The following is a 144,179-nucleotide window of genomic DNA, read 5'->3' on the forward strand; positions in this document are numbered from 1 at the left end:
GAAGACACCCCAGCAGACAGGGAGGTCACTCAGTTTCCCCTCTGACCACTGTGGCCTTGGATGCTCTCCCAGGCACGTCCCTCACACTCCAAAGATTGTTGCCCATCCCTTTCATTCTCAAAATGGGAACATCTTCATAAACTGCAGCAGTGGGATGTCAGTCCCACCTGACACCCATGAGTAGGTCAGTCCTTGGCTATTTTTCCTGGCAACTTTAGAGGGAAGGTCACAACTGGAGAGCCAAGCACATTGCCCAGATTAAAAAAAGGAGGTCAGTTATGGCATTTCAGAGAGAAACACTCAAAGTTCTTGCATATAAAAAATTAATATGCTGACCAAACATTTGAAAGCTGAATAAATAACCCTTCCCTGGCAAAAAAATAAAGCTGAATGATCTGAGACAAAATAAGGGCATCCATCCAGCAAGGAGAAGGAAAAGATAAGCTCTTTTCCTCCCTGAACTTCCCCTGCTTTCATTAGAGGTCACACAGTTCAGAGAGGATGGACTTCAAACAACGTTTGAGCCCAGCCTTGATCACAGTGCAGTGTTCCTGGGAAACGCAAATGAGGAAATGATCAGTGCTGTTCCAAGACAAGGTGACTCAGGAAAAAGCACAAACCTCACCCTGCCCCCTGGTGCAGGAGCCTGGAGTTCCTCCCCTGTGCAGGCACCTTGTGCTTCCCAGCCACCTCCTCCATCATCTGGATGGCCACGAAAACACAGTTCCCCCATCAGTGGGAAATGCCCTCCATCCCTTGGGAACCCAGCCCTGCCCTGCCCAGAGATCTCCCATTTCCCTGCTCACTCCTGAGCAGGTCCCACGAACCTCCAAGGGAAGGAGCTTCCCCTCCCTCCGTAAGGTGCCCCCGAGCTCTGCTCTGCCACAGTGACGTTTGTGTCCAGTGGTTTTCCACACAGAAGGGAAGCACAATGCCCAGAGGGGATGGGAAGACACTTCCCACAGAGTCAGGAAACTGCAAGTCCTGCCTTAGTGCTTGATCAACTTCAGAATTATTTACTGAAATTACTCTTTGCATTTGAATTACAACTGAATCCTTCAAATAGCTGAGCTCCACCTGCTCTTTCAAGGCTTGAACATCCCCACTGAGCCAGGCCTGTCTAGAAAAGCAGTGAACTGAATATTCTTATTAGGTTCTTGCCATGCCTTTTTTCTCTCCTGAGTTCAAACAGTAGCAACTTATTATGCAGCAGCTTCTTTCCTGAGGCAGGGGAAGAACCAGCCTTTTGTCAGGACATGGAACCACCACCATAATGCTCATTTTCCCCACAAAACTCCCTCCTTTCAAAATACCAGCTTGGCTCACAAGTGGATGGGAAAAGGGCTTGTCTGGAGAGGGGAATGAATATACAACGTGTGCACAGTGACAAACAGCCAATGAGTCATTCCCAAACTTGTCCTACATTAACTCCACAGATAGGCCCTGCTGGGGAAGACACAGGGGGTGCCTTAACAGAGCTGTAGGAAACTCGGGTGACCTGCTGAACTCTCAGCTTGTTCACCAATAGGTGTCATTTGGCAATATCAAATTCATTTCTGGAGGTTTCCTTTGCCACTGTCAGAAATAGACGGTCCCAGCCAGCCTTGCAAACCAAATAGTAGCTCAAATATGTTCATAAAAAGCTGTCTGCAAAATTAGCACAAAAACTGAATAATCCCACAGGAGATAATTCCTCGGCTTTACTGTGATGTCTGACAGCAAGAGCTTTTCTTATTCTTTCATTTCAAGAAACTCTCCAGCCTTAGCAAGGTGGAGGTTTGAAAGCACTGAGACCGAAATGGAGAGGCAAGGAAGGAGAGGAGGTGGGACTGCCTGAATTTCTGGGTCAGACCCAGGGGCAAGGCCAGGCAGGCAGGGATCCTGCTGGGAATCCCTTTCAGACCCCAGGCAGGAGGCAGATAAAATGTCCTATCAAGCACCAGGAGCAGCCTCACAACCTCTGGGCACCCACAGGCCTGCAGGCAGCTCAGAAATGCACTGCAGGCCACAAATCTGGGTATTTACATTTGGCAGGTCAGTTTGTTGGAGGATGTTTGCAACTGTTACTGCTTCCATAAATAAATGCTTTCCCTTGCTCCAAACACAGAGAACTGATTTCAATTGAATTAAAAATAGAGACCATTTGCCCCCAAATCTTTTTCACAGCAAGTGGTCCCTCCCAGTGCAAAGACTTGCCCTCCACCTCCTGAGGAAGAGTCCAGGCACTTTTGGGCTGGGCTTTAAGATACCAAAGCAGGTCTTGGTCCTTCTGCAGGTCCATTTTGCCCCAGTGGAGCTGCTGCTCCCTGTTTATTTAGTGTCCTGGGATGGAAACTGCTTGAGAGAACCAGCAGCTTTTCTGCTGGAATAATTCCAATTAGGATGCCCATTGGAGCCCACAGTTACCCTGCGTGTGCCTGGAACCAGGAGGGCCAGTCAGACACATGTCTGTGGCTGTGTGTGATCTGCACAGCAGACAATTTGCAGCTCAGGCACAGCCATGTTATAATTGGGCTGTGGAAGCCGAGAGGATCTTTATTTACATCCAGTTCCTCTAACTCAGCAAAGGGCTGTAATTTCCCTACTCAGTGAATGTTTCTCTCCAAAGTGGGATGGATGTGCCTGAGACAGAGGCCACTGCAGCTGGTAAATCCATCCTAAGGCAGCCACAGCCCCTGGGGAGCTTGTGGGATGGAAACCCCGGGACACTGGAATGATCTTGGGGTTCTAATCAGTAAACAGTTCAAACCTACACATTCACAATCCTCAGAGATTAACAGTAAGATTACCAACTCTAAATAAAATTTTAAAAAAGGAAAAAAAAAACCCCAAGTCTTGCAAATTATCAACACATACTATTTTTAGGACCACACTCTATCAAAACACAATAAAATTTTGTTTTGTATGGACTTGTACCTTGTGGTAAACTGACAGAGATATCAGTGCAGCCTTTTTGCCAGGCTACATTGAATCAATTTGGCAAAATAGGATTTGTTTTTGGTGTCTAGTAAAAATCTTTACTGGAGTCTTGTATTTATTTGGGTTGGACTTTGAGGGGATTACTCACTTCCACTTGCTTTGTTTCATTGAATTTGTATTAACATAATAACTTGTGAGACTTCTGCTCCTCTTCCTTCTAAACTTTGGTTGGATTTGTCCAGTGAGTTTAAAAATTTTAAACCCCCAGAGGAGCACGAGGAAGGCCAAACAGTTTCATTTAGAGAAAAGGTGACTAAGATAAATACACACCCCGACTTCTTTGTCCTCCAGTTTCTGTTGTTCAGGTCATGTTATCAATTTGTTTTCAACAGCAAGACTTGTTTTTTCCTGAGAAAAATGCCACCTCAGAGTCAGGACTTTATCCCTGTCTGAGTGCTGAGGAGCCCCAGACTGTCAGTGTCAGTGTGAGCTGAAATCTTGTGCACTTTGGGTGTCATTTGCTGGGAAACGCCTCGAGACAAAAACTGCTCAAAAAATAACATCAAGAAGAAGGGCAAAAAGTAAAGATGAGCAGAATGGGATCTGTTTTTGTCTTGGCAAACCAGCCCCACTGAGATTGCCGTGTGATTCCTTGAAATACAGAGGGGTTTGCAGGTTTGTTTTCATCCCAGCACCCCCGAAAGCCACGTGTGCAAAGGACAATACAATCAGTCTGAGGGCAGCGTTTCCTTCCCTGAGCACCAGAATGGCACATCAGGCGCAATTCCGGAGGAATCGGTACGGAAGATTTCGCAGCCTCTTTCTGTTGATGTTCGGCTGCTCTGCTGATGCCTCACTGAAGCTGCCCTGCCTTTCCTGCAGCCTCTTCTCGCAGCTGAGCTTCCGGCTCCGAGTCCTCTGCTGTCCTTGCCCCAGTGCGTGTCTGTCCCCAGTAGAGCTCTGGGCTCAGCAAATCCATGGAAACTCAGGAACTCCGTGGGAACTTTGCCCAAACAGCGCCATCAAGGTTCAAACTATGCAGAGCATCCCCCCCCCCCTTCACAAATGACACGTTTCCTTAAAGCCATTCCCCCTTTCCTATCATTCCAGGCCCGCTCCAGCTTTCAGAAAATACCTCCTTTCTTTTGTTTTTAACAGAATGTTCTCACAATCCAAACGAGACCTTCCATTTTAGTTTGGCTTGAAGGTATTTTTGAAAATGTTTGCAATTATTATGATGACATTCATAGCTGCCTGTGAGCTGAAAAATAAGTTTCCAAACAGCTCTGAATCACTTATTGTTATCTCCAAGTCTGGCTCTTACAGATGTTTCAGAATTTTCCGCTGGGAGTCCCTGAGCACCACAATGAAATGATCAATTGCTCTAATTTAGCTTTTAAACTGAACTGAAGGAAGATTCTCTATGATGTCCTTGTTCAGGGGTTTTCAAACCCAGCTTTTTACAAGAGGAGGCGAAAGGTACTTATAATAAGAGGTGGCTGCAACACAGCGACCAATTTCCTTCCATTTAACATCACAATGGTGGAGTCACTGCTAATAACAAACCCAATTTGTAAACCCATTAAAACAAGAAAACAGCCCGATTTGTTATATAAAAAGTAATGGTTTTGTCCTAGAAGAAAAGATAGAACAGATGTTTGTTTCAACAAGGCAGGGAAGAGAGTTGTTCTCGCGATTACCGTCCTTTCTGCCCCCTGTGCTTACACAACCACAGCACCTGTGAATGTTCCCACTTCCAGCAGCTTTCGGGGCGCGCTCTGCCCTCAGCTGTTCTCGTGCAAACCTGCTCAGAGCAAGAACTGAACCAAGACCCGCTGAGGCAGAGCCTGCCCCGATGTGCTCAGGCAAAAAGACCCGCAGGCTCGGCAGCAATTCAAGCACTCGAAACAACCCAGCCAAGAGTCTGAAGGCGAGGATCAAAACCTACACCATTTGACGTGTCTTTCATCAGAAATCCTTGAGCCCTGCAAACCCAATTACAGGAGTGAATGATGCAGACATCTGATAGAGTAATTATTCTTAATTAGGTTTTGACACAATCTTTGGGAGACAGGCATGTGAGTCACAAGGAGAGATGTTCTCATACCAAAATTCACAAAAGTGGAAGCTGTTGTGTTGGGAAGTCACATACAGCAGTGCAGGGCTGAGAGATGAGCCCACAAGGAAGACAAGGAGCCCTGGAGCCACCTCAGCTCCTCCCGGCCCCGGGGGGCCAAATTATAACCCCACAGCAAAGGCAGCTCTAACTGAAGGGCTCCTTCACTCTGGAGAAGACCTGCAGGCAAAGCTCACACGCAAAGGTTTCCCTCAGACGGGAAAGCAATACAGGACATACATGTGGAAGCCAAAAAAGTGCAATTACTTAGTCCTTATTAATTTAATGAGACTGTATCCCTATATGCATGTGCATATATATATATATGCATTTGTTACCTAATTCTGTAGTGACTCATCTGAGAGGCAAAGGCATCACATATAGAGAAACAGGGAAGAGAAAAGCAGGTCCCTTTGCCTTGTTGCACAGAAGGAAAACTGAACTATTTGGCCTTTCCCAAAGCAGCCTCTGGTTCAGAGTGGAGCTGCCCCTTTCCCAAAGCACCCTCAGGCCCCCACCCTGCCTGCAGGGAGCCCCTGGAGAGCACCCTGTGACCTGTGCACAGACACTCAAACCCTGAGAGAAATGACCCAGGAATCCTTCCATGTCCTGCAGTGAAACAGGACAAATTTTATCTCCTGTGATTAAATTAGTGCTTGGCCTGCAGAAAAGCTGTAGCTGTGATTTCCCTGGATTACTCCTGTGTGAAACACTTGTCTTATTTTCCCTCTAATTGCAGCTGGACTCGCACTTTGGGGGATGCCCATTTACTCTGCCACATTTCTCTCTGCAGATGACATCACCTCCATCAGCTTCTCATTCACTGCAGCCCCTACTTGTACTTCTGCTTCCAAATCCATTTTGCTGCTGGCACCCTGACATTAGGAGCCAAATTATCAAATTAGCAGAGGGGAGAGATCCAGGGACGTGCATTTGCTCAGATTTCCTCATTTCACAGGAGCTCCAGGAGATATGCACATACATTTTTCAAGAGATCAGTCAATAATCCTATTTTCTTTGCTTGCATCCTCAGTGCATTTCCATCTTATTCCCACAGCATACAAAAGGCTCAATTCTTATTTACCTGCCAGGGAGGAACAGGTGAATGTTTATGCACAAGCTTCAAGGAGGTTTAAAATAAGACAAAACAAACTCTTCTTTGACAGCAAACATGGCAATAATAAATTGTGCTAACACAGAGCAGTGGTCAGGCCCAGTGGAAAATAATGAGACCCCCTGTCTGGTTTTGAGGGGTCCCCCAGGGATGCTGTGTAACCAGCAGATGTTTCTTGACTAAGCAGGGAAAATCAAGCTGCAGCCCTGTCAGCCCTCCTTGTAACACAGAGGAGACAGAAACCCTGAAATAGCAATTATTTCCAGAGCTGCATGTTGGTGAGTGCCCATTCACTGGGCTGCTTCAGATGCACTCCCTGCCTGGGCTGCTCCTGCATGGAGCACCCAGGACGGGCTCAGAGTCAGCCTGATCTGCTGCAAATGCAGCCTGTCCCACGGAGGAGCCGGAATTCCACGATGCCTGTGACATTCCAGGATTCTCTGTATCCCTGGTGGCTGCAGCCATGGCCTCACACCTGTGCCCATGTCCCTGCCGTGCCCCAGGGCTGGCCAGGAAACACGACACAGGGAGTGGAGAGGGGCAAAAATGACACTGTTACTGTGTCTGATCTTGGAACCTCTCACACTGAACTTCCAGTCTGGGGCCAGACTGACAGGAAGAGGCATCACTCTGCTGTTTCTGAGCCATGGGCAAATCTATGGATGTCATGGCAAGATCATTAAACAGGAGCAGCTCCAGAGCAGAGCAATATCCTGAGTGACTGGGGCTCAGAAGGAGCGTCACATTCCACTATAAGGTATATTATTATATATTATATTATATATCCCATTATAAAGGCCATTAGAGAGGCAGCCCCTTTTTCCAGGAGCAGGGGCAGGAGCCTGCCCAGAAACACCACACCCTCCTTGCAAAGCTTAGTCATTGTGTTATTCTAATGAATTACAGCTGGGAAAACAAACAAACCAATCAACCCCAGGCCTAAACCCTCCAACATTTCCCCCCCTTTGTCACCATGAAAAAAGTGCACCCAATTCAAAGTTAATAAACCAGTATAGGACTTTCAAATTATACAGGATAAGGTGGCTGCAACTACACACTTAGGTACAAGTTTTGCCTCATTTCTGTGCCCCAAAACTTGGTGCAATGTCTTCCCCTACTCTGCGGGCCCAACCCCTGGCAGCGATGCCAGGGGCTGTGTTTTGCTGCATAACTGGCAGTTCAAAGGTGCAAAGCTCTATTTCTGCTTCTGTTTCTAACCTGCTTTGGGGCTTCAATGGATTATGTAACTTTTGCAGGTAGTTATTCATCAGCACAGGATGACAGCATTTGATCCTGCACAATTCCATAGCAGGAGCTAATGAGACATTTAAGAAAGAAGATGAAAAGGAAGAAAGGAGATAAAAGAAATGCATTGTTTCTTAAAAAAATAAACTCCAAAATAACAACAAACAATAAGCAGAACAACCAAAAAGTAAAAGAAAGCACATTTTTCTGAAACCCTTTGTCTTTTGTGTTCCTGAAATACATGTTGGCATTTGTTTCCCTTGAGTTTTCTTACCTTCTCACCAACTCTGCATTATCAATTCCTGTACCTGCAGAAGCCCAGAGTACATTAAATCTGATTTCCCTTTTTAGCCCCTTTTCCCAGCATAACTTTGCAGGTTCCATTATTTACCATTAACCCGTTTTCCACCCAAAACTTGAGGAGACCTTCTCTTCAGTGACAGTTGTGTTTGGCACCCTGAGGTGCAGGGGCTGCCTCTCAGGCAGGGAGGATTTGAACAGCAGTCAGCACAAATGTCACAGGGTGTAATTAACCCTCCCATAATGAATACAGAGGAGTCTGTTTAATTGGCACGGCTGTGGGAGAACCAGGGGGTGGCAGCTCAGGGCTGTCCCCTCCGTGTCACACAGGGACAGGGGACACGTGGCTGCCAGTGGGAAGGGAAGGGGGGCTGTAAAGGACATGTCATGTTGTTCCTCTGTTACAGACATGGGGAGGAAAGGGCTTCAGTTACTTTTCTGATATGTCCTGATGGCATTTTTACCAGGGAAGGGAAGTGGGAAATAAAAAGATGCCATGAATTTTCTCAGGTACATTTCTTACGATTAAAGGCACAAGTTATGATGCCAAATAAAATCCTTCAACAACTTCTGCAAACCCATCTCTCATGCTCTGGGCTGAGCCTGTTTTGCATTCAGTGACCTCCTCTCATCTCAGGCTGACTTTGAGATGCAAAACACTGCACAGTTTTGGGTCCCAGAGGATCAGAACAGGAACAGTATCATAGAAAAGAGAGTGGGAATTGATCCTACCAGGTCAGTTACCCCTTCTCTTCCTCAGGCAGAATCGGCTCTGCTGAATCAATCCTGACTTTGTTTGCCTCAAATGTTCTGAAAAAAACCCAAACAGCAGAGCTTAAATGTGCAGTTCCAGGGCTTGCTCCTCAGCACCCCTGCCATGGATACCTGTGCCACTCTCACTGTGCAGGGCTGGCCTGGGCAGCAGGGAACCCCATCACTGCAGGAATTTCCAGGGGTTGGAGACTTCAAAGCAACTCCAAGGTTCCTCCAAAGGCAGACTGCAAATGAAGATGGACATTTAGGGCTTACAATTTGCATTCTGCAATTTTCCTTCCATATTCTCTGAGTGATTTTATCATTTCTCTGCTTAACAAGGAAAATGGTTAATCCTTGTGTTAACTTTCTTTGGATACTCCAGGGTTCTCATTTATTTTGGTCCCTCACAACTTAAAGGCAGCAGAGAATGCAAACCCCATGGAATGCACTAAGGAAAAGTTAGGACCTTAGAGCAGCCTCCATCCTACACATGCCTAAGGATCCTACAAGACTTTCAGTGACAGTAAAAGCAAACAGAGAGAAGGGCTCAGTGAAGTCTCACTTTCCCATTGCTGTGTCACAGCAATAATAAAGTGCATGTCTTCAAGGCTGCCAAAGTAACAGCACTGCTTTTCTTGAGAAAGAGTGGTGTTGAAATTTCATTTAAGATCACCCAAAACACAGTCAGTTAGAGGTGACAAGAAGGTTAAAAAGTTAAAAGTAGTGAGAAAAAAAGCTGAAGAAAAATGGAAAATTCAACTGGCTGTTGATAAAACAAATGACTCCTGGCATATCCACGGACTGAGGGGAAATCTTGTGCACTTCTGAGGGACATCATAATGTTTGAACATTTGTGGACCATTTTGCTGCTTTCCACTGCCCCTTTTCAAAGTGACTTTGAACTGATTCCTGTCTCAGAACAGGTCAAATACATCCCTTTTCCCAAGAGGTGGGAAAAGCAAGTACCAAACAGATTTTTCTCCCAGGTGCTTACACATTAAGCCCTTCAGTCACTTGGACATTGCTGAATATGTTATCCCCCTCTCTGTAACAATATCTGCTCAATTATCCTGCCTGTCCCTGCTCGGGGGAGAGCCTGGAGCGAGGCCAGCCACCAGCTGAGAGCTCTGCTTGCCAAATCTGTCAAGTAAATTGATTTTCCTCCAAGACCTTTGGGCCTCTTTGAGCAAAAAGAAACCACAATTCATCTCCTTTTTGCTCAAAAGTCTTGGGGCAAACCCCTCAGATCTGGCTTAGAGGACACGACATGCCACACCCAGTCACCTACAGAACTTCTGGATGTGGCCCCAGGTTGGGTTGACAGCACAAGGCACTTACCAGTGAGCTGCACTCTCTGTTGCAGCTGGGCTGGGCTGGGGGAAGTTCTCTGGGGCACTCAGGGGACCAGAGATGCCAATCAAAGTGAGAAACCCCCCCAAAAATACAATCAAAATCCATATACATGGAGCAAGGTGAGCCCCTGAATATCCTGCTGAAGATGGACTTTGTTTTCAGGCTCCGGGTCTGCTGTCCCAGCTGGAGTCGAGGATGACATACAGAGAATTTGGGGAATGTTTAGGGAATGTCTTTGCTCCTGGAGCTGAACCAGCAGCAGCCAATGAAGGATCAACTGAGAAGGATCTCCCTCACTTCTGAGGTATAAATACTGTGTTCTGTCTCCTTGTTCACTGCAGATATTTTTCAGCTACTGTGCTTGGGGGTGTTTATATCCCTTTCCATCATACAGCTGTTCCTCAGTTCATAAACAGTTCTGGAAATCCATAAAAATTAGTAGGCTTGTAAAAAAGTAAATTGAAGGTATTTGTTGCACCAGGGGAAGCTGTAACACATCGCTCTGGTGCATCGTTGCCTCCAGTGAAAATAACTAGGCAAGATTTATTGGGCACCCTCAACAGCAGAACAAATAAAATGTGGAGCCAAAGGTTTTCCACTGAAAACATCCACATTTCTGCCTTGGTCCAGGCAGCCCTCCTGAGTTTTGCAAGAAGGGGAGTTTAATGAGGACAACAGCTCTCCCAACACTGGAGATGGCATGTCTGCTTTAAGGACATTCCACACCAGCTGCAGGGAGCTCATTAATGTAATTTCTTATCTTCCTACAGCCTTAATGTCTTTTTAATGCAAGTCAATGCTAAACACATAATGTTTTCACAGAAAGGCATCTGCAGTGTAAAAAGGAACAAGCACTAACACTGTCAAGCAGTGGTCAAGCTCCAAATGATTTTGTTTCAAACCTAAATGGTTTTGTTTTAATCACAATTACTGTTGCCAATTTCATTAGGAAAACCCTCCTGTCTTTCATCTAGAAATGGAATAAATAAATATATATCCCAGTGAACAGCAGCATGTCTACAGAGATTTCTTCTTCCCTGTGCACTGATCTCTGCCTGAGAACTTGCCTATACCTCATTTATGCCAGAAAGGAGAATAAACTATCATAATTTACAGTGCTTTGAACTCTGCCAAGCTTTGGATCCAAGATTTTGGTTTAGTCTACTCTAAAAAACAGCTGTGAAATCTAAGTTTGCATCTGGCCTTCAATGGAAATCATCCATAGAGAGACAAGGGGGAAGGTCATTTCATCTCAGCACTTCATCTTTGATTTCCTACGCCCTCAGCTGGAACAGCCACCAGCTGGGTGTGATCACACTCTTGTTTGGGAGCACTCAGATAAGAACAGCCCAGCACTGGTGATGCTACAGGCTTAAAACATTATAAAGTGTATTATTCCTTAACTCTCCGTGGCTTCACAGAAGCTCTAATGCTTCCCTTCCCACTGTAGATCCCACCCCTCGCTGCTGCCATGCCTGGGAGCGCTCCGGGTGGGACAGAGGAACCCACCTCAGTGACGTGGGTGCTCCTGAGCTCCAGCAGGGCCCTCCAAAGTGCCGTGGCCTGGGAGGAGACAACCCTTTCAAAGCCACACACCTTGTGCAAACAAGCACCACCTCCCAAACCCACCACACTGCCTGGGGTACAACCCACACACACAATGTGCTGTTTTGGTATGGACAAATACCCAAATCTCATCTCATTTTCCCATTGCAATGGTTTCACCTACCTGAGCACACACACATCCATCTAAACACAAGACTCATGGCACTGGTTTGCCTTAAAAAGTGAAGTGTTGTAACAAGTCTTAAGAAACAACCAACTGAACTAGGAGAAAAAATTGGCAAACTATGGAAAGCTTGGCAGAGCCACCTTCACTCCTCACAGCCCCAACTCCACTGGGATGCAGGTCAGAGCCAGCAAGTAGATTTCTCTGAGACATCCTCCTTTCCTAAATCCTGGGAGCTTGCTGATGGCAGCAAGAGTCAGGGCAGAACAAATGTGAGAGAACAGGGCCAGAGGGTGCTCCAAAGCCGCAGAAACCAGGGGGAAGTCCCTGCTCCCTGCAGTGCACCCCTCCAAGTGGGGTGTGCACATAACACCTTGGGATAATCCAGCCTGTCCTTCCATGGCACCTTCACTACAAAAACACAACTTCCAGGTGGCAAAAGCACAGTCCATGGTAACAGGAAGGACTGAGGCAAACAGACCTATTTCATGCCCACATTTAAATAAACATGTCCCATTTTTAAAGGATCCATGGTCTCTTCATGAGTGCAAGTGTTATTTAGCCATTTGGTGCAATAACCCACAGATCTCCTTTGCTCTCCATCTTAAGCAGCACACAAAGAAAGGAATAAAATATTTATAAGTCACCATGGATTTAACACTATTCAACAGGGAACCCATGTTTGATTTGATGTGGTTTATGGTTCATTATGAAGTTTGAATACAAATAAATGTTCTTTATTTTCAGTTATCTTTAGAGATAATCTTCATAAATCAAGGTGCAGTTTCCCAAACCTGACACCTCAGTAGAGAATTTCATGGCTGTCCAAGCTGATGGCTCTGTGTGTTTGCTGGCAGGAGGGTGGGGAAAAGCCAAAAATAAAAATCACTGTATGATGTTTCACTTTTTTGCCTCTCTAAAGTGTCGTGACCTTTTTCCCTCCAAAGTATTTCCAAGAGGTTTTTGCTTACAAAAAAAAGACAGAGCTCTCCACAGAGAGTTGTGTAGGAAGCTCATCACTGCCTCACCAGCAGAACTGATTGCATATGTAATTAGTAATTGTTCCTTTCTTTTCATATATTTGGCTCAGAATTATTTATTGTTTTATTAATGCACTTAATTTTGCATATCTATGTGTCTAATGCATGCAACCCTTTGCTTTGAAGAGTAACAAAATAAAGCAGAATATCCCAAGCTTAGAGAACACACAAAAAAAAAGCCAACTGTCAAACCCTGCTCTGAGAGAAGGTTTATTTTCACAGTCTGTCACTGTAATCAGATCAGTGTCTCCATCTCCCTGCACCACATTCCCCCCGACAGCAACAGCTGTCTCGATAACACCCCAGTGAGAAAGGCACCAACACAGCTCCTGGTGCAGCACAGGGTCCATGCCCGGCCCCGGCTGTGGCCTCTGCTGCAACCCCCAACCAACACCCTGGGCACTCACAGGGAACCTGCAGGGGGACTTGGGGCTGTTCCTGTCACCTCAGAGCTCTCAGAGAATGACATAAAATCCAACTCAAGGAGAAAAAAAACCCCACAAAATGTTGCTTGTCCTAAAATGGTTGAGTTCCAACAAAGAATAATAAATACATCAAGATTAGTCCTTCAAAAGCTGCAGGTCCTCTGCCCTGCCAAAAGCTTTGCCAAGGAAATTGGCTTCCCAGCAGCAACACAAAATCATTTTGCTGAAAGGGGCCACACCAAAACATTTCTTTAATCTCTTCCCAGATGAACCTTTAACAGGTGGGCTGCAAGGATGGCAGCAAGAGCTCCACCAGACCTGACAGGAAAGCCTGAGATCAAACACCGGAGCACTCACCAGCTGCAGCACTGCAAGCCAGATGGGATCTGATCCTCATCTTACTTAACAAACAGCAAAAAACCTTGAAAAGGGGGAAGAGAAGAGGCCACTTCTTTATTCAGTATTTAGTTTTACTTATAGGAAACTCTTAGAAGGGCAGGTTCTGTGCACTTCCCTCACATGCTGATTATCTCCTGCCTTCCAGGACAGCCAAGGCACCCAACACTGGCTTATACACTCTGGGGCAGCTGCAGCAGGAGGTAAGAGCAGCCTGGGCATTTCTTGTTTCCAATCAGGACTTTCCAAGAGGAAAAAAACCCAACCATCCTCCTGGTTTTCTTACAAAGCCCCTCACCACTACAGCCATCCTCACAGCCTGCCTTGCAGAGGTGTAATCCCTGTGGCCAAGCCTGAAGCCCAGCCCAGGGAAAGAGGGAGTGCCCCCCCAGCACAGGGGCACCTTCCTGCCAGCTGCAAGAGCCTCTCAAGCTCAGCAAGGCCTGGCCTTGTCTTTCAAGAGCAATAGAAGAATCGGGCCTGTTGTTCACACTTTCTCACTAATTTTCAGTGCTCTGTGAGATACACCTTCCTCTAGGAAAAAACCACTCATGCCAACCTTGAAACAATCCTTTTCATCAGATCCTGAGAGCCCTAATCAATATTCCTCTCAGTCCCTTACACAACTCTTAATTTTTTTCAAGTGCAGACCTCCAGAAGAGATTTTAGCTTAAGGCCAGAATGGCTGGAACTGTGCTCCAGCCTGGAGCTGATTTCCAGTGGCAGCTGGAGGAAGCTGGGGGCGAGATCAGCTACCCCTGTGCTGAAATGGAGCTGAGAGAGGTGCAACTCTCCCTTAATCCAGCCTCCTTTCATCAGGGTATTAAGGATTCATCTTCAAGTACTTCTGCTCTTCTGTTTAATCTTCCCTTATCTCCCGAGTGGCCACAGAGCAGCCTCTTGGAATTAACAGGGCTCTCTTCTAATAAGCTCAGGAACAGCTCTGGAGCGAAGTGGTTTGGAAAGGCCATGGAAGATGTTCCTGAGCCCTTTCCCAGAGCACCTACTGCAATCCCTTCCCAGTGCAATACCCACAGTGAGCACCCAAACCCTGCTGCCTGAACTGAAATGGGTACTGGAGGGATTAGGCTGAGCTCCTGCCCCTCTGCTGTGGGGGGAGCTGGGCCGGTTGGGATGTTCAGCTTCGTTCTGTCCCAGGCAGCAGCTGGGCCGGTTGGGATGTTCAGCTTCGTTCTGTCCCAGGCAGCAGAAGGGCCGGTTGGGATGTTCAGCTTCGTTCTGTCCCAGGCAGCAGCAGGGCCGGTTGGGATGTTCAGCTTCGTTCTGTCCCAGGCAGCAGCTGGGCCGGTTGGGATGTTCAGCTCCGTTCTGTCCCAGGCAGCAGAAGGGCCGGTTGGGATGTTCAGCTCCGTTCTGTCCCAGGCAGCGGCTGGGCCGGTTGGAATGTTCAGCTCCGTTCTGTCCCAGGCAGCAGAAGGGCCGGTTGGGATGTTCAGCTCCGTTCTGTCCCAGGCAGCGGCTGGGCCGGTTGGGATGTTCAGCTTCGTTCTGTCCCAGGCAGCAGCTGGGCCGGTTGGGATGTTCAGCTCCGTTCTGTCCCAGGCAGCAGAAGGGCCGGTTGGGATGTTCAGCTCCGTTCTGTCCCAGGCAGCGGCTGGGCCGGTTGGGATGTTCAGCTCCGTTCTGTCCCAGGCAGCGGCTGGGCCGGTTGGAATGTTCAGCTCCGTTCTGTCCCAGGCAGCAGCTGGGCCGGTTGGGATGTTCAGCTCCGTTCTGTCCCAGGCAGCGGCTGGGCCGGTTGGAATGTTCAGCTCCGTTCTGTCCCAGGCAGCGGCTGGGCCGGTTGGAATGTTCAGCTCCGTTCTGTCCCAGGCAGCAGCTGGGCCGGTTGGGATGTTCAGCTCCGTTCTGTCCCAGGCAGCAGCTGGGCCGGTTGGGATGTTCAGCTCCTGCTGTCCCAGGCAGCAGCTGGGCCGGTTGGGATGTTCAGCTCCTGCTGTCACAGCCAGCAATGCTCCCCTGCACTCACCCTGGGGCTCAGCAGGAGATTTCCTGCAGACAAATCTCGAGTCAAACCAGTAAATCCCCCGTGCTGGTTTTGTGCCTCTGTTATTACCAGCTGCCTGTCTTGCAGCTTGAGCAGGAGATCCTGCCAGCACTACCAGAGCAATAGAGCTGGGGAGCAAAGACAAGGAGGGACAATGTGGATTTTTGCAAGGGGAGAGCACAGGAGAGCATCAGAAGAGCCAGAGAGGGACATTCAGGGTATGTCCTCACTGTGCAGTTAGTCCAGGCTGTGAGCCAGGTTTTATCCCAGTCTTTCTCCTGTCCATCTGGACACTCTTTACTGCAGTTTGGAAGTGCCAGCTCTGAAACTTGCACAAGAAGGGAGAACTCTTTTTGTTTTTAAGCAAGTTAATGCAATTGTGTTGAGGACAGTCATGGATCCTTCCTCAGTGAGAGACCATCAAACCCCCGACCATATCACTGACTGGAAAAAATTATAGCTGACAATTACCCAGAACCTCTCAGGCCACAGAAATAGCGAGGACATGATAATTTAGGCAGGGTGTTGGTACATCCACACTCGCCCCCAGGCTGCCTCCAGCAGGTGGTCAGAGCACATCGTGGATAGCTGGGATAGAGCCCTTCCCACAACCAGTAAAGTGTATTTATTATTGGCTTATGTTCCTACAAAACCTAGCAGAGGAGTTGGGTTTCAAGGTGAGGGCTATCCTGCACCACTGCAAAAGAAATACCTTTAAATAGATTTAAAACTCACTACCTACAAATCAAAGAGTGCCAAATGTGTGCAGAGCTGAGAGTCCCAAGCAACGTGGCCTTGTGCTCTTGGAGAGCCCTGTTATTCCCCAGAATGTAAATGATAAAGACATTGTAGAACATGGAAAGGAATGAAAAAATCCCTCCACAACACAAAACAACCCTTCTAGTGACTTCCTGGCAGGCTCAAGAGATAAGAAACAGAAGATAAGTGAAGGCAAGCACTCCAACAGCGTTTCAAATACCATGTCCAGCCCAAGAGAGGAAAATCTATTACTCTTCTCAGGAGAAGGAGTCACAGGCTCTTTATTGTCTCCAAGCATGAAAACAATGAGCAATATCTCAAGATAGAGCTCATACTGCTTGGGAGACAGATGGGAGAGAGGCTTTGTCATTTTTTTGTTGAACTTTTCTCAGCAAAATCACTACTTTACCAATAAATCACTTTTCCCCCAGCATTTGTGCTCTGACCTAATACAGAAAAAGGATTTGTAGAAAATGTGGCAACACAGAGCTTTTTCAAAAGTGATCCCACCTCATCTGACTGGGTGTTACAACTCTGCAAAGATGGCAGTGAGAACAAAAATGAGCACACCCAAGGCTCTGCTCAGTGCCTCCCATATATGCTCCCATACATACCCACCCTACACAGATATCCCATTTAAGCCAAGGTGGAGCTGTGTTAGCAAGTAAAGGAGGGAGGCACTTGGGAGGGGTGTCTGAATTCCCTGCTAACCTGAGCCACTCAGGAGCAGGGCTGTTCCCAGCCAGTCTGACAGGGAAAGGACTGTCCAACTCTTGATTTCTCGACAAGAGCAATAAATAAGCCCTGTGGCAGAAATCCACAGGCTGGGATGGAGTGCAAATACAATTTAACCCAACTAAACCTGCTCCAGAACTGTGTTATACTCCATAGCACGTTGGTTTTCTTAAGCAGCAATGGAAATAAACAGTTGTCTAAGACCTGCTTTTGTATGGCTTTAGTGAGGCTTCCCAGTCAAATTCCAAGGAAAAAAAAGCCAGAAAAAGCAATGGAAAAATCCCCATTACACTCAAAGGTCTTTAGATGTGGGCCATCTACTGTACTTTCCTGACAGAGCTATTCAAATTTATACCAGTGCAAATACTCCCAGTTTGGGAAATATCCTTTTTTCCTCCCTGTCATTGAGTTACCTTATCCCACATAACCTCTAGAAATACCCCATACTGATGAAAGGTCTGTACATTCTAATTCCAGCACGGGATTATAATTCAGCCTCCTGTCCAGCTGACCCCACATACACAGCATCTCCTTACTGTTATTTAGCAACAACGCAATTGTCCATTTTGCAACCCAACATCAGACCTTCTGAGATGTTTTCCTTCATGTTCACTACCAGAAAGCATTTAATGTCTCTCTTTTTTCCTTTTCCCTGAAGAGATTGTATGCATTACTGCTGGATTCAGTCCCACTTCTCTACTGAACTGTTACAGGGGACAACATTTTCACTAGGCTTAATTAAAATGCATGTTAATAAGCTGGAGTGCAGTGAACCAAATATAGTCAACATTTTACTGTAAGAAAATAATATGTTATATATTTACTATATTGGCTATATTATGTATTCACTCTATATTTTTATATTTAACACAAACAAGAATGTGTGAATAATAAATATAAATGTTAAGTGTACATAAAATGTACATATTTTGTATATATGTTTTATGTAAGGAAATTGAGCATCAATATATAGCAGAAATATTGCCCCTGGTTTTAAACCCCAGTTTTTGGAGTATCAGAAAGGGCAATGACTCCTCAGTCTGGTTTGTCAGCTCCCCCTCCTCTTCCCACCCCGACAGAACTCCACACAACTCTGATTTATTTACATTTCTTTGCATTTGTCTTTTTTTTGTTTCCAAGGTCCACTCTCTCTGCAGTATCAAGATGCATTTTCCCCACAGCACAGGAAGAAAGGTACAACCCTTCCTTTGCAGCCCAGCCCTCCTTCCAAGCACACCCACAGAGGGCAGGGCTGGTTTGGGCTCGGCCCGTGCAGGAAAACACAGATTGTGTGGTCTCTGGACCTCTTGGCTGGTTTGGCCTCACTGCCCACTGAGGTTTCAGGGCTCATTCCAGCTCTGCCCATCCCACAGCCCAGTGAAACAGGCCAAAGCCAACACTACCCTGGGGCACCCTGGCCTGAGGGAACACATCTCAGGGTCTATCACATGCTGTGACAGAGTTGTATGGCCAAGAACATCCATAGTGTTTTATTGGACATGAAGGAGAAAATGTGCTGTAATAAATTGTAAAAGTTATGCCTTTTAGCAGCTGGATGGCCACTTTAGAAATTTAAGACCTCACCTTTAAAAATCGAAACAACTAAGCTATAATTCATTTTTACTTCACTCTTTCACTTCCCCATCAAAGATTTTCACTCCATATACAACATCTTTTTTCCAAAAGCTGTCAAGAACGTAAGAAATTTTGCCTTGAAGAGAAAACCACAACCATTTCTTTCTGCCCTAAGATACAACAGTGTATGTTTCAATCCATCCAGGGTTGCAGCAATGGCATTTATGCAGATTCCATCTCATGAGGTTCCACCAAAGCAGAGATGATTGTTCTAGATGAGAAAGGCTGACACTCCAGAAAGGATTCTGGAAGCTAAATATTCCAGGCAGGACTCAAAGATCCACCCTCACCGTAGGCTCACCCACTCCAGGAGGCTGAGGCAATGTTAGATCTGAGCTTACCCAGTTCAGCCTTTCAAAAACACGATTTCATGGTCACAGTGTGACTGGTTCTACCAATTTCTGGGCACATGGCACTTTGGTTCAGGGATGGGGTCACTCCCATTTCTGCCCCTGGATTTTTAGCTCTCCATGAGGGGGAGCACCTGGACCACGGACACCTGGAACAAGCAAAGTCACATCTCTCTCCCCCTCCTATCCCCAGCCCACCTTTACTGCTGCTGAAAGGTTTTCTCACAGCTCTGAGTGTGCTCATTTCTACACAGATTTTTACTAAAGCCAAGCAAAAGCTGAAGCACAGGTCCTTCACTCTCTTTTTTGGGAAAGCAGAATAACTTTGCAGCTCCTCCACTCTGAGCCTCTGGCTCACCCAGTCTGACCCCTGCAGGAGTTTATCCCCGTGCATATCTCAGGTTTCTTCTATGAGCCTGCAAACTCCTGTGACACCCTGAGTGGGATCTGCTCATCCCGACTTCAAATTAACCCAAGCTCATGCACATCTTTATGGGGAAACTGATGCTCTTTAGGACCCCCGTCCTTTGGGTTCAGTTTGGGTAATGGAAACTGCCCGAGGGAATGTGGGTTCCTGCAGGATTTTATGCTTCTTTACCAATCAATACACTATAAAATATATGTTGAGGTCCCACTCACACAACCCCAACAAGCCTCACAGCATCAAGGAGGAGGATTTTGGCAGTACCTGATCTCCCTTCGTGCCTTTTCCCTGCAGTCACCTCCTGCCGTGCCCTCAGCAGGAGGACAAAACTCAGTCACTGCACATGGTTGCAAACCAGAGGCTGATTAGGGTGCACAATTAAGAGGCAGGGCCCTGCAGATTGGTGCAGCACACAACCTTCCATGCTCCAAAGGTCAAACACAGTGGGAAGCTGGACTTCTGTTCCTGGGAAGCTGGACTTCTGTCCCTGGGAAGCTCACTGCTGCTTCTCATCCTTTGGGGAATGCACATGTACACATTGAGATTTAATTGCTAATGGCAAACCAGATGACAGCAAGCTGGTGCTCTGCAAGCACATGAGCTTCAGTCACCAGCTCAGGCTGGGAAAAACCCCCCACAAGTTTATGAGCCTGGGAAGGTGACAAACTTCCCTACAAGGGTATAAGGATGTTCCTCAGCTGCAAGTATGACTTGCATATTGTCTTTTATTGTCTTTGAGACATCTGGCTCAAGCCCAGGCTTTACACCGTGAGTCTGATGTGCCTTTCACTTACACCACATTTGCAGCACTTTTCTGCTGAATTCAACAATATTTGAGTTTGGAGAACCAAAGCCCCACCTGACTTTCAGCTCCATGCAATTCTAGTTTCTATCTGAAACAGAGACTTACAGCCCTCTGTGAGCAAACCCAACCCAAGAGAAGTGAACACACACTGAACCCCCAGCTCTCCCTAAACACCAATCTAAGCCCATTTCCATCCCACCTGCACCCCCCTGCTTCCAGCTGGTATCACAGGAATAAAAACAGGCTGATACTACAGAGCTCATGGGCTAAGTTTTGTCTCTGTAAACAAAACCAGTGGTATTTTTCCTTTGAACAACCTTTAGCAGGTTGATCCTGCCTCTGGGAATGATATTTCCTTTACAGGAACCTGTCTGAAGGATAATTCACACAGAGCCACTAAAAGCTGAGGAAAACCTCCATGGAGAGCAGCCCGAGTCTGCCCCGGGAGGGGAGTGCCCCTCACTTTGATCTGCACACCCCCGGGATGCAGCACAACCCAACGTTTTGCCTCCATTGCCAAGAATTTGTCACGCCAGGATCCAAACTCGCTAAATTCATTGTATGTTCACATGGACAGTTCAATGAATAAACTTATACACAAGTTCTGTTCTTCCCTGTGTCTGCAAGGGGTTTGATGGAGTCTGTGCTGGTATTTGGACCAACTGTTGCCAAATGCTTAAAACTGCAGAGTAACCCCCAAACCAGATGGTGGGTTTGCATAGTCTGATCAGAAACAGACTATTTCTGCTCAAACTTTCTGTCTTAGGGGAATAAAACATTTTGCAATGAGGTTGAATTTCCTTTTCATGATGCCTTCATGAAGAGGGAGCACTCTCCAGGGCTCCAGAGACAAAAGACTTAAAAAAAAAAAAAGAAAAAAAAGGCTCTCATGTCTAATTTCAGTTTAACTTCTGTTGTGACTCCCTGTCTTGGGCTCTATACCAGGATTTCCTTTGCCTTCTGAAGAAAGAGTAAACTCAGGCATTAAACAGAAGCTCCTATTTAAAAGAAAACAATTGAACTTTTCATGTGTAAATGTACACGTTAGTTCCAGAAATTTAAACTTAATCTTATCATCTCTAACATCTCTACCAAAAAAAGATGTTGAATAAAACTGGGGACTTTTCCCCTTTTATTGTCTGTAAGCAATGAATAAATTCAAAACTTAACACACAGCAAAAAACTTTTATACTACCCAGAGCCAGAAGGATGTAGAAAGAAGTTTAAAATGCAGAAGACCAAGGAAACTTGTGCTGCTTGTTCTTGCCAGGACCATGCCCTAAATCCCCCAAGAAACGTATTACCTCATAAAGCACCAAGTGTTATTTTCAAATGAGCCTAAAATCCCATCCAGGCTCCCCAGACACACGTGTGCTCACAGACACAGAGCCACACAACGGCAGGACAAACTCCTGAAAGATTCCCAGTTTATTTTTCCTTGCAGTGTTATGTTCCATGCCTCCAGCTCGTTTCTGAAGGCACCTGCACAGGTGTGGGGCCTCATTCTCACATCCTCATCCACAGTGTGGCAAGTCTGTTTTCCATGGGGCATTTAAGTTACTGCAGAATCCACAGGACAACACCCCAACACATTTTTCTCTGTGCACAAATCTGGTATTGTGCCACAAAGCACCTTTTTAGACAGTAACAGTCCAGAGCCAGAGCCCCAGCACTGCACAGCCCCAAGAGCAAGGGCGTTTTGGATATTGAATTAAGAAACTAGTAACTTCTGGCTGTATAATTAAAAGCTGCATCATTATGCATGTGCACGATGGAAGGAGAGGACAAACTGAGGTCACCCAGGAAACTTTGATGCTGGCATTTCTTCACCTCCAAGTGTCTGACTTTGCAGCTTTAATAATATTCTTGTCAGGAAGGGGGGTTTGTTTAATTTATATATAGATTATGGGTTGCTGTGTATTGGCAGACACCCACAGTATTGGCTGAATGCAGTTTAAACAGCAAACCTTCCCTCTGTTGGAAACACCTGTTTCAGCTAAAAGCCCATTTCAGTGCAGGTGTTCCCTACACTCTGAATGAAATAGGAGCCTAATTTTGATTCCAATATGCCCAGGGATGGCAGCATCAGTTACTGTGTCCATCAAAAATTACTCACTGGATCATAACAGAATAGGGAATGGTGCATCTGACCTTTCTTTTAAATCACTGTTGCAGACTTTCAATGGGTTTCTCTAAAGGTATTGTTATTAACGTGGATATTACAGGAATAAAATCAGCCCCTTACAGTCAGTTATCACAGAGCTTAAACAAAACTGGTGCCTGCAAACAGTCTGCTGAGGTATCACGACCTGTCTTGTCCCTACAGAATGACTTAGATGGAAACAAATATATTGACTGGTAGAGATAAGGTAATGGCATCAACAGAGTTAATCAATTGTTTTAAACGGGACAGAAGCTAAGTGGGGATATAAATTTACTTCACAGCACGTCCTGTGGTTCAACAAGCACAAGCTGATCTTTTGCCCCTCTCACAGTGGGTGTGTGTGTGATGGATTTTGGCTGTGAGGTGCAGGGCACTGCCCTATGACACGTGCTGGGAACCTGCAGCCACAAATCACTGTTCAATTATCACCTCAGTGGTAACTGAACCTATTTTAGGACATCTGCTTTTTATGATTTCTAAGTTAGGAATGAATAAACTATTCTGTCATTCAACAGGAAGGAAAAAACCTCATTAATATTCATCTCTGTAATTAATAGTTTGTTATTAATCAGTGTTCCAGTCTGCTGTGTATATATAACATTTTTTTTGTCACTGGAGGAAAAACTGGAATAATAGGTCTGGAAAATGTCTGCTCATTCCTGGGAGAGGTGCAAGACACACAGCAGTGACATTTGCTCCATAACGATCTCCTCTTGGAGCACACCTCAGTCCCAGCCTGCAAGGCCATCCCTAAGTTCAAGACAAGTGTTTGTGCTTGGGCCTTTTCTGCAAAGATCGAGGTGAGTTTTGATGCTGTGCAGACTGGAACATCCTCCCGTTTTCCCTGGTCCCAGAAAGGAGTTCCCAGCCCCCTCCCAGCAATGCCTGAGTGAGAACAGAGCCCTGACTGCCCTCTGTGGTCCAACAACCCTTTGGCCACTATCCCTCTTTCCTCCATTCAATCAGCTAAATGCCATCTTGTGAGCCCCAGTTTACAGAAATCAATGTAGAACTAAAAGTTACTAAGCATAGGAAATTGGCTACAAATGGCAAAGACATTCTTCCAGTGAGGATTCAAGGGTTTTCTACCATGCCATGGGTTTATTGTCATTTCTAAGTATAATTATATATAGTTGATGCTAAACTGAGCTTACAGCCTGCTGTAATTCCATGTTCTCATTTATTCTTCTGCCTCAAAAAAAATCCATTATACTTAATTCTACAGATACAACAACTTAAATACCATAACTTTTAATACATTGCCAAAGACACTGTGCTCTCTCCATCACTCAGGGCATGCAATAGCTGTGCAAGACAAGCCACTAAAGACACCAGAAGCTTTGGAAGTGGAGCATGGCTGGACCATGCCAATACTACGCATTCCCCACCTCAGCATCCAGCTTTTTACCTGGCATTTGGCCAAACCCAATAAAACTAATTGCCATGAGATGTTTTTTTACAAATGAAAATGCTGCAAACAAAGCACTGCCAATTTTTTTGGCCTATGCAGAAAGTGTCAATTTGCTCCTGCTCATTCCAACAGGGAAAGTCACCGCTCTCCTGTGGACCTGCTGCTCCTGGGAGACAGCAGCAGAGAGATCTGCCTTTTCCCATTACAGTAAAGAGGATTCTCACAGTGGATGGAACTGAAACACTTATTTGCAGATCCCCTTTCATTAGCTGCAATATCTGGTTGCTTCCTGCAGATCCCATTTTCACACATCCCTCACAAAACCACTGCTGCCGAGTTTCATCTGGTCAGGTCCAACATGCAGACACAAAATTTCCTGTTACTGAGAATCCCACAGACTCCTTCAACCCAGCACGGATGTAGGAGCTTTTGGATAATTATGTGTGCCAGAGGTGTGGGATTTCATATCAGAGAGGATCCTCTGGCTCATGGTCTTGCTGCCACTTGCTTTTGGCACATGGCAGAGGACACTGGAGTGACACAGAGCTCCTGGCAGGGGGCAGAGGCACAAGCACAGCTGCCAAACAGCCCCAGTGCCTCCAGTCATCGCTCAGGACTGTTGGCCACCACCACAGCACATCCCAGTCTCACACCCAGGATTCTGCAGGCACCAAAAAGCACTGTTGATATTTACCCTGATCCTCTGAAAAGTTTGTGGCAAAGGAAATGAAATACCAAACAGAATAGAAGTGTCTGCTCAGGATGACAAAGCCAGGGAGATTATTTCATCAGGAGAGTAAACCTGTCTCCTTCACAGAAAACAATCTTTCAGATGACACTGAGAAGCTATTTTCACTATTCCAGAGATCCTCTCTCTGGTCTGTGAGGACACCACCAGCAGGACTGCTGGATACATCTACAGCTATCCCATCTCCCCGTTCCTACACAGCTCACCCTCACACCACCCAGACTGCACACATGACAGCACAGTGGCTGGCTGTGTGCCACACTGAGGTTATCAAGTTCTTCCAGTTACTTGAGAATATTTACTGGGAGGTGCCAACACAAGGCACTTTTTCACTCCTTTTCCTTCGTTGGACCCTGCACTGAGCCTTCCTGGGAATTCACCAGACTCACATACTCTCCTGCCAAGACTAGCCCAGGAAATAGTGGCTGGTACAAGGCAAAAGGCAGCCCACAAAGTAAATGGTGGATTAATGGCAGTGTTCAGCACAGGAAAAACACCAAAGGTCCTTCTTGAAGGAGATCTACATCTGCCAGTGGCTGTACAGAGAGCAAAAAACAGCCTGGTGTATGGAAGGACACTCAGAAAGGCTCTCTGGGATGTTTGTGCCCAAGAAGGAATCTTTGCCCGGGAGTCTGCAAAGAACATTCTTTATCTTGCCTGCTGCCCCATTCACTGTGCTCTGTACAGGCCAAGAGAAGTCAGGTCAGAATGTTCAGGTACAACTGAACACAGTTTTCAGTCCCCAGGCTCCAAAGGAACACAGGCACCACACCAGGATCCACCACTTCTGTGAAGTTCCAGGGGTGTTCCCTCCCTCCCTCTGCACAGACTACCAAGGTCTCCTGAGCAATGACTGCACCATTTTGGAGCACTTTCCCCCACTGCTGAGGGCACCTCTGCAGCCTGTGAGTACTCGGTCCAGAGTTTCTACCAAAGTCATATGAATTTTGAAACAGTGACTCTGCAGCCTTGGCCAGGGATCTCAGCTGCATTCCCCAAGCGCTGTGCTCACTGTGCTAAAAAGCACCTGCAAAGCAGTTCTTTGTGATATTTACTTTGTAAAATTAAAGCACAGGGAGGAAAAAAAATCAGTTGCTTTCTGCTATCCTTTAGTTTGAGTAAGCAGTCAATTGTAAATGTCAAACACCAGCCAGGTGTTAGAAAAGGATCACACTGAAATGCTCCCTCTTCCAGGCCAGAGCCCAACTCCTCACCAGCCCTCAAACTGCTCTAGTTGCACATACAACATCCTACACTGAGCCCATGTACTGTAAAGCCTAATTTAGCCATCACAGCTCCAGCAGTGTGGGAGTCAGAGGCTCCAAGAGCACGAATGCAGAGGGGTCACTCTACACTAGATTTTTGGAAGTGCCCCCTGCCTCAGACAGCTCTGCTGAGGTTCAAAGCAGGGCCCAGGGAACGTGGGGAGATCCGAGCTCATTAGAGGAGCAGGTGGGCACGTCTGCAGCTGAATAAGCAGGTTGCTGTGGGAATAGCATGAAACAGATGTCCTGTCTTTGCACTCACTGAACATTTTCTTCAAATAAATTGCAAGTGCAGGGTTTAAGGCTGACTCTGTCATTTATCTCTTTAGCAACTCCTCTTCTGTTTTCTTGTGCCTGTTTTCTTTCAGGGGAGCAGATCTTCTCTGTAAAAGGATGATTTCAAAAGCTAAAGCACTAAAAAGGCTTGTTGATTGAGCAAGGGAAATGAAGGGCTCCCTGCTAAATGAGCTCAGTGGAGTTTAAGGGCGAGAGTACCAGGATGGGCCCCGCACATGGCTCAGGACAGACCGCAGCAAAGCTCAGTGAAGAAAACCACATACCAGGCTTTGCTGAGGGCACTTCCCTTCAAGATATTTTCCCGGCAACATTTCTTCTTCAGGCTGGGTTGAGAGTTGGGTTTTTACATATTCTAAGCAAAGCTTGAAGTCTGTTATTTGAACACACAATAATACACTTATTCATATCAAATGCCTGATAGGGATGAAGGGACGCAGGTTCTGATTACACACCCAAGCCCTGGGAAACACTCAGGTGGGACTAGAGCCATATTTACCAACAATGAGCTCTTTTTAAGTAAGAGATTACTTAAAGCACATGCTAAGGAGGCTTGACTCCTCTTCATTCACAAAGATTTGGCTTTGAAAGGCCAAAGCACCCAGCATTCCACAAACAAGCGCGTGCTGGGATGTGTCCTTTTGGAGACACCCACTGCCTCTGCCAAAATGGGGCTCCTGATCATCACAAAGTCCCTCTCACTCACCATCCAGAAGGGTTCCAAGAGGTTCTTTCAGGTTAGGCAACCAGACCCCTTTGTCAAGGCCCAGGATTCAAAGCAGGCAACAAGCTTCTAAGACTTATTGGTGCAAAAGGTGGGACTTACAGTGATGTGTCTCTACTGCCTGTGCTGCTGGGACAACCCTTCCTACCTGCAATTTTCTCAACAATGTGCCCAACTCAGAATTGTGCAAAAAGAAACTTCCAAAAACCTGCACAGAGGATCAGTCCAAGTCTCAAGACAGAGGCAATAACTCACTGACTCCATAGGCACTATCAGAAGCTCATGCAAAATAAATTCCATGGGAGTTTCCAAAAATGTCAGATGACAATAACACCTCAGTGAGGCAGAGCATATTTTATGCATCCTGCTCATTAGCTGCAAAGCCTGTCTGCATGACTGTTTTTTCTCATTTGAATTAATCACACTGTATATTATGAAGAGACCCTGCTGAGCCCTTCAGTACATAAAGCATTTAAAAGATGTTATTAAAAAAGTTATTTTGGAAATTTGCAATTGCATATCTATTTGTACACTTGCATTCGTTGCTTCTCTTACAGCCAGTCTGTGACAAGGGAAAGACACAGGAGCATTTACACAGACAGAGATTGGGAGCCATGATAGGAATGCTTAGGAGGAAGTAACAGCCTTATCTTTGTGAAAGGCTACACATTTCACAATGCAAGTCGTATTTGGCATAGGTAGATTTGTCAAACTAATTTATATTAAGTTTATACTGTTCACTCTTGCTCTATCTATGGGCAATAGCATAAAATGTGCAGCCAGCCCTTAAAGCGATGCTTCAGTGCTGATTTTGGGCTACACCTCAATTTTGTGTACAAGACAAGAATAATTTCTGCACACAGGGATGTCACTGCTACCATGATTAAAAGCAGCAGAATAACAGAGTATGGATTTCACAGCCCTAACCCTCATGACATTTGTGAGAAACAACAAACAGGTTTCACTCAGGCACCCACGGACAGCGTTGGTAAAGGCTGATGCAAGGGCAGCAGTTCCAAGAACTAAATGGATAAAATGACATCTCCAGCAGTTTTTCCCTCATTCATTATCAGCGCAGTTTTAGAGTCACCACAGAACCCTGCCCACCCTTCCCCTCAGGGATATCAGTCTCAAGTCATTCATCAGCAGAGTATTGCCACATTTTGCAATATCACCCTTAAAAACAAGAGCTCTCCACAGGACAGTGCTGGAGGGTATTGATTTTGAAGCCCTGATGCAGCAGACAGCCTCCCCAGCAGGAGAGATGCCCAAGGTCAAACGCCTTCTTAAAATACACATTTGGCTACCAGGAGTTTCATTAAGTCCAATAAACCATCAGGTATTGACTGGAGGCACTATTTATAAATAATCAGCCTGTACAATGCTGACCCCTTTTTTTGTTTAATGAAATTTGCTTCCTCTTGTCAGTGTCAGGTATTCTGAGTTGGCAAAATTCTGCGACCTCTCCCACGCTAAAACCAAAACTGTGTATAAAGACTGTCATAAAAGCCCAACACCAGCAACAGCTCCCGGAAATAGGATATATCTATTTAGGCAATACAAACAAGACATCAAGTCTTTAGAAGTGTAAGCTGCTAAACTGAGCACCAAAGTGTCCCCAGACTGCTGTGCACCACAGAGAGCAAGGGAGCTCTTGCATTCAGCCTCCCTCAAATAAATAATGTATTATGCACAAGCAAAATTTGAGTTATTGCAGCAGTGACAACTCATCCTGAATTAAGACACTGAAGAATTAAAGCTCTCCCTCTCTCTGTATTTCCTAAAATGAATGAATTTCCTAAAGGCAGGATTTCTAGCACAGGAGCTGTGATATCTGACAGCACTGTGGGCCCAGCCTTCTGCTCTGGGCTCCCAGTGCAGGGTCAACATTGGGGGGTCCTCAGACCATCACGCTTTCAGTTCAGCATTTCTTCCTCCTCTTTATCCCAGAATTGACAGGAGCTTGATCTACCAGACTAGCAAAAAGTCATTTTGAATTAATAGTCCTTTATTTCCCTATCTACTTTCCTTACTCTATTCTTTATGCCACAGTGATAGAGGCAGGGATTCCTCTTCCTCCTCCTGAGCTAGTTTGCCCACCTGACCTTTAAATTCTTCTGCATCATCCATAAAGTGGGTAGGGATGGGGAATCACAACACAAAAAATCCGGGCAACATAAACTTATCCCTTCAGGCCATACTATATTTAGCAGTTCCCTGGTGTGCTGCTGTGTTCCTAATTGCTGTTGTCAGAATATGTGCAGGAGAGGGAGCTGCTGTTTTACACAAGAGGAACCTTCCTGCCCAGGTGTGACTGTGTGACTGTCACTGGACCAGTCAGTCACCAAAAGCAGGAACTGCCAGGCTCCCACACAGCACCCGGACTCTTATTTCCCCAAGGAAATTCCTCTATACTTGCCAAAAAAGCTGCCAGGGTTTGTTTCCATGCACACCCCCCTCCATTCTCACAGCTAGGGATGCAATTCTGGAGTGTGTGTATGTATTTATACCCACTACACTGCATCGGGACACGGTGATTTGCAAGCGAAAGCGCTCAATGACACCACATTTGTAATGGATATGGGGGATGGAGAGATAAGGAGTTATTACAAGGCAAGATTAAAACCCTTCGGTTGATCTGTATTGATTTTATTTTTGCAGCACTGCCCGATCGTTCATCTTCCCGTTCCCGGGCCGCCGCTGGGCAGGAGAGGCAGGGCGGGGCTGAGAGTGCAGAGCTCAGGATGGCTCTGTGAGCAGGGGAAGCGCCGCCGGCACCCTTGAGTGGGTACAAATTACAGAGCTCTCAGCAGGGCCGGGGCTGGAGCCAGGATCCGCCTTTCAGCGAGCCAGAGCCAAGGAGAGCTACACGACACTCTCAGTGGCTCTACCACAGGCACTGGGGCAGGCACGGCCCCCAGCAGGTCCTGGCCCCGGATCCGCGCAAGGTTTCACAAGCACAGGGCACTGCTCACGGGCTGGCACACACACCAAGTTTAGCCCTTTTACAGGTGCACGTTCCTGTGGAACAGCCAAACCCACCTTGGGCAGTAACGCAGGGGCCGAGGGGAGCTCTGACACCTGATCCTCAGCAGCCACACGGGCTGCAGTGGTGCCTTTGCCACTGCACCAGCACAGAAATCCTTCCCTTTGCAGCCCAGTCACACTGACCCAGGAGCACATCCCCTGTGGACAGCCACTCCCTACTGACTGAAAAGTAGCACATGATTGGAAAGCAGGAATTATTTTCAGCCTTGTTAGCATTTGCCAAGCACCGTTCCAGCCCGAACATTATAGATGTTTAATAGGTCCACACTGAAACTCTTTGAACCTTGTAATCAATACAGCCGAGCCACTGCACAGAATTTCCCATTGATCTGCGCTTCGCTTCATTAAACGTTGGTTTTACAAGGTCTAGCAATGGGCCTGCTTAAAATTGTTTAACAACCTGTGGCTGCATCATCAGCTCTAAATGGCCACGCAAGACTGGCTGCAGGAAAACCTGCTACGTAGTTATTTCTTGCCTTACAACAATATCAAACTGACTTTTAAAAGCCTGTAACGCATTCAGGGATACTCACTTTAAGGTCAAACACGATGACAACCACTTAGAGAAACTGAGAGCACAGACATGGAAACTCAAACTTTCTGTGGGCCCCAAGGAGGGACTATTTCAAATTCTTCAAACTTCCAATACAGATTTTTTTTAAAACATACCAGCTCCTCTGCAGCAAGAGCAGGCCTGTTCCACTACTCTTTAAAGACCACACAATCCTGAAGTGGGCTAAGCCGTGCAGATTTGCAGAGTACCAATGTGCACGCTTGGCAAATTAATCATCAGTTCTGCTTTTTGGCTTCTCTTTCTTGATCCACTGAGTTCAGAGTGAAACACAAAACCTCAATTCCTGCTACAGCAGGATGGCTGAGAGGATCATTGAGCCCTTAGTCCATAGGGAATGCTCTGCTTGGGATAAGCCATGAGGGTTCATAGCAAATCATCATGCTCCTACCACTACTAACACACTTATCTTCTGGACAACATAGTATTTTAGCACAAATGGGTTTATGTACTGGTATTCCCTCATCTCTATGGCCTTGGGTCACCAGCCTCTATATTTTCACTTCCACAGCCACAAACCAGTAATGGAGAAAAATATTGTACATTCATTGCAGAGGGGAAAAAATGTTCCACATCCACGGGATTCCTTTGTGCTTTGGTTAAAGGTTGGACTTTCCTCTTTATTCTGGTCTCACATTAAATTATTAAGCCCAGCCAGGACAGAATTTATCGCAAGTCTTTGAGCAAGTAAAAATCTATTTATGCAAACCATGGATATACTGCACAAACCAACAGATAAGAATTAGCATTCTTTAAAATGAAAACATACATATATTTAAAAGCACATCAGTTGCTGAGGCACTTTCCCACCTGCCACATGCAGTCCTGCTGGATCAGTGACCCCCAGCAGGGCCCTCCTTGCTTCCTGCGCCATCCCTGGTGCTCCTCAGCCTTCAGAGGGGCTCCTGCTCAAGATGGGGGGGGTCAGAGAAATGGGCCAGGGTTACAGCCCACAAACAGCAGCTCTTCCACTCACAAAGCAAATAATCGGACTCTGCAAAAGCACAGAAAATGTCTCTTTTGCTGTAGCACTTCTCATTTCAGAGCAGTGGGCTGGCCCAATACCAAAGTCTCCCAGATGCCATTACTAAGGTGTCATAATTCACTCCCTGCCAGCAAATGGGTGCAGGGAAATTCTGAGGGAAACCTCTTTTGGTTGCTGTGAGCTCCATGGCCAGGGAGGAGACAGACAGACAGACATAAATATATATATATGAATCACAGAATATTCTGAATTGGAAGGGACCCACGAGAATCATATTCAGAGACCTGCACTTGCACAGTGTGATCAAAACCACCCCTGCACTACCCCCCAGGGAGGGTCAAGTACCCACTGTGGTGACATCAGCAAAGGTGTTCAGAAAATTCTCTTTTCTGTATCATTTCTCTCCATCCCCCAGCTTTGCTTTGAGGCACAGCAACAGCAGAGGCTGGGAAGCAACGCATGGTTATTGTCACTGTCTGCAGGATAAATGCAGTTTCCCTGACAGACTGACATTCATACACAAAGCAAACACTCCTACAGGATGAAAGGAGTGGGGAGCTGCTCCAGCCACAGCCCAGCAGGATTGTGCAAGGCCCAGCAGCCTCTGCCAACTCGTCTGGCACAGCCACAACACCGACTCCAGCATCAAGGCAGGAAAGGAGTGGGACTGAACTCAGCTTTCATTTGCAAAGTTTTATTCCTCTGAGCACCGACAAAACACAGATGGTCTTTTTTCTGAGTGAAGACCATTCTGCACCTGGAAAACCCAAGTTGGGAAGAGAAGGCAGAAGGCAAAGGGGAGAAATCTGTTTGTACAAGTGCTTTGCTTTGCAAACCCCTCTAATCAGCAGTGAATGTTCCTGTGCACAGCAGGTAATATGTGCAAACCAAACCTCTCTCCCAAACAGATAAAGGCATTTCTTCGTGTAAATAAATATTTTGCAAAAAAACCCCAAAGAGGCACTTGTTGGATTTTTTAAAATAGAGGGGAAATGTGTTAACAGTAATGGCATTAAGGTGTTTGGGATCTGCCTTTCTTTTCTGAAATTATTTGAAGCACTAGGGCTGAAGTAGAAGCAAACTGGGAGGACCTTCCCTCAGAGGAGCAGAGTTCTGAGCAGTGTTCCCAAGGAAAGGCCATCAGACACTCCCAGATGCCTCCCAGCAGCACCACAAAAATTATACCCTGTACTAACATAAACACTAAGCTAAGACCAAGTGAACTCTGTGTGGTTTTAGCCCCAGGCTCCACAAATCTGGAGCAAACTCCATATACAGTCACCAGTCTCTACCAACGTGCCAGGTGAAATTGATTTTTAAACCTTTTTAATTACTACATTTGACAATCTCCACGCAATTTACCCACTCCTCAGGAAATCCCAGCAGACACAGCAAAACAAGAATAGAAAATGCACCATTTTGAGCTAATTTTCCAGTCATTTATATCCATGAAATCCCAGTTAACAGATCAGTGCCTGTAAAGCAGCAATAGAAACATGAAGGGATTTGGGTCCTTTCTTTAGGGTGAATAATTGGCAAACCAGCATTAATTTTCTGGTGGGCTGGAATATTGTACAGATTGCTCAAGTAGCTGAAAACAGAATAAAAAAATTGGGTATGCTTGCAGTTTTAGTCCAGCTGAGATTCCAGCACTGCAGTCATATGTCTGCCCTTGGGCCTTCTTTATTTCTTTGAAAGAATGAAAACCTACAGGACACATCTGAGCAGAGTTACTTTGGACCAGTTACACAGCTCTCTTCTAATACCATTCTTTAATTTAATAATTTCAGTTCCTCTCGTTCAGGCCACTGGAATTCTGAGCCTAATAATGTGTGAAAAAGGACTTACAAGTGTGGTTAATAGGCAGTTTAGCCAAAAACCTTTTAGGGAACATATTTAATTACTCCTAAGAAAAACAAAAAGTCTGCCTAATAGTTCCTCCCCATCCAAACAAATAGCATGAGATTATTAGACTAAATATCTTTCCCTCTTGCAATTGCTCAGATTTATGAACTTGGCTGTTTATATTGTTTCTATGATGACATAAAACTAAAATGCAGCAACTATGACTTATAACACAGGTTTATACTGTGCCTTCAGGAAGTTTTCCTCAGTCTTTGACCCTGAGGCTGCTGACACACAGTTAACCACAAGCGAAGGCACAAATTATTGATGTAGATCCCATTCAGCCCAAGAAAAGTTTTCTCCCTCTATGGCACAAATGACTGGAAATCTCCAAATTCAACACATTTCCCCCCTCTCAGTTCAGCATTTTCTGTCTCTATGGCAAGTACCTGCACTAGGGCTGGGGGTCCAGGTCCCTGCAGCGCTGTGAGGGGGGAGAGGGGGGTGCTGGGAAGGAGATGTGAGGGGAAAATGGGGAATCATGGAGGCTGTGACAGGAGATGGAGGGGCCATGAGGGAAGATGGCGGGCCCTGAGGGGGGGAAAAATGGCGGGCCCTGAGGCTCTGTGAGGGGAAAACGGGAGCCATGAGAGGAGACGGGGGGCTGTGAGGGGAAAATGGAGGAAGACCGGGTGCTCTGAGAGAAAATGAGGGCTGTGAGGAGCCGTGAGAGAAGGCAAGAGCTGTGAAGGGAGATGAGGGCCGTGAAGGGGCTCAGAGGGGAGATGAGGTGAGATGGGGGCCGTGAGGAGAGGTGAGGGCTCTGAAGGGAGATGAGCGGAGATGGGACCGTGAGGGGCTCCGAGGGCAGTCCCGCCCGCTCCCGCCGCCCCTGGCCCGTGCCGTGAGGACACAGCGCGGAGCAGAGCGAACCCCGAACGGCCGCAGCGCCCCCTCCGACCCCTCTGCTGCTCCCGGCAGCTCCCCCGGCACAGGCGACACGGCAGGGCGGCCCCTCCGGAACCGGGCCAGGCTTTCCAGGCACACCGAGCATCAATTAACTCCTCGAGATCACAGATAACGCCTTATCAGCACTAGTGTGGGCATTGACCGCTGTCACACCGTTATCAAATGCCTCTTGTCCCCATTGTTCCCTTTTCCTGCTAAAGTGGGATATTGGCAGGGAAAGCCCGGCCTACGGTCACAAGAACTGCCCTCTAAGGAAAGGCACAGCTTCAAAGGGCCGAGGGAAGCTGCTCAGAGAGCCTCAAAACGTCTAGTTTTCACTTATATTTTTTTCTTTTAACCAACCACTGTCATTTGTTAATCTCGGAGTGCACCACCTTCAACAAGTATTTCACTTTCCCTCCTAATGAAACTAGTGGATTTATAGAGACAAGGTTTAACCATTCATCATTATCTTACCTTTTCTCCCCACTTTTACAACTATTAGCAAAACAGTAAAGATGAACATTTTAAAAAACTTCTAGCTACAATTAACCTCTGGGATGCATTATCTTTTAACTCATACATGTGACTTATGCAGGAGCTTTGGAGTCCTCTTAGCTCCAGGTTACCTCACCTGCACATGAGGTGCTCTCTCTACCCGTGTTCAGTGAGCAGATATTTAACTCTGAAATCACTAATTCAGATGCCACTGAGTGCAGAGATATCAAACACCAAACTGGCCACACACCTTTTTGCTTTGGGTTCTCCTTTTAACTCTTTGGTACCAGGACTGTGACAGCTGAGAAACTGTGCTGGGAGCCTAAGTGAGGGAAAAATGCTGCCTTTGGGACAAACAGGCTTTGTTTGGGAGTGTGTAAGACCCTTCCTGCAGCATCTGCAGACCACAATCTCACCCAAATCCCACTGGTTCAGTGACCTGGTGTGCACATAACAATAATAATGTACATCATAATGTACACTGTTCTCTTTGCACACTGCACAGATTCAGCAGCAGCTCTCAACTCAACTCACGCATCTTTATTATGAAAGGCTCAGTGGGTAGGATGTGGTTTGGGTTTTTTCACAGTGATTCCAGCATGGAAAGGCATCTGACATATGGTGTCCTTTCAGCCCCGGAGAGCCGGTGGCCATGGCAGGCTGAGGGCAGTGCCTGGGCACAGAGGCGTGGCACTGCCACAGGGGTGGCACTGCTGGGGGCAGCCAGGGCTGGGCAGAGGGGGCTGGGGCTCAGCAGGACACAAACTGTCCCACAAAGCCTGTCATTTAGAGGCCCTGGCGCTGCCTGTGGCAGTCTGTTCCCTTGGAGAGGAGATGCCTTCCCATGCTGTGCAAGATTTGTCTTTGGCACTGGCAGAGGCCTCCAGAGCAGCTCTGGCAGCTGGGCATGTTCAGAGCCTGATGGGAAACGAGGATAAGGCAGAGCAATGCTGGGACCTGTTACACTGGGGTGGGAAGCACCTTGAACCACGGCCAGTTCCTACTCCAGCTCTTCATCCACTCCCCACAAACTTGGCCACACAGAGTCCATCATTGCTTCCCTTTAGCACAGGAGGAAACCAAAGCCTCTCCTCAACACAAAGTGAGAGTGCCCAAGTGACACAGCCAAGCCTCAAAATACTCCAGAATTAGAGAAGCCAAACAGATGCTGCAAAATGGCCATAACAGGCTCAAAAAATAAAACCCAAAAAGAGTGTGAAAGTCACAACAGAAAGCAAAAAAAAAAAATCACTGCTTTAACAATAGTGTAAGCTCAGAACACACAAGACTACTCGTAAAGAAGAGTTTAAAATGCATTTCATAATTTGCTGTGATTGAAGAAAAGGCCTCACTCAAGACATCCCTCATCTTGCACCTAATTGCAAGCACATGGTGGGGCTCCAGCCTGAAGCAACGGGTTAATTCTCCACTTGTTTCACAGGATTAGAACTTTTTTTTTTTCCCTAGGAAATGTAGTGTTATTGTGAGGCCCATCCAGACATGCTATTTCATAATTAATACCAAATAAAAAGTGAATTCTCTCCTTTGTCTAAATCGTTTGCTTTGGCTCAGCAAGGAGCAGCAATTAGCAGGACGGCTCCCTGAACACTCTTGATCTGCTACAGGCTTTCCTGCTGCTGATCAGAAGAACAAACCTGATTTCACACAATCCATGGGGTTTACGTTGGCTGGATGTGCTATAATTAAAATAATCTTTTCTTTTTTTAACTCTCCCAAGGGCTTTGTTTATCTGCCTGTGCTTTTTCAGGGAGAGCCAGGCACGCACCTCCTTTAGCAGCTTGGGTGATTTACACTCCTGCCCTTCACCAGCTCCCTTTGGAGCTCTCACTGTCTGTAGTTTGGTGCAGAAATTGGGGCCTGGCAGCATTTGTGTTTTAGGGCTGGTTTCTGAGCAGGAGTGGAGGAACAGTTCCATGGAAACATTTCCAGGTTTCCCTGTGTGCTTTTCCTGGGATTCCCAAGGCTGGGCAGGGTGGGCTCTGGGCCTTTCTCATGGGCACACACAGCAGAGTGGGGGCACTTCCCCTTCAGCAGAGAAGGGAAATAGCATAGTTTTAGATTATTTCCTCTCTTTCCCAGTCTAATGCCTGTGGAAACAGAGCAGCTCCACAGCCCCAAGGCAGTGACTGATGTCCTGGCCAGTTCCCACTCTCTGCCAACAAACTGCATCCTTTCATGAAAGGCCACCTCAAACCCCAAGAGAATGTCTTCCTTCCTCTCTGACCTTTACACTTAAGCCAGGAGTGATGCCCTGGTTTAACAGGGCTCAGCACACTGGCCTGAGCCAAGATGTCCCTGTGGCACCAGGGACTGGCAAAGATTCCTGAAAAAACCTGCCATCAACACCCTCCAGGTGAGGAGTTCAGGCCTGGGGAGCAGCACTGCTCATGGGCCAGCCCTGTCCCTGGCATTTCTCAAGAGCCAACATGAAAAAAATCCCAATAAAGTCACCTGTGAAAAGGTTAAAGCCCCTTCTCCCTCACCCTGCCTTTCTCTCAGGCCTCAGTGATTGCCACACACAGGTGAGTTCATGGCAAATGGGCTACACCACCTAAACTGAGATTCACCTGCACCCCCTTCCCTTTGTCCTCTTTCTTTCCAGAGCCTGGGGATGGATTCCCAATGTTACTTTATCCTTCACTTTTTTCACCTGAAGACTTGTAAATTCTTAAATGTATCTCAACCTATTCACACTGGTGGAGGGAAAAAATCCAAAGAAACTTCAAACTTCAGGGCCACAGCTTTGAAGAGATCATAGTAACAAGCTCTTATTCAAGGGGAGAGTAATTATCATGTTCCAATAAAGATATTAAATAATTCAGTATTACTATTTTGGCACTTCTCTGTGAACCAGGTGTTCAGGAAACTTTCAGACAGAATCACACGGTGCAATCCCTGGGGTCCTTCCCCACCAGTCACAACATGAGGAGAACTAACAAGGTTGGACCAGGCTGGAACTTCCAGGAGCCAGCAAAGCCCTCAAACCAACAGCACAAGACCCTATGGCTTTTTTTCATCATCCTCATGAATATTTCTCAATTTTCTAATTACTCACATGGAAGTGTCTGAGCTTTCTCAGTTAGGGAAGATTCAAGCAAGGTTGATGTTATCCCTTGAACTTTTAAAACATGGTCACATTTGTACTTACATAAGACTATGTCAAAGCTGATTTTCATTCACATCACCATTTCTGCATTGCCTGTTTGCTGGTTGATTAATTAATGCAGAACCCCTATTTCCTCAATGCAGGCAGAGCTGTTCTTACCTTCAGGGCTGTGGGTGGCCAGAGCTGCAGGACAGGCTGGCCTGGGGTGAGGGCCCTGTGCCCCGGGTCACCTGAGCCTGCAAAACACAAGGGTGAGGATGTAAGGAGGGCTTGGCATTACACACCCAGCAGCTGCATTTCCTGGGACACTCTGCAGGAACTAAAAAAAAAAAAAGTCATCTCATCAAGACTTTTTTCCACCCAAAAGTGGTGGGGGGGAAATGGCTGAGTCACTTCTGTATCAAACTGGTAAGATCAGTAGAAAGAATTCACAAAAAAAAAAAAACCACCCTGGGACTTATTTCAACAAGACATTTAAATATTTTCACAAACCAGTGGCCTGGCAAGGGTGGTGTTTGAGCCTGAGGGGCATTGGGTGTTTGAGGGGTTGGGGCAGCATGAGGGGGAGCAGGGCTGGGTGTTCAAACATTACAAAGGGCACTCTGGCTTTGGGCCACATTCATAAACCTGCAGTCCATCAGCTGCAGCCCGTGGGGAACAGGCTCTCCTGGAACCAGCCCCTTGCTGCAAACAGGGTGCCATTCCTCACCTTCTGCCCCCCTCACACTCTGCAGAGCAGGATGGAGGATCTACCCCCTACACCAACACTATTTCAAATGCACTCTGCAGTGAATTTGGGAGCTCCCTGAGGCTCAGCTCAGGCCTGGGGAGTGGCCCTGCAACACGTGCAGGTTTTGAGCCACAGCAGAATTCTGCTAAAGCAAGAGCAGGAGTTGTGCAGGAGGCCTGGGCAATTGCATTTCACTGCAGAGGCTCAGCCACGTGTGCAGGAGCAGGAAGGGAAGGTCTCGACCTACACAGCACATTTTACTCATCAGCACAGAGACATTCCAGCAGGTCACAGGCCCCTCAGGGCACTGACTCCTTCCCCACACACCGCCTGCTTTCTGCTCTTAATAAACTGTGTTTTAGGGGCCACCACAGGATTTATCAGCTCTAATTGATAGTACTAAGGAATTTTTTTCCTCCCAGAAAGTTTAAGGCCAGTTTTTTACTCACTGGCACAAGCACAGCCCTTTCCCCTGACCCACCCAGCCCAGTCCTGGGGCAGAGATGTAATGGGGACAGTGGGACACAACCAGCCTTCCCCCAGCACACCAGCACCTCTTACCTGAACAAAAGGACTCCAGGAGCTCCATGTTGCTCTGTCCTCACCTTGAAGCTGCTCTGGGAGGAAGAAGAAACCAGCACAGGTGTCCTGAGGCTGCAATTGCAGCCCAACTTACCGAACTTAACAGCTTGCACCTGGTCACCACCCCCTGGCACAGCCCTCACACTGCTCCTCACTCAGCATGAAACAAAGAGGCAAGGTCACCTTTCTTGCTTTTTTTAAAGACACCTGGCAAGAAAATGAAGAAAAGTGCCCAACATGCAGCTAATTTCTCAACAGAGCAGGAAACATTCCCAACAGCTCTTTGGAGGCAAACTGCCCCTCGCAGCTTTGGTCAGGAAAGGAGAGCAAACAAGGGTGGGATTCTATAATTTATTACCATTGCTAAGATGAACACACATACTTGATACCCCATCGTATGCAGAACTGTAAAAAAATAGTTTTACTACAGTATCAAAATTTACACAAGTGTAGTGTCAAAAGACCAGTGTCCCTCGATCAGCCCCTGAAGACACAAGTACAGGGGTTACAGCTGTTCATACAGAGATAGGAATACAACAACCAAAACTGAACTATGCAGTGAGAGGAAACAAGGTGGAAGGACAACACCCAGCTGCCTGGCCTGGGTTCTGGGGCAGAAGCCACAGCAGGGCCATGTTTCAAACCAGAAGGCTGCATTCTGCATTCCCAGCTCAAGCAGAAGGAGTGAACCGGAGTTTAGCCCAAGAAAGCAATGCTGGATCGGAGGCCTCACATCCAATGGTACCAAGTGGAAGTAACAACAAACCCGACAGAATTCCTGCTGCAAATGAACACAGTTTTGCTGCAGACAGGTAGCAGATTTACATCATATATAGAACAAAAGATTGTACAGCAACAGAGCTACATTCCACTGCCAACTGCCCACAGGTACAGCATGTCAAAGCTCAGAGGAAACAGAGGCTCTCACTTTGGCTCAAATCTCAGTAACCAAGAACAAACCAGAAACCCAGGAATTGTTGCATTCCCTTTTTTTTTTATTATTATTCTTATTAATTTTATTAGTCTTTTTGATGCTCAGCTATGGTAAAAAGTTAAGCAACAGCCATTCAGTCACAAGCCTGTTGCACATTCATACATGAAACTATCATTGCTCTTAGATATACACAAAATACCTATCGTTGTAATTCAATACACACAACTAATGTCATACACAGAGATAAAAATAAACTAAGCACATCTAGGGCGCCGTCTGGTCACATCTCAGGCAATCTGAACAAGGGCTTTCTGCCTCATAATAGTGAAAGACATGCTCCGAGGAGAATAAAAACCTTTTTCTTTGAAAGAACGCTACGGCGGCAAGAAAAGCTTGTTTTAATAATGCAGTGCAATCTTTTAGACCCTTACAGGCTCTTGTTAAATAAATCAGCATGTCTCGAAATTAAACAGTTAGAAATTAGCATCCTGACAGTTGGAAAACACTTTCCAAAAGAAATTCTGATGGAGATCCTGATCTGAGAGCTGTGACAGCGATGCCTGAATGTTCTGTTCATTAAAGGGCTCCAACACCACACACCTCTTCAGAAGATGTGCATCAAGAGAAAGCTACCTGGACTTTCATTTAGAAAGAAATTGTGGATCACTACAAGTACTGTAGTTATGCTACACTACTGGCTGGTTAGGACGTTATGGTCTTTAGCACCTCCAAGGGCAGGTATTCTACCAAAGCAAAGCAATCACCTGGGAATTGCCCAAGCACCCTGACGGTCAGTTACAGATCAAGGGGAGTTCCCAAGAAGCGACTCTCGAGCTGCGGAGACCAAAGGCACAGTTTATCCACATCTCTCCGGTGTGGGGGCCAAACCCCTCTGCAATCCAGTGGGAACCTCGGACAGGCCTGTCAGAGCCTGGCTGGAACCAACCACAATCACACTTATCTGGTGCAGCTCCTGCGGAATCCCAACCATCCGCTCGGGCCGATGGATCCCCCGGTGCTCCTCACGGTGGGGTGGCAGCGAGGGCAGCGTGGCACTGGGCAGGGCGTGGGGCAGCAGGACTGGGGCGCGCTGGCAGCACGGGCAGGGCCCTGGCAGCGCCTCCGGGCAGCGGGAACGGCGGGCACAGGCAGTTCTTCCCTCCCAGCGGCGCTGCAGCTCCTGCTCTGCAGAGAGCCCATCACATGGGGCCCTTGTACTGGTTTCCTGACAGGTGCTGCCTAATGCCAGGGCACGACCCTGCAGCATCGCCAAGTTTCCTCCACACAACCTGCAGGAAGGGATGCAAAGAGATGGTTATCCCAGTGCAGGGGCACTGCGAGCACAGGGACATGCACCTGGAATGGCACAGGTTTGGGACATGCAGCACGGGGGAGCACAGAGGGGAGGGACTCACAACAGGAGCAGGGACTGTCCCTCAGGGGACACAGCATTCCCTGTGAACACAGAAAGCACATGCTGCCAGGTTACAATGACCAAAACCACACACAAATGGAGCAGCACAGGCACCACTGGGGATGCTGAGGGTCAGACACAACGTGAGGGTGTTTGCAGAGGCCTCAGCTGGAACTGTTCCACTATTCCCCAACCTCATCTCCTGCAGGACGTGGCTCACAAGCACAAAGACCAGCCCAGAGTGGCTATTCCCATCTAACAAGCACAGAGCAGTTCTCCTCTTTTTCAAAGGATTTCCTTGTCCTCTTACAATCAAGCAAGGCATTGGAAGTGTTTCTTTCACTGGCTCTTCCCTGAGGACTGAGGAACTGTGCCTGCAGTCACTATGTTTCACACTCATGGTACAACACTGCAGTTAGAAAGGCAGAGCAGGGATACCCCAAAAACTTAGGGAAGCATTTCATAATGATTTATAGAAAACTGATGGATTCTGAGCAGGGGGACAGGAACTCATGTAGTGTCACCAGGCCTCTCTAGAGACAGGAATGATGATCCCACCACACTGTGTATTGCAATGTAAGATTATTTCTGTGTAACCATAATACACTAAAAACCAGCTGAAGTGCAACTGCTGCTAAACCACCCCTTAATCTCTAGGCCAACAGCAATATGACTGCTGAGAAAGGTAAAACCTGTTTTCCATTGTCATTATTTATTATTTCACCAGTGCCTTGAGTCCAGCAGTGATCAGACACTGCATTAGCTGCAACTGAATAACCCAAACAGCTGGATCCTGGGAAGCTGACATCCTGAAAGGGCAATTCCTACAGCTGGGCAACAAAGGCACAACAACCCCAAGGTCCTGCTGAGATTCTGTGCATGAGGTGGGAAAACAACCCAGTTCCTCTGAGCCCTTGCTGAAGAAAACCTGAGTATAAAAGCATGAAACCCAGACACACTCCCAGGCTGGAAGAAAGGAAGGAGGCCACAGGGCCACAAATCAAGGTCCTTTGTGTTTAATTCCAGTGGGTGGGCATAACCCAAACCCTCCAAACTGGCATCCTGCAGCCTGAAATCACAAGTCTCCACCACAAAAATGCACGAGTGTTTTAGGGGTATCTGCTGTGCAACTCTGCAGTGGTGAATGCAGGAAAGGGGTTCAGTGGCAGCTCCCACACTGGATGTCTGTGGCACAGCCAGGGCTGGGGATGACCATCCTGCCCAGCACCTGGTACCAAACCTCAAGGTCTCTCCAGAGCTGCTGTGAGAAGGCACGTGGCACCTACATGTGCCTTTCAGCACCTTCCCTGGTCAATAAATATTAAGACAATATTTACCAAGCAGCTGATGCTGACACAGTAATAAACTGGAAGGTGACACTTCCCCAAGTCCTTTATTTCCAGCTGAACAAGTGACCCTGACTGGGAGGGAGGGACAGATACATACAAGAGAGGCCCAGAAAGGGAACAAGTGACAAGGGGGGGCAAAATTTCCCTCCACATTTCAGCAGGAATTTCAGCCCTCCTGCCCAGCTACTCCCCTAGTCCCAACTGGAATGTCCCACCTTCCCTGTGGCTCCCAGCCCAAGTGAGGGAGCTGCAGCCTGAGAACAAAACTTACCAGTAGCCTGAGGAAAACCATGAAGAACAACCTCCAGATTTAATCCAGACATTCCTAATCACAAAGAACACCCCTCCAAACCTAATCCAGACATTCCTGTGCTTTGGAATTACCTCCATGCTCAGTAACACCTGACAAACTCCCTCTAAACCTGCTGTCGCATGTTGCTACATCCTCCTAAGGCAATGCAAGTATATCAGTACAAAGCAAACCCAGTCCCAAGTACAATCCCAGTTCCATATTCCACATCCTGAGGAGAGAATTCCCACCTCCATTATCTTAATAAATAGCCCTGTAACAACCATAAGGTTCCTATGACATGAATTACACATCCACATTTTGCATTGTATCATTATTCTGGTACCAAACTGCATCTTGGTACCAATCAAAACTATGCATCAAAATTAGGGAGCCCCAAACTGTCCCCATTCCACTGTTTCAGAGGCCAAAGGATGCCATGGCAAACATTTCCTGTGGGACACTCCCAGTGCCTGAGGCTGCAGTGGACAGGGAGCTCCAGCCTGGCAAACTGCACTGGCAATGCAAAGGAAAAGATTATAATAAATATTATCATTAGTTGATCACAAATCCAGGGTGCTTTCACCATGGGCTAGATGGGTATAAGGGAAAGCAAAACCAGGAAGGGAATAACCAACTGCTTTAAAAGTATAATAATATCTCAATAGTGAAATCAGACAGAGATGATAAAAGTCAGAGCAACAGGGAGTGTTGCAATGGCAGCAGCAGAGCTTTGAATGGCAAAGGGACAAGGCAGGACACAAGTAGATATTTGAGAGCTACAAAAATGAAGTGATAATGTCAAATTTAGCATTTTAGAAGTGGCATTACTTACATCACAAGGACTTTTATGGATTGCTATTAAATATGTATGAGTTAGAAACTGCTTTTGTAGCCATAAATTGTGAAGGAATATGAGGCAGGAAAAGTCACAAGGGCCATTGTTCAGAGGGAAACTGAGGCTGCCAGGCCTCTCACACTGGCCAAACTTCACTCTTAGGAAGGATCAATTCAGGCCATACGGTACTTTATCCCAGATCTATTATCCCACATAGACTCTTCTGATCAATACTAACCAACATGTTAACATTATAGTGCTCCTAATAAAACAGGAATTGCATTACAGAAACAGTAATTGACTTAATTGCCATATAAAATCTTTCAAGGGCACATTGCCAGCATTTAAGCAAAAAATACCTTGCATCCTCAGGTGTTTCCAGGCTCAGTATGGAATATAAAATGAAACACCTTAAACTTTTACTGCACATTTCTCCAGTCTCAGCTGTATCTGTTTCACTGAGGTGATGGTAGGAGAGCCTTTCACAGCCTGGTGATCTGTTTTCCTGAGCTGCCAAGTCATGGGTGTGTTTAAAAATAAGGAAATTTGATTTTATACACTTTTTGGCAGCCACAAATAAGAGCAGTAGTATAAGTACAGTATATAAGTAGGCAAACTTGCAGACCCACAGACCAGGTAACAATCACCATTCCACACATGCAAACCCTGGTCTGGAACAGCACAAGGAGGAAGTTTGGCCAGATAGAACCTGCAAAGGAATCAAACACATCCTGCCATGTGAAATAACCCCTTACAGATCCTTAGGGATGCCACTTGCAGTCCAGGAATAATCCCACAACCACCGGCAGGGTGGGAGGAGTGCCCAGGGCCTGGCACAGGGACACTCACATGGCAAGTCCCCTTCCGGCCGCGCTGCCTCAGGGAGCAGGGCATGGAGAGCCTGCTCAGACCAGGCTCTGCTCCTGCTCCCCACTTTCTCCACCAGTGTGAGATTCCCAGGCAATTTTAAAAAATATTTTAAAATTTTTTTAAAGTCTCCTCATTACTTAGGAGAACAACAGCACTACTTTTAGCAATTCCCTCCCTGTGCTCCCTAATGGATGAAATGGATGCGCCCCTTTCAAACACAGCCCTGCTCTGGAGATTCCTTGCTGTGCACAAGTGGGTTGTACCAACAATGAAGGTTTATGACAAACACTATTCCTTTGCTGCAGGAATTCCAAATTGCCAAACTTGGACAGAAGAGCAGGCTCCTGATGTTGGCTGGTTGTTCCCCCTGCATGTGCTGTGCCCAGTGCTGGCAGTGGGGCTGTGCATTCCCAGCAAGGTGGATCCAAGTGTGTGCCTGGCCCTGGGAAGCAGCAGTGCCCTCCCAGCTGGGGCTGGGCAGCCTCAAGCTGGCAGCTCCCTCCCCACCCCACACTGAGCTGTTCCTTTGTGCCTTCTGCTGAGCTGAGGGCTGAACTGTCCTGGCACACTGGCCCAAATCCTGGTGTTCCTCACAGTCCCTTCCAGCAAGCAGAGCCCTGGCTGCTGCTGCTGCTGCTCCCACACTGCACTCACACACACCAGGGGTTGGCACAGCTTGTCAAAAGCACGTTGTGAAATGCTCCCTTCAGGGCAGGGCCTTTGCCAGGGGGTATTTCAAGAGAACTACAAAAGGCTTTTTTCCCATAGTTACACATGATCTCTTGACACAATGACCTGGCACAGCTTTATTTTTCCAGGCAGCAGCAGGTGGATCCACAGCAGATGCACAGGAGTCGGAAGGAGCTGGCAGTGGTGCAGGAGGGCAGGGGCAGAGCTCTCGTGGGCAGTGCCGCTGGCAGGGACGTGCTGGGGTGGCCATCCCAGAGGGACCTGCCTCTGTGGGCATGGGAAGAGGAACTGGAGCTCTCTTGGCTGCCTCTGCCCTTTGTGCCAGGAAAGCAGGCTGTGGTGAGGAGCTGTGCCTGGGCTTTGTGTCACAGGAAGGGATCTGATGGCTGGAACTGGTGCACAGCTCACTGCCTAAACACATTTCCTCAGGCCTCACAGAGGAGCAGCCAGTGCACAGCAACTCGGGTGTCCAGGCAAGCCCAAAGCACTGTTGAGCTCTCACTGGGCTTCTCCACAAAGCTCAGAACCACAGCAAATACCTACAGAATTCCCAGGCCTCCCCTGAAGGAGGGCAAACCTTCCCCCAGATGGGTATCACAGCAGTCCAGCAGTGAGCAAAGCCCAGGAGAGGAGGGTCACAGAGCCCCAGGAAACAGCCACACCTGAGCCAGAACAGGAGGGAGGAATGCACAGCCCCTGCTCCGTGCTCAGCTCTCCTGTTGTCACTCCCCTCAGGGGAACAGGGACAGCACTGAGGCCTGTGCTGGGCTGGGACAGGGAGCTCAGCCACTTGTGGACTCACATCACCCCATAAACCTTTCAGTCTTGTAACACCTTCTCAGTTTCTTTAATTGCAACAGTTTCACTGCTGACTGAAGGGAGAAGTTGCAACTCTACCCCCTGATTACTTGTGTCAACTGCTGTATATCAGTGTCACACAGGCCTTGCAGTGCAGCCCTGACCTCGGGGGAAAGCACATCTGCTCCCAAAGAAGTGTCACCGCTGACCTTGGGACCGTGGTCTTCAGCCCAGGGCCCTGCTATTTTTAACATGAACACACCATGTGCCTCAGCTTTATCTCTGCATTGAAGTATTTCCCTCTGCAGGAATCCACTGCATCCCACTGGAGCACCAATGTGCATCCCTGATAAAACAGAAACACCTCCTCAATTCAGCAAACACCACTTCCAGCCTCAGATGGAAACTGCAAGAGTAAGGACCATGGAGAGCAGCCCCAGCTGGATCGAGCCCTGCGAGGGCAGGCCCTGCCCAGGGAACACACAGAGCACAGGTACAATGGGGACACACAGAAACAAGGCCACTCACGACAGGAACATCCCGGTGGTGCCCACGGGGATGCCAGCAGGACAACAGGACACGTGCTGAGGGACAGACAGGACGATTGGCAGGGCTGGCAGCGGAGCAGCATTACCTTCAGAGCATTTACCACTGAGTCAGGCTGCTGAGAGGCTGGGCCATGTGCCCCCAGGCTGGCTGGCTCGGGTGCAGGGCAGGGCCGCCCCTCTGCCCCGCCGGGCATCCTACCGGGCTCCTTGGCAAGAGATCAGACACTATTTAATACACAGAAGGGTCGGTCAGTGATCACAACAGTCAGGCAGTGCTCTTGGGAAAGGCTGAGAAGCACCAAAGGGGGTGGTGCTCCAAAGTGCCCCTCGTTCTGTGCCACCAAGAGCCACGTGAGTGTCACCCAAACGCTCTGGCCCTCAGGGGTGTCCCTCTGGAAAACAGGAGGGAGCAACAAAACTCTTTTAAAATCAAAACCTCTCACAGAAGTGCTGCAAAGTTCAGAGAGATGACTGCAGCTCCAGAGGAAGGTGTTGAGGTTGTATGGTTTTACCCCAGTGTTCTGGAGGTCATTCCTGCAGCAAGGCTCACATTTGAACGTTGCTGCAAGGTTTGAGCCCCAGCTCAGCCATGGCTGCCATGGCAGGAAGCAGGAGCTCTGGGCTAGACTCCCTCCCTCCCAGCTGCCAGGGCATGGCCCCTTTGCCTCTGCCCAGGGCAATGGAAATGCAGCCCCTCACACTGACTGCAGAACCTCAAGGCTACCCAGGCCATTTCCCCACAGCACCAGGTGCCAGTTTGTCCCCAGCAGTGACAGCCTCAGGGGTTTTGCTCCCAGGGAACACCTGGAAAGGTTTCCCAGGACACTGCCAGACAACTGTGAGCTGCCTGAGCTCTCCCAGCTCAGTCACCTCGAGTTTTGCAGGGTGCGAAGCATCTCCTGGAGTGACTGCAGTGCTGAGGTAACCTGAGAAAGCTCCAGAGGGCTAAAAATACCCCTGTGCTGCACTCGTGGGCAGCAATGGCACCCCTGGGGGTGCTCCAAGGTGCTCTCAGCCTGCCCTGCTCCTCACACTCACCCTGCAGGCAGAAATGGGTTTAAAACATGAGAAATATAGAGAAGGAAAACATTTCAAAGGCTGAGAGATGGGAATTTCCTTTCTTAGAGAGTAAAAAATACTGTAGGAAACATTAAGTAATAATTCCTGCTGGGATGTGTGGGAAATGCATTTCTGAAGGAAAAATAATGACAGTGGAAAGAGCCCCTGGTGAGAATCAGTGCCTTGATGTGCACTCATTTGTCCCCTGAGCAAGCACACAGAACACTGCAGTGGGTTTGGGGGTGTCTCTAATCTAAAAAGCAGGGAGGACAAGGGTGGGTGTGGGAGAAGGAGGGCACAGGGATGGCAAGAGGCTGAGCTGCACAGCCCCAGGCTGCTGCCAAGGACACAACACAGTCAGGGCAGGTTTGTGATGCTGTGGGACAGGCCTGGATAAGGCTCACAGCAGAGCCACAGGGCCGAGAACCCTCAGCTACCCCACACGTGGACCAACCCTCTGCAGGACTGAGCCTCACCTACTCAAAAAACCCTAAAAACAAATAATCCACAAACAGACAGAGAGAATGCTGCATATGCTAAACCACAGAAAAGGTACTTTGTGCCTGAATCTGAAACCTCATTTCGTACCCAAAGCTGCCTTCCAGCCTCCTGCCCAGCACTGGATCCCTGGAATGCCCAGCAGTGGCACTGGTGGGTCTCACTGCAGCAGCTGCAGTTCCCCCCAGCAGTGACTGTCACCAGGTTGGTGTGGGGGATGGAGGGGTAGGGCTTGTTTTGCTTTGGGAAGGATTTATTGATCTGTTAGTGACTGGCCAGGCCTAATGCTGAACTTTGGGAAAGGAAATGAAGGAGGAAGGAAAAGGGGTAATAAGACAGACTGGAGCAATTCTGTGTTAGGATAAATTCACTCAGTCAGCTTTGGAGGTTTTATAAGTCAGAGTATCCTGGGGTTTTTTTCTAAGTCCAGGGCCAGCAAAGATTTTGGTCAGTTTGGAATGGTAAAACAGAAATATTGCCACTAAGAGGCAGAGCAAAGGAGCTCAGATTGTCCATGTAAAGCCTCGTGAAGGTGCTGAGGCCCTGCCCCAGGCAGTGAGTGTCCTCCACAGCTCCTCTGGGCCACGGGGAGCACATGTGCCTCCCTCCATGAGAAGGAAACACTTGGGATCACACTGCTTTCAGCAGCCACTGTTCCCAGCACATGTTGGGAGAGACTGAAAATGAGTATTTCCCCCCGTGGACATCCTCCTCCCTCTGTCCTTGATAAGGGACAGAAGCTTTTCCTCAAAAATAAGGCAGATTTTGCAGCCCTGAAGGTCCATCTCATGCTCAGGGACCTCTCATCTCAGGTGAGGCCACTCCTCTGAGGCAGCACAGCTTCTGCCTTCTTCCCTTGGGGAAGATCTTGCAGCAGGTGATGGGGATGGAGCCAGCCTGAGGGGTTCTTGTGGGCCTGCAGACACCCCAGCACTGCTGGTGAGCTCCTGGGGCAGGGAAGCAAAACAGGAGCAAAAGGCACTTTGCCAAAGTGTCAGTGTCCAAAACCAGGGGGTCTTGGGGGTGAGAAACCCTGCTGCCTCCCTCCCGTGCCTTGCTGCCTCTCCCTCCCGTGCCCTGCTGCCTCCCCCTCCCGTGCCCTGCTGCCTCCCCCTCCCATGCCCTGCTGCCTCCCCCTCCCGTGCCCTGCTGCCTCCCTCCCATGCCCTGCTGCCTCCCCCTCCCGTGCCCTGCTGCCTCCCCCTCCCGTGCCCTGCTGCCTCCCTCCCATGCCCTGCTGCCTCCCCCTCCCGTACCCTGCTGCATCCCTGCCCTGTCCTGCTGCACTCACAGCCCCTGCAAGGGTGACACAGCTTTCCCTTTACCACCCAGGGACAAAGTTGTGGGAGTGGAACCAAAGCTCCCACTGCTGAAATTTGTATGAACTTCACCCAGCCCGAGCAACCAGGAATAAACTGAGCAGCAGAACAGCAGCACCTGAGAAATGATGTCCTTCTGTGCCCACCCTACATCCCCATCTGCCCTGCCCAGCCCTTGGGCCAAGCCCAGCATGGAGGGCACACGGTCTGACACTGCAAAGAGCAGGCAGAGCCCCCAGCACACCCTGGGCATGGCCTGGCACAAGGGTGAGAGTGCAATCCCTGACTGGGCACATCCACTTTCTGTTAGAAGCAAATCTACACAATATCTAATGCCAACACGACTCTGGTGAACAGAAAGCACAGGAAATCTGACTCAGCCCCATAATATCACCTGCCAGAAAGCCCAGAGGAATGGAAATTCAGCCTCTCACTCACACTGAGTGCAAAATGTTGATGCTGCTCAGGCCCTGCTCCCACAGTGCCAGAGGCAAACCCTGCCCTGTGTCCTGGGCACGGGCACAATAAAGACCCCTGTGTAAAGCAGGGAAAGAATTAACCGAAGCTTTGCTACTTATGCCAGTAGGAAACTTCCTTGTTTCCATCTGCACTGTTGGTAAGGACAGTCCAGAATGAAAAGCCCTGTACTGCCAGCCCAAGGCAGTGGGAGTGTGTGCCAGCCCCTCCAGAGGAAGCGTGGCAGAGCCAGGGAGGGCAGAACACAGCCCAAGTGTGCCCTGAGGATGCTCAGTCACCTCACCAAGGCTGCCAGGGCCACAGGCTGTTCCTCTGCTCACTCACCAGCCCAGCCCTCCCTCAGCAAACACACAAGAGCTTGTTCTCCAGCAGCCTCTTCTCCCACAGGCCAGTGGTTTGCTGGGAAGTGCATCCTTCCTGCTGGGGGACTGCCATGCCAGTTCAATCACTACCTGATTCTCAAAGTGTTCCTCTGATTTGCTCAGCCCTCCATTTCCCTGTAAAGCTCAAAGCAAACAGGCTGTGTTTGTCAGCTTGTTTCCAACAGGCAGGAGAAAGGCAAAGAAGAAAGCAATAACTGCTCTTCTGGATTAATAACACACCAAAAAACCTGCAGCAATTCTTTTAGGGAGGGCTCCTGTCAATTAAAACACACAAGTTTCAAATGCTGCAGTTTCTCACCTGCCTTTACAGAGCTCAGGAGAAAGTCCTACAGGACACTGCTGCCAAAACCCACCCACTCAGAGAGCACTGGAAGCACACTCAGATTTGAGTGGCCAAAGCCATTGCTGGCTACACACCCTCAAACAGCCACTTCCAGCAGGAATCCCCTTCACAGACCTCCTTTATAATGAACATGTAAGAGGGAAAGGTCCTGGGCTGTAACAGCTCCCATCTGGGAGGCCATGCATAGAAAAACCACCAGCACTCGCAATCTGGAAGATCTGGTGGAGTCTGCCAGAAAATCATGAGTGCAGAATAACTCCAGACTTTGGGGGAAAAATGCATCTGTCCTCTCTGCACTGCAGCTCTTTGCACACCAGGCTCTTCTGGAGTTTGTTCTTGGGAACATCAAGGCCATGAGCTTTTGCCAAGCATGATGGACAGCCTGGAACAAAGACTGGCCAGAACCTCAGCTGCTGGAAGCTGAAGTCCCCCCTTAAAGACCTATTAGTCTAAACTGATGATGAGAGCACATGAAAGAAGGGGGTGGGTGGATGCTCTTCATTTACTCTCCTTCAGCAAATATTTGATGACATGATTGGGAAACATGAGTTCATTCAATGGGTTTTAATTACATTCTGGTTGGAGGAGTCCCTATTCTCCCACATGCAATGGAGAGGAGGAGACAAACAGTGTTGGACTGGGAGTGACAGATTCACAAAAAAACCCACTAACCAAACAGTTCCCATCTTCTAATTAGATTTATAATTAAAACCATGTAATGCAGAGGGAAAATAAAAACCACAATCTCAGCAAAAGGTTTTTGAAAGATTTGGAAACGGGTTGGAATGAAATGTGATAATTTAATGGAAGGGGGAAGAAAGAGGGAAACAGAAAGTGTTGGAAGAGCTCACAAATAAACCAGTGTGTGCCTAAGCATCATACCTGCTACTTCCCAGTTAAACATTCCAGGGCTGAAGAAGGATAGCAAAGATGCAAAACCCCCCAAAAGTGCCTGATGCCACAGTGCAAATGAAAGAGAGACAACAAAAAGAGATGGATAAGGACCAAAAGACTTGGAAAGAAAAGAATGGGGAAACAATGGGAGCCAAGGGCTCTGGTTCAGCCTCGTGGCTTTGGCCCTGGGCGGTGGAGCCACAGCTCAACCCCCTGATTGCAGCCTCCCCTGATTGCAGCTTGGCTGCAGCATCCTGGCAATGCTCCCCTGCCCCTTCACTGAGAGGGAAAGCCAAACTAAAGGACAGGAGTTGGAAGGGGGCATGTCTGTCAGTTCTCCATCCTTGCCTCCTGCTCACTCCTCCCATGAAACAAGTGAGAACCGAAGCAACTGAAACTGGGGGACTTGCCAAGTCTCTTTGGCAAATGCCTTCACTGTCACTGTGTGACAGATGTCCACATTTCCCGAGCACTTCAGCTGAGCTTAACAGCCCTGAAATACCACTCTTAGGAAAATGCAGGGATGTCTCCAGCTCCCTGAGGTGTGGCTGCCAGCTCCTGCCCTGGCACGGGGCAGGGACAGCAGCCACACCCCCTGGCAGGGCTGGGGGACCCCCTGGCAGGGCTGTTCTCAGCCACCCAGGCCACTCCCTGGCACAGCAGGTCTGTCCCAGCCCAGGGAGCTGGGCCTGGGGCCTGGATCCATGGTTGGATCCATGGTTGGATCCCCGCACATTTCCCAGTTCTTGCTCAACCCACAACAACAAAGGAGCAGCTCTCAGGGAACAGCAGACCTACAGCCCAGCTATGGCTCCTCCTCAAAGCCACTGCTGTGCTCTGAGCCACCACATCTGTGCAGCACAGGGACAGACCTATTAAACAGGGTTCGGTGAATATTCCCATTTTTATTCCTTTTCTCTTACCTGATCAAACATTGGCTCAGTGGTAGTACTGCAGCTCCCCTGACAAAGCAGCCCTTGGGTACAGCAGAGTGAGCTGAAACTCAGGTTCCATTTGAACAGGGATGGCAGCACTTAAAACCATGTTCTCTGGAAATGTTCTTGCCACTAAATATTAATAAAACCTTCACAGTAGAGGTCTGCAGGGTTTTAAAAAAAAACTAATACATATGGAGGGAGACAAGCAAAGCAAAAGAAATTGGAAAGAACCACACCCAAGTGACAGAGGGAGTGATTTGTCTGAAAAGGGTGTCAGCAAATGTGTCAGTGCATTTCCATGAGTGACACATAAGCAGACAAGGGGGAGAAGAAAGGGTATAGAAAGCAGAGAGGGAAAAGAAGAAAAGAGTGGCAGGAGGAGAGAAAAATGCCTGGGCCAAGGCCAGGGCTCTTCAGTAAAGGCTGAGGAGAGGAGTCAGAGTGTCCCGTACCAGGAGCAATCCTGCAGTTCCCAGCCCCTCCCAGTGTTCTGGCACCATCAGAGGGGGGCTGGGCAAAAGGCATCTCTCACTGAGGCACAACTCTGTAACTGAGCAAGGGCTGTGCCAAAAACCTTCATCAGCTGTGGAGCTCAGCCTGGATTTGCAGTTTATTTGTCAAAGCACTGGGGTTGGCTTCGTGCCCAACAAATTCCCATTCCTCCCATTAAATGGACTGTAACCAGTGCCAGGAGCTGCTGCATTCCCACCCTGCATCCCTGTCTTTGTGGTAGGGCCTGCTCACTCCTGAGAGCACTTCCAGGTGGCACTCACAGGAACAACAATCCCCAGAACTGACTCAGGGCAGTGGAACATCAAGATAATGGGATGCAAGGTTGGAATAAGCCACATTTCTTTCCTCTCCCCAAAGCCATCACTTCTTCAGGAGCAAAGGTAAGGTGTGCCAGGAAATGGGAACCCTCATCACTTATCATTTCTTGGAACTAAATATCCAGAGACACCAGGAGACATTGCAGACCTCCACATTTCCTTGTGCCAACAAAAGGCCACCTGAGACAAACTGTGACCTGTGTGTCTGAAGCCCAGGGGCAGTTGGCAGGCCTGCCCACCTGGCTGCTCCCTTCAGAGCCCCACCAGCAGCACAGTTGGGTCCAAGCACTGTTTTCTGCTCTGGGCACCCCAGCCAAGGCATTTTCACTGGACTCCATGCCCACAGTGTGGGTGTTTCAGTCTTCAGTGAGATTTGGGAATGCATTTGTGGGTCTCCACTGAGCACCTCGAACCCAGACAAGGAAAACATAAAACACATGGCCACTTCTAAAGACTTTCCCCACTAGGAATGTTCTGCACCATTTATCCCCTGGTATTATTCCAGACCCAAGACAAACCACAGGGTATTTCTGGGTGGATTTGTTAACATTCCCCCTGAAAACTGTTCTTGAAAAGAAAAGAATGTTCTTTGCCACTGAGGATCAACCTGAGTCTTTCCTACTGAGAAATGTTTACATGTTAATGGACAGGCATTTCTTGCTTGTCCTTCTTTTCCAGATCCAAAAGTTAGGGCAGAGAAAAGTGAAGTGCTCAAGGTCACCCAGCAAAGAGCTGCAGAGGCCCTTCCAACTGTCACATTAAAGGTGAGGACAAACCCACCACACTTTGGTTAAAAGTCTGCCCTAAGCAGGGGGTGACCCAGGGGCTGCAGCTCCTGCCCAGCCCCAGCCTGCACACACTGAGAGCCCAGCCAGGGCCTGGACTCTACTGCCCTTCACTGGTACCTTGGATTTTACAGTCAAACAGCAGCACTAAGGCCAACAGAAAGCACTTTTCTTCTTCAGACCAATGACTAGTGTTTGATTGAAACAAAACCCAGCTTCTTTTTTCTTCCAGTAGGCAACTTCATTGGAAGACTTCAAGGATTTTTCTAAGGACTATTTAATGAAATATAAGAGAAATATGTTCTAGGAAGTATGTGCATATCTGAAAAGTTACAAGAGTCTTTCATTCATTTTTTATGAACTACTAAATTTTTTCTTAAAAACATATTGAAAAAACCTTTGATTCACATTTTCTTAATTATTCAGCTCCAAGTATTATAAATAATAGAACCCAGTTATTATTACTTACAGCATTTGCATTTTCAGACCCAAATATTTTGGTTAACTATAAAAAGTAGCTGATATTCAACAAGCTCTTGGGATAAAACCAGAATGCAAAGGGGCAGTTCAGTGTGATTTTCAACCCATTGATTAACTAATTACAAGCAGTGCCTTCCAGGGAGCTTTTCTTAGCAAGGTAAGAACTCCTGCAAAGGAAAAGAATTACAGAAAGCATTGCCATGGCCTTGAATCAATCCCCCACTCAAGCAGGAGCAGATGACCCGGGGCTGTGGTTCTCTGAGTGTCTGGAGGGGCAGTGCCAGGAGTGCTGGCTGTGTGCCAGGCATGGGCACTCAGAGGGCTCTGTGCCTGCAGCTCCTGATGCCACAGCAGAAGTCACCCACCTGGGGCAGCATGCGATTTTCCTCCTCCAGCTGTCTTACTCTTGCCTCCAGCTGCCTAACATAGGACAAGGTTGATTCTAAAAAATCAAGAAAAGAAAAAAAAAACTCATATTATCCACAGAGATCTGCATGTGTTTGCTGGTGCAGAGCCTGGGCCATGTCCTGCCTCGTGCTCACAGCTGATTGCCCCTCTCAAATGCCCCAGGAATCCTGCCCTGCTCCTCCCAGGGCAGTGCCAGTAATGCTGACCCTGGTATCCATCAACTCCCTGCTGCTCCTGACTCTGAACTGCTGCACTCTGAGGTGGGTCCTTCTCAGACACACAAAAACACAGACCTGAGCTCTCCAACCCACCCTGAGCCCCAGACTGCCCTCAGAAATACCCCACAAGGGTAACGTTATCCCCAGTCACCACTGGGAGCGCAGAGACAGCTGTTCCTGTGGAGGGATCCGGTCAGAGGGCCCCTCCCCGTCCCTCGGGGCACACACACACCCCGGGGCAGCACAGCAGCTGGGCAGCACCAGGCTGGGGGCAGCTGTGTGCCCGGGCAGGGCTGGCAGCCTGGCACGACAGCCGGGGGCACGGCGTGTCCTGCTGTCCCCCCTGTGCCAGGGACACGGCGTGTCCTGCTGTCCCCCGTGTGTCAGGGACACGGCATGTCCTGCTGTCCCCCCTGTGCCAGGGACACGGCGTGTCCTGCTGTCCCCTGTGTGCCAGGGACACGGCATGTCCCGCTGTCCCCTGTGTGTCAGGGGCACGGCGTGTCCTGCTGTCCCCCCGTGCCAGGGACACAGCCTGTCCTGCTGTCCCCCCATGCCAGGGACACGGCCTGTCCTGCTGTCCCCCAATGTCAGGGACACGGCATGTCCCGCTGTCCCCTGTGTGCCAGGGACACGGCGTGTCCTGCTGTCCCCCCTGTGCCAGGGACACGGCGTGTCCTGCTATCCCCCTGTGTGTCAGGGGCACGGCGTGTCCTGCTGTCCCCCCTGTGTGCCAGGGCCACGGCGTGTCCTGCTGTCCCCCCATGTCAGGGACACGGAGCAAAGCCCAGCCCTGGCTTGGCTGTGAACAGCAGGAGTCACTCCCAGCCTGCTCCCAAGAACCTGCTCTAAGAAGAGGACATCCCTGCTGTCCCCACACACTGTTCGGGTCACACAGAACTGCTGCTGTTCAGGTGCTGTACTTAAGAGAGACCCATGTCTGGGGAGGTGGCACTCAAGGGTAGGAGCGAAGGGATCTTCTCAGAGCACAAAACCTGCTGTGCCTCCCTGTGTGTGGATTCCACCATGCCCTCACTCCTGACTCGGTGACCCACTCAGCTTTCTCAGAGATGTCCATGCTGGTCATGATCTGTGCCCATACTGCCACACAATTTGCACAGTTACAATTAATGGTATGGAATCCACAGGTATCAGGGCAGTGCTGCCAGCTGATCCAGCCTGCAAAGCTGCACTGACAACAGAGTTGCTCCCAGGTTTACACTGGCAGATGGATTTGTGCCTGGATTTCCTGGGATGGCCCATCACTGCTCCGCAGAGTGCATGTGGTGGGAATCAGGTGTCCCTGCCTGCTCCTGGGAGGCTGCAGCAGGGTACAATATGCACAGGAATTCACACAACATGGGGACAACACACAGCAGTTTGTCAGAGATGACTCCCACCCAGGCAGGCCCTGGGTTCCACACAGCTACAGGGAAGGGGTGCTGAGGCTGAGCTGCCCCAGGCCATTCCCAGCCGGGCATGGGGCAGCTCTGGGAGTGTTGGCCAGGCTGGAGCAGCCTCGGGACAGGAGCAGCTCCCTCAGCTCTCTGCACCCCACAGGGCCCTGCCACCACAGCAGCTCCTGCTGGGAACAGGCACTCCCGGGAGGAGCTCCCTCACCCACTGCCATGGGCACAGCCCAGCCCTGTTCCCTGCTGTGCCCCACACGGGATGGTTCCCAGCACCCCTCTCCTCAGAGGGCTGAGCCAGGCCCTTCCTCCAGCACTGGCAGCTCTGAATTCCTCAGTCACAGGTCCCAGCTGTGCCCACTCCACACTAACTCCCTTCTGGACTTTCTTCAGCTCCAGGTCTTCTATAATTTCCTGGTCTGCCATTTCTCAGCTCCTCAGATGATGCACCTCTTGGCAAAATCTGCCTCTGACTTTTGTTTCTTCCCTTCTGCACCGAGGCCAGGGCTGAGCTCTCACACCACACAGCTCTGCCTCAGTTCCCAGCTCCTTCCAGCTGAGGATTTTCTTAACTCTGCTAAAGTGTGAAACAGTTCTTTAAATTTCCTCTTGTAATCTGATTAAAAGGAGAAATCAGGCCATCTGCCAAAGGCTTGAGCAAGCAAATCCTAATTTATGTGAGTCTTCTTGATACATAGACTAGACACATATATATTTCAGGCCCTGTTAATATATTTATGCTGTGATGCCATGAGCTTAGAGGGGAAAATGAGCAGAGAAGTCAGCCAAGGCCGTAAGAGATGGAGGAATTGAAAACACAGAGTGAAACGCTGCCACCAAACTTTAAAAAACCAACCAAAGAAAAAAGTTGCATCTAAAAGTATTTCTGAGAAGACCTATATGATCCATCTATTCTTAATCAGCCTGGAGACATTGAGAGAAATTATTAGACACAGAAATATCAAATATCTTGCTATTAGGGAAATTCAGTGACAACCCCCTGTCTCCACATCCATCACTCTAACTAACATGTTGTAAGGGAACATCAATATTTACGTAGCTGATCTCTTTTTCCCTTGACATCCCCACTCTTGAAGCTTTCAGATATTCTGGGGTTATGTCAAACGTTATTAGACACTTCTGTTGCTGCCAAAGGCAGATTTGTGCATTGGCTTTATCCATTTTTGTGTAACTGCTCCTGATCTCAGTCTACCAAGGAATTCATAATGTCCTTTAATCCAGATTATCCTTTGCTGTTTCACAGTGGTTGAGGATGTCATGTTAAATTCTGATATGTTAATTTTTTTCTGTGTTTGTTGGGGGTTTTTTGAAGGGTTGAAACTCACAGGCAGCTGTGGGACTGCACTGCAGAACTGAAAGCCTGAGGTCCTCTCCCTGTGAGATCCCTGCAAACCCAACAGAAAGCAGAGTCAGAGGTTCAACCAACACTTCTGCTTGTTCAGATGAGCTTGGGAACAAGCCCAGTGTGAAAGGGGAAGGGATTTATCTGATAAGCAGAGGAGTGTTTGGGGCAAAGAAAGAGCAGCAGACCCACCACCTGGGCAGGAGCAGCACCACGGCCAGAGGATGGAAAACCTGATTTCAGGATAATGCCCATCGTACCTGGAGTCTGGAACAGCAGCACTGTCTGCTCCCACCGGCTCAGGGCCTGGAGAGCTGGCACGGCCCAGGAGGTACATTTTAAACACTGAGGGTACAAATGAGGGAAACTGCCAACAATTTACCTCAGAATTTAGGATGTTGTGTGTGCGGACACTTTGATGTGCAGCAACAAAGATTTAGTTCAGGGATACCCAACCTCGACAGGGAGAGCCACTGGTTATGCTGCTCTTCTCTTCCTGCACTGTCTTGGCAGGAATTTAATAATTTAATATTTTAATATTGAATATTGTATATTTTGGTCATTCAAATCCACACTCAGCACCCTGCAATGAAAACCAAATAACCTTTCAATAAATGGAAGATGAAACCCAAGGCTGTGCAAGGGTTGCTTCCAACCCTCCTGGAATTCCCTGACAGCTCCACACCTTCAGGAAAGTGTTTCTGTGCTGACTGGGGAGCAGATTCAATGCCACAAACCACCTCCCTGCCCTGTAATTCCCACTCATGTGATTTAATTCCTTCAGTATTAGTGTTCATGACTGGAGCATGTCACTCCTGCTGCCTTGTGTGAATATGGAGAACAAACCTGGCACTTCTGGGTTTGTGTGAGCCCCCACTTACACCCCTGGCACCACTCAGGGTTGGCTCTGGCAGTGCCCAAGCTCCCCTGGGCAGCATCAGACAACTTCCAAAGGTCATTTTTAGCCCTGTCTTCTGTGATTTTCCATTATGGTTGCACATCTTACATAACCCCCTACTGAAGAAGTGCTGGAGAACTTCTTACTGAAGTGCAGCCACATTAGCATTAGTGCTATCATGTAGAAAGAGAGAGCTTTGCCTAAGGCAAGGCTTTATTAAGCTCACCAGAATGTTTAGGAGCTGCTTATGGCCAAGGCACATATTGTCAGGAAGTTTAGGGACAGCAAACACCACGGTGTTAATACAGGGTTTGCATTTCTCAACATTGTTGTTGTGTGAAATCCTCCCACCCAAACTGAGAGTCCTTGGGATTACAGATCCAGCACTTATGGACTTCTCCCTGTAATTAAAAATATCATTAACTGAGCTTGGCTTGTTCCCTGAGTGTGTCAGAGCCGAGCCCAGGCAAGGGAAGAGCTGAGCTGTGCTGATGCAAACCCCCAGAGTGCCCAGCAGCCCTGCCATGGTTCCCTTTCCTGGGCAGCAGGTGCCACGCTCCTGTCTGAGCACACACAGACACAGAGTGCCAGTCACACCCCTCTGGAATCACAGCTTGACAGAGGCACAGAAAAATGGTGTTCCTCACTTGCAGCCCTTTAGAACCAGAGATTAACTATACATTAGAAGAGATCCTTTCCTTCTTTTGCAGCAGCTCTTGCCAAGCTTTAACAACCCCATGGTGGTGTCTGACTCCGGTTCCAGGGTGTTTGCACTGCCTGGACTGGGGTGCCACCCTGGCACTGAGGGGCAGGGCTGGGCACAGGTGTGTGGGGAGCCACAGTCACCACCCCCGGAGTCTGCCTCCTCCTGAGCTCACCCAGGGAACACCTGGGGTCACCCAAACACTGTCTGATACACCTACTACAGACACACTGCCTTCCACTTACTACTGAGTTAGGCTGGGTTTGTTGCACATTCAGATTCAGGGTGCAACAAAATTTTCAGCTGAATTCATCTGGAGGAAAAAAACAGGTTTAAAAAAAGTCTCATGGAGGAAAAAAGGGTTTGACTAGAGGAGCACCTAGACATGATCCCAGATGTCAGCTGAGGCCCCGCTCCTGCTGCCCACACTGCCACAGTAACGCTCTGCTGTAACACTAACCTTGGGTGGGTGGGGGTTTGGTGCTGGAGGTGACAAAGTTTTACTTGCTGGGCTGTTGGGTCTCCCATTAGCTCCCCTTCAGCCCAGGCTAAATGCATTTGCCACGTTATTGATGGAAACAGGGAAAATCAAACTCATTATGCTCTTGCTGAAGCCTTTCCCACTGCCTGTCAGCCTGTCCTGGTATTGATTTATCTGGTTTATGAGTGGGAAAATCTGTGCTGGCTCCATTTACTCCACTGCTGGGGTTTGTCCCCGTGCCACCACACTGCCCTTTGCTCGTCACAGTGTCCCCAAGGGCAGGGACAGCCCCTGGAGTGGAAACACAGCAGAGGGAGGGGAGGGTTCTGTGGGCTCCTGCACTGGGAAACCAGAGCCTCTTCCAGCCCCCCCAGTTCTGTTGTGCCCCTCTTGAATGACACTTGCAGTAGGAAATTAAAAAAAACCCACCCTACAAATGCAAAGATAAAGCTTCCCAGAAACAGCAGCATTAAGGCAAACACCAGAGGGTCAGACTGACTGAGGAGCCGAATCTGCGCACTGAGGGTCCCTCATGAACCCACAGCTCCCCAGGGATGCTCACAGTGACCTTTGTGATCACACAGACCTGCACTTCACAGGCTCCAAGCAGCATAAGCTGAAGAAACAGTGCAGAAAAGTTAGTTTAGTTGAGAATTTTCATATTGGTACAGCAAGCTCTAGTCAATAAGATATTGGCCTCCACTTGGCAGACTGCAACGTGAGCCAAAAGTGAAGCTGCATCTCCAGGAACTCTGAATCAGACCAAACCCATGAATCATTTTAGTGCTCACCCACTGCCTGGTTAGGCCATTCTCCAGCCTGCAGCTCCCCCTTCACAGGCTCCTATTTGTGTGACTCAAGTCCGGGTGCAGACGATGCTCCTGAGAGCACAGGAACAGCAGCTCTCCCACACCACTGAGCATCTTCTTGCTACACCTACAAAATCAATGCCAAAACTCACAACAAGGGTCAACACCCATAGGAGCATGTGGAGGAACAGCCAACCCAGACTGTTCCTTCTCCCTGTGTGAGTGAAACCAGCAGGTCCTGACCTGGGTTAGTGTGGGGAGAGTGTGGATGGGCAGGCCAGGGCTGGGAAGGATGCAAAGCTACAGCCCTTGGCCTCAGCATGTCCCACGTGCAGAACAACACTGGCACTGCGGCCTCCCAGGAAAAGTGTCCCATAGTAATAACCCAAGGAGACACGGGCTGAGTCAGCTCCATCTGAGAGACTCTGCTGCCTCAGGGGAGCAGGAAAAGCTGCTGAGCAGGTCAGCAGTTCACTCCTGAACTCTGGAAAGAAGTGGGAGAATTTCCTCCCCCAAATCCCAGGGCTGGGGTTTGGGCAGCTCTGCACATATCCCTGCTCACACAGTGACACACTCGCTCCTCTCCACCCCAGCCCCACCTTTTCCTCTGCCCCCTTCCCTTTCCTGCGATCCCTGAGCTTTCCAGGGCTCCAGCCCACGCTGCTGGGCCTTGGAGCTGCTCAAAGCTGTGGCTGCCTGAGTAAGAACACACAGACCCATGTCATTCACTGATCCAGAACAGCACCTGGGAGAGGCACCAAACCTGGGCACCTGTGTTTGTCAGGGCTCCAGAGGAGGCCACAAGCAGCACTCACACAGTTTCCTGGTTTCTCAGTTACCTCACTGCACCCAAAGCACACTGCTGATATGTTAACCTGATGCTGATTAAGACACTGATAATTCAAAAGTCATCTCAAACCCAGATAACAAAACACAGCATATATGTATTATTGAAGGGCTGCAGCAGACAGATTTAGCTGCTGTAAATCTATTGAATTAATGACTTACAATGATTTACCTCCCAGACATGGTAAATGGTGGCTGAGCCCCTCGTGCTCCCTTTGCCTTCCTGCTGGTGCAGGATCTGCAATATCTGTGTGGCAAACCAGCTGAGATTCCCCAGGGCAGCACTTTGAGTGATCAGCACCAAACACTTCTCCAGATCCCAGAGGACCTCAGGACAGCAGATGTGGATTTAATATGATGGGAACACCTTCCTAATCAAAGAGGTTAATTAAATGCTTTCACTGTACCACACTTCCAAAACATTAGGAGAAAGACTCAAATAACTCCCCAGCTAAAGGGAGTTGCCTTCCATGGAATGGTCTGTCCATCCCTGTGGCCAACATTGTCCACATGGCCATTCCTGAATCCACAGGTCTCCCTCTGCCTCAAATGCAGGGAAGGACGCCACTGCTGTTGGCTGCCCTGTGCCTCGTCCTGGTACGTTTGAAGCACCACTGAATCCAGCAGGGATGGAATCAGCCAAATGCAGGGAGTCCTCTAGAACCTGGAAATGGTAAGGGAGCACCTGCAATAATTCCTCAAGTGTTTCAATGCCCTGTGCCCGTTTTCAGGGATACAGGGCTGTGTTCAAGGGCCTCTGACAGCCCGACAGCGCTCAGGCCTGAGAGCTCTCCCAGCCGCTTATCTGCTCCATCAGAACACAACAAACACCCCACGCAAGGTCTCCCCGCGTATTTCCTGCTCCCTTCGCTAATGGCAGAGCAATTCACGCATTTCCTCTCGCAGACACACAAATAACCGCGGGGGGCCTTTGGTCACCGAGGCTGTTTGTTGGAGGCTGCGTGTCCTTCACGCTGAGGTTTGTGCAGAGCCATCCCTGACTCATCCTGCCCCTGGGGACCGAGCCTGCCCCTGCTCCGAGAGGGGCTGAGCCCTCCCAGGGGCAGCTTCTGTCCTGGTCAGCAGCAAGGCCCTCTTGGGCCACACAGAACATGCAGAGAAATGAGCCACACTCACAACTCAGGAGTGCAGTTTGTGTGGACACAATAGGAGGGCAGAGCCTTTCGCTTCCCTACTGCCCTCGAGTTCTCACTCTGGCCTCGGGAAAGCTGCTGGTATGGGATCACAAGAACAGAAACTGTGCCCCTGCAGCAGGCAAAGAAGCAGATCTGAGCACTCCTGAGCAGGTGGCACAGTGCAGTCACAGTTACCATGTCTGATTAGCACTAATAATGAACCTGAAATGTTATAAATTCTAGAAAAACAAAAAACACTGGCATTTTACTCTCCCAGCAGCTGCAAAGTAGAACTGTATCTCCTGAGGCTTTCTAGAATGAAGACAAAAAGAATTATTCCCAGAGTTCTGGGCAGTAAAACAGACGTGACTGTAACTACAAACTGAAGGAAAACTGCAAGTTACACAAATCAGATTATATTACACAAGCAAGTCACCACAGCAAGTATGACCACAGCAAGTCACGTTAAACACACAACCACACCAGCCCTCCTGCTATTTCATTACATGGGGATGAGCTCAGACACAGTGCTGAGGGCAAGGAAGGTAAAATCAGTGTATAAATGAGCTGCCAGGGCAGCTGCTGTAACAAAATGCACAGCATCCCCACATTTCTGGCGCAAATTGAGACATACAGACAGCCCGGGAGGTTTAAGCCTAGAAGAACGCTATTGAAACAATGCAGCCTGGCTTCCTGCCCTGCAGAGACAAAGGCATCCTGATAATAATTCCAGGAATGCCTGGTTTCCTCTTCGCTGCTGGAAGTGGATATGGTCAAAAGAAGTCTGTGGGCTTTTTCCTCTGCAGAAAAATTTGGCAAAAAAACAGCTGGACCAAAATTGAGTTTATGAGTAAGATTTTTCATGTGGCTTGGGGCATGATGAGTAGTAATAAATCACCGCAGGATGGTTCTGTATTCTGTGGGCTTTGTGAAGCCTGCCAAGCAGTTACAACCCACCCTCTTCCCTTGCTGCCATCCCTCGGGACATTCCCACGTTCACGCTCCACACCTCCATGCCCATCCTGCTCTTTCCAAGGGAAACAGCGTTTCCTGGGGCAGCTGGAATAACCTTTGCTTGAGCACTCACCCTCCAGTGCTGGTTTGGGGTTTGTGCCTTTTTTTGCCCCACTGTTACAAATAAGCAGAATGAAAAAAAAAGGCATTTAACACAACTGTAACCCACGTCCTAGGCTGGAAGGCAGGAGGGAGTTTTCACTCCCGACATTCCCAGGTGTGCCCTTCCCTCTGTGCCCAGGGAATGCTGGCAGAGCAGCTGGCACAGCGGGGCGGGTTCTGTTGAGACATTTGCCGGGTGACGGCCCGAGCCGGCCCCGCAGTCAGCACGGGTGATTCACACCGGGCAGGGCAGCGGGCAAAGCGCTGCTGTGCTCACTGTAGGGGCTGGGCTGGCTGCGAGGCCGCGGCTTTCCGGGGCTTAATCAAGTCCTTCCTTCAGTTAATGAGCCAAGGATGCTGAAGCTGTGTCAGCTGCCAGGTCTGCCCGGTGATTGCTGCCCTCAGCAAGGACACGGGAGAGCTGGATAAAATCCTGACCCTTGTGTTAGGCACGAACAGGCATTAAATCCCTGCTGTGACTCAGAATCTGAGAGTAAAGGTTAGCTCGGAAAAGGATTGGATCTCCGGGTTACAAAAGGGTTCTGGGATGGACCCACACCTGGATCTGAAGCTTTCAGGAGGGAAAAGAGAAAGAGAAGGAAGCAGAATCAGGGAAGGAAGCTTGACCCCAGCTTGAACTAACAAGTGAGACAATCTCCTACTATGGAAGTCCAAGGAATGCAGACCTGTTTGGGAAAGCAAAATCAGAGGAAGTGAGTAATAATCAGCACACTTATTTTCAGAAAAGCACCTTATCTTTACTGCCTTATTCTTAACATTAACACAGTGTTTCTTATGTGGTGGTAAAGAATTCCATGTAAAGAGGCTGTTTTTTTCCTGGTCTTCCATTACCTCCAAGAAAGTCTACAGTCCCTTGAGCACCAAGAACTTCCCACTGGACGCATTAAACATTGTCAAGAGCCAATGTTGTTTCAGCAAATCTCACTACGCAATGTCAATTCTTGCTTTGCCCTCCTTGCCCTTGTCAAAGCCAAGGAAATACCCACTGCTGGGGCCACCAGACCTGTTTCTTTCCTCAGCTGCCAGCAAAGGCCATTTCAGAGCCATAAAACAAATCCAATAAACAGGTTTTTGTTGCAAGCTGTCATGACTCTACTCTTGTCTAGTCCCAAACAGCAACAACAGCTGTCTCAGGTGATAATCCCCAGGCCACCTGATCCTCCCTATCTCAGGTATCTTCCAGGAACAGGACACCTCAGCACAGACACAAACTGCTTTGAGATCCCAATCCTTTTCCTAGTCCTTAATCAGAGACACAGCACTGTTCAAAATTCAACACACTGACCTGACACTAATGCAGGATGTAAAAATGCTTCTGAAGGCACCAGATGCTTTTCCCACCAAAGTTCAGCCCATCCTTAGCCTATTTACATAGTCTTTCATCTCCATGGTATAAGAACACTCAATCAAACCTGCTGAGTCCCGTTAATGTCTTTACAGGGAAAAAGATATTTCTCCTTTGGATTCTGGTTTGGAAAATGAAATGGAAACCAAAAGTTTTCCTAAAGTGCTGATAATCTGGGGCAATGTCTTTGTGACTATCATTTGCTGCTTGGTGGGGATTGTATCTGAGGAAATTCCATGTCCCACACACACTTCACAGCATGACTAGGCCTTCTGGCCCTGGGAACCACACCGTAAAGTTAATCAGGCATAAGGGAAATTCGGGATGTTGTTACTGCAAACATCCATATTTTACAAGTCCTCTTTCTAGTTTCACATCTGTCACTCATCTGCTAAAGCTCCTCTGTGGAAGGACTGCAGGAAAGCTCTGTTTGTGTCACCTCTACCAATCCTCACACCACTCGTGTAGGCTCACCTGGGCACGTGTGGGTGGCAGGGGGGGGCTGGAGGAGGAGCAGCTCTCGGGAGGGAGCAGCACATCAGCAGGACTCAGCAGAACCTGTGTCACCCTCAGGCACAGCTTACTTACTCCTTCCCCCAGTAAAATTATTTGGTATTAGTTTTGCTCATTGCATTAGAACAAGCGGTGCATGGGCAATTTTCAGTGTGATTTCTCTCCTCACGAAGACAAGCAATTAGCAACTCCTAAGTGTCCTCTCAGCTTTTACTCTGGATTCACTTGAAGAAATTCTCACTGAGGACCACAACAAAGCCTTCAGATTTCATCCCAGCCTCAGTCCTCTCCTTGCCTGACAATTTCTGAGGCTGAGAATTAATAAATAAGTACTTTCCTTACACTGCAACTCCCTTAGATCTCCATCTCATCCATCAACACTTCTGTTAACAGGAACAGAGAGATGTGCCAACAAAAACACCTGAGAGCCCCCGAAAGCAGGGAGAGTGGACATTTGCCTCCCTGTGCTCAGAGTGCTGCTCCTTCTTCCTGTCAAACACATCTCCTACATCTGACATGTTTATCAGCTGGATAAATATGCACAGTGCTAAACCTCACACTCAGAAGCATCGCTTGCCCCTGGGGGAGACATTCACGTTGTATATTTTTGCAGCTGGAGAACCCAGAGAAGGGAATATGCTTTGGAAAAGGCTGCCAGAGGAAGGCCATGGGAAGGAAGGGTTAAGATTATGATTTATTTAAGCAAAACAAAATTTTTAAATAATAAAAAAACCCACAAAAATAACATTCCTATGAAGTCAGATCCTGTTACAAGGAAAAGTCAGAGGGCAAGTTTCAAAAGAGTAAAACAAGTCCATTTTCCAGACCTCCTTTTCAGGCCTTTTCACTCTGAAGGCTTAATTGTGGTGCTGTTTCTCCAGACCAATCCAGCACAAGAGGAGGCTGTGCTGGGCCATAACCCCACCCTCTGATGTGCTTGTGCTTTCCACGGGTGTTTTCAGTGATGTCCCCAGGTGTCCCCCCTACCAGGCCTGTTTGGTTACAGCAGCATCAAGTCAAACCCTCCCAAACGCTCCTTTCAAAGTGGGAATTGCCCCTAATTATCCCTGAAGCTCTCACACCTCCAGAGAGAAAATGTCTGGTCACTGAGTTCATTTCCAAGATTATTCACTCCCTGGTGGCATTTTCTTTCAGAGGCTCCTGGTTCTGGTGGTGTCACAGCTGTGATGAACATTATGACATGAACGATCATGACATCCATTTTCTGTAATGAGCCAGCCCTTGTGCTAAAGAGCCACGGTGGGAAACTGCATGGATGAGGTAATTAATGGGAGTGAAAATTGGGCCCTCATTTGTTTACTTGAATTAATCAATGCAAGCAGGTGTAGAGAGAAGGAATTTTCCCTAAAAATATTCTTTATTCTCCCTCTGGTGTCTGTGTCAGAAAATCACAGGACCTCTCCAGCTCTCCCTTTCTCTCCTCCAGAGCCAACTCGTTCCTGTTCAAGCCGAGGAAAAGCCTCCCTTGATGCCAGAGGAGTCAGGGGAAGACTCGAGACTTCTAAAAACTCTTAATTGTACAGAGATGCAAAACCTGCCTGGAACAAAATGAGCCATAAAACCTGAAGCTGAGTTTACACCAGGTCACATTCTGCAGGTACTTCCCACCAAAGCCACACCAGGCTGGGAAAGCCCAAAGAAGGAAGAGGAGAGTTAATGGAGCCCAGGACTGTTCCTGTCCTTGAATCCCAGATTGCTCAGTGCAGATCTGATGGGAAGTGACTGAGCCTCAGCCCTGCAGCTCCACACATACAGCACCACATTTCTCAGGGAACAGGGATCCGTGTCCTGTGGCAGCAACATGGAAAATTGCAGTGAGATGAATAATTAAGAAGGTATTAATAGGGACCTTAAATAAACAATAAGCTTCCCAAAAATAGCATCACATACATGTTTCAAACCCCTTAACTGGGAGTGTAGTGAACAGCCAAGTCCTTGCGAGGAATCATTTTCACTCTCACAGAGTCTGCAACAGAACTGAACACACACTCCAAGCTGGAATCAGGAGTACACAGGGGCAGCTCCCAGGACAAAGCCCAGAGCCTCAAGAAATCCAGTTTATGGCAGGAGTATCTCCCATCCAATCTCATCCTCAGAGGATCCCAGCACATGTGGGTTAATGACAGAGGTGGTTCTGAGAAAAGCAGCCCCTGAGCTCCTCCAGCTCCTGCAAGGGCAGAACTAGCAGGACCTCCTTGGCCTCAAGGCAAAGAGAACTGCTGTAAGACCCTAAAATCAACTGTAACTAAAACAACTTCTGCAGGTGAATGAGGGACCCTTAAAATGCAGGGAGGCACCTGCTGGTTCAGTTCCTGGGGTGCCAATCCCAGAGCCCAAAGTGCAGGCCAGGGAAAGCCAAACTTTCCTGCAGGGCAGCAGAGCTCACCTGAGAGGCAGTGCTGCAATGGTGGAGGGGGAAACCTCCAGAGACAGGGCTTGGAGAGGATCATCCTCACACTCCCTGGGCTAAGGGCTTGCTCTAAAAGGAAACTGCTGAAGAGAGAGCTGTTACTTGAGGGAAGATTAAAAATTCAGGGCAAGGAAGTCCAATGCAGAATGTTTCTGTATTTCAGAGCCCCATCTATCCCATGCAGTTGTATTTCTCCCTGAGCTTCCCCTCCTTTTCATGAAACTGTATTTAGAACTAATAGGATTTAGAATTGTATTTAGAATTACACAGTCAACACTGTAGAGCTGTGTCCATCTTTTAAAAATGCTTTCTAAACCAATTTTCCAAAGATTTCTCAGCAATCTGAGCTAGATATGAATTTTTTCCCCCATTTTGCAATTTTACAGGTATTTGGATTAAAAAAATGCTTAAACAAAATTAACCTTAAAAAAGTACCTGCTAATAACAACCATTTGCTTAATGGCAGCAGAACAGCCATTTGTAAAGTCACTGCTTTCAACCACCACACATAAATCCGTGGGAAATCAATGCCCATAGTTCCTATTAGGAAGTAGCAATGAATTATAACTTGCCAAACAAGTAAAATAAGCTTTTTTCCTTTTTCCCCCCAAAATTCTGAAGGCCAGACCCACAGCCCTTTAGCAGTGAAGCTCCTCACTGACTTTGATGACACCGTTTGCCTGTCCTTAATCTTGTCAACAAATTCTACCATATCCTTCAGAGAAAATCCTGCAGTTGGTTTTAAGTATGTCTAATCCAGGAGGACAAAGCTTTAATGAGTTTCTAAATTCGTATCATGAGAAGTAAAATGAAATAAAATACTCCCCCCCCCCGTGACCCAGAATCCCTGCCAGAGCACTGCTCAGCTCTGCACTCACTCACTCAGGCAGGTTATCTCAGCCATGAGCTGACAGGCAGGAAACAGGGAACAGCTTCTCCTGCCACACTGATGGATTTCACCACATTCCTCAAAGGACAGCAAAGGGGCCAGAGAGAGTCCCAGCCCACGTCCCTGCAGGTGTGTGTGTCTGACATCACTTCCAGGTGAGAGGCACCACTTTCAGGGAAGGCAAAAGTCAAATAACTGAGAGATGAGCAGAGCCTGAACAGCCAGAGGTGCCTCGTGGGCTCTCACTGCCCATCCCTCGGGTGCTTTAATAAAAGGCAGGATATTGAGCACAGCACAATCAAAGAGATAAAAGCCATAAGAACTCCTGCTGTTCCACGGAGTTTGTTTGTAATTTGGCAGTTCTGTAATTTAAAAGGATTGAAAAGCTCTTTCCATGCAGACTTTATCAACCTGGGGGCAGTAACAACCTCACCCATTATCTGGGGTTTATTACACTTGCAGCAAATGACAAATGAGAGCCAACACCCACCCACCCTTCACCTGCTCCTGCTCCAGAACTCACATTCCTCCAAATGACCCAAACCCGTGCCCTGCAGGAAACTGCACGGCAAAAACATTTACTTAGTCCCTTCCAATTTAATTTTTCATTTAAATCTATTCCCTTTAAGGTAAATAAAACAAACTGGAGCTGGTAACCAGCCAGGGGTGTGGAAGACAAGTGGGTGAAATTGTGAGAAAGGAAGGGGAATATTTTGCTTAGCTGTGTACGCAGAGCATAGAGAAAAATATGAACATCTCTGAGCAATGTCCTGAGCACCACAGTGACCTCTGGAGCTGCTGGTGCAGCAGTCCTGGCATCCCTTTTGCCCTCACTGTGTTTTTAGTGCACACAGTCTTTGTGGGAAGGGCAACACTGCCCTCCAAGTCACGTGTGGGGGTTGCTGCAGCAGGCAGGGCCCAGGGAAAACATCTCTGCAGGAGCACAGAGGACAAACCAACTGGGCCTCCTCTGCTCTTGAGCTGATTCAGGTGCTGCTCTTCAGGCCTGCCCCAGATAACTCCAGATGGCACCAGAAAAGAGGGCCATGGTCCCAGAGGGCACAGGGGATGTACTTGGAGTCCCCACACCTTATGACTCCTGATGGTGACACAACACCCTGCTGATGTTCAGACCTTCTGCCACCTGGAGCCAGTCAGAAGCCCAAAAAAGAACGGCCTTTTGTGAAAATAGACAGGGCTGTAGACAAGGCACCTCCTCCCTTTTGGTCCTGTGGCTTCTTTGCTGCTTGAACCTGCTGAGTCTGTCCTAAGTAATGCCTTTGCTCCCATTTGCACACCCCCCTGGAGGGCTCCTCTCCTGTTTCATCCCCATTCCCTCTCTGACTGCTCCTGGACAACTCTATGAGTACCTTTAGCATTCAGTGTGGTGCTATTTCTGCACATGCAGCCTCAACAAAGTCCCTGCCTGCAAGGTCCCTGAGTTACAGCCATCCAGTGGCACTAACAGGCTTTGCTGCTCAGGCTCCAAGCTCTCAGCATCCTCAGGGCAGGCTCAGTGCCACTGCAAGCCAGCCCAGGCACAGCAGCTGCATCTGGGATGCAAAGGCAGGCAGGCTCTTCACAGGGGGATCCCTTCCAAAAATCCACATCTCTGTGCCCTCAAGTCATCCCTTGAAATGGAGCAATGCAAACAATGGCTGGGGTGGGGCTCAGCTATGAAATGAAGTTTCAGCACTAAAGGCTAAACACAGCCCCAAGGGCACAGCTCAACTTCTGCAGTTACTCACTGTTCATTTCTTTTCACTTTTTTCCTTGCCTCTCCTCAGAGATTAAAAAGTCTTTTCCAGTTGTCTCAGCAATCAACTCTTCTTCTTGTCCCCCAGAAGATGACCAGAGCTTCACCCATTATGAACAACGAAGCTTGTCCAGAATACACTCCCACACATTTAGGTTGACTCCATACAATGACTTATATCAAATTCAAGTGGAATTGGGCTAATTTATGATACTCAAGTAAGCTGATCTCAAATGAGTTTGTTTTACTATGGAAAGCACCCTGAGATGTTTGTTTTCCCAGGTATGACTCATTTACTGAGCAATCCCCATCCATAGTGTGTTTTTGCTCCCAAAGACATCTGAATCTTTTGCTGACAAAGTGACAAAAGGACAAATATGAGACCTGCTCTGGGGAAACCTTTGCTCAGTGACTGCTTTACCTGGACTTTTGTTCCTCATCTCGCTCACACCTCGGTGGGGAATGTGAGGTGCTCCCTTTGCTCCCTTCTAAATGTCACTCTTTTCATGTCCCAGCCACTGTTTCAAGGCAGTGGTTCTTGGCTGCTAAAAGGGCATTACAAGTCTCACATCTTCAGTTCCAATCCTGCACTGTGTCAATTTAATCTCATCACTTGCCTGAAAGTCCTTTTTGTTCTTCTTGTTCAGGAACCTACAGACACATGGCAGGAGCTGTCCCGAGGCAGAAAGCAGTGACAAGTGGCATGAGCTGGGAGCAAACTAAGGAAAATTAACAGGCAAAATGTGAGGCTTTTCACCAGGGGTAACAGAGTTAAATATAGACTGCAGTGTCCCAAATACAACAGCAGCACACGGAGCACACTCAGATCCCTGGATGGCACACTCTGCCTGGCTCCAGGTGAGGAGCAGCATTTTAACCCAGGGCTGATGCCTCCTCAGGACATTTCCCTTTGTCATTCCCAGGAAATACTGAACAATCTGCCATCTTTTGCTAAGCTGTAGTGTTAAGCCTTCAAGTAACAACAGTGGGCATTACTGGTGTTCACATGTAAGCACAATAAAACAACAGCTGATAAAAATCCCTCTGCCAGTGGAATACAGGCTGTTGCTGCTGCACCTTTGCCTGCAGCTCCTGCAGGGCCTCAGCAAGGGCCTGGACACAGACCATCCATGACAAAACCATCAAGCCAGAATTCCACACCAGGATAAAAAGATCCTGGCTGAGCTGCTTATTTCTAAATAAAAGCCCTGCTGAAGTGTGGTATGGAGCTTGATCTCCCCAGCTTGGAACCCCAGAGCCACATGGGCAGGCCCAGAGAACTCCATCCACAGTTTAGTTCCTCTGCAGCTCTGCTGCACCTGGTAACCAGATCCACAGTGTACAGCACAGCCTTGGCCAAGTCTGTAGCATGAATTACATAAAATATACTGGCTCAGGTCCCCAGGTAAAATGGACTGTTTTATTAAGCAGTAAAGTCAGGGTATGGAAGGAAGATGTAAAAATAAAACTTATGCATCACTGGGATGGCCCCTGTCCAAATCTTTGCAGCTTTTGGGAGAACTGACGTTATTTGATGTCCTGTTTGAAATGCCTTGAAGACCTGAAAATGGAAGCCAAACTGTCCATGAGGCAGAAGTGCTTTGCATTGTGCCACCCTTAATTAGCTCTGGGTCTGGCCCCTGTCCCTTCCAATCTTACACTGCTGGGTGGTGATGTGGATGCCCCACACAAACAGATTCCCAGTCCCTGTAGGACGCTGCTCACAGGGAGCCACGTTCACCAGGGCCTTCTCTAGTAAAAGAAAAGCAAAAAGAAAGGAGTGGTTTCATTTTCACACCTCTGTAGTCAGGGATCATTTTCTTCCCTCCCCATCACAGGGGTTTTGTATTTGTTAAAACTCTTTCAGGAAGAAAAAGGAAAAAGTGGAAACAGCAAGATGTATTAAGATGTACAAATAACTAAACCCAAAATCCCTGTTCTCCAGCTGTTATTAAATCAGATTAAACCAGCTCCTGCAGTCAGACCCTCCTCTTATGGGGGAAAGAAGGGAAGAAATGGCTGTGAGAAGAGAGCTGGCCTCAAGAGAAGCAGCAGCATCATTCCCTCTCCACTTCAAAACCTTAAACCTATTCAGTCTCACTTGATTTCATCAAGATACTGCCGAGGCAAGGGAAGAGATTCCAAAAATAGTGTCAGCACCGAGACTACTTGCACTGCAGCATATTCCCAGACACTTCCCTGCTGATGTGTCCCTTGTGCCATGCCCTGCAGAGCATCCCCAGAGCCCAGGGCAGGCTGTGGCACTGAGCAGTGGCACTGCAGCCACAGCACCCTCCTGGAGCGAGCCCTGGGGCTCTGCAGGGCACTGACCTGCCCGGCTCTGCCCCTGCACACTCAGCACAGCTCAGGGCAGCCCTGAGAGCAGTCAGAGCTCTGCTGTCCTGCAGTTCTGTTTTACCTTCCCAACAGCTCCTTTTTGTGTCCTCATGCAGCCAAAAACCCCTCAGCACATCCTGGTGCTTCCTCCCCTTCTCTTGGCTCTGGTACACCACCTTCAGAACCTGACACCAAGCCTGCTTACTGCTTTAAGCACTCCTTGCATTAAGTGTAAGAAACACTGCCTAGAAACTGTCCCTCTGCCCTTCAGGCACTGCTCTCGTTCCTGCTGACACTGCTCACCACAGCACCTCAGCTCTGGGACAGGATTCCGGTCTGGTGTCTCCAAGGAAAAGGATGTGCACAAAAAACCCCTCAGAACAACTCCATCAAATCAACTGCCTTATTCACTGGGCAAACATCTGGGGGCTCCTCATGCACAAGAGCTTTATTTCTTTGTTCCCTCTGGATAAACACCAAAACTTCCACCTCAGTGTGTGCCGGCCTCAGTGGGTGCAGAGGGAATATGACTTCACACTTTGTGGAGTTGGTCCAAATTAGTTTGGGATTTCCAACACAAAACAGACATTTATTCCTTTTTACCACATTCCTGCCACTCCTCTGTCATTCAGGCAGGGAGAGCTGAATGGAAGCAGGAGTGCAAAGAGGGCATGTGCTATGGAGTGTGGTGTATCCTCAGGGAGGCATCCCATCCAAATTCTGCCTTGGAATGAGAGGATGCACCTCAAGTGCATCAGGGAGAACCTGGTCAAGCTTTAGTGAAGAGCCCACAGCAAAGCTCAGGTGCTCTGCATTTCCAGAGCCAGGGGCTGGAATGGTACCTGTGGCTTTAGGAAATACAGCACTCCCCATGATCCAACACAGCTGCAGGGAACCCCTCCCCTGCTCTCACAGGCAGCCAGCCCATGCTGTTAGTCCTTCAGAGGTCCCACTCCAAAGTTTTATCCTCACTGCCAACACTTCTGGCTTTTCTTTTACAAACTGTAATTCATTTATATTCCATTGTTGATGCATATGCTGCTCTTGACCAAGACTTTCTTACCCCTTTGCCCACCCACATGGCCCGTGGACCCCTTTGTGTTTGCTGAATATCCAGAGAGTCAATTCCCACTTTTCCCAGTACTGGAACACACAGCATCTCTCCTGCATCATACAAAAATTCAGCCCCACCTGCCATCTGTTTGATCTGTCACATCTCAGGCTTCCTGGAACAGAGAGGGTTTGAGCATCACCCATCCAGACTTTGGCACTGATCACAGGATCTGTCTCGAGGATAGGAACAAACTTCACTGTGACTTCTGTTTTATTTTAAACTTACAATGAGATTCAGGATTATGCTAATTTCCCCCTGCTATTCATAACAATAATTAACAGTAATAATAATGAAAGGGTTTATTATTTCTGTTGCAGGGAAAGCAAGGAGTACACCATGGAGACAAGAAACTGGAGCAGTATTTGCAAAATAAAGCAGTAAAATATATTCTCCTGCTGAAGGCAAAGCCAAGGCTGAGCAGTGCTGGTAGTTCATTCCATGAGCACCTGGAATGATAAGGCAGAGCAGCTCTGGGAAGGCTGTTCCAGAGGAACAGGTCCCACATGTGCCCAGGTGTGTCCTGTGATGCCCAGACAGGTCACCTGAGGATCATTCCAGAGCACTACAAAGGGCCCACAGAGGTTTGGCTGTTGGGGAAGAAAATAAAACTAATTTTGACCTAAGACATGTTTTTCTAATACAAGAAGCTTTTTCCATGGCAGGAGTTTGCTGGCTCCCCATTCCAGCAGTCAGTAACTTGCAATCACTGTTCTGTGCCTACCCTGAGCACAGTCCCTGCAAACAAACCCTTGTCTCCCACAACACCAACATCACTCATGTCCTGCAATCTTTCCATGGGGCAGACTGAGCTGCCAACAGCCCTTCAGGGGAACTGTCTCTCTCATATCTCCACTTGTTCATCTGACAGTCCAGCCAGACACAAGATGAGAGCCCAAACATGGATCATTCTGACAAATCCAAGGTGACAGATAACAAAACAGGGAGATGTACAGAGAAAAACCTCGACTGATTCTCAGCAAACCAAATATTCCCTGAATTGGGGCACTGCAGGGCTTGGGATCTGTAACACACATGGCAGTTGTGAGCAGCTCCAAGGCACAGGCATTGCTGCTGTTCAGAGTTTGGGGCATTGCAGATATTTATTGACTTTACTAGCCAGGAAAGGAAAAAAAAAAGGCTTATATATTTTTAAATTCTTTAGCACTGAAGTTTCTGAAGACGTGTAGGGGAACATAAGAGAAACAACATTTCAAGAGAGAAAATAGGTCAGAGAAAGGAGTTTCTCCTCAGAATGGGATGATCTCTTCTTTACATAGTCCTGGAGCATTTCCATCCCCAGCAGGTATTTCTGCTTATAATTAAATCTATTTTATCTTCTGAAAATACAACACCAAAGAGTGGCAGGGACATGGGGCAAAGAGATGATGTAAGCCAAGAGATGGCTGTGATAGAATGAATGTTGTAGTAAGAACAGTAATAAACACTGTGCTGGGAGAACATGAGTCAGGTTCAGGACTAGAACAGACAGGGACACAGGGCTGGGTGTGCTCGGAGCAGTGACCAACAGCACACCCCACCACCAATGTCTGCACAAGAGCTTGGAAGCTCTTGGCCTTGGGGACTGCAAAGAACAAGTACAAAGAACCTCAGCTTCGTATTTGAAGCTTTCCCCTCACAGTATTTACGCCTGACTCCAAGGTGATGGGATTTCAGCACTAACACACCCTGTTCTCTGCAGAGGGTAAAAATCCAGGTGATGGCCCAGACTGACCCTGCTCAGCTGACAAGTGCTGAGCAGAGTCTTGCTTGCAAAGTACAGCTTCTTTCCTTTTAAATAAATAAAGGATTAAATCAAATACTGAGTCTGCTTGTGTCAGCTGAGCCCCTGTGTTGCTCTGGCCCTGCCAGGAGCCTGCAAAATGAGGGTTATGAAACAACCTCTCAGGAAGCAAAGTCACCCCTCACCTCCCCTCACCCCACAGGGCAATGACTAAAACCTCCTGGACCCGAGATATGTCACCCAAGTCTAGCTGGGAGCAGCTGAACCCCCAAAACTCTGTGCCATGGGGTGCCTGTGCCCCACAGAGCACACCACACCACACCTGATCCTTTGCTGCCTCCAACACCCCTCCCCATCTCCCTCTGGATGGATTCCTCTCCCAGTTTCCCAGCACCAACCCTGTGCCTGGCCTGGCTTTTCTGCCCAGAAGTTGAAGGGTCAAAGCAGACACGAGACTGAGAGCTGACCCCCCCGGCTGAGCAGGCTCTGGTGTGGGCATTTCCCTCTCCCTGGCTGGGCTCCAGTGCCCGGGGTGCCAGCAGGGCCCTGCCAGGTGGGACCAGCCCCAGCACTGCCACGGGCACCAACACAGAGCCACGGGCTGGAGTCAGTCCTGGGAGCCTGAAAGGGTAACACCAGTCACGTAATCAGCAACCAGAACAAAGGGAGCCACAACCATCAGCATCAGCACAGACTGGTGCTGCACTAAGTCTGTGAAACATCTCCTGGGGAAAAGGGGGCTCTGGTAAAATGCACAACTTAAAAACCTCTCATAGTATTTTTGAGTTGGCTTCTTTTTTATAATTATGTTTATCAATCATATAAGATTCCAGGGGGTATAACAATGAATAATCCACTGAAAATTAATTCTGCATGTTGGTTCTACAGTTTTAAAGGTAATAAATCATCAGTCACCAGCATGGGACCACAGCATCTATTTCATGCACGAGGCAGCACTTTATCATGGCAAATGTAGCTGTGTCTCATTAAACTGACTGCAGTCTCTGGCCAGCCAGTAAAACCTGAATGGCTTTGCACATTATATTCCTCAGAGCTCAAAATAAATCAAAAAGTCTCAGTTTCATGTATCTGTGATCTTTAGAAAATGGATTAACCACTGTGGCTGCAGAACAACTCAGCAAGTGCACACTTAGTCTGAGGAGCAGCACTGAGGAGTCTCCCTCAGCCTCCCTGGCTCCACAGCAATCATATTAGACATTAAAATGTTCAGTTTGTCTCCATGCAGTCAAGCAGATTTTGTTTGTTCACTTATAGAGTGTTTTTTGTTTGGGCTGGGGCTTTTCTGGAGTGGCAGTGAATTACTGTGCACCAAGAGAAAAGCACAGCCACAGCAAGGTGGCCACATCCTGCTCCTCCAGAAATCAATGGCAATATTGCTACGAGAGGATCAGACTGTGCAGGACCAATTTATCATTCAAACTCATTTCTTCTCCCCACCAAAAATGAAATTAAAGCCATTTAAGCAATGGCCCAGTCACTCTGCCTGTTCTTTACCAGTCCTTTTCTCCTCTGCCCATGTTCTGAAGGATGTGCTACCAGTGGGTAGCTGTGCCAAGGTGGTGTCCCAGCCCCATCTGCTTCCCTCACTCTATACCCCCTGATCTTTCATACCTTAACTCTGGTGGGAAAGAAGGACTTGGGGAAAGAGCTGTCTGTGCTCTTTTCAGGCAAGATCTTGGCTCAAGAGAGGAAAGCTCCAAAGCAAACCCAAGTTCCCCCAGTAACTGTGATTTTTAATGTCCCAGTGGCTCAAACCTGCATTTCCTCAAGGAAAGCAGTTCCCAGTGCACAGTGTCCCCCAGCAGGCAGACCCTGCTGCCCCTCACTGCCACCAAAGCAGTGTCAGAAGGCAACAAAAAAGGGACTGCAACCCCCAGCAGTGGAACCACAGACTGAGGGAACAGCTCAAGTGCTGCTCACACAGAGCTGGTGCCCAGCAAGGCTGGCTCACAGACCTCCCCAGTATTCATGTACTGCAGACAGCAGGTCTGACTGCCTGCCCTCGGCACAGCAATGGATTGGCAGCACTTGTAATAATTCTGTTTTCTCTCCTGTTGTTGGATCTTAGACAGCCTGTATATGTGAATATTGAACTTATTTGTACAGCTACAATATAAGCTCTGCATCACCACACTGTACCCTCTTGGACTGACTTATCCAGCTGAAACAGAGTTGGAGTTTCCCAAAAAGAGCTTCATGTCCCACATGGAGTTTTGTAGAAAAGTGTGGATGGGAGGGGCTGTATCTTAAATGAAATCCCACAGTACCTTTGATTCATGTTAAATTTATCAGAATTATCACTTAGACAAAGTGAGAGATCAAAGGTACTTAAGGTTATAGTTAGAAATAGTCCTAAGGCTAAAACTAAGCATTACAAATTATTCAGTACAGCTTTCAAACATTCTGCCTTTGCAAGGCTATTTAGCCAAGTTCCTTGATAATGTTTGAACTAAAAAAACCCAACCAAAAACTCCCGTTTGATGAAAAAAGGTTAGTTTAACATGTTAGTTATATGGTGCCTGCTATGTGTGTAACACATAATTAAATGATTATCAAGCAATGCATGGCAGCCTTTGTACCTGCAGTTAATTCACTGCCTCTGCTTTAATTAATCTGATCTGATGGTAGGTGTGCAGATGGATAGTCCTGTTTGTGCAGCTCAGGGAACATTTTCCATTTGAACTGCAATGAGACAAGTGGCCCCTAAATGAGCTGCTACCACATCTGGCCACATCAAATGAACCATCAGATTCTTCCCCCGTGCAGGTTACCTGAGGGGTTTTCTCAGGCCCCAAAGCACAGGCACCTGCAGGACCCCCACATGGCATGAACTCACCTGACGCTCCCTGTCACTCCAACAGCTGCCACACAGGGAGGGAACCAACAGGAATTCCAGGATTGCTTTCCAAGGATTCTGGTCAGGAATACCTGTAACTTTTCTACACATTTCTTTGGCAAAGCCCAGGGCACAGTTTCCAAAGCTAAACTGAATTAACACTTCCTGGCACAGTGTGAACTCTGGGTGGGCCCCACACTCCCTGAGCCACCCCACTTCTTGTGCTGCCCTTTGAAAGGCCAAGTCCCCAAATCACAAAATGTTACTCTTCTAATTAAACGAGGGAGACACAGAGAAGCTCAGAGGGGACAAGGGCATCACTTCAGCACTTAAGCATAGAGCTGGGAAGTGACAGAGAAACCAGCACTGCAGCTTTTAATCTCACATTAAACTTCTAGGTGATTTTCCAAAGCAACTTCTTTTTCGGCAGCAACAATAACCAAAGGACTCACAGTAATGACTTTCACAATCATTAATTCAGTATAAAGTGGGTAGAAAACATGTTTTGCTTTCTCCTTTTCAAAGAGGAAAGCTCAGATTTAGCAGAAGAGTTCAACCAACACAGACTATTGACTGATGCTGTGGCAAAAGTTGCTTGAAAAATTAAATATTTCATAACAAAAGATTTCTGCCTTCCAGTACCAAGGGGAAGAATCCTGCTTTACAGAGCACTCTGGCAGGGCAGGGGAGGGCATGCAAAGAGAAATTCCCATTTCCACACTGTCGCCCTGAGGACTGTCCAGTCTCCATCCCCAGCCCCAGCCAGACGTGCAGGAGGCCCCTGCAGACACCACGGGCCATGGGGAGCTCAGAGGGGCTGCAGGAGCCAAAGTGCTGAGCAGCCCCGGGAGCTGGAGCAGCTCCCCCACAGTGGCAGACACTGGCTAAGTGTCCTCTCTCCACCTGAGAGGAGAGTGGGGTGGGCAGGACACCTGAAACTGTCACTGACTGACAAAGGACAGACCATAACAAAGCCCTTCCATCCCTGGCACCCCCAGAGAAGAGATGTGGCAGCAGTCATGACCTACAGCATTTTCTACATTTGAAATCTAGAAATGCTGGAGCTCTGGCTGTCCTGTAATCTAATTCTGCTCCCCCATACCCCTATTTTCTGGAAGCAGGAATACTGTTCAAAAACAGGGCAAATTCAACATAATCCAACTTTGGGTAACCAGATTATGACATTTTCCCTTCCTCAGACATTCTTTTCAAAGCCCTTCAGTTCACAGCTTATGCATTCCTAGACATAACTCTAAATCTGTCTGACCTCATCTCCTTTGTTTCTCAAAGCCCTTCACAAACAAACAGTTTTCTGCCCCACTCCATGGCCTGTGCTTCACAGGGGTGTGACTCCAAACCCTCACCTCAAACAGCCAGCTCTCAGGCAGCCACAAGAATCACATCCACATCCCAGGGATGCTTCCCTAGAGATGCCAATCAGCTTCTGCACCCCGTGGCAGGAGTGAGGAAAAAGGAGGTCTTGTTCAGTCTCTCCTTCTCCTTCCTTTCCACTTCCAGCAATTGTGCCCTGGCTGCTCCTCTGTGCCCGCCCTGGGGAGCTCTGGGCAGCCCCGGGGCAGAGCAGGAGCGGGACAGCTCCGAGCTCCTCCCCTGCAATACACTGCCAAGTCCCAGCTCATGTTTTAAGCCCCCACTTAAACCCACCCTGCTTCTAAAAGCTCCTGAACTCAGGGGGAACATGCCAAGTGTCCAGGAAGTTCCCACACAGGAGCATTTCTCAGAGCAGTGACAGGTCCCGTGGGTGATGCCCATCACACCCCCTACCCTGGCAAGTTCAGCAGGACCACCTTTCTAAAGCAGTTTCTCTAACAGGCCAATTAGCCTCTCACCAATCATCTCTCAGGCTGGGTAACAGCCTAGCAGAGTAGACAGAAATACACATAACATCCCAGTTGCTCTGCCCCTCTGACAGTTACAGCTCTGCAGCCTCAGAAACACCCCCTGCCCTGCTGTGTGCAGATGCCTGTGCTGCTGTTCACACTCACACAGCTCGTGGCTGCAGCTTCCACGGCCCGGGAACTGTGTGCACTCCCCTGAACACAAACAGGACGGACCCACCCACCTTGGGAGCACTCTGGGCACTGCATTACAGGATTCCATGTCCACTCACTGTCAGTGATATCCCAAAACTTCAGCTTAGAAATATAATTACTGTTTTGAGCCTTTCAAAATACCTGGGAAGCCTTTTAATAAACTACTTTATTTTTTCATACAGTTATCACTTATTTCTTACCAGTGTCTTTGAATTTCTAATTATCTGCTGTTCATTGCTTATTTGGGGTTCAGGTTAATTACTTGACCTACATCCATTAAAAATTTACAATGGCAAAAGCGTAGCTGTAAAATCAGTTAAATACATGAGGAGTGTTTTTATAGGAGAAAATTCAATGGCCCTGTAGAAAATGTTACAAGCACAGATATTTAGACAAGTGCTACCTCAGAAGTAGCACCATATGTTCCTGCACTTCAGCCTGAAAGACAACATGCCTGTAAAGTGAAAAGCAATGAATCTGTTCCAAAAGCTGCTGCCCGGAGAACTTAAAGAGAGGCACTTATTTCAAGTGCCAAATAATCAGAGCAATCTCATTAGGAAGGCGATAATTAAAACACTAACAGGTTGCTGAATCATGCTCGGGTCACACAGCCTGGTGTTTGCTCTGGTTTATAATGACAATAGCGCCGGTTCTGACTTGTCTCTAAAGCCCCAAACGCCCGCTCTGCCTCCCACATCTGCCCACATCTGTATCTGCCCGGCACCACCGCCCTCCCTGGCACAGGCACTGATGGGCACCGAGGGCCAGATGCCCCCCTGCCAAAGCAGGGTTCTCATTGGTTTAAGCTCAAGAATGCTCATTTTTGAATTTTATTCTGCTGGAAAATGAATCCTCCGTTTAATTGTCCCGGTTAGCAGCCTGAAATCCTCATCTGATTTGTACCTGCATCTCCATTTCCCAGATCAAGCCAACTCCAGCTCCACCACTATTCTACAGCAGTGAAAAAAGGCAGAGAACTAAAGCTTCCTCTAGTAAATCCATCCCAGCACTCCGGGCGTGGGTTCACTGGAAATTCTGTGCAAGGACACGAGTAAGCACCCCTGTAATGCAAAGGGACATTAACAGCTTCTACTACGACTGCAGCACACACACAAAAGAGAAATAAAAATAGCTTTGGTTCCCACTGGCCTGGTTTGCACAGCTCAGGAAATTCAGGAAGGAAGGAAACATTGCCTTAAAAGTTGATTTTGAAAGGAAACACATTGAAAATGTTTGTATCCAGCTAATTGTTCACAAAGGTGTTTTCTAGGCATGTGAGTAACTTCAGCCCCAGTTCTTTCACCACACTGAAAACAGACCAATGTAGGAATAAAGCTGTTTAAAAACTGGCATGATGCAATGGAATAATCATCAGCAAAAACTCAGGAAACCTGCATTTAAGGTTTAGCTGGTGGCTGATTAATCTTGTCTTGTCATTTGTTTAGCTCAGGGCTCTACCCACACAGGTGATGGCCACACGTTTGTGTTGTTGGTACGTTGTTTCCAGAACGATTGATAAAAAGCCCCAGGCAGTACCCAGGCATTTACTCAGGGTCACAGCACACCCAGAGCTCTACACACACCCCAAGGCCTCGCCTCCACGAAGAGCTTTTTCTGACCACCAGGGGTGTTCAGGCACGTCAGTCGATGTCCCACACGTTGATGTTATCACGCTCAGCACACAGGAGATCTCCAGGGGCTGTGAGTTAATCCCCGAGCAGCTGAAAAGCCTAAGCTCTCTGGTCGGAGCTGCTCTCTGCCCTCAGTCCCTCCAGACCAGCCCCAAAGCCTCTCCAGGCTCAGACTCCACCGTTAAACCTGAGCGAGGACAGGACTTCCCATGGCTTTCTACGGCAACCAAGTGAGCAAAGAAAAACAGGGACATCCTTCTCTCCTCCGGGCACCTCTGAGACCTCAGACTTGCCCTGGACCTTTCAGAAGCTCACGGGACTCACTGAAACTCAGAAATAAGCTTTGGTAGCACAAAGGGTTTGGTCCAAAAGAAGAGACACACTGCAATGGCAGTTAACAGAAGATGCATAAATGTGTTTGATGACCAAGATGTAACAGATTTTCAGTCTTTCCCTCTGTACCTGAATTCAGCAGTTTAAACATATCAGACACACAAAACAGTTATCACTGCACATTTAGTGTGCTGGTTTCAGATCTGATCTATGCCTGCTTTTTTCAGAGTTTGGCTTTGTGCTGAGGAGGGATAAGTTTTCTGCACAACACACACTTCAAAGCACAAAACCAGAGCAAGACAAGAGGATACAAGATCCGGTGATTCCACTGCAGTGGTGCCACTCCAGAGGGTGCAGGAGCCACCTGAGCCATGAGGAGCACCTCTTGGATTTGTGGAGGCTCAGCTCAGCTCTCCCATCCTGTGGGAACAGGCATTAATTAATTAGCAAATGCCTGCAATGAAACCAAACCAAGTCTTACCCAACTGACTGTCCCCAAAATCTCACACCTCCACACAGCCAGCCCTGAGCACCTGAGCACTCCACTGAGGGGGAAGAACCCAGACCTGCAAGGCTCGGGGCTTGGAATTACAATGTTCCTGGTTCCCTGGGAAACGGCACTTCCCAGAAAACAGAACACACTCTCTAGATTTTTCTCATTCCAGGGAGTGGAAATCTACTGTCACTTCATCTTCCATTACAGATCTTTTCCCAAGAGCTTCTAGAGCCTCTTGCTCCCTGTGCATCATGAGGGGTTTCTGAGCAGCACTGCAAGGACTAATGAATCAAAATCTAACAAAAAGGGGGGGGTATTAAAAGCACTTCAGTAAAGTGTTATATTTGAGAACAAGTGTGACCTGATGGCATCTTCACAGGCAATATTCTCCTTCCCCTGCAACAAGGACAATGAACAGCCAAAAGTCTTACAGGCAGGATTAATATCTACCATCAACTGGCTGAAAAATACCTGTGCCCAGAGCACCTCTGCTAAGCACAAAGCAGACACAGACAAGGTTTGCTACATTTAAACCACAGATCTTTTCACAGTGACAAATGCAACAGGTACTTTGCTCTCAACACTAACAGAAATTCTTACTCAAAATTCACTAATCCTTCAAATATCCATTTTCCAAACTGACATTGGAATCAGCTGTTGGTTTTGTAAGTTAAAAAATAAGATAAAATGAAAACACCATCAAGCAAGAGAGGTGGAATGGGGTATGTTGGCCAGGAAACTGCCCCTGGGCTGGAGTGCCTGAAGGACACAGTTCCAGTGGCAGCTGATAAGCCTTGAATTGTCATGTAAGTACAATAAACACACTGGGCTTAGTTGTGGTTGCTGTAGAGATACCATGAATGAGGGACAAGCCAATCCTGTTGTGCTACACCTCCTTCTGGGCTTTCCCAAGCACCGTTTCAGTATTCCATGGAATTACAGCTGGGTGCACCTGCAGTTCTGTGATCAGTATGAAGAGCCAACACCATCCCAGACATCCTTGAAAAACCTGGGATGATGGAATGACTTGACAGGATAGAACTCTGATATCCACACTTCCAGGAGACAGAGCAGGCATTCCCATGCTGTCAGACAATCAGTAATTCATTTCTGTCAGGTTGAATACAACGTTCCAGTACACTCACAAGTGGAAAAATCTCATTATAGTCCATTCGTGGGAAGGTAAAATACACAAATCCCAATGGCTTCATGCTGGCATTAGGATTTATTTTAATAAAAGCTCAGAATGCTTTTGTCCTCCTAGGTATTAAAAATACTTGGTTGTAAGTGGTGAAATGTAGCATTCAGCATTAGGGAGAGGAGTGCAGACCAGGTGTCAAGATCCAACAACAGGAAGAAATCAAAAGGGTTTTGACAGAGGAGGCAGATTCCAATATCTTCTGCTGTTCAATTAGGACTGAAGAGCCTTTGGTGGCTGGAGAGCTGGTTAGGAAAAAAAACATTGTTGGAATGTTTTCTTATCATGTTTCCTTTATGGATTTAGTGGCACCACAAAAACCTAAAATTCAAAATTTAACTTCAGGTTACACAGAATTCCCCAAAGGACTCAAAAGCAAACAAGGGGAAGGACAGTGAGAGCCAAGTGACCCCTCAGAGCACTGCATGAGCACAGACACTCCAGCACTTGCTTCTGTCTGGGCAGCCCCTTCCAGTGCGAGTCACGTGCCAACAAGGAGTGAAGAGCTCCAACACCTCATTGGATCTGAGTGAATTTTCTGGTTCTACCTCACAGCATTGATATGTTGGTGCTTGGTGTGTTCATCTGCCCGCAGTGAAGAGTTTCCTTCTCTTCCTCATAACCCAACACTATTTTTAGAGATCCATCTTAATGTTTGCAGACCACAGAAATCATCCGATGGATTTCGAGCATCACAGGGATTTGTTCACTGTAAACCAAAAGCAGACTCAGAACCCAGGAGGGGTTGTGGGTCAGCAATCAGTGCTCCTCTCCAGCCCTGTCTGCACTTGGCAGAGTGGCAGCTGCAGAGTGATGAATCAGCCTTGTACCCTTTGGAACAAGCACGGGTAATTTTTCTTCTAATCCAAGTCACAGGTACCTGTTCCACAGCAAGGGCTGACCAAGGGACATTGTCACAACTCACAGGCACTTAAAGAGATGCAGTGAAAGACATCCAGTGAGTTTTGAGGTCAAACATTTGAAGGAACTGTCTCACTACTGATCAAATTACAGCTGTTTAGTATTACAGGCATAAACACTCTGGAATAATTCTCCTTGAGGAGAAATGAAGACCTTTAGAAGACACTCAGTATTGTTGGTTACCACATGGCTCACTGGGCTTTCTCAGCTATCACTATCTTTTGCTCTTGACAGTGCTTAAACACTGTGTCTGATTATTCTAAATAATCCCTTAAATTACTGTATGGACATTTACAAATTTCACAAAAATCATGCACATAAAAAATAAAGGGTAGAAGAAACATGTTCTTGCTGAAGTACCCAGGTCCAAAGCTGCTGATTTTCGTCCTCTCCCCACGAATGTCACAGAAACAATGCAAATATGCCAGACATTTTCTAGCAGAGCTGACAAGTAGGACTAAGACTATTTGTTATTCAGAGTCTTCACACAACTGTTCATCTTTTAAGACAGCCTAGCTCAAGACAGCAGCTTTGCCATTCACAATCAATAAATTTGCACCCCCTCCCTGCTGCGAACCAACTGCTCACAGACATCTCCCCGCACAGGCCTGACTCTGTGTGTGCCTTGCAGAATTAAAAGCACTTAAAAAAAAAGTACAACCCCACTCAAGGTGCCTGTTAGTTTTCTTCAGACACCTTTACTATGTGTCCTTTGTCCCCCATGGTACTTTACAATTCATTTCCCCAAAAGCAGATTATTGTTCTGCTTCTGCATTAACCAAAATTACAGGCTCAGTGTCTCAGCCCCATGGATTCTCTTCACAGAGACCACTAGTCGAGCAGCACACACAGACAAGATTTATAGCAGAATCATGACTTTAGAAAACTCTCACTGCTCTCTCAGTAACTATGTATCAGTGCATATGACAATATGACCTAAGACAAGCTGTGCTGCAGTTTACTAATTAAGACATGACTTACTGGCTCAGAAGCCAATGATTTTTCATTGCCAGAGTAATTTTCTTGTGTACACAAAGCTTTATTATAGCTCATTAAGTACCCTATAATTTGGAAGGCCTTGCTGTCCTTTGCTCTTGTCAACATCCATGACTTGGTGTGTGAGCAGCAGCACAAAATCTGACCCTCACACTACGACTGCTCTTCCCTGTTAACCACATCAGCTCCGGTCTCTGCACAGCCTGCAACTCTCATTGATAACTTTGTAATAAAATACACTACAATAAAAACCCCATTAATAGGTAGAACACAAGGGACAGGATGCTGTGACACACATTACACACTGCAAGGCTGAATTTCTTAAACAAGCAGCGCTTACCAAAAGTTACTGCAATATTCTGACTCTGCATTTTAAGTGCCAGAGTTCAGAAACACTGACAATTTAATCATTGATATTTCCAAACCCCTATTTTACTAATATAAAACCATAACACTGGAACTCCAAGCCTTGAGAAGGGCTGTTACACAAGGTCCTGAGCTTGGGCTAAAGGTACTGCCTCAGCAAGGGCTCAGACACGGCTCTGATGTGAGGACTTGCCTTTCTGGCACTAAGGAAAACAAAATCACATACAAATCTGCCCACAGATTTCAGGCAGACAACAGAACCAGCCATGCAGACTCCTGAGAAGCTCTCTGAGGTGGAGACAAATGTCTTAACTCTTGACCCAACCACCATGAAAAATAAATAAGCTTCTATTGTCTCCTGCACATACCAAAACAAACGCCCACTTGGTACTCAGAAAATACATGATTTTTTAAAAACTTTGCAATGAAATAAACAAGACGCAATGAAAACCGGTATATCAGCTCCATCCCAGGTGTGACACTAAAGGCAGAGCACGGGAACAAGCTCTGGCTTGCAGAGTGTTTGGTCAGTGATGGTGCTGTGACTGATGTCAGCCTTTCCCTCCTGCAGCTCTGGGGTCAAACACCAGGGAAGCTCCAGCAGACGCTCAGAACAAGAGACACGGCCACACATTCCCAGTACTCAGCAGCCAGCAGAGCTGCCATGCTGCTCTCCAGGCTGGATGAGCACCTGGAAGGGACGGGCACTGCTCCCTGGACTGTGTAACAGTGCCCAAAGCCCTGGCAGACACTCTGTGGGCAGCACCGACTCCTCCCCTCAGGGACCCGCAAGGCCCTTTGTTCTCAGTGCACGGCACGTTCTGATGGCTCAGGGGCAGCACCCACATTCCCTGCTGAGATCCCTTCTTCCAGCACAGACAGCCTGCATCAGCACCAGGTCCTTCCTGCAGAACAAACTCACCCGTGTGCAGGATTTGCAGCCTCAGGGAAAAAGGGAAAACTTGAAAGCAGTGACTTGCCAGCAGGTGCTGAGTGTCACCCACCCGTAGCACCCAGTGGTGTTCCCTTCCCAGTGCCCAGCCCCAGCAGGGATGGCAGCAACCCCCGTGCCCAGCACCTGTTTGGCACTTGGATCAGCCCCTGGACTGTGCAGAATCAGTGCTGAACACCCACACAGCTGAGCAAAACTAGACTAGGCTCTCTGTAAGGATAGGCATCAATGCCATTAATTAATGCATCAGTGTTTTGCTGGAAGGGTGATCCACCTCACACAAACACACCCAAAGGGCTTTTGTCAGCCACGTGAGGGTCATGGAAGTGCAAACTTGCACCAAAAGGCCTATAATATGAGTAGGTCCATTACTCTGATATTACAAACCACATCCTCAACTTGACAAATGACTCCTCAGTAGGAAGTGCAACATACCCTGGTCACATCCATATCACACACCATGGCCCAGTTCTCTTACAGTGTGGAAGAGCTAAAACCAATTTACAAGTTTGGCACCAAACCTACGGAATTCAACTGGAAGACCCCCGACTGAGTTTCAGAGAGCCACACTTAAACAATTATCTGCAGCAAACAGCAGGTAACTTCATGCTGGCAAAGAGGACACTCAGTGGATCCTGGAGCCTTTCTTTATGCTCTCAAGGGTAAGAAAGGCTGCTCAGGCTCCCAGCAGATATGCAGGGGTGGGTGCCACCAGGAAAGGCCAAATCACACACTAAGTACTGTGCACTGCTACTAATGAGAGGGAAATTATCTCCATTTCAACCTTAACATAACTGAGCAAATCTACACAAACCATGACATCATCCCTCTCTGGCCAGCAAATGCTGTTTGCACAGAGAGGGTATCAGTTAACTCAGTAACATTGTTATGAGTTTTTTCTCTCTGAAGTCATACTGCAGTTTCCTGACTTTACTCAGTGCAGTATTTTCTGACTTTATTGTCCTTCTAAGAAGCACATTTATAACAGAAAGTGTCCCACATTTAGTCTGAGTCTGTTTGTAGCCCACAAACACCTTTGCTCAAGGAGAGGTGATGTTGATTTGTTCTGTAAGAGCCCTCACACCTCCAGCAGCACGAGAGGTGTTAGTCAGCAGTTTTACTTCTCTTCATTAATAACCTCAGCAGGAAGCAAGAGGCACATGTGAAACCCTTTGGATACTTTCCTTTCACATAAAAGTCAAAGATCAGAGTAAAACAAAGGTCTTCTTAAAATAGAAAGTTGACAATAAATTGCTTAGTCTAAAAGAACAACACTTGGATTGCAAATGCTGAAGGCAGATCAGTTTATACAGAGGCTCTTACACCCCAGATATCTGTGTCAGAGTTCAACTGTCGTGTATTCTTCCAGGTTGCATTAATATTCTCTTCAAAACGTTTTCACTGCTGGTATTTTCTCTTCTAATCTCAGCAATCTTTCTATCCCAAATACCTCTGTTCTCATTACCAGAACATTTAGGTGTGATTACAGCAAAAGATTGCTAACGTGTCTTATTTGATTAAGGCCTTCAGAATGAAATACATGTGTTTGCAATTAACAAACATCACATTTAGCTCTCCCATCCCATTTTCTGTCACTCCAAAGACAGAGGACACCTATTTGAGAAGAATATGTAGGGGAACCATGAAGCAGGATTTTGTTATAGCCTTATAAATCTTATAAATGAAAGCTGACATGACATACAAGGAAAAATAGCAAGCTCAAACCTTTGAGCCCAGAAAATGAGGAGGGCTGTGAAAGGAAATGTTGTCACCTCAGCCGTTACTCCCTCAGCTGTGCCTGGGGACCCAAGGCTGAGGAAACTTCCACACCTGGTGACAGCCTCAAACAGGCATGAGCCCCACTGACTGATGCATGAGCCCCTCCTGCACAACACAGACCTGGGGGCACTGAGCACTGGGGTGCAGCTGCTCTGACTGGGGCTCAGGAGGGGCCAGAAACCTGCACACACCCTGATCTGCTGCCCAGAGCTCTGGCACAGTCCCAGTGCTGGTGAGGGAACACCCCCAGAGCAGCCAGTGCTTCCCTCCCACCCAGGGAGGACAGGGCAGGCTCACACTGAGGCTGCAAACTCTGATTACAGTTAAAACATACTCTTTTACTCCTTTTTTTTACAAGGGACTCAAAACACGTTTGTGTTTGCTGTTTGTCCCCAGCACTTACTCATGCTGCTCACAGGACACCTCTCAAGTGCTACAGCAAGACTAGAAGTGCCCTGCAAACTCATCACACAGATGATGTGTGTGATGAACCAAACTCCTACTGGCTACATAAACTCCAAATTGTAAAACAAACTGTGTTCCAGTGTGATATTGAATACTTACTACATGTTTTGGGGATAAGAATCAAAAATGTGGCCCTTGTACATTTCTCATCAGAGTTTAGGGCCAGGTTTCCAGGCATTTTCTGCCTCACGTTGTCACAGTTTCACCATTCCTTACAACAGATGCAGAGGATCAGGAATTCCATCTCCTGCACTCAGCTGGCAGGGTCAGCCAGACACAGAACATGCAAATCAAGATTTACACATAACTGGCACAACTATAACAAGTGCTCTTGGCCAGCACTTTTACCACTTCCATATTAACTGTTCCCCACAAAATCAGAACACCAAATACCCAAAATGATCCAGCCCTGCTGTGAAGGCCAAGTATTCCCTGAAGTTTAAAGCCTTTTCCTCATGGCAGAGCTGTCAAGAGCTTTACACACTGATCAAGGTCAGATGAATGTCAGAACTAAACCTCAAGCTTGCATCGAATTATATAAATATGGAAGAGGAAAGGTTTGACAAGTTACTGCTGAGAGAAGTTGTCAAACCAAAGAGGACTTGCTGCAAAAGTGATTACATAAAGCCTAGGACAGGCAAAGCTGTGATTAAAGTCAATAAACAGCCTCCCAAAGCACCAGCTGCCCTCTCCAGCACCTTGTGGCCCGAGTCCAGACTGTAGACAGTTGAAATATGCTGCACAAAGGATGCCAGTCAGCTCAGGATTAAAGGAACAACTGCACTCTCTGCTCTGTTGCCAAGGGGGTTCTTGACAAGGCACTTGCACAAAAAACCCAGAAACCCACCGTGCTGGAAGCAGGAAAACCATATCTTCAACTTCGTGTGAGTTTGAAAAACACATACTTAGAACTTAAGAGCACCTTTGCACAGGCCCAGTGCTGGACTGATGAACACCACGGGTGCAACGACCCAGCCACTTGTAGAAGTCTGGTTCCACACCTCATGCTTACAGTAGGGTCAGTTATAACAGAAAGAACTAACTGGAGAAGAAATACAGTATTTAATGGCAGTTTTGTGAGGCCAACTTCAGTAATTTGTGTGTTCCACACCTTCACGCACTTGTCACATACTCACCTTATTAACCATTTTAAAATCATTAAAGCAAGAAGTCTCTACACTTACCAGTTTGGGTCTGTGTAAAAGAGTTCTCCACTAGGACACAAATTTCCTCCATGAAAACATCTCAAAGCACATGGAAGAAACAAAAGGAGCAGGCTACAGCAATTCTGCTCAATATATAAAGAGTTGTTCCTACAGCAGAGTAGGATGTTTGAACTTTGTAACTGTATGACTTTCAAAGTAACAAAATACTTACATTGTGACTAACCTAAGAATAGTAATTAATTTCAATCAGAGAGGATGCACAGCCATTAAAAGCTTGGCATGTTCATTGGAAACCTTTCTAGAAGGCAGCAATGACAACAGCAACAAAACTCCCTCAGACCTTCCTTAATTTTTAATTTGCTATAAGTAAAAACATGCAAACTCAAGGCTTTGAAAAGCTTTAGGAGCTATCGCATTCATTTCTATTGAGCCTACTCTTCATCTGGAGTCTTCCCCAAAGCTTATGGACAAGGATGTAAGAAGCCTTCAATCAATAAACAGGAAATTTTAAAATCCTTTAAAGCTACAGGAAGGTGGAAATGAAACTGGAGACATTCACCTCCACTCTGCTGACTCAAATATAGGCAGGACAAGAAACATAATGCAATCCCTTTCTGATGCATTCAGAAATCCACCTGGGGACAGTGTACATCTACCAACCACAGAGCAGGGTCAGGGCCAGGAGCTGCTCCTGGACATCTCACACCAACACTCCAAAGGCACTTTTCCCCTACCTTTTTAATCTACCCACCACCTGCTGCGTGGACAGACAGATAAACCCTGACTGAATCACCCCCTAAAGGAGCAATGCTGACACCAGACTCGCTCCCTTTCATTTCACACCCAACATCACTCCTCCTGAAAGAGCACTGAAGCTACCTTAGGAATTGTCAGAGAGAGCTTTCACCAGCAGTATGACCCACCATTCATTCCGTTGTAAATACTCCTGTGGTGAGGGGACAGGTCCTCTGTCACTTGTCTCCTGAGGGTCCCTTCCCTGCTGCCTCCGCTGAGGTGTTTGAGGTGCTCGGGGCTGCCTCCATAGTGCTGTTTGAGGTGCTCTGGGCTCGTGCCCCTCACCTTGTGCAGGTGTTCTGTGCTTCCACTCGGGGTGTGCTTCTGCAGGTGATCTGGGCTGCCCCCGCTGTGCTTCTGGTGCTCAGGGCTGCTGCCAGGCCTCTGCTTTTGGAAGTGTTCAGGACTACTGCTCAGAACGTGCTTTGGGATAGTTTCTGGGCTGCTGCTGCTGTGCTTCTGCTGTTCGGGGACCTTGACCAGGGCTTTGTGGTGCTCAGGGCTCGGCCCCTTCAGGTGGTGGTCAGGACTGCCAGAGCTCCGAGGCTTGTGCAGGTGCTCGGGGCTGATGCTCCTGTGCTTCTGGTGCTCAGGGCTGCCTTCCCCCCGAGGTTTCTGCAGGTGTTCTGGACTCGTGCTGGGATGGTGTTTATGATGGTCTGGGCTGTCTGTGCTGCCCGTGCTGGAGGTGCTGCTGCCGTCCCCAACGTCCCTGATGTAGGGGCTGGTGGCTGTCAGCTGACACAGGCTGATCTGGCTGTCGATGGAGCTCCGGCTCCCTGCCCCACCGCCCTTCTCCTCGTCCAGCAGCACACACAGCTCCTTCAGCTCCAGGTTCTCCTTGACCACCTCTTCCTGTCTCACTTCCAGTTCCTTCAGCTTTTGTAGGTATAAGGCCACCTCTTTGTGCATGACGCTGGCGCTGTACCTGCCCAGCCGCTGCCACTCGCGGGACACCTTCTTGCCCTTCTGTCGGTCATCGTCCAGAAAGCAGCACAGGTCCCTCAGCTCCTGGTTATCCTCCTGCAGCTTCTGGTTGATATCCTTTAAAAGAAAGATCATCATGGCAGAGAAGTGTCTAAAGGAACTGATGTTATAGTTACTGTTTCACAAGCCACAAAATCATCACTGAGGCACTCAAGGGAGGCATAAATAATTGCACATGTGGATCTGGCACACTTAACAGCACAGTGCTTCAAACAAACAAAGCTGCTGGCCAGACAAAAGCAGCTTACTTGGAGATCATTTGAACTGGTCAAAGACTACCTTCTGATACAGCATAAAAGTTTCAGGCGCTTAATTAACTTTCACACTAAACATCAGAGTAATTCAGCTCCCAAACTGGGCAAAGATCATAAGTGCTCTCATGATGATCTTGCTCCCCTGAGAAATGTTCACCTGAATAAAACTGCAAGGTACATCAGAACTTGTAATCTCCCTTTAATAATTAATTATTAACATTTACATTCCCTATCCCCTAAAGCATAGTCACATACAAAGATGAACATTTTAGAGATTAAAAAAAAATGAGGTTTGTTTGATATTGTTCCAGATTTGCACTAAAAAAACTCAGTCATCACTTAATCAGAATTGTTTCACCCACTCTGAAATGAAATAATCTGCTGTAATAGATTATTTCACTCCTAATAAAATGAAGTCCATGATTCTGTGCCCTTCTCTAAGTGAGGAACAGTCTGAAGCCAATACTCTGAAGTAAAAATGTTCCGGCTGTTAGCATAGCAAAACAATGCCAAAGAAAACATTTTCAGTATTTTATCCCCTTAGTTCAGATTTGTGGCCATATTTTATTTTCTGCCATCTCCACATTCATTCCTTCTTCTGTCTGATATCATAAGCAGAGATCAGCCACAATTGTTAAAGAGCTGACCTTATGGAAAGACTCTTCTAGCACTGTTTCCCAAGGAAAGGAAGCTCTTGTAACCTGTTGTAGTTTGGGATTATTATGTAAATTCTCTCCCCTGCCACTAACTGCCCATGCCAGCAGTTAATAAAAGAAGTAGTTAACTGCTGATCACTTGGATGGGGGCAGGTTTGTCTCTTGTTTTTGGGGACAGCTTTCCTTTCTTAGCTCGGCGGAATGCAGGAGCGGTGGCTGCCGAGGAGGGAAGCTGCTCTGCTGGCACTGCTGGGGGGCTTCTGGCTGAGACGCTGTTTTTCTCCTCACCGTGGCTGTTTCTCCTGGTTCCTGCATCTGGGATCCCGGCCTCTGTTTCAGCCTCACCACCGCCTGCACCGTCACGGCCTGCCTGCCCCAACTGGGGCAGTGACCCGGGAGAGAGAGGTGTGCAGCTGCTTTTTTGCAGGACACATGGTGGTTCCCCACTTTCAGCTTTCTTTTTCCTTCATCTGGGATAAGAGACACAGAGTTCATCTGAGAGCTTCACCACTCGTCTGTCTCACTGGAGGGGGACTGGAAATTCACTCTGCAGCCAGCCGGGCTGTGACATTGACACTGCTTAAGTATAACTTTCCTCCCAGAGGAAAACCTGCTGCGTTTTGTTGTTGTTTTTTTTTTCTTTCTCTTGTGGTGTTGGGGAAGCGGTTTGCACTAGTCTGTTTATATATAGCAGTTAAGAACAGTTATCCTTCTTGTATTAAATTCCTTTTTTTTCTTAAATTTGATAAAGAGTGGTGTGATTATTGTGGAGAAGGCCCCCTCCCCCGCTTGTGGGTAAACATTTTGGGTTTTTTTCCCCTCAAACCAAGACATATTTTTGGCGCCCAAAGTTTGGGGCTTGTAAACAAAGCAGGATAACTGTTTTTGTGGCACCATGTGGGTATTGAGTTTAGGGTTCATCAGGACCATCCTGTATAATATACTGGCTTTTTGTTGGTACAAATTCATGCCAAAAGGAGCGGCAGGTTTAAGTCTTATCAACAAATCAATGAGTAGACCTCAAATAGCCGCCTCAGAGGTGATTGGCACGGAGGCACAGCTTTTTCTGGCACCTCGACTACCAGTGTTGAAGTGGATGTTGGCAGGACAGGCTGCACATCACGCCACTGATGCTACCTGGAGCAAGGGCATTGCCCTGATCACGCAGCGCGCCCGTATGGGAAAATCAAATTGCCCTGGGATCCTGGAAATCATCATGAACTGGCCTGAAGGTGAAAATTTTGGTCTAGCAGATGAAGAGGAAGAGCAGGTGACACGTGCGGAAGAAGCTCCACCATACAATCAATTGCCAAAAGAGGAAATACACTATGCCCTCTTCACCGATGGCTCCTGTCGCATTGTAGGGACTAATCGCAAATGGAAAGCAGCTGTATGGAGTCCCACCCGACAAGTTGCAGAAGCTACTGAAGGAGAAGGTGGGTCAAGTCAGTTTGCAGAGCTTAAAGCCGTGCAGTTGGCCCTGGACATTGCTGAACGAGAGAAATGGCCAAAGCTTTACCTCTATACTGACTCATGGATGGTGGCCCATGCTCTCTGGGGATGGTTAGACCAATGGAAGAAAACCAATTGGAAATGCAGAGGGAAACCCATCTGGACTGCTAATATATGGCAAGATATTGCCACCTGAGTAGAGAAGCTGATTGTGAGAGTCCGCCACGTAGACGCACACGTGCCCAAAAATTGAGCCAATGAGGAACATCTCAACAACCAACAGGCAGACCGAGCTGCGCAAGTGAAAGTATCACAGACAGATCTGGACTGGCAGCACAAGGGAGAGCTGTTCTTGGCTCGATGGGCCCATGATGCCTCCGGCCATCAGGGCAGAGATGCCACTTATAAATGGGCACGAGACCGAGGGGTGGATTTAACCATGGACATTATCTCTCAGGTTATCCATGACTGCGAGACATGTGCTGCCATTAAGCAGGCTAAGAGAGTGAAGCCCCTGTGGTATGGTGGGCGCTGGGATAAGTATAAGTACAGGGAGGCCTGGCAGGTTGACTACATCACACTGCCACAGACCCGCCAAGGCAAGCGTTATGTGCTCACCATGGTGGAAGCAACCACAGGGTGGCTGGAGACACACCCAGTGCCTCACGCCACTGCCCGAACACCATCCTAGGCCTGGAAAAACAAGTCCTGTGGCGACATGGCACCCCAGAGCGAATTGAGTCAGATAATGGAACTCATTTCAAGAACAGCTTAGTTGCTATCTGGGCAAGAGAGCATGGCATTGAGTGGGTGTATCATATCCCCTACCATGCACCAGCTGTCGGGAAAGTTGAGCGGTGTAATGGACTGTTGAAAACCACTTTGAAGGCGTTGGGTGGAGGGACTTTCAAACACTGGGATCAACACTTAGCAAAGGCTACATGGCTAGTCAACACTAGAGGCTCTGTCAATCGAGCCGGTCCTGCCCAATCAGAACCCCTTCACACTGTAGATGGAGATAAAGTCCCTGTAAGACACCTGAGAGGTATGCTAGGGAAAACAGTCTGGATTAACCCTGCCTCAGGCAAAGGCAAACCCATTTGTGGGGTTGTCTTTGCTCAAGGATCTGGTTCCACCTCATGGGTGATGCAGGAAGATGGAGAGACACGATGTATACCTCAAGGGGAACTTATCTCTGGGTAAACAACTCATATTACTGTATTTGTAAACATTTAAATATTTGAAAGAAAATTTAAGTTTAATGTAGAGTATTGGCATGGAAGAGAATTTAGGGGTGGATAATGTTGTAGTTTGGGATTATTATGTAAATTCTCTCCCCTGCCACTAACTGCCCGTGCCAGCAGTTAACAAAATAAGTAGTTAACTGCTGATCACTTGGATGGGGGCAGGTTTGTCTCTTTTGGTTTTAGGACATCTTTCCTTTCTTAGATCAGCAGAATGTGGGAGCGGTGGCTGCCAAGGAGGGAAGCTGCTCTGCTGGCACTGCTGGGGCTTCTGGCTGAGACGCTGTTTTTCTCCTCACCGTGGCTGTTTCTCCTGGTTCCTGCATCTGGGATCCCGGCCTCTGTTTCAGCCTCACTACCGCCTGCACCGTCACGGCCTGCCCGCCCCGGCTGGGACAGTGACCCGGGAGAGAGAGGTGTGCAGCTGATTTTTGCAGGACACATGGTGGTTCCCCACTTTCAGCTTTCTTTTTCCTTCATCTGGGATAAGAGACACAGAGTTCATCTGAGAGCTTCACCACTCGTCTGTCTCACTGGAGGGGGACTGGAAATTCACTCTGCAGCCAGCCGGGCTGTGACATTGACACTGCTTAAGTATAACTTTCCTCCCAGAGGAAAACCTGCTGCGTTTTGTTGTTGGTTTTTTTTCTTTCTCTTGTGGTGTTGGGGAAGCGGTTTGCACTAGTCTGTATATATACAGCAGTTAAGAACAGTTATTCTTCTTGTATTAATTCCTTGTTTTTCCTTAAATTTCATAAACAATGGTGTGATTATTGTGGAGAAGGCCCCCTCCCCTGCTTGTGGGTAAACATTTTGGTTTTTTTCCCCTCAAACCAAGACATAACCCCACTGGATTTGGACACACGAATGCCTGGGCTTGTCTGATCTTTGCCCAAAAAACTTTGAACTTGATGATTTCAACCTGTCTGTGACAATGAAAAAAGGCCAAAAGGTATCCTTAAAAATCTGTGCTGGTGAGAGATACTTGAAATGATCTCATGGTAGAATAAAAAAAGCTGTGAAAGTCCACAATTCCTTAGTCAGAAGGCAGCCACCCAGCGGGTCATTCTTACTCATGGACCTGGAATTTCACACAGAACAAAGGAGGGAGATGTCCAGACACCAACACAGGGCTCAGAACCTCCTTTTCCCGGATTCTGCTGAAAAGTTCCAGGGGAGACATCTGAACAAAAGGAGGAAGTTAAACAGGACTTAGGAGTTCAGAACTGAGAGGGGAATTTGTCACTCCTTGCTTTATATCTTGGTGTGCTTGGTCAGTTTATCTGGAGGATGCAAAAATGCTTATGATGTCACAACACTTTTGCACATAACATAGAAAGACACTACTGTTGTAATGGAACTTACATTTAAAAGCTAAGCTTCAATTTTGCTAAATACTGTCATGGATAGGTGTTTTTTACCCCCAGACACAAAGTATTGTCAAAAATAAGGAGAGGACACACACCTCCATACTTAAGAGAACACAAAAAACTTGGGAGACAGGAAGAGTCTTGTCCACGAGCTGTTTATTTTATGTCACACTATCATCAAAGACACTTTCTCAATAATTCCATCTACAAGGGAAGAACTCTCATCTAATGCATTTCCATAACAATTCAAAAGCCCACATTGCATCTGCCTCTCCTCTCCTTTCCTCCAGCCTCACTGAAGGAATTTCCAACAGTGTCTTTTCTCAAAGCAACAAGACAGAAAACTGTGGTCCTACTTGCTTTAGGGTAACTTTCTGAGTCTCTAATCCACAAGCAAGGTAATTCCCTGTAAGTAATCACACTGTCGTCTCAATCCTTAGAAGTGGGAAGGGAACATTAGCCACTAAGCTTCTCACCAACAAAAGAGTGAAATTAAGAGGGGATAAACCATTACAGACCTGGTCTGACTTGTAACGTGTAGCCTGCACAAGCCTACAACTGAAAATGGTTGATCAGAGATGCATTATCAGATGTCTTTTTCAGACAATAAACTAGAGATAGATTCTGATCACCCCAAAAAGCAAGCCCAAGGGTTTGCCACCATCTGCCATACTCTGTACTACACTCTGGAAACGACCAACTCTCTCCAGCAGCCTGACTGCCTGACAGACTAAGGCATCTGAAAAGAAGGGCAGAAAGCAGCCTAAGCTATGCAAAACCTTTTGAACACCTACAGCTCTGCACACCCTTATTTCTCGTGCACTTTAGACAGGATCATTTAACTCCAAAGCAGAGGTAACCAGACTTTAGTGTTTGAATGAACCCAGATAAACCTGGGGCAGAGCATACACCAGCTGTGCTCGCTCCCCAGCCTGCCGACAGCTGCACATCTCTTAGCTGGACACTCGATTTTTAAGCAATTAAACTCTCCAGCCCATGTCCACTTTTCCTGCGGTTTTCGGGAACGGCTCCTCCCAGCCCATTCACCTGGTGAGATCGCTCCCGGCGGGACGGGCGGGGGCCGCGGAGACAACCGCACAAAGTTCAGGGGTCCCACCCTACCCTGCCCAGCCCGCTGTACCTTCAAGCCGCGGATCTCGCCGAGGTGGAGCTGGAGGCGGCGGTTCACCTCGCGGATGAGGTTGCTGTGGTCCAGCATCGCGCTCATCTTCTCGGCCTCGGCGCGGCGGAGGCTGCGGATCAGCTCCTCCTTGCTCCACTTGAGCAGCTCCTCGTCCGACACCTTGGACAAGTCCTCGGCCGGCGCCGACCCGCAACTTTCCGCCGCCACTTTGGCCATGGTGGCAGCCCGGGGGCACCCGCGGAGCCTCCCCGCTCTTCCGGGGCTGCCCCACCACCGCCGCCGGGGGAAAGAGCGAGCCCGCAGCCCGCGGGTGCCCCCGGCTCCAGCGTGGGGCCGGGGCTTATGAGGGAGAACGCTCCTGGCCCCGGGCAGCGGATCCTGGAAAAAAGGAGGAAGACGAGGAGGAAAGGGTGTGGAGGAAGCCGGGCCACAGTCTGGGGAGCAAACTTCCCCCGTCGAGAAGGAAAAAAAACCACCGAGACAAAGGATCCCCAAGACAAGCGCGGCTCTTTCAACAGGTCAGCTGCGTGCGTCCGGTCCCCGCCAAAGCGCCGGGGATGCGCGGCGGCGGCTGTTACGGCGCCCGGGCGGCGGGATGCGGGGCAGGACGCGAAGAGCGGTCCCCGTGGCGGCGGGCAGGGCGCGAGGGGAGGAGCGGAGCGGGAGCGCCGGGCGCGGTGGGCGCTGTGACGGGCGCGGGGCCGCTCGCGGCTTTTCAGCGGGGCCGCGCCACGTGCGGGCGGGGGCGGCGCGGGACCGGCGCGGCGCGCGGGCGACACCTGCCGGACACCTGCGGCACCGCACGGACCCGCACCGAGACCTGCCGGACACCGCCCAGACCGCACCGGGACCGGGACCGGGACCGGGACCTGAACCCGCACCGAGACGAGACCCGCACCGACACCTGCCGGACACCGCCCAGACCCGCACCGGGACAGGCACCGGGACCTGGACCCGCACCAACACCTGCCGGATACGGCTTGCACCGACACACCATTGGCACCGCCCGGACCCCAGGACCGGGACCTGGACCTGCACCGACACCTGCCGGACACCGCCCACAGCAACACACCTGCGGCACCGCGCGGGCCCCGCACCGACACCTGCCGGACACCGTCCGCGGGGGCACCGATACACCTGCGGCAACAGGGACCGACACCGGGCTCCCGCACCGACACAGCCGCGGCCCCGCACGGCCCCGGCAGCCACGGCCGGGCGCGGATGGAGCCGGTCCCCGCGCGGGGCGGCTCCCGCAGCTCACATTACATCACCGCCCGGCGGCACCGCCTCGGCGCGCCCGCAGCGGCACTCACAGCTCCCGTCGCTCCTCAGCGCAGCGCCGGCTCAAGGTCGCATGCCACGAGATGAGCCCCCCGCGGGAATTAGGACTGGGCTATTTTTATCCCTTCCTTAAGAATATTCGGCCGCGGTGTAGCAAGAGGCTCGCATTTCCCGATTTGCTTAGAGATACAAAGGCTCTGCATAAATCTGCCTTGCAGATGATTTGAGAATGAAACTTGATAATCCATTCGTGCAGCTCACAAAGAAAGATGACACGACAGATCTCAGTGGCAGAAGTGATGAACCGAGACTATTAGGTGAGTAATTGGTTGAATCCCCATTTTTCAATCACAGAGTTCCCCTGAACAATCCCCTGTGGGCACAGGAGGCTGCCTCACTTAATGGGCCCTTGCTTCCTCCAACTTGGCAATTTTATAATTACGTAGGATTAAAGAACACCTCATTCTTGAGGGGAAAAATGAAAATACTTAATGCCAGCACTGGCAGATCACAAGGCTGTAAACCTCAGGAGCAGAGCTGGCTCTGCAGAGGCCCTACCTGTCCCACATCACTGTCCCAACCAGCAATTCCCTGCCAATGCCACAGGACCAGACTAGTCAAGGATTATTTTCCGCTCTTACTTCTGTTTAAGAATTGCCACAAGAATGGTTAAACCAAACACCGTTCCTTTGTTCTTACTGCTACTCCTTTCCTTGAACTATCACCCTCCCTTGACCACGGTTAAAGTTCTATTGCTCCTTTCCACCCTGGGCCACGCTTTGCCTTTTCCCCCCCACACAAAAAAGTGTTCTCCCTTCCCAAACACCCTTCAGAGATGTTCTTTGAGATGATCCATGTTTCAGGTACCTCCAGCCCCCGTGGCTCCAGGTGCCAGGGTGACCCAGCCAGGGCAGCCCCAGGACCACACCAGCTCCTCCCCTGCCTTAGTCCTGGCATGGGAATCACACCTGAGCTGCTAACCACAGGTCCAAGCTGCTACTCAGCATCCACCACACCCACTCCAAAGAGTCCTGGGAAGTACAAAAGGGTGGAATGTTGGCTGAGCTGCAGGATGAACCCCAAAGTCCATCACTGTCAGCAAGAGCTTCAACAAAGCGCGGAGCTTTGCCAGCATGAAATCCTATTTCCCAAGCAGCGACAAGTACTGTGTGAAAATTTTACTTTCTCTGAAAACTATCACTCTCTTAAATCCTCTGGAATTTTTTCCACTGCAAAGAACAAAGCTTTAGAAAAAAGCATCTGATCAGCCACAGCAAAAATACAGTACAAGGCCATGAAAAAGGAGCTGTCAACTTTTAATCCCAAATATATTCCATTTTAATGTGACTAAAAAAGAACAGCTTGGGGAAAAGGCAGCAATAAATAAAGGCTATGATGTTAGATTTTTACAAGTTTTAATTAATTTATTTCTATTAAATAAATAGGTAATGGAAAAAAATCCAAAAACTTTTAAATCCAAAAGCTTCAGGAAAGAGTGGCCACTTGCCTCAAGGCTCCCAGTGTTTCTCTGTTAGGGGTGGCATCTCCCAGCCTTTGCTGGTGGGGTGCCATGGAAAGCACTGCTCTGGGATGAGCAGCTCCAGGGAACACTGTTCCCCACAGATGGGAAACGCCTCCACACTTGTGTCCTCGGGAAGCACAGCTTTTTTGTACAGGCACCAACAGGAAAGGGCAATTCACAAAGGATGGCCACTGGAAACAGTTTCGTAAAGTCAAACTTCAAAAGCCTGGGACAAATGTAGCTCCAATAATGGAACCAAGAACGTATCAAGTGAAACTAATCAGGAACATTTCAATAAGGAGAGGATCTAATTTCACATTCGCTCACGCTTGTGTAACAAGATCAAAACGAGAGTGGGAAGTGCTATATAATTATTCCAATCTCCTGGCAAGCTTAAAACTTTACTTTTAGACAGTCCACCTCACTGCTCAAATGCCAAGTACTTCCCAGCTCCTGGGCTGATACCATCCATGATGAGGACAACTGCCCCAAAACAAACACTGCCATTTTCACATTAAAGCTGCACTTTTGCAACGCTCCCCTGACTAACTCTCATTCACAGGCTTAAACAGAGAGCCTGGGCAAATGGGATTAGGAATTGCAGAGCTGGGATTGCTGCAGCCTTTCCCCAGTAGCAAGGGTGGGTGGCAGCCCCTGTCCTTCCAGTTCTCCCACACCATGTGCCAACTGCCAGCATCAACGTGCATTCATATCCAGTTCAATCCCCACGGCTGGCCATGGTTGGCCAGCTCAGTAACACACCCACTGCTGTGTCCTGCTCACCCCTGCACACAAAAACATGCACCAATTGTTGCGGGCAAATTCTCCTGCATGTCCTTAAGGACTTGCTTTTCACTACTGCCTGCATGGCCTTCAGTCTCCAACGGCTGGGCGGAGTCTCTAAGCATTATTATAACCAATAATAATTATATGATGATTTGAAAAACACTTTTGGACATTTCCAGCAAAGCCCTAAAGCTGTTCAATAGTTCTCTGCCAAAAATGTGTCACAGTTGAGTACTTCCCTAGCACTCATTTTACACAAAGATGGCTAAACTGTTTTTGTTCAGACTTTCCAAAAATACTTGTGAGAAGAGTAGAGACTTGAAAAATGTCATTCCCAAATTGGAAGAAAGTGGAAAGAGCTTTAAAAATGAAAAGTTCAAGTAATTTTAGTTACAGTTGCCTCTAGATGTTCTACCCATCACTCATGTGTCCATCCACAGCTGACACAGCATCACCCACCCTGGCTGCTGTCTAATCCCAGCTGTGCTGATTTCCCAGGAAAACAGGCAGAGCTTCCTCTGCAATGTTGTTCTCTCAGCACCATCCCATTTAGGTGAGAATGCCTTTAGGTGGCCCCTTCAGTCTTGTGTGCAGTTTCTGATGTCTCTCTTGTCCACATCACTCTGCACCTCCTGCCTGCCAAACTGGTCCACATTCCCTCACCTGTCCATCCCCAGGTTAAAGTTCTCACCAGGTTTGCCAGCACGTTGGCAAAGTAGCTTTTGCCTGATCTGGCCAAGGGAATCCCATCTGTCCCTCACAGTCCTTGACACTCAAAGAGGGTCCCTAAGGTCCCAAAAGCCAAGCCCCTGCTGCCAACACCAGCTGTGGAAGCCCTCACTGACCACAGGATCCATCCACTCCTCCTCCAGAGCCTTCACCACCACAGGAAGCATTTTCCAGCCCTGACTGGCACTCCTGTAGTCACTGTACCAGCATAAATTACATCAAAGCATTCACAGAAGCACATTTTACAATACAATACAGAACCTTTCCTAATGGAGCCTCACAGAGTGTTCACAGAGTGTCAGTACATATAAAAATTAATAGACTGGCACTTCCAGGGCACAAGGGATATTAGGGATAATTCCATCTAGCTAAAGCTGGCCAAAAATGAAATCCTTCAGTACAGACCCCCTTGTATCCAAGACATTTCCAGACTGAATCCTCACCTTTTGCTCCTGACTTGACCACAGGTCAAAAGTAAACAGCCAGCTTGGAACAAACCAAACCAGCCAACATGTTTGTCTTCTCATCCCACAAATACTTTAGAGAGGGGAAAAAATTCCACCAATTTCCACCTACAAGAAAATGGAAAAGAAATCTCAAAAAAATGTTTTCAAATTAGCAGTCTGGGGGGCCAGGGTGGGGGGAAGAAAGCTCAGCTTGAATTAGTCATTGGGCATTTTAAAACTTCAGACAGTTGTGTCTCCCTCCTCCAGGACAAACCTGGAATCCCCAAGACATGGATTACTCACAGGAGAAGATGCTGCCACTCAGACTGACAGGGAAATCACTTCTGCAGGTGTTGGCCAATACTCCCAAACCTCTGTGTTAATGTCAGTGAGGGATGTGTAACTGAACATGCTTTACAGCTGCCCTGGGCTAACCAGGGGGTGGATGGCTGATCCTGTGAGACAAAATGAAATATGGAAACAGGCACCTTTCCAACTCTGCAGAAAATATTCCTGGAGCAGTGACTTAAAGGCATCCATAGATGTCAGAGGGAAATCATTAATTAGAACACTTTTATGGGGTTGATTTTATCGTGGAGAGCTTGGCAACTTTTCTGCAGAGATAACTGTTGTGGCTGGGATCCAACACAGACACACAACCACAGCACCTGGGGGGCTGGTTCAACTCTGCATCCTTGGGGTAACTCTGGGCTCTGCTGTGTGCTCAGACTGGAGTAGTGAGTTAAGAGGCCAAGTGCTTCTTTCCACTATTGTTGGTGGCAATAAAATAAATGCCAATGTGGTGGGCAGGGAGACAAAGTGCACATCCTACAGCATCATCCTTTGCTTCCCAGCCATGTAAGAGTGGCAAATACCAGCACAGCATCTACAGAGATGGAGACCTTCTGTCCTCCCCTAAGATACCGACAGAGCTTTAAATATTTACAATGTGCTAGGAAGCACGAGCATTGGAATGAGATTAAGGTAGGATAAATCCTTGGAAAAGAATATAAAAGTTTTGGAGATTAAGCAATACCATGCCAGGAAGACAGGCCCCACTGTTTGCAAGTAGCAACAGAAAAATGCCCTGCCCTGAAGGATGCCAAATACTTCACATGAGCTTTTTAACTCCTCCCTATGACTTTTTTTCATCCAATGAAGACAAAGCCTCTACACTCTTATTATTTCCCTGAATCTATGAGATTTTTCCTATGAAAAGACTGTTTAATCTGGCTCTTCAGTGGCATTATTGATATTTGTCAATAAACCCTTCTTATGAAAAATAGATTATTTATTGTGTTTTTATGAAGCTATGGGGGCTTAAATAAAACTAATCTACAGCAAGAGTATATGGGACAGATCCCCAATGCTTTGTAACACTGTTTTTCATTTAGAAGCATCCTAATTTATCCAAGATATTTAAATGAGTCAGTCACCCACTCATTCTGGCTGCCTCATGGCTCGTGATGGCCTTTCATCCCCACCTCTTTCCTTGGTAGGGCAGGAGTTTGTGCACAGACTCTGCGGTTTCAGCAGCTCTCCCAGAACTGAGGGTTTGCCTGCAATGGGGTGGCTGCTGTGAAATCCCTGGTTATCAATCCACCACTTACCCCTTGTCCACAGAGTCACTGAAGCTGATTTCTCCCTGTCCCTTGCTGCTCCGCAGTGGGACACAATTCCAGGGATTTCCAAATTATCCAAACCCGTCCTTCTGAGGTGTTCCCATCTTTGCTGGGATTACCTATTTACAGAGAGGCAAAATGAGATTGTTTTGAAGATTTCCCCAGTCTCCCTTTAAACACCAGGCCAGTTTAAAAACACAAACAAAACCATTCTTTCCAGCCAAGCACTGGTCCTCGAGTAGAAAACTGGAAACCAAGTAACAAAAGCAAGGTCAAAAACCAAGAAACACACACTGAAGACTTTTGCTCATCAGTCCATATGCTGCAACTCTGAGTCCATCTCAGCACTTCCCAAAGCCAATGGACAGATCCAGCAACTCAAGTGCTGCTTTCCACATTGTCCTTCCTGCTCTGGGCTCAAGAGCCAAGACAGCAACTCAGAACAGCTCATTGCCTGAGGAGTTCACCTGCAGTGCTGCATTGCCAGGCCCAAACCCACCCTTGAGCTCAGGGGTGCTTAGTGTGTACAGCTCCTGCTGCAAGACAGAATTCCAAGAGAAAAGCCCTTCAACTTTTACCTAACAAAAAGCAGGAGCAACCCCACCACTCTAGCAGATGTGACATTCCTTCCTTTATACCACCTGCAGCTCTGACAATTCCCATTTCCCCTACCCCTCTTTACAGCAATCTGGTGCAACATGTTAATAACATGGGTGAAGTTGGAACTCAGAGCCCTTTGGGCTTATGCAAAATGTTGTTTGGTCCCCAGTGAAGGCAACACAGGGGACAAGACTGTTTTCGTCAATTTTTTTTTTTAAAAAATATTATTCACGGAATTTTTTATGAGAAAAAACAAGAAAAGTTGTTGCTCCTAGAAAATGCTCCTAGAATTTAAAAGCTACACCTTAGACCTCTGGTTGCTGCAAAGTGCAGGGGAAGGGGCAGAATTATAGTTAACCATAGTTCTATGTAGTCATATAGTTAAATATGTCTGTCCCATGTAATATATGGGCATTTCTCACTGTAAACCTGCACTCACATCAAACTAAGGAAGGAACAAATCACAACTTCACTGCCAGCTCAGCAAACTGTAACCAACTTAACATTTACCACATCATGCAGTGATACTTTGAAGTTCTTCACTGGTCTGGGACCACCGAAATACATATATACATATTAATGTACACAATTCCACACAGGAGGAAGGAGCACAGTAATTGGAAAGCAGCTCATGAGGTTATTGAATGAACAGTGATCCCCACAGATCACCCTCCTCTGCAACTTTCATCTCCATGAACACACTTGTTTAGTTATTCTGCTGATTCCTCTCAGTGGGAAAAAACCCATTAAATATTTAATTAAGCTGTGCTCAATATATCAGGTAAGTGAACTATTGCTAACTAAACACTACACGCTGTATCATCACAACACCCTGTTGCAATGATATGCACATCACTGGAGATTCTGGTTTTTGCTTAGGAACAGTAACAGCAAAACAAAAATGAACATCCAAATCAGGATTTCTACTCTAAGTGTCCTCCTTTGAGATATTATTTTTATTTAATCAATTCAAGGGGAGATGGACCAACTCTGAAACTGCAGTTGCACTAATAGGTGGGTATTGAAATGAGAGAGGCTTGGGCTTGTTCGGGCTTTTAAGCAGAGCAGGGATTCATTGGTAGAGAAAATGGGTGTGTGGGGCACTGCAGGCCATGCTGGGCATTTCAAACTGAATGAAACAGCTAAAATAGAGAGGGGACAACTTGGCAATTCCAAAAGTAAGACCGAGTCTAAGTAAAGCACAAACCATTCCTTCAGAACAGCCAGGAGACTCCTCAGTCAGTTCCCAGCACTCTGGGATGACATACACCCCATGTTTGGAATACACAGGGACAGGAGAGGAAGAACCACTGCTGGACATTCTGTCCCAGCTGAGGTGTGACAAGTGCCAAGGGCAAGTGGCTGACAGGCTGCAGCTGAAACAATTGATGCCAACAAGGAAATATCAGATGCCAAAACACCCCAATCTTCAGGGCAGGACTATTTTCTGTTTGTAACATTAGATTAACAATGGGCAACAAAGATCACTCCCCAGGGAACTCTCACAACTGCAGCACCACATGAAATAAAAGAGGATCTAATCCAGAAATGAGATTTCCCAGGCTGACACAGCCAACATTCAAAGGCAACAGAGATTGCAATTCTCTAATACCTGAGGACAGACACAGTTGGGTTCAGCCCAAACGAAGGAGGCTGAAGGACAGAGGATAAGATGCCACTACATAAGACTCCAGAACTGACTGACAGAAAATTATGATTAAAAAAAGGAGAGCAAACCTCAGGGTTTTTTTACCAGGAACTCAGTGCTATGGAAGCAGAAAGCAGTCAGATGTTTCACAATTTGCCCCCAAACTCCCCAGTATGTGACTTTCCATTATTTGTAAGGAGTACTGGACTGGTACCCTGCTCAAGCACTTATTTATCAGCCTTACTCCTGCTCTGCTTTTAAAAACAGGTTGACAGATGCAGAGAAAGCAACAGAAACAAAATTAGAAGAGGGGAAATAGGTAACAAAAAATAATGAAGGAAAAAAATCACATTGCCCACTTTTTCCTCCTGTTAGCTGGAATCCCCTTACAGCTGCAGAAATCCAAGTGGTACTTCCTTACATTGCAAAAAATGCAAAGATGCAAAAAGGAATTCTGCAAGTCAGCCATGTACCAGAAAATCCCAGCTGATTGGACTTTGATAAATGTCTTTTATAAAAGAGCAAATGTATTTGTATTCCTTTTTCCACCGTAATGCCTTTGTGTTTTGCTGGGTGATTATTTAACAGGGGGTCTTATAAGCACTAAATTCAAAACACTCAGGAAAAATGCAGATCACAAAACCTTGCTGCAGCCTTGGAAAGATTTGCAGCTGAGAAATTAGTGGTTTGGAAACAAAGCAGGTTCTGGAACCAGCCCATCTTCAACTTGACACAAACCCAGAATACCCCTGATCTTGCACAGGGGCAGGGGGAAGCAGCTTGGAGCAAACTGAAAGCAAAATCTCCCAGAGATTTTCTTCCAAGAGGATCAGATGTTGATGCTTCCCTCAAAAGGAGCTATTTATAAATAAATAAATAAGGCTGGATAGAAACAGTTATTTTCCACACAACCTTCCAAAGCAGGGACAGGAACGAAGGACAAAGTTGTCAGGTTTCATCAGGATTACAGACATAGAAAGAAAGGGAAAAGCTACAACCAGGTAGTGGCAAAGATGCTTAAAGACAACTCCCCTTCTTCAAAGGGTGACAGGAGTGTGCCAGTCCCACAGGGAGACAGAATCTTCTCATCTCTGTGCTGTCATATTGCTGTTCCTCATCCTGCAGGGACACAAATCACTGCTGAGCTGTGCCAGACCCTCCTGCAGCAACACCCTCCCCTCCCCAGGCCAGGCTGGATGTGTCCCACTCTGGGCTGAGACAGGGATCTCTTCAGGGAAGAGGGAAGCCAGGAGATGCCATGCAGGACAAATCCAGGCAGGTTTATGGGTCAGTCTGCACAAGGAAGCCAGAGCTCTGATCTGTAGGGATGGGCACTGCAGCTGCTCAGCTTGCCAGGATTCCAAGCACAGCATTTGCTCCCAAATCATATTTGCTCAGTTTACATCTCAATAATCCAATTAAAGTGTACAGGAACTAATTAAACTTAGTGGGTAACGACAGTAACAATAGTCCACAGCAATTTATAGAATTTTCTATCTTCAATGCACTTTACAGGCATTAACTAATTAATGGATAACATGAATTAAAAAAATCAATGCACAAGCATAGCATATGATTAGAATTAACATTTCAATTACTCTCCTTCTCTGGCCACATCTACAAAATGTTCCCCATTTCTTTGCACGTATGTGCAATAATTAAACAAGATCCTGTACAACTTATTACAAAGTAATTAGAGAGTTTCAGAACCATCCTATACCCTCAGTGACAACTCACATCTGCTCTCCTATTGTCCTTGAAATTCTGTCATTTTAGTTATTTCCACAGATCCCTATTACTGTAATCTCTTTTTCCTTAAACTTTTTTCATGCACAGGGAATTCTGTGAGGTACCTTCAGCTACTGGAATGCTCAAACACAGACAAAAAAGCTGCACTGGGGAATTTTAGGGGCCAAATCCCCATTGCTTCTTGCCACATGGCAACCACCCTCACCTGATTCCTTCACTGCTGCACTTCAGAATCACCACCAGTGCTCAAAGCAGAGCAGGGCCAAGCTTTCCATGGGCCAACTGCTCTGAATCTGCTTCACAGGCCTTTTTTCTAAGCCTGAGCCTTCCGATTGCGCCACAGCAGATTAAATGTAACCAAGTGTGTCTGCGCAGGGGCCAAACACGGGTGTCTCCCACGAGTAGGAACTGAGGCTTTCAGAAACACAAAACAAAGCCACACTTTGGCAACTCCTCTTCCCCTGCTGCCAAGTTAAATCTTTTATCTTCAAATTACTTCCTTTCAACATCTGTTGTTTTTGTGGCGAGCAGATTGACCTCTGTGAGGAGGGAAAAGTTCCTCCTGGGTTTCTCTGCAGGCCACTGGTCTGCAGGGATGGTGGTGGATGGAGGACTCAGATTTTTCCAGCAGTTTTCATGGCTTGTCAGGTGCTAAAACCAAACCAAGCTAACCATGCCAAAAGCCACAAGGGCCCATATACTTTAGCTCCACACAGCCTACAAGAAAAAGAAACCTCCCCCAGCTGACAGGGTAAATTCATTTGCCTTTTCTCCACAACACCAATTTGCAGCATTTTCCCTGCTGGTGCCTTCCTACCAGTGCCCTTTCCATCTGCAGGGAGCTGCAGTTTGTCCTCCTGCTGTTTCACACACCTTTTTAATGAAAATTAATTCATGCTGCAGTATTTCCCTGCTAGCTGTGTAGGCTGGGGCTCTCTTTGCTCTGCTGTTCTCTGTCATTCTGTATGGACCACTGCAAACTGCCCAGTCAGAGCTCCTGTAAGAATCTCTTTTTTCTCACACATTCCCACATAACTGGGAACTTAGAAGTGAAAAGAGACAAAGCATTGATCCAGCCTGACAGTTACCTCTTTCAAATGACTCCTCTGCCCCTGTCTAACTCTTTAGGTGCCTGTAGCAACCTCTGAACAGCTGATTCCAATTCCAGATCATCTTTTTTGGTGCTAATTCCATGTTTCCAATCAATGGAATCAATATCACACTTTCCATGTTTTCCCCATTACATAAATACAGATCCAAAGCTCCCAGTGTACAGGTCAAGGTGACAAAGGGGAGCACAACAGTGAAAGCCAAGAGAAATCACTCACACCCTGCTGAATGAAGTTCTCACTAATAATTCAATTATCAGCTTCCTTTTCCCATTTAAATTCATTAAATGCCCATAAACTTCTCACAGGAAAGGCCAGCACTGGTTTTAATCTTGCTCATTACCTCGCTTGCTTCTGACTAATAGGGCTGCAAACATCCATTCTTGTGTTAATTATTTCTTTATTATTATTCTTTAAAATGGAGTCTTTAATTTAGAGAGGGGCTGGCTGCTGAGCTCTATATGGCAATATTTCAAGCTCATTGCATTTTACTCTCAGCCATGAAAAAGATCTACGAAGAAAGAAGAACCATGAAGGCAAGTTTCAATCCGATCACTTCAGAGAAGCATTTCTGGACATAGTGTGGATGAAAGAGCTGTGTTAATGATGTTTTCTGGACCCTGAATGGAAATTCTCACGAGCAGGATGGTCCTAAACCCTTACCAGTGCCTGTAGGGAAGATTTTACCACAGCAATAGTGAGGCAAACAGGCTGAAACAGGAATGAAACCTCCGGGGCCATTCCTGCCACACTGAGTAGCAAAGCTGAAACATTTGTTTGCAACAACGTAGGAATCAGATTTAATGACACAATTTTCCAGGCAAACAAAGATAGAAGGATTCTTGGTACTCTGACCTGAGCCCATCCCGGGAATCCACCTACATGTGCAGCACTAATGCTGCCACTGTTGCTCTGTGACCTCTGGAGAGGATAATGAGGGAAAACCACCTAAAGCACAGGAAAACAATTTTAGAAGAGCAGCAATTTGTGCCATCTAGGTAGGCTTGGGAGAGCTGGAGAGGGATAATGCTCTGAGACTGAGATTATTTTAGACAAGATTCAGGCACTAGCCCAGAGCACAAGGAAATTTCCACTGCTGTTAGTCCTGCAGATCAACAACATAAATAAAGGCTTTCCTAAACTATCCCCTCCCCACTGCCTTGCAGAAGCACTGCACTCACAAAAAGCAGTAAAAACTTGAAGACTGCAGGAAATGCAAAGTATTTCTCTTCTATACGAATGTTCTGAAGGAAAGAGGTCTCACATGGAGAAATATTTCATAAGAAATTACAGTCTCCTGGCTATGCCTTTTGCTTTTCCATTTACCACTTCTACCCACCTGCTCTCCCACCCACACACCCCCAGCATTATTAACGCTTATGAAAGAGCACAAAGTTTTCATAATAAAGAATGTTTTGTTCATTATCTAGAAAATAACAAGGTTCATTCAGTATGTTCTCTTAGAGATAAAAACATTTTGGGCTGCTGTAACCAGATGCTCTTTCTTGGGACAATGCAACGCACTGAGCAACCTGATTTTCTTTTTGGATTTATAAGGCTACCAAACAGCTTTGCCTGAGAACTGTGATTTTCGTTGTGGGGATGTCAGGTGTGCTGTTCATTACATACCCTGTGTAGAACAAGGAGATGTATTTTCAATTCTAAAAGCTGATTCTACATTATTTATCCCATTACTGAAAAGATAGATGTGCTAACACCTCAGGGTTTTGCACCCAAAATTGACTTCAAGGATATGCTTTGCTGCTATTTATTGTTTGCTTCTGGAAAGGTCTTGATTAACCAGAAATTTGGTGAGGTCTCTAAATCATATACTTACAAAACAACCTAAATAAGCACTTGCTTGTGCTAAGGGTAAGGCCAGACTACAAATGTGAGAGTCAGTTGTGGTGCCAGGGATTTCAGCTGACAGTGCTTTACTCTAATACCTACAAAACTAATGTTGTGGTAAAAACCAGCAGGAGCAGCTCAGGCAGCAACGCTTTGGCAGAGGGGAGAGGCAGTTCTCTGCTTTCTAAATTGAAACCACAGTCTGATGTGGCCAAGGCAGGGGGGTGACAACCAGCACAGAACACCAAAGCACTGGTGCAGGTGCCAGTCTGAACCTGGGGGGTCCTGCAGCATCACCGAAAGACACGGAGCAGCTGCTGAGGGGGACCAGCCCTCCGCCCTCTGCTGTACAGGGATTTAGGCTACAAGAAGGCAGGCAGGAGTAAGTACCTGTGCTGAGGCTCGTAGGCCCTCGGTGAGGAGGTGCCAAGGTGTCCCCAGGTGGAAACAGCAATTCCAGAGCAGCCCCGTCTGTCCAGGAGAAGAACAGCACTGGAACACAGGGCAGCACGGAGGGACTCCAGTCAGCTCCGGGAATTTCAGGGGTTTGTCAGTGAACACCTGCTGGGCACAGAGACAAACTAACAAACCTCTGGAGTTATTCACTGACATTTTCAGAAGTTACTGATATGAGTTAGCACCAAAATTGCAGAAATTAGATATAAAGCAGCAAATAAAATATGAGGAGAAAAAATAAAACACTGAGGAACCAAGAGCTACATTCCTCTCTGGTTTTTATCTACATAAGTCAAACCCATCACAAATAAACTGATTTGGATCAGAAATGCTGACCCAGACTGATCTTCCTCGGCTTTTGCCACCTGCCTGGTGTGCTTGATACAAACCACAGGCCAACACTGGGAGCATGGGAAGTGCATCCCTGAGTGGGGGCAACAGCTAATGGACAACAGGTCACCTCAAACAAATTCCCTGCCGGCATTAACTCAGAGACAGTGGAAGACGACCAGACATGTGCCCAACAGGGAACCACCACAGAGCACGGGGAACACTGCACTGGGGCTCAGAACTGGTCTCCCGCTTTTTAAAACTCAAACCATAAGGCAGGGCAAACGTTCAGGACATGTATTTTGGTGAGGGGAACATCACTCACGTTTCAAAGTACCCGCAGCGGTGGCCGCGCAGCGCTCGCCATTCACCCTCAGCCAAACGCCCTCGCGCCCCCGCCGGGTCTCTCAGAGCGCGGGCGGCCAGGCCCCTCCGGGCACAGCGGGGACAGCCCCACACGGGCTGCCGCCTCGCACACAAACACCCTGAGGCCGCAGCGGGAAAGGGGAGGGAAAACGGCGAAGAAAACGGCAGAAAAACAATGGGGGAAACAGCGGTAAAACGGCGGCGAGGAAATAGCGGGAGAGGCGGCGGGAAAAAAGGCGGGAAAGGCGGTGAGGGCGGCGCGGCCAGCAAGGGGCGCCCGCACACAGGCGGTGCCGGCGCGCGCGGACACGGACGGGCACGGAGACGGAGATAGATACAGATATATAGATATACACAACACACACACCTGTGCACGTACAGACACAGCACACACACCTGTGCACGTAGACACACAGCACACATCTATCCACGTGAATACACAGCACGCACACCTGTACCTTCCTTCAGCTGCCACCTGGTATTCCTCCCTCACTCAAGGCACGAAAATCTGTTCAAATCCAATCCAGAACCTTCCCAGTTCACTTTCCCGGCGGTGAAGGTCACTGGGCAGTAACTCAGTCACTGCTCTCAAGCCACAAGGAAATAAAACTCTGAGATGTTTCCCTAAAGGGCCACAGTCCATCCAACAACAGCTCATCAGCTTGAGAGCGGCTGATAAAATAAGCACCAAGAACACCAAAGTCTGTGCCTAGAAACACGTTTGGGAAACATCCTCCTCATCTAGTGCGTCCCTCTGCCCCACAGGAAGGCAGGAGGAACACATGCCTCTAAAGTGTTTTATTTTACCAGGTACAGTAGCTGGATTTCTGTGAGACTGGGCCGTTCCCTCTACTGAGCGGTGCCATCTCACATTCTCTGCACAGGGATCTGTGCCAAAGTCCTCTGGCAAAGGGACCTGACAGGCTTGTTTGTGCTTGTGGGGCTGAATAGGACCATTAGGCTTCCAAGGAGAACAAGCCCAAATCAAGTGCCCACAACAGTGTGCCCTGCCTTAATTAAAATGTACACTCACCACTCAGCTGACACCCACAGCACTGCCCACACTAAGGGAGCACACACGGGCCTCACTCCATAAAGCTTTGTTTTCTGACAAACCTTCTCAGGGAAGGTATTGGGTTGGGAATTATGTTTTTAGTGCAGGGTGGGGGAAGTGTCCCTATTCACTGAGCTAAGAAGCTGCTCCATGTGGAACCAGGTCTCATGAGTTTCTGGATGTGTTTCAGAAAGCACTTGAAATGTCAAGGTTGACAAGATAATAATGTGTATTATCTTCAAATGGGAAAAACGTGTATCTTTCAGTGACTTGGTGATATTTTTGCAATTGAGATTTTGTGAAATACCATACAAGCACTGACCACCTTTTCTGCTACACCTCCCATTTTTGTAGCTGATTTCTACATTCATACAGAAGTAAAAGATCTTATAGAGTTTGAGGAAAACCAGAAAATCCTGGATAATGCCACTACAGTGTCTTCCACTTGGATTCTCCTCTGCCTACAGACCCTCTACATCTACGAGGAGATACACAAGGACCCACCAACCATTCCCCAGGTGCAGAACCCACTGGCTTGAGATTCTCCACAGCATCCCAAATGCTCTGCCTCGGGACACAGTTCCAACTGCAGTGCTACATTTACACCTCAGAACGAAATACAAGCAGCTAAGGACACAGATTTCTCTTCAGAAAGGAGGAAAATGTCGGCCCTGTGCTGCACTGACCATATTGCCAGACCTCAAGTAATGAGCATTTGCCACGGGTGTTTCAACACTGCTGAGCCCACTAAGTGTTCCAGAATACACAATCCAGGCTTTTCTCCTGACAGCTAACTAATTGATTCTCAGAGAAAATCAGCTTTCCAAAGGTGAGGAAAAATGATCTCTGCAATCATTTCTGTCACAGCAAGCACAGTTCTAAAGGAAATACAAATTTCACTTGGAATATGATAAGAAAAAGCCTTTCAGCAAGAAGAATTGTGCTGGCTCATGTCGCCTCTGAGGAGGAAAATATAATTTTATTTCTCCCTTTCGTTCTATTACTTGTGATATAAAGGGTTTAGATTTAAAGTTATTTTTTTAATGCCTACTTTTATCACCAACCTTTCCACTGATCTTGTTCATTCTGGCTGCAGAAACTGTGGCATATAATGCTGTGCCATTTGCAACCCATTAGAGCATGTTCTTCCAGTGATTTGCAATGGAGTGCAATATAAAGCTGTTTATAAGGCAGTTACTTGTGTATAGGGTTCAACATAAAGATATCGAAAAGAAAGGCTCCCAGAGCCATCATTTCTTTTATTTGCTCATAAAACTATTTTGGAACTTCAATATTCAAGTGTAAATCTGAGCCAAATTAAAGTGCTGAAATGTTTACTGAGAGTCATATTTTAGGAACAACTTCAAAAGTATTAAGAAAACAAAAACTAGGATCTGAAGGCATTCCTCTGCATAGGACAGCAAAATTAAACAGTATGGTTTAGCTGGGAAACAGTGAGCTCACTGAGAGGCAGAAGCCATGAATAACCCTCTTATAAAGGTGCTTCACATGCACAAATCCCACCAAACACAAGAGGCTGAGAGACATGACCAAGTCCCTTTGAACACCAGGTAAAAGCTCCAAATCAAATGACCATTTCCTTAAAAGAGGCAGGTCTTTGGGAGGTAAAAATAGTTGAGTTTGCTAAATTCAGGCCACGACTTGAAAAGTGTTTTCCAGCTGGTCTGAGCCCAGCACTGCTCCTGGGCCGTGAGGGTGTCACTGTGCCCCTTCACACAGACTGCGCAGGAAGCAAATTTTTACTCTCAGATTTTACAACATCAGCCATGAGGCAGAAACCATTCTGAAGCACATCTGTCCTTAATGGGGTTTTAGGTCATGTTCAGTGGAACACTGAGCCATTAGTGTGAGTCAGCACAGTAATTTTGTGTTCCCAAAACTGAGGGGAGAGAGGCTAAAGGCCACCACAGAGAGCACAAAGGCTGGGGAGCAAATTACACTGTGAGTAAACACCCTGCTGCAAAGGGAACATCCTCTTGCAATGGACACGTGTAGGAAGGAGCCAGAAGTGCTGAGGGACCAGTACACAAGCCCAGAGCTGGCCCAGGCCAGAACACCTGCCCTTCTGCAGCAAAACCCTTTGGGGCAGCACCAGAGCCTGAACTCTCTGAGGGATGACAGCAACTCCCCCAGGAGCTCTGTGGTGACATGGGGCAATTTCACTGCTTCCCATGCCTTCTGCTGGTTTGTATTCCTGCAAAGAGGCAGCAGAAAGTGGGAAAAGCACATGTTCCCAGAGCTCCTGACAGTTTACACAGTGTGCCATGTAAGACAGCCCAATTATTTCCCCTTCCTGAAAAAAAGCTTCCCCTGAGCAAGGCTTAATTCCCAGTTCCAAACTGATTGGCAACCAGGAGCAGATGAGCGCTCCAGATCAGGCTCCATCACAATACAGTTACAATTATTTAAAACCCAATTAATTCTACTTCTAACTTTCCCATCAAGCTGTAAAGTTCCAGTTGGCAAGGCTTTTTACTTTGATTTTGAATTCCTGCTTGGAAGATGAACTGAAAATAGATTTGGCTTGAACAGCTGCACCGACCATATTTTGTTTTATTTTGCTGCCATCTCCAATAACAATACTGAGCACTCCTCACCTTCAAAGCATTATACAAACATTGAGTCACATCCCCTCACAACCATCTCCTGACATCACCCCCTGTGAATAAAATCATTTTCACTACAATGAGGTGGAGAATGAGCAGGAGCTGATGTGTGTGGGGTCCCAGGACAAGCCCTGGGCAGAGGCAGAAGGACAAGCTGGGGGCTCAGGGCCCCTCACTTTATGAGCCTCCACTTCTGCAGACACGTGGGTTGCTTTGGGTGAGGATTCCTTCCTTGTCTGTTGTGTAGCTCTGCCCATGCTCAGGTACCACCCATGGCAGCCAGTTCTGCACAGCTCAGCCTGCAGGGTTCATGCTGGCACCTGCCCTGGCTGCAGGGAGTGCCCTTCTCCCTCACTGACCCAAAGGTATCTGGGGGCATGGCTGGATCCCAGCGTGCCTTTCCCTGGAGTCCCTGAGGCCCAGGATCTGCTGCATCCCACCAGGGAGGGGGCTCACCCTGTTCCCAGCCTCACTGCCCAAGCTGTGATCCCTGCAGGGCTCATGCCTGTGGGCCAGAGCAGAGCCAGGGCCAGCATAACCAGAGTGCTGGGCACTCAGGGCTCACACACCAGCACGTGACTGACAGGCAGAATTCAGAGCTCAGGTTGCTCTGAACTCAGAAAGGTGCCTCCTCCTTCCAGGGGCACCTCACAGAGTTCCTTTAGACTGTGCTGCCTACAGAGAGTGCCTGTGCTCCTAAATTACCCCCTAATCAGCAGGCTGTGTGAAGCAGGGCTTGTGTGAGTATATCCCTATAAACCAGCTCCTGGCAGTGCCAGCTCCCACGAAGAGAGGGAACATCAGACATGAGAACACAGAGCTGTCAGGGCTTCTCTTCCTCAGGAAAGCTGACAAAACCCCCATGCTATTTATGGGCCTTGTTTCCCTCCTTATTTGGCTTCTTCCTAAATACATAAAGAGATTTTTCAGACTGAAAGAATCGGATTGTTCCCTACAAAACCAGAGCATTACCTGGAGAGCCCTTTTCCAAAGCATCACATGGCACAACAGTTCCTCCTGAGCAATGACAGGTACATGGCAATAAAATCGAGGTGGTTTTGTTGAATTTGTGCCTTTGGGAGGTCTAACACTCTCACTCCTAGACTGGGAGGCACTCGGAAGAACTGGCATCACGAGGGTAATTCCCAGGCCCGCTACACTCCTGCACAGCAGCTTTCAACAAGTCACTTCACCTCCATTCCTGCCACAAGGTACCCTGGAGCTCAGGGAGCACTGCCAGCTGCTCCCTCTACTAAGTCCTACTGCCAGTTCTTGAGTTCACCTGAAACATGGTGGTGAGGCAGCAAAGGGAAAAAGAAAACCATGAACCAACAGGATCATTGTAATGTGTATTTTATGCTCTGGTTCTGCAAATAAACTGTACAAACAGAACCTGTTCAGTTCAGCCCCCACCTCTGCAGTGACAGCTCAGGGGCAGTCTGAGGCAGTGAAGATCCTCAGTGGCAACAACACACTTTGGTCCTCTAAAATAACCTGAACTGTTACTGCCTTCATGCAGAGAATTCCAGACAGGAACATTCAGCTAAGGAAGATGGAGCCAAAGAACCTGAATGCAGAAGGACAAATCCAAGTCCCAAATCCCACCTGGAGGTGAGGCCATACTTGCCACTCTGCTCAGAATAGAGTCTAGTTCTGGTGTCTCAAACCAGAAGGAAAAAAACAAACAAAACCACGCCAATGTACTTTGCAAGCCTGACCCCCAAGGCAGACACTGTGAGCAACACTGACCCAGCTCGTGCCTTCAACAGCACTTTCTGGCACTTTATGCCTTCCCCAAGAGCCACTGATGGCCTTTCTACCACTGGAGTAGAGGGAATGCATAAAAACACTAAGAGTGTATAAAAAGTCGACAAGGATAGGAAGAGGATGTAGCTGAAGGAATTTCTGAGAGCCTCGTTCCCTCCCTGTCAGCCCCAGCTGCTGGTTTTGCTTTACCCCAGGTCACCTGCATTCCTCCTGAGGCTGAACCACCACTGCACACCCACTGCTGGAGTTCCAGGTGCTGGTTCTCAGCAGAACAGGCTCACACCACCCTCCCTGCACAGCAGCATCACTGCTCTCCAGGTGTAACGCAGGGATGAGCTGGGGAATGAAAGGGAACAAAATGGGCAAGGTAAAAAGCCACTTGCTGTTGAACCTGTTGACCTGTTCAAGAGCAAACAAAGCAGCATGGGAAGAAGCAGGAGAGAAAACACACCCCAAGCAGTGCAGGGCTGAGGGGAAGCTTTGTGGACTGTAAGAGTACAGATCCCCTCCCCTAAGAAACAGCTGTTATTGCAAATAGCTCCTGAAAAGCACTTTCATGAAAATTCCATTGCTAAAAAAATAAACATGGAGGCAAAATGACCACCATAAATATAAAGAGTAAAAATACACACATGTATGTAATGTATATAAAAATATAAATATAGATCAAGAATGAAATGTTCTCAGTTAAATCTGAGACACCATACAAAGAAAATTTGATGTTCTTGCCAACTCTACAGACAGCAAAAGCCCAGCAATTGTGACCATTAAAGATGTATAGGAGATTTCTGTAGAAAGCAAGAGGCAAACCTCCAGAAGTCACCCAAGCCATTTCATTAGACAGGCCAGCTTAATGAATTTGTTCCATTTGCTCCTGTCCCATGCACGGGTGTAAATGCAGGTTGGGAAGCAGGAGGCCAGAGGTGATGGGAATGCAGCTCATTAGGAAGCAATGAAGAAGAGAGGCCAGAAAATGAAAGCTGGTTCATTGGGAGAATTTTAAAAAATGCCATTTGTCTTCCTGACACACAGGCAGGAGAGCCCAGCATGGGCTGAGTGTGCAGGGACCTCTGGCTCCTGTGCCCTCTGCCCTCAGAGGCTCAATCAAGGCAGGGCCAAGGCGAGGGTGGGGACACCTCTGAGCAGCCAGGGACTGACTGCAGAGATCCCAGGTCAGACTCAGAACACAAACACACCCCTCAGCCACCTGACAGGGGATTTCAGCAGGCTGGAGGATGGCAGTGCCAGTGTGGGAATCTGACAATCCAAGCTCAGGCACACCTTAACCTCAGCCAAGCCCCCCCTACAACACACTGCCAGGCACACCCTCGGATCCTCAGTCCTTTGCTGCATCTCTCTTTCTTGCCAGCTTTCAGAGAGTATCTGCCAGGAACCGGTGCTCTGAAAAGAACTGACCTGCAGAAGCAAAGCCCTCCAGCACTTCCCTGAGAAACAGAAGGGTCAGCTCTTCCTCCTCAGAACATGTAAGCATTTCCTGTAACCTGTGCAAACCTCTGGGAGCCAACAGCAAAGCCTTCACTGCAGGGGCAGAGATCACACAGTCCAGCCAAGAATCATCCCCCTGCCCTCCACAGAGGGAGAGGAGGGGCAGGAAGGAGCTGCAAATCCTGGATGCTGCCCCATATAGAGCTCCTTTCTGCTCCACATGTGAATATTACTCTCTGAAAATGCATCCCACACTTCCATACCAGCTTGGAATTAAATGCCCTTGAACTGGGACCATTTTTCCAAGTAAAAATTTTACTTTTTTTTTGCATAGAAACTCATTTCCCATGAGTGGAAACTTGGAGGAGGGCTGAAGGGAAGAGTGTGGTGGTGAGTGAAGCTCAGTGTGCAACCACATCCTGGGCCCTGAGAGAGGTGCACAGGACACAAATCCTCTTTTATACCCATTCCCTGCACCAAGAGCCAGACCAGCACACCCCAGAGCCTGGCTGGGGGCTGACATGTTCCACAGTCCCCCAGTGACACCCCCTGCCCCAAAACACAGCTGCCCACACCAATAATGCAGCAAACAGCAGCTCCTCCCTGGGGGTTCTCCCATCCTTCTCCCTCACTGCATCCTGCAGGTGTTTTTGTGTCCAGGCTCAGAGAAGCAGCCACCGTCACTCCTGCAGCAGCAGGACATGGCTGGGCCCTGGCCCTGGCCAGCAGAGCCAGCCAGCCCCAGGAACCCCCATAAGCCACATCCCATAAATAAGTCAGGCTCAATTATTTGATATCAAACCAATATCTTAGCTTTAATAAGTGCAGCTGCCAATACAGGGAGCCCCTGTTATGAATTGCTGGCTCTCCTGCCCAGCACTTTCTAATTTCCTGCTAAGGAGGCGAGCGGAATGGGGTCATTAATCTGAATTAGAAACACCCTGACCTGCTCTGCACTGCACTGACAACATCCCTGGCACAGCAGCATCGCCTGGGATCCTGTCTGAGACAACACAGGCTGGGGGAATGTAGGGCCTGGTTTTAAATCACCTCAGGGGGAGGTGTATCTTCACCACCAAACTCTGAAATCAAAGCAGCACAGGGTTCTCCCTGTTGGAGCATCCCAGGAAGTGTGCTGAGCACACAGCAGGTAACATGTTCCTTAAGCAAACATGCATGGAGAATTTTCTGCTTTACCTTGGAATTAAATATTGGTGTGTTACTGAGAACACACAGACTGCAAAACAACTATAAATAGAAATACAAAGTATCAAAATAGGAAATGAATATAAATAGTAACACTCAGAAATGAATGGAAACACTGTACCTAATGCAATGTTCCATTTCTAATGAGAGTTTCCTCACTTGGGAGCCCAAGGCCCTGACACAGGACGGGTCCCCTGGGCCTGTGCTTTCCCAGCAGGACTGCACTCCAACCCAGCAGAGGGTTCTCCAGGGCCACAGAGAACATTCCCTCTGGCATGGCACAGGACAAATCCGGCCCAAGGCAGACACGAGGCCAGGCCTGAGGCCCAAGCACTGCCCAGACCTGCTGCCAGCTCTTCTACAAAGGAATGCACCTCCCTCCAAATAACTTTCCACACAGGGATAATCCCTACAAAGGCACTGGGAGTTTTCCACAGGATTTCAAGTGCTCATGGAAAGCAGTTTCCAACAGCCCGCCCAGGGCTCCGAGAAGCTCATGCAGGAGCTCTCCCGAGTTTCCACAGCTGCTCAGTCAGGACTGGGCTCAGTCAGGGAGCAGGAAGTGCAAGTAGCCCTGCTGGAATGGGGAACATCCATCCCTGGGACTCCACATCCTCAGCAGCAGCACCATGGGAAGCCTGGGCTGGAGGCTGAGGAAATGCTGCCCATGGATCTCCCCCAGGACAGCCCACTCTCACTGCAAATTACTCACTGATTATTCTCCACTCCCTGTACGTATTTCAGAAGTCAAACAGATTAAAAGCCAGGAGTAACACTGCTGTGCCCACCTTATTTCTTTGGTAAAACCCTCATTTCCTCCTGCCTGTGGCTGTTTTACCACACCTAAATCCCCTCAGCATTTATTTCCACAGAGACCCAAGTGGCGCCTCCTGTGCCTCCCTCCCTGTCAGGGTCACTCACCCCTCGCAGTGCAAACCTTTTCCAGCCCTGTGACTCTCATTGCTCAACATGTCCTGGGGCAGCCCAGAGTTCAGAGCCAAGGAAGTTAATTAAGGCAGAGGACAGATTTGCAGTTGTTCAGGTTTCTGTGCTTGTCACCTGTTGGCTGTGCCTCAGTCCCATTCAGGAAGGTGCCAATCAGCTGTTCCAGCCTGTCCTCAGCCTGCTGACATGGCAGAGAGAGGCAAAGCCAGAGCTGTGCCCCTGGAATGACAGGTGTCAAGAAAGAGATGCAAGAACTTCAGGCTGAGTGCCCTCCAATCTGTCCCACAGATTCCTCCCCAAAGGAGCAGTGCTGGGCTGTCCTCCTGCCTCATCCCTGCAGGGCACAGAGCACAGGGAATGCAATGGGAATTCTGGAAACAAGAGGAGCACTGACAGGTGAGCTGATTCCTTCCCCTATTTGATGTAAGAAGTTTTACAGGAACATCAGAGTTTTCCCTTCTGTGCAAACACATTACAAATAGTGCCATGTACAGGTTACAGCACCAAATTGGCTTCTTCCTTCTACCAACAAGTGTCACTCACAGCAGACAGGATGGAGCTGGAGAAATAAAAACAGCCTCCATCACATCCCAACATCTCCCTTTCTTCTTACAAGGGCATGGAAATTCCCACATATGATAAAACTACTTCCCCTGACTCTAAAAGACACCTCTTGCTGAAAAATAAAAATATTTCACAGACTATTCTGAGTTAGAGGGGACCCAGAAAGATCATCGGGTTCAACTCTTCAGTGAATGGCCCATATTAAAGAGGGCAAAGGGCTGAGAGCTCCTGTCTTGATTAATTTATTTTTAAAATATACATACTGGCATACAAGGTAAAAAGAGCAAGGTAGCCTTTAAAAGCCTGGGTGTACCCAGAAGGAACCTCTCTGCTGTTTATTCAGCTCTGACTTCCTTTTCTTCCAGAGAAAGGACTGCAAACTGCAGAGCTGATGACCTGTGGTTTGACAACTGGTTAAGGATCAGGAAACCACTTGCTCTGCACTGGACCAGTACTGGGGTTTTTATTTTTTTTTCCTATTTTCAGCCTTTGACTATAAAAAAAATATTCCATTTTGGCAGAGAGTTGAGAGTGCAGGAATTGCTGGTCAGCAGTACTGCTGTTTCAGCATCCCTCCTGTGCCAGGGGCTTTCAGGAAATCCATCTCTTTTTTGGTCAGCCTTGACAGGTTGCCGGTGTCACCAGGGCCCACACAAACAGCACATCAAAGAGTGCTCCCTCAGCCTTGAGGATGCTCCAAGCAGCCACCTCACCTCATTTACTGCACACTCCTGTGAGGAATTGCACTGTTTCTCGGGAAAACCTCAGGATTTCCCACCACCACATCTCCACTGCTGAGCAGTCCTTCTGTCCTATGGGGGGGTCACAACACTTTAAGAATAATCAAGTCTGTCCCCAAATTACTTCCTTGTCCACTTTCAGTTGTGACACCACTAGGTACATCCTAAACCCTCTGTTTTCAAACCCCAGTCAAGCCAGAACACATTCTAACACTTTTTTTCCTCTCTCCTTCTGCTGCCATCCAGTTTTTCCAAAGGAAACACAGCAGCTCCTTTCATGAGCTTTCTGAGGACTTTGCAGGCTGACACTCAGCCATGCAGCAATTCCTAGAAAAAGGAAAGCAGAACAACTGAACATTTGAACTCCCACAAATAACCTGCACGGCGATTTTCCACATGCCCCAGAGGAATTATTTTTAGAAGCAGAAAGGTGGTTCTATTCCCTCTTTCCACGCAGTCCCTGTGCCCTTGGAAAGGACACTCAGCAGGGATGAGGGCCGTTATTTCTCCATGATGAGTATTCACTTGGAAAAACTAGAATTCCTAGAAGTGCCAGCGCTGAGGCAGACACGCTGTTCCCAGCACAGCTCCTGGAGAGCCGCTGCCTGCGGAGAACGCACCGCCAAGGGAGACAAAGGGAGGACACAAAGGGTGCAAACAGCCGGTCCTGCAGCAGGGATCTCCCCACGGCCAGTTCGCTGCAGCTCGGGGTGGAACGGGCCTGACCCCACTCCGCTCCTTGCTCAATACGTGTCTTCTGCCTCGACCACTTTGCCCTGCACAGGGAGGTTTAGAAAAGCCCTTTTCCAGGGCCACCTCAGGCCAAGAGGCGACTTTCCTCCCTCTCTCCCTGGATCCTGCTTTGCTTTCCCCCTCTCCAGGACCTGCAGCATTGGGTGCCCTCGGGTGGTCCCAGAACAGCCTCTGGGAAGCAAACCAGACTTTCCCGTTCCAGTCCTTACTTCAGAACCCACCACAAGTCAGGTTATTTGCACAGCATCTCTGTCCTCTCACTGCAGGGCACAGCAAACAAGCCCTGCTGGTGACAGGCCCCCCAGCCCCTGCATCCCACCCTCCCCTGCATTGTGTGCATCCTGCAACTTACTGCTCTGATTGGCCAATCCCTGCCTTGTTTCCACAGCCTGAGCACACCCAACAGCCACACGCAAGTGCTGTGTAAGCAGCTTTTCCTCTATGGAATCACACAGAACTTTCCTTCGCAGGAAACAAAGCCATAAATTGTATTTACTATACAAGTCCATCATACCCATCACGTAACAGACTAACACAGACACGTGTGATGGTTGTGAGGAGCTGTGCAAGTGTGGACAGTCCCCAGAAAACGCTGCTGCTGTCCATAGATGGCAGATTTTCTTACCAATTATTTTTGGATGGTGAAAAAGAACAGGATTTGTGCACTGAAAACATCTGAAATAAAACAGATAAATACAATAAAATTAATTCCGAGATCAAGTCCAAAAGCTCCTACAAACACCCCAGCAAATACTTTAATATCCGTTTTACTGCTGTAACCCAAACCTTTTTATAAGCCATTGATTTATTTCTGAAAAGCTCTCTAGAACTGGTGCATACCCCCATTGCTCTGCTCCCAGTTATCTGCTGCAACAGTCATGCCAACAGCAAGATCCCATTCCTATTTTCCAACAGTTTCCACTTTTGCTGCCTTTTTCCTGAAATCAAAGCCTTTCCAAATGCTGCTTCCTTGGGACCTGCATTTGAAGTCCATGAAAATGAAGGAGAGGCATCAGTGGGTTGAAATAGGTTTGGGATTTGTGCCTGGGTTCCCAGCACAGTGAACCAGGATTTGGTTCATCTCTGGGCTCTTCCTTAATATTAAAATTACATCAAAACCTCCCACAGCATTTATATTCCTATTTCTCAAAATAAACCTGTCCACACAGACCTTTCTGTGCTGTGTGAGGTTGCAGATGAGACCTTGGCTTAGCAAATGTTCCCCTCCCAGCTCTCCCTTCTGCAGTCCCTCCCTCCCTCCTGTGATTCCACTTGAGACATCAGCAGCAAGATAGATACAGGTTCAGGATCCATATGGAATTTGTTTTGTGTCAGGATTATCACAAATCTAGAGCCTAATTATGCACACTCAGTCTGGCACTGCCTTTCAGGTCTTGCTCTGTTAATTGTGTTGTTTGGTGGAGTTTGTGGGCTGTTTTCTTTTTAAAAATGCAGCTGAATATCTGAGTGGTTCTTAACCTAAATAAATGGATAATCATTTGGAGAAACCACTGACAAGCTTCTGTGAGAACAACTTACAGTGAACCAAAAGGGGAAATTCCAGTTAGAAAATGTTTAATTCAGGAATTTTGTATGGTGAGTTTTCCTTTGTGTTCTCAGAGAAACTCATGAAGTTTTGACATCACCTGCCAGTTATGTACCCACAGGTGGCATGTGCTGCTCACTCTAAGCAAGCTGCATTGATCTGCATGTTATCAAGGGCTCTCCTGCTCTCACCCACACTGGATGGGTGGGAAGAGTTAAAGAGTTTGTTCCTTTTTGTACCTCAGGGAATGACCCTCTGCCCTGGAGAGCCCAGGGGACACCCAGCTCAGCCGTGCCCACCCTCCAGGAGTGTGGGTTGTGTTTGCTTAGGCCACTCTCTCCACTCTCAGATTTCTCCCCTCCCAGGTGCAAATCCATGCCCAGGAGCACAGCCCATTTACACACAGCATTTTGCTTCTTTAATTAAAGTGCAGCACAATCAGAAGCAATGGAAGAGCCAGGGCAGAACAGCTTGTTACACACAAGCCCCAGAATTAAGGCTGGAGATGATTTTCATTTCTTTCCTTACATTAAGGAACAAAAATGAAGCCTTGTATTATTTGAAGATGCTTAGAGAACACAGGTATGAGGCCTTGGTGGGTTAATCACCCCCAGACAGAAGAGTAGTGGTAATTTCTTTAATTACAGCACAACTAATCAAACATGGAAAACTCCAAGGAATTGGCTGGTTCCTATGGATTAGACTGCAGGGGTCCCATCTAATTCCAGCGACTTAACCCCCCATATTTCAGCTCCAAGAGCAGAACAAAACGTGGAGCTGCACAGCAGATGGTGAGGTGACCACAGCACTCCTGCACCTCCTTTGGCACAGCCACAGCTGGGGCTTGGTGGGAGGGGAGGCTGAACAATCCACGAGGCCTCTTGCCATGCAATCAGTGCAGTCAGGCTCAACTGGCTGCAGAGAGAGGGGTCCAGACACTCAGGAAAGCCACACTTTTTTCAAAAGGGCAAATACAACTGCAGGAAGCGCTGCCTTGGTCTGCTTCAGTGTTTGAGACTGAAATTTCTTTATATTGCTGCTTAATTACATTCATTTAGGGCTTTTCAATGTATGAAATTAACTTACTGTCATTAGCCTAATCTTTTTCTGAATTAGTTCATTTTCTAATTATTTTACATGCATTTTTCATATTTTAAAAAGTCTTTCCTAAAATTAAGATACTTATACTTGGCTGATTCTGACATAAAAACAGAATGAGACCAGTGAATCAGGAATCAGCTCCTGCTAGAGAAGCCCTAAAGAATCTTCAATGCCTTCACAGTGACACATGGAATAATAATAACTTTTACAAGGGCTGTGATGGAGAAGGTAATAGGGCATATTACAATGTATAAAAATAATACCCTGCCTTTAATCCAACATATGGTTTTCATGAAAGATGAACTTAAACCACAGACCAACCAGTGGGGAAAAAAACGGAAGGGCAGTGAATGAACACAGGGACAGACAATTTACTACCTTAACATTAATACAGAAGGAAAAATCTCTCTGGCAAAGTCTAAAGAGTTAAATTTCAGGGAAATTCCCTTCATCAAACATAGCAGTAGGAAAGAATGCAATCCTTTGCTTCCCATCTGAAAACAGAAAGGGATTGCCCAAAGACTTCCAGATAGCTCTGGATTTTCACAGCTATTTGCAATATGCATTTCTGCACCTTGGTTCTCCAGAACTTGGGAACCTCCTGCTAAACCTCATTTACAGTCCAGCCCATCCTCACCTGGAATCCTCCAGGAGCCTTCTGACCTCAGGTGCACACTGCTAATTCTCCTTTGTAATTTATCTTATCCTTCTTTCCAGCTAATTCAATTACTGCTTGATTAGTGACACAAGGCAGGGAAGAAAATAAACCCAGTGTATCATCAGAGAGCAGAGTCAGGAATTCACCTACAGCTTTCTAGGAGAGGCCTCTTCATTTAAACATTTAAGTAATTACTGCTTTCTGCAAAGGAATGGGACAAATCGGGTCTGAGGGATCTTTTCAGGACTTTTGGAGAAGGAACAGCAACTGTAACAATGGACTTTTAACCAGAGTCTCCAGCCCACCCTTCCACATTATCTGGGTCAAATTGTTTTTGGAAAAATCAAAGAAAACACCTTCAGGTAAATACCAAAATTGAATAAACCAGTTTAGCTCCTAGAAAGAAAAAGAATGTGTATTTCCTACCATAACAAGAGTTTTAGAGGAGAAGAAGTTAAAAAGGAGCAAAGGAAATGAGGAAAACAACTGGTCTGTGACTGAAGGCCTGGACTGGGAGACAAACACTCCCCTGTCTGGAGAGTTGTGCCAATTCCCTGAATCCAAAGTACTCCTGAACTGAGAAACAGAAGAATGCCACGAGGTTATCCTGACACACTCCTGGGGGCAGCAGTGCCCAGGGAGGGTTGGGGTGAGCCACGGGCAGAGCTGCACTGCAGGGCACGAGCTGGGCCAGGCCAGCACAGCTCTGCTGACACACAGGCAGCTTGGCCACACAAAACAGAGCAGGAAGAATATCAGGATACCAAAAAGCATCATTTCCCACCATGTAAAGGCTGTGGACACGTGCCCCCCCAGCAGATGGCCTGGGAGCTTCTGGATGCACCTGGGCTGGCACAAACAGAACGTTGTTCTCTCTGGTGCAACAACCCCGAGTTCACACAGAGTAACGGGCAAGGCTGACAGACCCCACCAACACAGGCACTCTGGGAGGATGGAGATGTTTCTGCTGCCACAGGTGGATTGCAGTAAGAACTACTCACAGCCAGAGCAGTGACTCACCAAAATTACTGCACAGCCTTGGCCACATGGCACCTCAGACCCTCAGCCATCAGAGGTGGCACCTGGTGTCACACTCAGGTTCAGCAGGTCTGTCCTGTGGAGCAGCCCAACCACCAGGTAAATCCTGAGTTTCAGAGTGTGTTTTCAATGTAACACTTTGCCCCCTGCCCCAAGAAACAGTGTTTTCCTCAAGCAGCAATTCCCAATATCCCGTGTCCTCCAACTGCATTTCTCCCCAGTGCAAACACAGGCCTGGCTTGAGCACAGGGACTGCTTTAATCAGGGCTCATTTGGCCACTGCCCTTTGGCACTGTGAGATCAGCCAAGGCCCAGCTCAGGATGATGACAGTGAATGGGAACCACTCTGCCTTGGCAGGGCAGCACAAACTCTGCTCAATGAGGACACTTCCACCTTGTGCCAACCCGTTCAGTGCTGCTCACACAGAGGGTTCATGCACACCACCTTCTCCAACCCCACCTTTGCATTAAAAATCCCCACAAAAATTAAGATGCTCAGCTGCAGACTTTCATCCACTGCCACAGACCTCATTTTCTTCTTTCCCCAAAGATTCTGAAGCAGGACTTGCAGCAGTGTCTTTGCTCACACCCCAGAGCTGCCCTGCAGTGTTTCAGTGTCTCACCCTGGCTGTTGGATGGAGTCAAACAGTGTTTCGTGCCTGTTCTGTCACTGCCACGTCTCTGCTGGGTGCAGGGAGGTGAAACCACAACCAAAGAGCTGCAGGTGAAGCAAGGCAAAGGGGTTTGTCTGCCCACTGCCAGGGAATGTGTGGAGGAGCAGCAATCCCTTGCAAAGGCACATTCACTCTGCTGGAACAAGGCTCCCACTATAACTGTGCTTCAAACCTGCTCCAAAGGAAGCTTTGCTTATTTATCTTCTGGAGACACATTTGAGCCCTTAGTATCTTGTTTTCCATCCTCACTTGAACAAAGCCTGCCTTTTCCAAGGCTTGCTAATGAGCCTAGCATGCTTAGGGAAAAAATGTAAAATATACAAACAAACTCACTGTCAGATGGGTTTTTCCAAGTGCTGGCCTGAAACTCAGAGAAATAAGAAATAAATGTCATGTCCCTCCAAATATCTTACAAACTCTGACGAAGAAAAAAGCCCAACCTTGATTTTCCAGCCAACTCTCCCAGCTGCTTTTGCAATTCATAACGGCTGTGGCTGAGGAATTGGTTCATTTGTATAAATCCAGTTCCTTTCCCCCCCCAAAAAAAGTTACTTTAATAACATCCAAATCTTGATTATTTCGTGCTTAAACCCAAACTTTGGTAAAAGACAGAGCCTTTTCCTGCACTGCACTTTCACCCAACATGCATGGAAACACCTCTGAGTTTCTTTTGGAAGGAGTGTGCCCCTTCCAGAACCAATGCTGTTACTCAGGGATTAGGGTGAGTGGATTTGAGAAGAAAAAAAATAAATCAGGATAAAAAGAGAGCATCTAAAATCCTGGTGATCAGTAAAACTGTCAAAATATGCATGACACCAAATCTTCAGAAACCACAACTAGTAACCAACCAAGCAAGTTCCAGAGTAACAGTATCATCTGAAATGCTGGGAAACACAAATGTCAGGTTTTGAAGGACATATTTCACAGTTTGTCCTGTATTTCATCAATGTTAATCAGCACTGGAATCTCAGGGATGCTTCTACTTTCTTGTAGGTGTACCAGTACATGTAATCTCTGCTGAGCCTTTTCCTGGAGGACAACACAGCAGACCTGGGACAGGGATCTGTGGACAGGGACCACCTTCAGCCCTCAAACAAAGAGGGCTGGATGAAAATTTAGGAAACAAAGCATAGCAGCATTTGCAGGTTGTCCCTCAAGGAGGTGCCTGCCAAGGTCAAAGAACAACCACCTGAAAAGGGCTTAACCAACCAGACACTGAGATGGCAATTCAGGTTCCTCAGATGAAGTTTCCCAGCTGGTCCTGGTGTGGAGGAAAGCACTTCCTGCTGTGCTTCCTGAGCATGTCCTCACTCAGGCTCAACAGTCTCCTTTCCTCAAAAGTCTGTGGTACTTCAGGGAGCAGAGCTCCAACCCCTCCTAAGGACTTGGAGAATTCCAGAGGTTGCTGCTTCAAAAATACCCGTTTGACCAGGCTGCTGCCAGAGCCCATTCCTACTAACACAAACATTTCACATGTGCAAATACTAAAAGATGAATTTCCTGTTTGAACAGTCAGCACAGCAGAGCAGAGCCAAAGGAACCATTGCAACATCTGTCAACGTAACCAAGTACCCTCCAGCCAGGGAGCAGCACAGACACGACCTGTCACTGCCACAGCCTGGCCAGCACAGCAGGACAGCCACAACCTGTCACTGCCACAGCCTGCCCAGCACATCCCCACCTGGACACAGGTTTGAGCAGCATGGGTTGCAAGCAAAGCAGTTGTTGGGATCTCCCTTCCCAGACAAGCCAAAGATCAGCTCAGGAGTGAGGGCCCCTGTGGCACTCAGCAAAGGAGCTGCCCTCCAAGGCAGGGACAAGTCTGAGACTGTTCTGTTCTCCCCAGAAAACCTTATTTCCATGGAGCAGCTTTCCTCAGCCATGTCCTAAGCAGAGTTACAAACCTGCCCAAACACCCACAAAATCATTGCAATGGTGGCAATGACTGCCCATTACTATTGACAAGAGATTATGCCTCCATTTTTGTGTTAATAAATATTTCCAAGGTCTTTGCTCATTTTATTTTCCAAGCCTCCACATATCCACTGTCACTCTCAGTGCTAATGAAAAGGTTTAACTGACATTCCAAGGGCAGCTCATGGCACAGTTCTGTGAGCACAGAGCAGGTGTGAGGTGGTACCTGAGGACACTCCCTGTCTGCCTGGACTAACCCTGGGAGGCTGTTTGTCTGTGCATGGGACACTCCTGCCATGAGACACAGCACTGTATCAGCAGAAATGATGATATAACCTTCTTCAGGAATCAGAATTTTCTCTACAACCTGAGTGTTATCACAGTTGTGTGCAGTAAAAAGTGCTACCAATTTTGCTTTAAAAATTACTTAAAAAACCACAATCGGGGGAGCCAAATTAAATGCAGTCTAATTTGCCCAGGGGCTTAAAGAATCCTCCAGTGCCAAAGGGGAGGTTGCTGGCCCCAAGTGGCCAGGGGAAAGTTTCCTTGTGAACTTGCTGCCAGTGGAAAGCTGGGGGAGAGTTCTCTGAGCTGGTTCTTACCATTGTGGGGTAGGAAGCAAGCCAGGGAAAAACAAAAAGAAGGAAGAAAAAAGGATACAAAAAAAGAGTGTGGCAGAGCAGTTTCTGTTATTTGAAGCAGAAGATTCTGCAGGAAACGTGCAGCAGCAGGACACAGGTGAGTGCCACAGGCTCCCTCCCTGAACACTGCACGGAGCCTGCAGGGACATTTTGGTATAAGCTACAGGAACAGAACTGGGGTGGGGAAGCACAAGGTCCATCTCTCACAGCAGGATACAGAACATTCCCAGAGTTACACTCACTTGCCTGCTTCCTTCCACACACTGAGATGGCAGTTCCCCTCCTCTCCTTCAGGACACCACCCCAGACACAACCCACTTCATTGTCAAGATGCTCTTCTCAAGAGCCAAGCTCAGTATTCCTTTTTCCATTACTTTTATCTTACCAGTCTTAATGACAATCTTCCCCTCACTCTCAATCCCTCTTCTATCATTGGGATATATGAACATGTTCCCTCTCACTGATAGTCAATGCAATGGTTACATTCAAAAAACCCAATACGAACACAATTAATTAATGAGAAAAATTTGTAAATCACTGCCACGCCTAATTAGCCACTTGCCAGTCCTGCACAACAGCAAAGCCTGTGTGTAGTTTGGCCCCACTCATGTGCCCCCAGTGTGGGCACAGCCCCAGCTGCACCCAAAACCACTGGGCAGTGTGGTGAGGGAGGCCAGGCCGGCTGCAGCCCGAGTGCAGCTGCTGAGGCTCCATCCAGTCCAGCTGTGCCTCCCTTAGCCCCTCAATGAACCATCAGGGGTGTGCATTGTTTGGGGCTGTCAGCAGCACATCCTCAGCTGATGGGGTTAAAGGCTACCGAGATTCCTGGGCCAGCTGTTGGGTAATTGCTCCTGGGTTACCAAGGCAGTGGCTGTGACAATCTCAGGAGGGGCATTCTTGGTTGCTAAGCGATAAATTCAGGTAAAATAACCTTTTCCTGGATTTTATTGCAACTACAGGCTGCAGCTGTACAGTCCTGAGCTCTTCCCCTTTCTTCCCAGGAATGAGATTTAAAATTATTGCTGAATAAGTTTCCTGGGATCTTATGCAGCACTGAGCAGGGGTTAAATGAAGTGGCACCACATTGCACTCTTATTAAAATGGATAAATCCACAACACACTCCTCCAGCAATGCAGTTAATTTGCTGGGTGTAAGACAGTGATTTACACAACAAGCTGAGGAAAACAGAAAAATGGGCAGGCCCTGCTCCAAAAAGGACTTGGTATTACTATTTCCCTCTTTAAGGCTGAGATTTGGGGTTTTACTTTTAAGAAAATGCAACATTCAGGTTTGAGCTGAGCCAGACACTTTTGTGCCTAAGACTTGCTAAGCAAAGCACTGCCCTTGGCAGCATTACTGGGGTCAAACTTCCACATGTAGCAGTTTCTCCCAACATGAGTCACAAGCAGGAGCTCAAACAGAACCTCAGCTCTGGTGCTGGCTTCATATTCCTCAATTTCTTCATCTATTTACAAAGGCCTTTGAGGGTAAAAGTCCCCAGTCTTCATTTTCAACAGAGGTATATTAGTATTATTTTTCTTATATACCTTCTACCTGTTGTTGTTATTTACTAATTCTCACATCCCTTTTCAAGGGAATTAATGAGCCAGCACTCGTTTCCTCTAGAAGAGATGTGCAGACACAAGTTGGCTACACAAACCCCATCTTGGCCTTACACAGCAGGACAGAGAAGGGTATCCCATTCTCCTGTCCAGACCCTCCCACAGCAATCTGTGCTTTGGGCACAGTTCAGCTTCCATGAGCTGCTAGGTTGGCACCAGGAACTGCCAGGAAGGAATTTCTACAGCCAGTTCTGCTACAATGCCCAGTGAACAACCCAACTCTGGCCTGGCTGTGAGGAGCTCCAGACCTGCATCACCCCCTGAGCTGTGACAGGTGAACCCCTCAGGCCTCACTAAACACCTCCAGCAGCCAAGGAACCCTCCTCTTCACTAACCCCAGGGTGAGCTGCCCCCAGAACACTGCTCTGAATGCACCCTCAGGCACGTAACAGCCCTTGGGCACAGAGTTACAGACCTGTTCCCCAGTGGTTCCCCATTCCTGCACACACAGAGTGAAGGTCTGGCTGTGTGATGCCCACCCAGGAGCAAAGCCAGGGCTCCCAGTGAGACCAAAGGCACTGCTGGGGGTGATCCCACATTTCTGGGGGAGCCAGAAGCCTTTGCTGGTGTTTGCTGTCAGGCAGGGCTCACTCCAGGGGCACCCCAGACTCTGGGCCATGCTCAGGGAGTGTCCTGCCCTGGCTCTCAGCTGCAGAACCAGCAGCATATGCTGTGTTTGCTGCTCCTTTCTGTGCCTCAGGTGTCTGCCTGGGAGCTCCTAGGGATGATTTCAGCTTTGTGCCCAATTTCTCCTGCCCCAGGAGCACAAAAGCTCCAAAGTTGTGGTACTGCTCAAGGTACAGGATTTGCACACAAACAGCAGACAGAAAACACCACCTGGATGTACAACTGCCAGGACTCAGGTGAAGAGACTTAAAGAGTCCACACAGCATTTGGTGAAAGACTGAGGTAAAAGGAAAAACAGGCAATGGCTCCCAAACACAAAAACACAGTCCAGCAGCTGGGAATGTTCCAAGGTAGACAAGGTTCCCATTTTGCATTAAGAAATACATAATTCAATATATCTCATTTAAAAGCGCTGCAATGAGACCATATTAAATATAACAATACTCTACATCCATCCCTAAACCACCCATCCTAACCCATTTCACTCCTCCTTCCAAGGGGGAAAGCAACAGTATTGGGAAAAAGAGGAAAATATCTGGTTTTGTGTAATCTGAGACTGATCCAGCACCTACAGAGTCAATGCAAACATTCCTGGTGGCTCCAGTGTGGTTTGGATCAGGCTCCTGGTAAGAGAGTCTTATACCAGGGAATTTTCTATGGCTGAAGGAGAACATCTCCCATGCTGCCTCATAGTCCAGCCTTTGTACTACCCCAGAAACACTTTGGGGAAACAAGGTGCCACCTTTCGTGAGGCATTTTCAGGCAGCTTAATGCTGAGAAAAATTAATTTGATCCAGAAATCTCCCTGATAAATAGTTAGTAAATCTGTTCCAAAATGACACAGAGAGGAGTCTCACGAATTAAGCACAGTATTACAGCCCTGTGTGGTGCAGCAGGGAAACAAATGTCTGTTTTCCTCCAGCATCCTGTGCCTAGGAGGTATTTCTGCCCTGAAAATGGCAATGTTTTCATATTATTCCTTTTCTTTTTTGTGTTTCAGAAGATAATCAAACTTTTAATAATTAAGCACTGCCTTCCTGGGAGCAGCCAGGCCCTGGCTCTGTGTGCTTATTCCCCTGCTGCTTGGGCTGTAAAGCCCACCTAAAGCAGCAGGGATTGCACAAGACCCGAGTTTTTGGGACACAGGCAAATGGAGAGTGGAATAGAGAAGGTGAAGATTTGTAAACCACACAAACCTTAAAATAGCACCTGCCTTGCTTGTCATTTTTGTCCCCTGACAAGATCTCCAGAAAAAAAAAAGGTCCAAAAAACCTCCCAACCAAATAAATTTCGCATTTTCAGCCTCACAAAAACCTTGGGTTCTCCAGCAATGAGGCAAGGGGAAAAATCAATACTTGCCATGTAGCATGTAACCAATAGAATAAGGGCAATGATTTATGTATGGATGGATGCAGCCGGAATCAGCTGGGGCCTCGAGCACGGGGAGGCAGAGCAGGAGCAGAGCAGAGCAGGAGGTGTGGGGTGAGCTGGACTGCAGGCATGGCTTTATTCCTCCCTCCACGGTGGGCACTCTCTTTTCTGCAGCAGCAACCCCCTCCCTGGCACTGCAGGACATGCACAAGGATAGCAGGGTGTGGAATACGGGCTGGACCAGCTGTTCTCTCTGCCTCAGGATAAGGATGCTCTGTTGAATGCTGAGGGCCAGGGACACAGAAGAAAGCTCTGTGGTCTGCACTCCTTCAGGCTCCAGCTGCCTCCACCCTCACACAGACCTGCCCAGCCACTGAGGCCACCAGAAATAGGTTAAAGAGTCCAATTATCAACAGGATAAAATGTACCATCACTGCTCCATGACAAGGAAAAGCAGGAAGGGCTCACAGAAGAGAACTACTTATACCCCAGGAGTTTCTGCTGAGAATAGAGTTTTGTAAATTGGATTACCAGGGATGCAGCACTACAAGGTATTTAATGACTGTGCTAACTTTGAGGCTGTCTAATGCTGCTGTTGATTTAAAAACCAACCCATCCTGATAAAGGTTTACTTGTCTGTTTGGGTGATGGAGGCTACCAAGAAACACCCAAACTATATTCAGTGCATTATTGCTGTGCTGGTAATGAATGTCTAGGACATGACTTTAAAGTGACAGCAATTTGCTAGAGAAATGTCCTAGTATTTTATTAAAAACACCTCCTCTGTGGCATGTGCCAAATGCTAAAATAATCCGTAAACATTTCTGCAATGCCTCGGATATTCAGGCTGCATTTACATTTTCAGAATCAGATGCTCCTTCAGTACTTTCAGCATCACAGTTTGCCATGAAGTAATCTTGTTGTAATTAACATTGCTGCCACAATTACCACTGATGGCTGAAGGGATGCTTTTTTCTTTCTATATAACATTTCTACAATGTTTGAACCTTGGTATTGTCAGTCTTACAGTTGAAAAGCAGAGTATTTTAGATAATGCTATAGAACAATAGGAGGCCACGAGTTAAATACACCAGTTGTGCAGTGTTAGAGCAATTAAAGCTGTAAGGATTGTGGGATGTTTGAAAGCCTTGGAATTTATAGATGTCTGGGAATGTACCAGGTCAGAATAAAGCAGAAATAATTCTCGTTCTGTCAATTGTCTGACAAAATGCTCACCAGATTAATCATTAGCCACCAAACCACAATTGTGTGTGTCAGGGTGAAAGTAGCAGTGAACATGTGGGCAAATTCAAGCATAAATAGGGTTTTGTTTTCTAAAGAATGTGATTGCTTGCACCAGACTTTGCACTTGAATTAAATTCTACTTTGCTTTGCTATTCTCCCCTCCTGCTTTCCTCTAAGTCATACCATGTTTAGCATAACAGAACATACACCTGTGTGGGCACAGCAAAATCCCAGAAATGCAGGGAAATAACCCCCTGTAAACAGGGGATTTAATTCCCCACTCAGCTGACGATGGCAGACAATGTATTTCGGAGCCTAAAGGTGGGAAACACCTTCCAAAGCAGAATAGGCACATACAGGTCATGCTCAATGCAGTTAGAAAATTCTGCTGGTGGCAAACACTCACAACTAATGGCTCTGAGATCCCCCAGTCCTCTGTCTTCATTAAGCCCACAAATCCAAGTCTGGATAAATTCAAACATTCCTGAGGCCTCAGAATTGTCAGGCTGAAAGAGATGCAGCCTGTGCACCAAACAAAGCCTGGGAGAGCACGAGCCACAAGTGAGGGCACCTTAACAACAACTTCAGTGCAGAAATCAAATACTGTGTGTAATTCCGGGGGATTTTCCCCACTGCAAAGCCCTGGAACAGGGCTTACCTGTTCCAGGTAAGAAGGGCTTACCTTGGAGCAATGATTGTGACTCTCCTCCTGCTTTCTCTCTCCTCAACAAACAGAACAAAACCACTATGGATGGGGATGGACTTGCCTGACTTTGGCTCTGAATGCCACGGACCGGCACGGCCTGGGAAGGGAGAGGCAATCCCGGGAACCCTGGGCATGGGGAACACGAGAACGCGGGACCAGCCCCACGGCCAGGTGAGCCCCACCGCTCTGGAGCTGGGACACGGGAATTCTGGGGAGTGTTAACGAGGGCACTCGCCTTCCAAGGCCGTTTGGGGAACTTGAAACCCCAATTATGGAGATACAGAAACCCGAGCAAAGCCTTGGGAGGTGCCTGAGAGCATCAGCAGAGGAGATGCTAAAGCAGCACAGCTACAAACCCCAGGCAGGGGCACTGCCACTCCTGCCACCCTGCACACACACGGCGCTCTCTGGGCCCACACAGCTCCAGGGGCAAACAAACAAACAAACTTGAAAAGCTGATTAATAGTGTTACAATTAGGGAAAGGTGACAGAAATGACCGTGTCTGCAATACAGAAAATTATTCTGATGCTTCACATGTACCACTAAATGTTTGTTTGTATCCAGCACATGATGTTCTTTTTGCAAATCCCCACTTGAAAATATACTGAAGAGTATTATGGTGAGAATCCAGAGCTCCATTAGTAAAAACAGATACACAGAAATCCTGGGGGGGGGGGGAAGACCTTACTTACCATTTTAAAAGATTTGAATCTGATATTTAGTTCAACTCATCTCCTTAGCACACTTCCAGCTTTTATAAGGAAAAACACACAGTGAGGGCACAGGCTGGCTCCCATTAACACTAATTGTGAGAGTATCAGTCATTAAAGTATTCCTGTTAACACCATCTTAGCATTTTAAATACTTGTTCTTTGGAAACAAGGCTTAAAAAAGGAAGCTGGTGTATGACTTCCTTTTAAGCAAATGTGTTATTTTTATTTCATGTTTAATACCAGCAGATATGTGCACAACTGTGTTACTATCTTCAACAGAACGTGCTAGAACTCCTCTTTCCTCTGAAAGCAGCAGGGTAACAAAGTTGTTTAGGGACACACAGAAACACATTAAAACTTCCTGACATGAGTTTAAGTATTGTTATTTGTCACAGGAACAGGGAAGGGTCACAGAATGTCCTGCAGTGCCTCACCCTGCTGTAAAATCAGGGATCCTGTGGATCAGCAGCACCCAGAGCTTTGGTGTCCTCATAAGTGTTGCCTTTGCCAGCTGTTGGCAGCTGCTGAGCTCCGTGTGCCTTGGCAGCCCTGGCAGCTCAGTGAGCCCCCAGCTCTGGGGGAGGGACAGCACCCAATGAGTGGGAGCAGAGCAGGGAATTTGGCAGCAATGCCAAGGGCAAGGTGCCCCTGGTTACTGCCCCCAGCCCCAGATATCAGAGTCCCCCTGAGCAGACAGCTCCCCCCTCTGCAGTGACTGGCACTGCCTTCACTCCCTGCTCCCGTCCCCACAACTCCCACGCTCTTTATCTCATGCAAAGCACCCCAGCTCTGCCTCAGCTCCTGAATCTTTAAACAGGAACCTCTCCCTCCCTCTCCATTCCACCTGAAATTCCCTGACCCCAGATCTCCAGATAGAGCAACTCCCATGGATTAAACAGTTCTCCAGCAGCCACCTAATAAAACACTATTAATTGTAATAGATTTTTGTTTCTCCTCCCAATGCTATTTCCATGGCAACATTTCCCATCCTATTGTGGAGGGTGTTCCTCATTCCCAGGGCAGGTTAACCACAGGGCAGGGAGGGCAGGCTGTTGGTCAGCCTTTATTTTCTCTGGTCCTTCAGCAAAGGTTAGTTGAGGTCACCAGGAGCCAAAGGGTAATTACTTTTCCCCAACAGGGTTAAAGTCACACAGATTGCTGCTGAGACAACTGTGTGGGCGACCTTCAGGTTTTTATGCTCCATCATCTCATCTTTCAGCAGAGCAAATGTTAATAAGGAAGCAGAGGGGATGAGCCCATGAGCTCCTCACTCTGCAGTTCTGCTCCTGAGCAGCAGTGCAATTCTAACAAAAGGCTGCTTGGTGATAAATGTGAAAGCACCAACAGCCAAAAAGGGCCTGCTCTGCCATTTCTTGGTCAATTCATTTAAACAAAATTCCACCTCAAATATATTTTCACGAGAGCCAGCACCCCCATACTCTGTTCCAGCTGCCTCCATCCCATCACAATGTCACTTGCCTCACTCCAAACAGTGAGCTGGGGCTGCAGGTCTTAACTAGGGAAGATTGGATTGCTCAGTGTCCCAGGCCTGGCTCCTTTAAGCCTCCTGTGGGACAGCCAGCAGGGCAGGAGCCAGTGGGGATGGAGGAGAGGAAGCCTGACCTGAGCTGCAGAGAGAGCCAGGGAGATGGTCTGGGTAACTAAGGGCTTGTCGTGGCTTTGGGGGAGCAAACGGGGCTGGCAGCACAGCAGTGTCTCCAGCACAGTGAGCCACACAGAGAGGAAAGACACTCAAACCATGAACCTGCCTAAAGAGAGACCCAAGCGGAAGGGAAGCTCAGAGTGGATCTCCAGCAGTGATTTAACCCAGGCTGTTGGGCTGGTGCCCAGTACAGGGGCACTTGGAGCACCAGCAATCCCAGTCCCTGTGCCAGCTCCTCTCCCTGCACCCAACAACACCCCAGTGGCTTCCTGGGCATCACAGAGCTCATTGCTAACATTGGCAGTGTTATTTTTACTGTCTGTGGCACTCTAAGTACATATTGCAATAGTGCAAGTCAATAATGCAAAGCAAGGGGGAAGAGAGTCTTTCTCAGGCTTAGCTTCAGTCTGGTATCTTCTGGCTGCTCTTCCCAAGCCCAGTGTTGACAAAACAAAATAAATAAATAAAGGATCAGGTCCTGCCCATTGGAATATCCATTACAAATCAGGGAACTGCAGCTCAGCTCGCTGACTGATGCATTACCTCGTGAGCTCAGCACAAGTTATAAATAACCCCAATGCTGATAGATGGCCAATGGCAGGTTTGGTAATCAATCAGTTCAAATGGGGCTAAATGGAGCAATAATGCAGCATTTCTGTTGGGCTGTGTTGGACAGTACGTAAATTACTGAATAATTGCTGTCCCACTGTCACAGCAAAGAGGTGGGAGACAAACAGATGATCCTAAAGCAGAATTATCAGACTGTTTAACCATCAGGCCCAGGAACTCTTCCCTCCAGCCTGAACAAGGGCAGACCTGTCTGCTCCCCAGTTCCCCTTTCCCAGACACAGCAACTGTTGCCTTCAGAGTTCAACTATCACTTCCCAACCAGAAGTCCTCTTAACCAGCAGTACAGCCAATTCCATCAGGTCCAGGATAAGTGTGTTATATGGACTATTCCCCCAAGAAAGAGGATTCAAACACAGCAATCTCAAAGCTAAAATTTCATCTGTAACTTCCATCTGAGATATGTAAGACAATCAAACACACTGTGCTATGCAAAGCTGTGTTTTAAAGGCTCTCAAGCTTAATTGCATTATGAAATGGCCCCATATAGCAATGACACAGCTACAGTTTGTTCTGAACTCTGCAGTCCTACACATCACCAATTAATGAAGATGCTCCATTAATTTTCATTTCTATTTTCCTGACTGTGACACAGGTGTCACTGGCACCACATTTCCACATAAACCACAGAATTACAGCATGGTTTGGGTTGGGAGGGACCTTAAAGCCCATCCAGTTTCAATCTCTGCCATGGGCAGGAACACTTTTCACTGTCCCAGGTTGCTCCAACACTCCCAGGGATGGGGCAGCCACAGCTTCTCTGGGCACCCTGTGCCAGGGCCTGCCCACCCTCAGTGTGAAGAATTTCTTCCCTATATCTAATCTAACCCTGCCCTCTTTTAAGTTTAAATCCACTGAAACAATTCTCCTTCTCCTGTCCCTCCTATACCCATCACTCAGCAGTCTCTCTGCAGTCTGGAAAGGAGCAGCAGATCTTTTTTTCTGTGAGGAAATCAGGAATTTCCCACTATTTAAGATCCATATTTTCTGAATTTCTCCACTTTTCACTGTCCTCAAGTTACCACGAGTGTTCCTAACTTCTTCCCAGCATCCAAGGGCTGGCCCAGAGCAGGACAGGCACAGGAGGCACAGGCTCTTCTCCACAAGCACCTGCAGAAGTTTTCCTGTCCCATCTGTTTGGGGCAAACTGGGCTTTCAGGAGAGCATGTAAGGAATGCAGGCAAGTCCCAAGCAAACTGAGACAGCTGTCCTGGATTAACCTGCTTCCTTAGGACTTACAAACAACAACAAGGGCCACAAAGTGCAGGTCAGAGAGACAAGGAACATTTATCCACTGGTTTTCCATCATTAACTTAGAGTAGGTTCAATCCAATCTCATTCAGATCACATTTGTGGAGCCAAATGCAGGTGTTTTGAGCTGGTATTGAAGCACAAAGCCACAGTGATGATACACCTGCAATCATTTTTATAGATGTAAGAGAGAGAATTGGCAAAACCCACTGCTAGAATATAAATTTCAGTATTTTTTTCCTTCAGTAAACCTGTGGGTACCACAATCACTAATGATTCGTAAATGGTTCCTTGGATACACTTTACATCTCCAAACACTGAGACTGGCACAGACTTGGAGACTCCACGGGCATTTGGCTGCTTTGGAATCTTCCCCTCAGGTTCTTTTTGTTGTTCTATAATGAAAAAAGACCCTGAGAACTTTGAGAAGGTGCCCTCAGCTCTGCCTCAGTCACTCTGTCTGCGCCCATGGAGCCCCAAAACCACACAAGGGTTAGGCAAAGAGAACAACTGGAAACTCAAAATATATTGAAGCTGTTTCTCACTGTTTTACCCATTTCCCCCACTTTTCTTATAATCTCCTTTTCCCATTGTGTTTTCTCTGTCACAAACTCCATACTCAACTAAGGTTAGTAGGAATAATGCCCTTATTTTGGAGAGTGTGGAACAAGCTTTCTGAAAACTCCAAAGCAAAGCTTGAAGCTGCTTCTCCAAACTTAGACCCAAAATGTCACCTGGCTGTGCAGGGGCAGATGCCTGGAGTGAACTGCTCCAACTTCTGCTGAAGAATTAAATATATTCTATAGAACAACTACTGCTGTATCAGTCACATGAAAAGAAGTCAGTTCAACTGTAACATAGAGCTGATGCTTTAAGTCTGGACTTTTTAAAAGCACCATTAGTGGTGCTTGAAGCAAAGGACACTTTTTATAAACTAATCTAATGAGAAATATACAGCTCTCCCTGCAAACACTTGTGCAGGCGATCACTGCTGGCACAGGGAGGGGAGAAAGGAAAGGGAAATGGGAAAGCTGGAAATACCACCAGGGACAAGTTCACTGTCTCAGAAATACACCATCTTCCCTAACAATTTTCCATCCCAGGGAGTATTTCCAAGGAAATATTTATAATCTGCCTTGGGACTGCCTTAGGCACAAGCTTGTGCCTAATTGAGAGGATATTTGATCCTGCACTGTCTCAGGACTGACTTTGGCTGTTCCTGGCATTCCCTGAGCAGAGGGGGGATCCCAGAGTCTGGGATGCTGTTCCTACACACAGGCAGCCTCAGGACACATCCCACCTCATCCCATCCCATGGACAGCATGAGAGCTGGAACTCACAGACAACTCCCTCTTACAACAGGCAAAGGAGAAGGACAAGTCCTTCCCTCCACATCTTGATTTTCTGCCAGGTTTTAAACCCCAGCTAATTAGAAGACTCACTACTCCTTATGATTCCTGACTTTCCCAGTCTCTAATTAGTCTCTGCAGCAGTCTATTACCTAAATGAATTGTGATATAACTTGGTATGTTAAAGGAGAGCCACCACTAGTGTTATTCACCTCACAGTATATGAACCCAGTCCTCAGGGAAGCTACTTATAACTTTGCCACTAAGCTGGGAGATCCTCAAATAAAGGTGGAAGGAAAAATCCTGACCAGGTTGAACATTAACTCCAATATTCCTTTCCAAAATTACCCCTCAGATTAGGAGCCTTAGTTGGGAAGTTCTGTCATTTCCAGATACCCCTGA

At 47.7% G+C, this 144,179-nt stretch overlaps 1 protein-coding gene across 5 annotated transcripts; it reads right to left on the bottom strand.

Moving 5' to 3' along the window:
* Positions 1 to 39,399: 39,399 nt before the first annotated feature.
* CCDC85A (coiled-coil domain containing 85A) lies at positions 39,400 to 104,255 on the bottom strand. Of its 5 annotated transcripts, XM_071548105.1 has the most exons (6): positions 104,197 to 104,255; positions 99,433 to 99,813; positions 92,457 to 93,372; positions 55,151 to 55,227; positions 46,866 to 46,985; positions 41,101 to 41,272 (listed from the first exon to the last, which is right to left on the bottom strand). In XM_071548105.1, the coding sequence occupies exons 2-6, from the start codon at positions 99,649 to 99,651 to the stop codon at positions 41,183 to 41,185; spliced, it is 1,422 nt and encodes a 473-aa protein (XP_071404206.1). In that variant the 5' UTR covers positions 99,652 to 99,813; positions 104,197 to 104,255; the 3' UTR covers positions 41,101 to 41,182. The 5 variants fall into 5 exon arrangements, with proteins under 5 accessions (XP_071404210.1, XP_071404206.1, XP_071404207.1 ...); XM_071548109.1 differs by lacking the exons at positions 46,866 to 46,985; positions 104,197 to 104,255 and adding an exon at positions 44,284 to 44,383 and having other exon boundaries at positions 39,400 to 41,272; positions 55,147 to 55,227; positions 99,433 to 100,158; XM_071548106.1 differs by lacking the exons at positions 46,866 to 46,985; positions 104,197 to 104,255 and having other exon boundaries at positions 99,433 to 100,158.
* Between the last annotated feature and the right edge of the window lie 39,924 nt (positions 104,256 to 144,179).

Source organism: Pithys albifrons, chromosome 2 (assembly GCF_047495875.1).
Source record: "Pithys albifrons albifrons isolate INPA30051 chromosome 2, PitAlb_v1, whole genome shotgun sequence".
Lineage (NCBI taxonomy): Eukaryota > Metazoa > Chordata > Aves > Passeriformes > Thamnophilidae > Pithys > Pithys albifrons.

Bases quoted from the DNA above. Each gene is read 5' to 3' on its own strand.
- CCDC85A (XM_071548109.1), bottom strand. From the start codon at position 99,651: ATGGCCAAAGTGGCGGCGGAAAGTTGCGGGTCGGCGCCGGCCGAGGAC. The intron at 93,373-99,432 runs GTACAGCGGGCT...TTTCTTTTAAAG, and splicing joins GCGAGATCCGCGGCTTGAAG to GATATCAACCAGAAGCTGCA. The intron at 44,384-55,146 runs GTGACTTCTGCT...ATGACTTGGCAG, and splicing joins TCGCATGCTGCCCCAGGTGG to CTCAGGAAAACAGATCACCA.